General features: G+C 41.0%; 3 protein-coding genes across 10 annotated transcripts; 1 reads left to right on the top strand and 2 right to left on the bottom strand.

The window, feature by feature from the left end:
- Positions 1-38,815: 38,815 nt before the first annotated feature.
- Positions 38,816-52,930, bottom strand: CYB5A (cytochrome b5 type A). Of its 5 annotated transcripts, none has more exons than XM_054646942.2 (5): positions 52,706-52,930; positions 43,465-43,593; positions 41,770-41,799; positions 40,692-40,778; positions 38,816-39,883 (listed from the first exon to the last, which is right to left on the bottom strand). In XM_054646942.2, exons 1-5 carry the CDS (start codon positions 52,847-52,849, stop codon positions 39,749-39,751), a joined length of 525 nt encoding a protein of 174 aa, XP_054502917.2. In that variant the 5' UTR covers positions 52,850-52,930; the 3' UTR covers positions 38,816-39,748. The 5 variants fall into 5 exon arrangements, with proteins under 5 accessions (XP_054502917.2, XP_054502942.2, XP_054502950.1 ...); XM_054646967.2 differs by having other exon boundaries at positions 40,744-40,778; positions 52,706-52,923; XM_054646975.2 differs by lacking the exon at positions 52,706-52,930 and adding an exon at positions 45,733-45,904.
- A 270-nt stretch (positions 52,931-53,200) lies between these two features.
- C1H18orf63 (chromosome 1 C18orf63 homolog) lies at positions 53,201-73,906 on the top strand. The gene is made up of 15 exons (XM_054646858.2): positions 53,201-55,516; positions 56,522-56,691; positions 57,342-57,420; positions 58,839-58,895; positions 60,216-60,327; positions 60,885-60,926; positions 61,884-61,960; positions 63,324-63,433; positions 64,061-64,157; positions 64,255-64,340; positions 64,901-65,084; positions 66,497-67,573; positions 68,568-68,684; positions 70,238-70,325; positions 73,165-73,906. Exons 1-14 carry the CDS (start codon positions 55,499-55,501, stop codon positions 70,292-70,294), a joined length of 2,283 nt encoding a protein of 760 aa, XP_054502833.2. The 5' UTR covers positions 53,201-55,498; the 3' UTR covers positions 70,295-70,325; positions 73,165-73,906.
- A 19,784-nt stretch (positions 73,907-93,690) lies between these two features.
- DIPK1C (divergent protein kinase domain 1C) lies at positions 93,691-112,678 on the bottom strand. Of its 4 annotated transcripts, XR_013183589.1 has the most exons (6): positions 112,438-112,678; positions 111,936-111,993; positions 106,194-106,912; positions 102,602-102,766; positions 100,052-100,577; positions 93,691-93,888 (listed from the first exon to the last, which is right to left on the bottom strand). XR_013183589.1 is itself a non-coding variant. In XM_077183648.1 (5 exons), exons 1-5 carry the CDS (start codon positions 112,576-112,578, stop codon positions 100,359-100,361), a joined length of 1,302 nt encoding a protein of 433 aa, XP_077039763.1. In that variant the 5' UTR covers positions 112,579-112,678; the 3' UTR covers positions 93,691-100,358. The 4 variants fall into 4 exon arrangements, 3 of the variants coding, with proteins under 3 accessions (XP_077039763.1, XP_077039769.1, XP_054490910.2); XM_077183648.1 differs by having other exon boundaries at positions 93,691-100,577; XM_077183654.1 differs by having other exon boundaries at positions 93,691-100,577; positions 106,194-106,871; positions 112,438-112,677.
- Positions 112,679-123,582: the final 10,904 nt, after the last annotated feature.

Raw genomic sequence — 123,582 nt, 5'->3', positions numbered from 1 at the left:
CTTCCCACCTTGTCTGCATCTACAGGTGATAAACACACATGTGGTGGTTATCAGGGCATGTCTTTCGTCCATGAAGTGTTCCACATTATTTTCTTTTACTGCCTGCATCACCTTTCTAGCTAAGATTTACCAGGATGCTTCTGTATATTTCATGAAAGGGGGACACAGCTGCTAAGGACATCACTTCTCCTGTGTTGTGAAAAAGCTGACAATATGTTTGATAAAATGAAGACAAAAAGTAGCAGAAGAAATCCACCTTTATCTGACCTTAGGTGTACTAGTGTTCTTAATTTGAACAAATGGTAAATACAAGCCTCAAATGCTTTCCAATCTCAGTGGAGGAAAGCTTTTTGGAATTCTTTTTCTAGAACATCTCATCAGTAAAGAAAAAGAAAAGAACTTCATAGCTTGATTTTTCAGCTTTGTACTAGCTAGATACCTATCACCAGCAAGATTATTTAAGCCCCTCAAAACTTCAGGAGTAGTAAAGCTTTGGGAACTGATAACTTCTTTCTATATTCCTCCTGAGGCTGAAGTGGTCTTTATGGACTGGACGGGCACCCATGCTTACAAAATTTTCTTGAATTCTGTTTTATGCAAACACATATGGAGGTACCTTAATCAAAATTAGGTGAAGATTAGTTAAACAAGACATCTGGAATAGAAAACATTGATTTCTTGTGTAGTATTACCTTTCCTGGTGGTAGTTTGCACTGGAGGGGAACAGCTGCAATCACTGAGTTTAAGCATTAGGGTTTTAGATGTTTTAGAACACCCTTTAGATGTTTTAGAATACCCTTTTTGTAATTCTTTTTGTAATTCTGACGTGTGTTAGCCTCAATTTTCCTTATGAATCTGCCCCTGTTTCATTCAATCATTGCACTACCAGTAAGTCATGCAGAGATCCTTCTCCATGGCAGGGAGCTCAGTGTTCCATCCTCTCACTGGAGGATGTTAGGCAGCAAAATAACTGAAAGGTTCACCTTCAGTTGTTGGTAAACACAAGCAGTAACCATTTCACTGTTTCCTTTTTAAAGCTCTTGCTTCATTTTCTCCTGGGAGAACACAAAATTTACAGCACGTGCCAGCTACTTTCTCAAGTAAAAGTGTCATGTTAATAAAATGTTGGGAAAAAAATCACTCTGGCAAGTCAGAGCCAGAGGAATGACATTTTCATAGAAATTAAACACATTTTCCAGAGTTCAGTTTTGATTGTTGCAGAATTAATAAAAATATATGTTCTCAAAACCCCTCTCTCCTTTAGGAAATTAAAATATGTCACTCACCAGTGAAAGGTTGTTTTTCCAGAAACACTGTGTGGCAGACTATTCAAAAGAGGTTTTGGGTAGGTGTACAATTTGGTCTTACCTTTCCCATCTCTACATTAATTTTTGTGGATGCCAAAACAGCCGATATCCTTAGAGGTGGTTTGTGGGAATAATGTTACTGTGTCATGTTCTGTGTTTGATTCTAGGTCCTGTGTACACTTGCTGTACAGTGACAAAAAGAAATATCCCTCCAGGAAATGAACTCAGTGGAAAAAATTTATATTTTAAAATAAAATATAAATAAATAAAAAATTTATATTTTAAAAATATTAAGAAAAAAGAAATCATTAATCTTTCAATAAGCTTCAATAAACAGAAGCTCTTGCAAAGAAAAAGTAGACAAGGAAGCAAAGGTTTAGTGCATGACTGAGTTTAAAAATAACCTTGATACCTAAATATTTTCTGCACAGAATTCAAGTTTAAACAACTGATTTAGGCAATAGAGTCACAATCTTAGAAATAGTTGCAAACAAATGCATGTCTGGTACAAGAAACTTCAACAAACTCACTTAACAAGCAGAGAAGACAGGAATGTGAGTAAGACAATTACTGTATCACATGCCAGCTGCAGAGATAAAAAGCCAAAGAAACCGTGCTGGGAGTTTCCACAAGTAATTTCAATTCACTTTGTTCTCAGTCTCATTCACACAGCAGACGCTATCCACCCTAATACTTGTGGGATTATTCCAATATGTATATTGTCAGCAACCTAAAGTGTTGCAGATTATGCCCAAAAAACACTGAGGACACATTTTGAGTCCAAGCCTACTTTTAGGGTTCACTGCAGCTTCTAAACTGACAGAAGTACATAAGGTAAGCACAGAGACTGGTGAGAAAATTAAAGGTGAAAACACTTTGAAGGAGCAAGCTTAAAGGTGACAGTAAAGGCTGATGACTGCTCTCTGTATATGGGGTTGTGATGTCTACTTGAAGATCTGGAAGTTGGCACTGGAAAAACAAAAATTTGAAAGCAAAAAGATCTTTCCCCCCTTTTTTTGAGAGGGGGAATTTGCTTAGTCCCTAGAGAGATGTTTACTTGCTCTGAATAGGGAATAATAGAAATCTGGTAGAAATTTTCCTTGGGCATCTGGGAATGTATATCATTATGATATACAGTGATTCCAAACAGTGCTATAAATAATTGAACAGCAGGAGTATTTGATAGTTTTTCTTAGTAAATTCTCAGGGTTTTTTATTCTGTATGTGTTATGTAAAATCTATAGGAATTACAGAAAAATGTAAATTGATACCATCCTGATTCCAATTTAGCATATTTATATTTTTAATGATATATAGTTAAAAGTTGAAAATATAGCAAAAATGTTTCACAATTTAAAGGAAACATAAACAAAATAGCTTTTTAGACTTCTTCTGGTTGTCCTGGGAGAAATATGCTGTATTTGATTCCCTTCATCTCATATAGGTTATTGTGGAACATTGGTAACTCAATGAATAAAAATATTAAGCACAGATACCCATTTCAGTAAAACAGATCAGTGTGGAAAGCCTCTGTTTGTCTCTCAGGATTCAGTATCAAAATACTGCACTTCATTTTATTATCTATGTAAACAAGTTCTATCAGTTCTGGAAAAAGCATTGTATGGGAGGGATGCCCTCACCTGCTCCAGCCCACAGCCATCCTGCGGCAGATCAGCCTTGCCCAGCACCCAGAGCTGCTCCCCCCACAGCAGGACAGGGGTGGAAATGGGCACCAGCAGAAATGAGAAGAGCAAGATAGGAAGATCACTTGCCAGTTAGTGTTGCAGGTGAACTAAACTTCAAAATGAGCTCAATTTATTGCCTTTGGCTGGCCCGAGCATCAGCGTGGGCAGTGTGCCACAGTGGTGAGCACCCAGCAAGGCTGGCAGCAGTGGTGCCTCTACTTCCAGATCACGTACAGGCGTCTGCCTCCACATCTTAAAACCTCCTGCTACTGTGCTGGGAAACCTTTTCAGGATAATCGTGTTTATCCAGCCTCTATTTAATTACAATTCCCCTTTATCAGAATCACAATTATCTCCTCTAGCATGAGTTGCTGTCTTGTATTACTCCCCACAATTAACTCTATTAACCTTTTATCCAAGCACATTTTTACTTTTTATGGGAACTGGGTTGTTTTTCAATTTCAATCCTAATTCTTCTTTTTTCCATTAAAAATGTAACAATCTCTGCCATAAAAACATTTTATTACAGTTATACATGTATTAAATCATGGCTATATTCCCTGAGATGTGATTTGCTTCATTAGTGCTACAACCTCCATAGAGGAGCTGGAAGTGAATTGCTACTTTGTGCGCTGTCTGGGGCCATGCGTTATCCCGTGTTTTATTAGAATGGAGACAAATTCCACTGTTGGAGTGCAGATTTGCAAAATGCCACCAGTTGCTTTTTGGTGTCATAGCTGGTGAGGTACAGATGCCCTCCCCTCCTCTGTGTGGCTGCAAAACCACCACATTAAGGGGTCTGGCACTGGTGTAAATATAATAGTGGTGGAAAGAAATAACTGACACATATCAAGATTTAAAACAGCAGCTTTCTATCAACTGCCTTGAGCATAAAAGCCTCCTAAAAAGCCACAACTCTTTTTACCTGAAAACGCCTTTTTTTTTTTTTGTATTTTTCACCTTATTTTCCTTGGATTTCTCTTTTAACACCTTTTTTTGTGGGGAGTCCTGCCAGCTTCTGCATATATTTCTCTTTTCCTTCAAAATACTGTGCTTAACTTCTGTGTCTGCATGTCTTTTCTTTACCTATACTTAATTTAGCAGAATAAAAGCTAATCTCCCTCAACTTCTCATCATAAGACCTCTTCTAGACCCTTCATCAGCTTCATTGCCCTTATACATATATAGCCCTAAAAACCACTATAAATATATAATGTGGAGCATATATGTTATAGCATATATATTATGTAGACAAAATAATGCCTATCTACATATATTTATATATTTGTTTTCTTGACTTCATCTTGAAAGCTTTTCAGGTAACATCAAAATAAACCAACTTCTAGGGCTATTCCAGAGCAGACACCTCCTATTACTGTCCAAGTCATGCTGCAGAGCTGGTCTCCAGGGATGTTCCTGAGAGCACTGTGGTCCTCCTAAGCCACATGGAACAAACAAGTCTTGAATTCTGGGTGGTGGATCTGATTGACACCTTCATTTTTAACTGATACCCACCACCCCATCCAAACCTTCGATGACTGACAGGTACAAAAGCTCCAGACATCTCTCAGTGGCAAATACTTCAAGGTGAATTATGAAGAAATCAGATAAGCAAAAGGATGTGACTTGTGCCAAGATTAGAGCCAGTCAATTCTAATCTCTTCTGTACTGAGTGAATCATGATGGCAGTTCCTTCTTGATAAGCCATCCTGCATTACAATGTAAAATAGTAAAATAGTCCTGCTTTGCTAGTGGTTGTCAGCAAAGTTGTGGGATAGAATTAGAAGTGGAAGTATGTGAACATGGTTTTTGTGCTTTTGTAAAAACATGCATTTTTCACGTGGGAAGTATTAATCCTAAAGCAACCATCAATGTCACAGCCAGCCCCATCTCCCCACTAGGCCATCATGCTGTACTACTCACGCAAGGGATGTGACATAGGGACTTCCTTTTCACAGGGGACAAGCTCCATGCTTCCTAAACAAAATGTTCCTGCATAATATCTCCAAAATAACTATCCACCACAGCATAAATATCAATGCATACACAAAATCAAGGGAAAAATAATACCCTAAAAATGAAACATCAATAAAACAATATGTATTCCACAGACTGAAATCAATGTTTTTAGATTTAGCACACTATGAACATTGCCAGGTACAGCTGTAAACAGTGACCAGTCTTGCTGTGGGAGAGCATTAAATACACTGCTGTGTGTCCATTTGGATGCAGTCACATTGCTGTCCCTTGCCACAGAGTTCAGGAGCAGCCAGCACATACATATCCCTGTTGAGGTCATTGTGATGACTTTTATAAAGGGTTCTGCTGCTGTGCCAGCTGGCGTCCTGCTCGTGGGAGTCTCCAGCTTTCAGATGGCAGACACCTGATGGCTTTCTAAAAATACATTCTTCTCAGCCTTGGAGCCCCAGGGAGGGTTCTTGTCTCTAATTCATCTCTTCTCAGAGAATAGGAGGCCGTTTGCTGGGGGCCAACTAACTGCAGGCTGGTCTTTTAGACCTCTGCATTCCACACATGTCCCTCAGGCCATAATTTCTGCAGCAACTCCGTGCAGATCTCACTAGGATTTTAAAGATGAGAATTTATTTTGGAACCGCCTATAGATTACATTACCACTGCTTCATACAGGGTTATGTGCAAATCACACTTTGACACTGAAATAATTTACTTAGTGGAAAGGAGGACATGTTAGTAATGATATAGATATTTTTTTCATCACAAAAATAGGTATGATCACAGAGCTGGCACTCAGAAAATACTGATTCTATGATAGATTCTATCACCCTCCTCTCCTGTGGACCAGGAGTGAGTATTTTTGTATTTCTCTCTGCTATAATAATCACCTATTACAAATGTTGTGAGAATCAGGTAAGGAACTGAAACTGCAGACAGCCTGGGCAGGTGAGTAGGAGCCCTCAGAACAAAACAATGAGTTTGAGGAAACCAGAGGAATCTATTTTCACAAATCCTTGATTTTTAAACACATTTCAAGTCAGTACTTGAAGCCATTTTTCCAGGAAGATGATCTCATCACTTCTGTCTATTAAAGTGATAAGTAAAGAAACTGTTTGATAATATGCCACAATATTAAGGAAACAAACACTATAACCTTTCTCTCAGGCCATTCCTCAAAAAATTACATTATTTTATAGAAAGTTTCATAGGAAACTGATAATTAGTAGCACTGATAATAAAAAGTCGAAGTGTCCAGTAGCCCAAGCCTGGTATTCCTGGACATGCCTGCACTGCAATTAATCTCTGGTTTTAGTGAAAAAGTCTTCAGACTTGAAAAAGAATGTGATCAGAAGCAGAAGCTCACTTTCAAACTCAGGTTAAAAAACAGCAAACCAAAGAATTTTATGCACAGCAGAACAAAGCCGATCACTTGAGGACAGTATAAAATTTTTTATGCATATGAAGAATAAAATATATTTCTCTGAGCTGGATGCAGCTTTCTTATGAGGCAAACTCTGTTGTGGGTGAGAGCACATATATCACTCCACAATATTAATGGCCTAAAAGCCACAAAGCTGAGAGCAGATCTTGATTCTCGCATGACAAAATTAAGAAATGCTGCAGAAAGGATTGAGCTTTCCTAACACTGAACTGGGAACGCCATCAGGAGATGATAAATAATAGTATCCTAAGCCTATGCACTTTTTTTTCCCTTCCTATAGCATTCCTTTTACAGTCTTTCTGGATTTTAAAAAACGGCAACCACCATCAGTAAATCCTTTCGCTGCAGGGCGTGCAGCTCCCGCAGCTTTTTCCATAATTTGTAGTTTAGCACCACCTTCCTAGACACCAGAGAATGGCAGCTTTGCACTGCTAGAACATTAGGCTTGAAAGCCTTAGAACAAAAAGGAAAGTGTGAAGAAAGGTGGTAATTTCCCTATCTGTTTTAATTACTAGACCTTTTTTAACAAGATAGCATTCTCTGTCCTCAGCAATTTTTGCAGCTCATCAGTTTTCAGAAACCATCCCACAGAATAATGCCCCCGTAGCAGTTCATTTATGGCCCTTTAGCTGTGGCTCTGTGCTGTCACAATTTCAGGGCCCATGGCTTTTGTTTCCAAGTAATGATAACTGAAGTTTCTAACGTTAACTGTATTTTATGCTGAATATAGTGTATTTTAACATTTAAAAATGAGCTTGTGAATGCTTGATATGAACATGGTACTTTCACTCAGCATACATAGGCAACAAATTTCAACCTCTTTTCTGCACTTCATGATAAATAGTTGTTAAGGAGAAGGTTTTGATGTCTCATTGAAAAAAAAACAGAATTGACAACAGTAGTCTGTAGCCTCATAGTCCAAAATATAAATATTTTCTTCCATAATCCAAGGAGTTGGTAAGAAAAATGGTCAAGGTGACAGACACATGGGTAACTGAAACCTACACTGGTGTCAAAGACAAACCCATACCTCAAATAAAATTCATGCGAAACATGTAGATTTTTTTTTTTAATTCATTCTTCAATTTTTCCTTTTTGTGTCTTCCCCAGCATGCCCTCACTTGCATGGGATATGTCCAGGATCAGCGACCCAAGAATAAGCTTAATCACAAAATTACCTTACGGTAACCCCCTGCAAAACCCCCTTCTAGGCTGATCTCCTTATCTTGTGACCCAGAAGCTGCAAATACCCACCATGACATGACCTGTTTTGGAAAATTCTCATAGATGATCCCTGAAAACAGTCTGGAGGTCTGCACTTGGTGCTTGGCTTGGTGCTTCCCATCAGCACCGTGTGAGGAAGTCCCAGGAGGTGCTCCCTAAGATGTGGTCACAAAATTCTGGGTGACACATCACCATCCTCCCCATGTTTCTCAGGGCAGTCTGGTGGCTGAGCTGCTCACTGCCATGTTGGATGCTGAAGCTCCATCCCCTCTTAAGCCTTTGCTTCCCTCTCTACTTTGTTTACCAACTAGAAAACACTTTTATTGCTGGGGACACCTCTTTGGCATTTTGTTCCTTCATTTCCTTGCCTATGCAATCACTCAAGTGCAATTTGTCTGTGCATATAAAACAACCCCTCATTTTTGTGTCTTTGAGGGAAGAAAAACCCCACAATATTGCATATTAAGCAACATTTTCCCTGCTAGGTATCCACCCTTCTATCATACCCTTACTTTCCCAAAATCAGTACCTCAGTGGCAAATGATGGCAGTTTTAATTAAGGCAGTGCATTGAGAAATGGACAATCATTTAATATCTGCTGACTGTGGGCAACAACACAGAAAAGTAAATGTTAAGAAAGGACCTGCAGGTGTCAGCCTTTAAAAATCTTCCCTGAATTCCACATGTGAATCAGGTAAGATTTCTGGAGGCTAACTCAAGAAAATGCATGTGAATGAGTCTTTTAAGGTGTATTAGTTTATACTTTTATCTGGATATTCTCATTCAGAATTTTAAAGAAATCCTAAAGTGGCCTTAATTTAATTTATTTAATTTCCAAGGAGAACTAAAGAAGATTGAATTAAGGAAACTAAAATCCTGGCTAGGATTGTCCATGTAATACTTTTTAATGCAGTTTAATTCTTCACTTTTCAAATTTACATCTTTATTTGTTGGGGGTGCTTTTCCAGTGCAACCCTCAGAAGCCAAACGCATTACTGAGAAGAATGTCATGGTAGTCTGCAATGCTAAACAAATATATATTAGTTTTTGTCCCAGTTAATGGAGTCCACAAATATTTCCACAGACATTGCTACTCAGTAGAAGCAACTGCATCAACACATGCAACTGTGTGCTCATATAGCCCATATTTTTGATGCTTCTGTTAAAATTTGAATTTTAATTGCACCTGGAGTTTGCATAGAAAATGCGTTATATAAGAGTATTCTTTCAACTGTATATGATATTTACCTTTTCAGGAATTACTCATTTCTATGCAAACTTGCCTCATATAAATAGATTAGGTCCTATTCAGGAGAGAAATTGGTTTTAGTTGTAATTTAGTTGCAATTCCCTGGCTGTCCAGACCTTCTCAGACAGCAGTCATTATCTCTAAAACCCCTCTGAGATTCTCCAGCATCAGATGCAGACCAGCCACAGTGTAGGACAGGTAACTTAGTCAAAAAAAGCCATGGGGAGGACTCGAGCATCATGGTATTTTCCAGTCATAATATTTATATCCCCAGTTCCTGAAGCTGATTTTGGTACACTCTGACTTCTCTTTGTAAAACATTAGCTCTGTAAGTGAGCCAGCAAGTATCTCAGAGGTATTGGCACTGGATGAAAAAGCCCTTTACAGCTGTGGTCCATCAAAAGTCACAGTCACTGGCAAGCCCAGCCAGTGCAGTAGGCAGCCACCCCAGGCTGGTAGTAAGTACTTCTTCCTCCTCCCCATCTTCCTTCACAGATAGCATTGCTGGCGGTGCCAGAGGCCACACAACAGCAGCACCTGGGGACTCTGGGGTATTGCGAAAGAGGAACCTGGAGTAGGATCTGTGGGCTGCCCATGAGCAGGAGTTATGGACTTGAGTCACTTTGATTTAATGCTTTTCTTCAGTGTAGTCCATCTCTTCTCACAAATGACAGATGAGGAAGTCAAACTATTGTGAGCAGTGAGATATGTCTGCCTCAAATATACCGGCCTGGTGAAGACATTTGTTTGCCAACCAGTTTTCCATCTTTCAGGTAAATGAACTTCCCAATTAGCTCCTGAGCATAGTATTTGCATGAAAATCATTCCATTAACAATGTTCTCTTTGTCTCCAGCTGCTGCACTTCAAATTTGATGGCATTGTGTGTTGTTAGAAATTTGAACAGAACAAAAAGCATACAGAGAGAACAGAAGGCACACAGAATTAGCAATTATTGTTTGATGAATACAAAGTGATAGCACCAGCTATAAAAGCTGAAAAAGTTGTGCTTACAGTTCTTTAACAACTTGGAATTAAATTTTACACAACGAGCATCTGTTATCAGTTCATTTTCCCCCACACTGCAAAAGCTTCAATCAAGATAGTTTGCCCATTTCTGGGGCCAAGGCTGAAGAAAAAATATGTCACTTTCTTCTGCCTGATGCAAAGTACCAAGACCTTCTACCAGCTCCAGTAACCTCAGATTTGAAGTAGGGATTTGGACTTTCCTGCATACAGTTTGTGTTATCATTATATTGCAAGGTTCTGTATTGCTAGAGTTTCATACCTCCTTGATGTTTCTTGCAGGCATCTCCTCTAGGCACTGATTCTTCCTTATCCTCACAGCAGCCAACTGACCACAGTTCTCCTCAACCAACCAATCCACTCTTTTATAACACTCTTCTTATTGGCTACAGGTGTGGCCTGTTAAAATCAGGCCTGCTCCTAATCCTTAATAATTGGCTCAGCTGCAACTCTTTAGGGGGTAAGGTTATAGTCTATACCACCTTCATTTACCCATACTGTATCCCCCTCCAAGTTTGTGTAGCAGAAATCTCCACTTTTATTCCCATGAAAATCCAGGCAAAGGTTTCCAATAAATAAAAAAGTGATGATTGTACTTGTCTGCTTTGCACAGACCGAGGCTAAAGTCTCCTGCCTGTGGTTATTCCCCTGCACCTGGGACAGGGCAGCTACCAAATGCCTTGGGGCACTCAAGCCCAAGCATCTCAGGGTGACCATTCCCCATGCTGCTGAGTCATATCCGTGTGGATGTTCTGCTGGGCAGCAGGAGATCCCCTGGAACCTTCTAAATGGCCTTTCTCCAGCATCTCACCCTTTCCTGCAGCATTTATAGCCAGCAGCAGGGAATAACTTTTCTGTGAATTGGAGGGCAATAAAAGTGCTGAACAGCTATAAAACAAGTGTCAGAAAATGACATCAGAGAATAGCCAGTTACAATAAGATGCTGGAGACATGCTCTTTGTCTCTCCTGGTCTGTCACAACAAAATTTAAATGTGGCTTTGGGTCATTCCTTCAAGCTGTAAAAAGCATCATAGTCATCTTCTGACTTATGGTGAGTGGTGGGAGAAAGATTTGATTGCTTTGGACTACACATTCATTTCAGAGTGGTTCTAGGGATAGAATTAAAATGACATAGTGTTTCTAGGATATCTGAGTAAACCTGATTCTTGTCTTAGTGTCTGTTTTAGCTCCGTGGCATTCTGTGTCCACAGCTATTAGACACAACATAAAAATACTGCAAGATACAAAATAGTCCATTCCCCAAAGTGGAGCACAGCAAAGAAATGAAGAGCCCAATGGAATGCTTTATCTTTTTGGATGCAGAGGGCCCCAAAGCACCCACAGTTATGGGAATAACACCTTTAAAGAATTCAAGGAGCCAGAAAAGTTCAGTCAGAGCTATGCACTGTGACATGCACTGTGTGCTCTCCCCCAGTATGTGTCTACTGGTGGTGGACAGAGGAGCAACCTCCCTGCTCCTAATGCTCATTCTCAGTTTGAAAAATACCCAGCTTGGGGCAGCTCACTGCCACACAGTGTTGGAAAACATTGCCTAGAGTGGTGGGTATCTGGTGTTGAAAATAATAGAAAAACAACCCTTGGAAAGCATTTGAATATTTATTGAGGGCAAGAGCCAGCAAAGCACCAAGCTGGCCAATGTGCTCTGCCAGTGCAGCTTCCAGCTGGGCCTGGTGCCTCCCCTCTGGGCCTGGTGCTGTGGCAGTGGCGCTGTGATGGTGACAGCTTTATGGTGGCTGTCTGCTGGCACCGAGCACAGGAGCAGCTGGAATGGCTGCCTGCAGAGCGGGCACACGGCACTCTGCCTGGCCCAGTGCTGGGTGCAGGCAGAGCAGAACCCATCGAGGCAGAAGGGCAGGCTGTCCTCAACATCTTCCAGGGAGAGGGGGCATTAATGGCTCCTCCAGGCCTGCCTGTGGCTCATGCTGCTGCTCCTTGCTCCTGCAGGTCTGGCTCAATGGTGCCCAATGCTGTGTCCTGCCAAGAGAGCCATGCAGAGTGCTGGAGCTCTTCTGGTGCTGAGAAAAGAGGAGGAGAGAAAAGCCCAGAGAGCTGTGGGGGAAGCCCACGTGGATCTCCTCAGCAACTCCCCAGCTTTCAAGCCACCTGGGGTGAGATGCTAGGGGAAAACTGTGGTGAGCTGTCTAGGGGGCACCTGAGAGGAGAGATGGAGCCTCCAAGCCCCCAAAGCACCGTGCTCTTCACCAGACACTGGCTGGATTAGCACAGGGCACATGCCTTCAGGAGGTGTCAGAAAATCTGGGCAATGTTCAGTGCTACTGAAATCCCTGGCACTCTTCCTGGTATGTTTGGTCCCAGGGTAGGCACCAAGGATTCTAAACAGCCCTGCACAGCTGAGTAGAGGAGCTGGAAGTGCTGGAAGTGGGTTTGAACCTCAGGGTCAATGTGTGATATGGGACCAGTGGACTAAAGATGGACACCTGGAAAACAGGCAGCCCCACTCTACAGTGGGAGAGCCCTGGTGAGCTCCTGAGTGCCAATGGAGGAAGCACCCCAATGATGCTGTTGAGTCAGGGACAGAAAGACTTCAGTCTTCAGGTTGATCAGAAGGCTCAAGAAGAATCTTTATTAGCAAGAAGCAGAGAGCTTTATAGTCTCTTGCTATAAAAGTCTGGATTAGTCTCAAAGTAGAATACATCTCACATTATTGGTGGCTATGAATAGCACACTGTAAAGAACGATAACTATTAACAATGGTTACAGAAAGAGAGATCATAATTGTTTGAATTCTTTTGTCTAAGATTCCCAGGCTCAGCCCAGGGGAAATTGTCTCTGTTCTTTTTTCAACTGAACAGAGAATATCCACACCCCAACTCAGCTTTTCCAAGGGCTTCATTGGGGTAGAAGTTGCTGACCCTTGTCACTGAAGGGAAAGGCTCTGAGATGACAGTTAAGGTTGGAAGGGACCTCTGGAGGTCACCATGCCCAAGATCCCCACTCAAGCTAGGTCAAGATGAACAAATACAGGTATTAGACAGAATTTACTTGAGAGTAAAGAATAAGAGATTTTATCTCGTAAAATTTTTATCATATTCTGCCATGTTACTTTTTGGTCCTCCTGGTGCCAGTCTGCAATTGAGTGATCAACAGAAGTACAATTAATTTCTTTACTGGAAACAGCTCCTGCCATATTCAGCATTTATCCTTCATGAGCAGCAGCAGTTGTATGCTGTATGTGTTAATGAATTCTTCATCCACCAATGCTGAAGGCTGTGAACATTCTCAGTCTAAATTTGAAACAGACTAACACATACCCTGATCAACTGGTTTTCCCATTTTTCTCTGTCTTCTGCTCTGTTACTACATGCCCTGTTACTACTTCCATGCAGAACTGGTAAGAGCCAGCCTTCCCTGCCTAGGTAACCAATGGCAATACTCAGTGCCTGATGTGCTCACTCATATATAAAAATATATGTTCATTCAATTGTTTCAGTGATACAACTATTTGTCTTTCTGCTACTACCTGAACTTCCATAACCTGTGAAACTTATTTTCAGGCTTCTGTAAATAACATTCTTAGTAGCTATTAAAATTATTAATATCTACATTATTATTTTTAAAGTTATTACCTCTGATTGCACTTCAGAACTTAGTAAAGAACTGAAATACGAAACTTCTAAAAGTTTCTATTTTCTATCTACTCTAGAAGACCAGTAATTCAGTAATCTTTTTAATAAATATAAATGGATCTCTCATTATCTGCTCTCCTGAGACTTTGAAAGTGTTAGTAGAATTCTTAGGTCCAACCTTACCTATTCCAAAAATCCTTGTGTCCCTATGTCTTTCTGTCTTCCCTGGGTCCCTGATGACTCTTCTAGACATGATGCATATAAGAACTCTTTTTGTCTTCAGTGTTTTCAATGAAAACTCCAACAAGGAAGATTCTTCGTAAGGAATAAATGTTACATTTCAAAGGACATTTCTAGATTTTAGAACCCCAGAATTTAAGACTTTGAAAAAGCATTATACTTTTAGGAAAATGGGGCTTTATCAGCCACATCTTTTGTGAAGTGGTTGTTCGTTGTATCGCAACCAAACATTGCCTATTCACTAATCATGGCTTAAGGCTCTTGAAAAACATTTCTAATCCTTTTCCTTATTGATCTGTTTAGGCTTTGAATTACGTGCCAATATGCTCTGATTTTCAACACAGTCACAAAGCCTACAAACTCATAAACTGAGAATCTTGGATAAATCACTTGACTAGAAATTGAAGATTTATATGCATCTGTTTAAAAAAAAAGTAGCAGTGCAAGTAAAAGCCTATAAACTAAAGGGAAAGAAAATTTTATTACCTGTTCCTAATCAAATTCGAGTAGACAAGAAAATAAAGGAGGAAAACTAGATTAGATACTTTAAGTCTTTTTTCTGTCAGAACTCTTGGTAGATAAGATGAGGGTTATTGACATCTGAAAGTATTATTTAATTGTTTAATCTTCACTGTTGTGGTTCCACTAAGAGTTTGTAGTCACATGTGTTGGCCATGAAACATGCATGTCTTGGAGGACACTGGAAAATTGTATGGCAATTCCTAAAAAAAGTATAACAAGGCTTTTTACTTCAGATAGAAGTACAGAAAACCTAAGCTCACTTCACTGAAAATGGAAAAGTCTCTTCCCTTTGGTTGTTTCTTTAGAATTTATAACATTCAGAAGAGGGCTTGAGTTTAATGACAGCAGAAGGGATCATAACAACCCTACACAGTGATGTCTGCTGCCTCAGATCTGCTGATGCTCCATTTTGAGAGGGATTGATCACCACATAAAAATCAGTCCTGTGAATTATGACTTTGCTTCAAAACTGTTTTGTGGTTATCTAATGCTTCCCACTACATTGTTGCAGTGTTGCAATGACAGATATTTTACCCTGAATGAAAAATAGATGAAAAGTAGCTGGAAATGCAGTTTCTTTGGTTTTTTTTCCTGAACAATATCATTTTTTCCTATATTCATAACCTGAGTTGTTCAGCTGATCTTTACAAAGAGCAAGTATAAGTTTTCATAGTGCTCTTGTGTACATCATGCATCACTTTTTACATAGCTTCAGTGACATAATATAAAATGGGAAGAATAACTTCCAAACAATGCTTACAAGTTTACCAACTTTCCCTGATAACCAGCAAATTTGGCTAGATGTCTAGTGATATTTTTTCCAGTGCCATATATCAACCAACGATGACTCATACCAAATCCACATAGCCCCTAAGAGGATAATATTAACTCTGGCTGAAGCCAAATAACTCAAAGTCTTTGTGTGTGAGCAGGACACAGATTCAACACAAATTTTTGTTAGATTAACATAGCAATGAAGTGGCTGCAGCAGGCAGAGGAACGAGCTGTTGGGTTGGATATGCCTTGTGGTTTCTGAGAACTGAAAAAAATGTCCTTCAGAGCCTATGGGTAATACCACAGAATCAGTAGGTCATGGCAAAAATCCTACTGAATCAACTGAGCTATTGCTGATTGGATGGATGTTCCCAGATATTTAATTGCTGACTTGCCTGGAATTCATCCTGACAGGTCAGCCTGCAGGCACTGATCCTGAATAACACTGAAGAATTTGTGATAGCTACATTGGCGGTGCAGTACGTGGTTGGGTACTGGAAGCATAATAATAAAATTGTGTTACATTGCACAATAACCCTAAAGAACATACACATGAAACCATAGTAACTATTGAGAGTTAACAACTTTTAATCCTTCTCTGTTGTGCCAGTAAAGCAGAAGTAGCCTATTAGCTCAAGACACTCACTTTTTTTCTAGTGTAGCTGCAAAATATTTTAGTGTATCATCACAAAATTCAAATGAAAGTGTATACTAGTTTAAATGACCATATACTGAATATACAAGCTATGCAATAGTTCTTAATGCAATTCTTAACCAGTAAGGAGAAAATGTTAAGACTGTTAAAGGAAATCACAGTAGATTTTAGCTCTTGTACAGTCCCCTGCTAACTGCCTGAAATACAGTCATCCATCTTTTCAATTAGTAAATAATTTACTAAAGCTGGAGTATTTTCACCAACACAATTCTTTTCTTCACCCACAACTTTTACTGCTATTGGTTTCCACAATGAAGCCACAGAGCCAGCAGTCGCTTGCCCTTATCTGTGATGCTGTGTGCCTCTGCAAGGCAGAGGGAAAGGGGAGTGTGCAGGTAAGTGAAGTGTTTGGTTTCCTGCTGCTGTTCTTACTGTCCCTGGGTCCAGGATCCTTGCAGGCCACCAGAAGAAGATTAAATTCAATCTCCTCTCACCCTCTAAGTATCTCAATAGGCATTGTATAACTACACAGAGATTGAAGCTTACTAGGTGACAGCATTAAAAAAAAAATATTGTAATGGGGTTCATTACTAAGGGGCTCACTCAGATTAACTTTTTTACTTCATCTTCCACCTGGCAGTAATAATAAATGAAAACTCTACACTACCAATTACTGAACAGACATCTAAGTAGTTTTATACCATACATTTCAATATTTTATTTACAATTATGGCTGATGTGTAATGTCTATTTTCAAAAGTAGTATCTGGGAATATCCTACTCCTCTATGATTAAACACTTGTAAGAATTGCTTAGCTTTGCTACTAGAGCACAGGAGCAGAGTGTTCAGCAAATGTAAAGTGGTGTTTCACTGAAACATGTTCATGCAGAAAGTTGCAGCAAACAGGTACTGAAACTAGTCAGCCCCACTTCTGTACACTTAAATGGGGGTTAGAAAGAACACAAGACTGAAGGCATGTGCTGAAGGCATACCCTTCCAGGATTATTGTGGCAGCATGAAAAACTAAGGATATATCTTTACAGCATGGCACTGGGGACGAATCTGCAATAGCTAAGACTTTGGTAGCAGCATGTTCCAGCTCAGGCCAAATATCATGCTCCCTCAGCCCACAAATTCTTCTTCTACAAATACTGCATAGAAAAAAGCTTTCTTTAAAAAAAATAACTTCAGTTTAAGAAGACCAACACCCACAGAAACTGTGTTTAACAGCTTTGTTTCATCTTTGCCCAAAAGCCCATGCTGACCCTGTGTGGGACCTGTCACTTTTGTGCAGTGCAGGGAGGACAGCCTACAGTTTCCTAAATTCATAGGCCCGACTACCTGAATGTCTGTGATTCAAATTGCCTGCTGCAACCTGTCATGGTTTCATTGCTGACTTTGGCTCTCTTGTTCATACTGCCTTTGACCTCAGTGCCAAACCTCCATTTGCTAAACTCATATTTATGGGTAAAGCACCCACAGGACAGCACAAGGTCAGTACCACAGAACTGTGTCAGAGAAACAAATGCAAAGCTCCCCAACACATCTGTGCACTCACCAGGATACGTAGCCAAAACAAAAACTGGAAATGTGTGAACTTGCCCACACCACACATCAGGTTATCATACTCATCTCCATACCCTACTTCTCCTCTGCTTTGCAGGCAACAGCCTCAGCAATTACTCAGTCTCTCCTGAACATCCTTTTTCAGTGTTTATTCAGGTTGCTAAGAATTTTAAACCCAGAGACCTTTTGCTGTGTTTGCACGACAGAAGGTTTGTTATGGAAAGCCAGTGCATGCACACCCACCCTTTCAGCTTCCCCTGTATCCTTATATTGCAAACTGCTTCTGGACCTGAGAAGTCATGGGAGAGACAGACTACTCTTATGAAAGTAATCTGAAACTAACACATCCCACACCCACAGTCACCACTACCAATACCAAACAAATGGTAAATGAAAATAAATGAAAGGGAAGTGTGTTGTAAGTGAAATATTTGCAGATTGTTTATAAACAACAGTTAGGGAATTTCCAGAGATGTAAAACAGGATCATCTTTTTCCTGGAGAAACTAATAAACAAGGGCAGAGAAACACACTTGATACATATTTTATATATCAATATAAATATTTTTTATCATCAGAGGGAAAGCTGTTAAACAGCTTTCACCTCTGAATGCAGGCGAATTATCTTTCACCCAAAATTACCCTTACAAAATTTATCATCACGTACCATATTATTAACTACCATGTTTAATAGGGAAAGAATGTCTTGCTTTTAAATTCTACTAATTTAAAATTAATCAGTAGATCATCAGCTGCAATAGCAAAGGCCACAGCAATATTGTAAAATAAGTATTTTCCAAGGCTGCAAGAGAGATATCCTGCAGAAACCTGAAGGGAACTGCACAACAACAGTGCTGTTCTGTACCTTCTCTGGGACATGCACAGTGTGGAACAGACATCAGAATCTGTCTTCTGCAAATGTCAGCAGCCTTGCTGCTTGCCTTGGTTTCATCTAGGATATCAACTTCTGATATGGTAAAAAATGTTTACAAAAATGCTTTATGTGTATGAAAATGAGGTAAAAGTATTAAGGGCAACTCATTCTTGCTACAAAACCCTACATGTATTTTTACTGCTGTTACTTTAAACATTTTTCATTCGCAGATACAGACTGTTTTCCCCCTGGGTTTTAGAGAAAACACTCTCCCAAAATTGCCATTAGCTCACATTGATCAGCAGCTTATTAACAGGCCATTTGTGTGACTGACCTGCTGCAGTATCTGCTGACATACTGCAAAGAAAGTTTGATGCTATTTTTCTCATCCATGTCCCTTGTCCTAGTTCACTCTGAGCTCCTGCCAAGGCCTGGGATGACAGTTTCAGAAGAGAATAAATCCCAAAGAAGAAGAATTGCTGGCCTCTTTTTGTACATGATTGATTTGATAGTTTGGAGCATGGAAACATATTCCTTTGTGTATTACTAGCAGAAAATTAATAGCCCCTTTCTTTTGCCATAAGAGCATTATGTGCTTGCCTCATGGATTCTGCTCACTTTCTCAGCTTAATTAGCAGGAATGAGTTTAGATGAGAATCACTTTGGATCCTAAACCTTAGCTGATGATTACTGCTTTGGGGAAATTTCAGCATGGTAGTGTTTTAGACTCTCCTCCTAGACACACGTGATGTGTTCACCGTCTCCAAAACATCTCTGATTCCTGAGTAGCATGATATGCAGTGACATGCAGTGACATGTTTCTCATCTATTGGAGCTACTGGTTTTTACAGTTGTGTATGCCTTGCCTTGTAGTGCTCTGACATGGGTAAATAAACATCCACTGAACACATTTAACAGCTTTCTTCTTGTATTTATCTAAAGCCTTTGTGGTCTGTTCTTGTTCCCTGACATGGGAGTTAATCAATGTGCCAAGCAAAGCTGCTTTGACACCTTGCTGCTGAAATGTAAAGCTGTAAAATACTTAGGAGTTGATCCAACTTTCCTGGTTTAAGGAGCCTAAGTCAAACTGTCTATAGGAGAACAATTCTTGCCTTAAAGAGACTGAAATAATGCAGCATTGCATAGATGTAGTTACAGAAAGGTAACTACAAAATACCAAAATAGGTACTTTGGGTACCATTCAGTAAAAAAAGTTAATTTGGCCAAAATCCACTTCAATTCTTTTTTATTTTTTTAATGAGGGTTTATATGTACTTGAAGATGTAAGTTTGAACAGATAGGTTTTAAGCAAGTGTGAGAATGATGCTTGGTACCTACTCTGTCTCTCAGATGCATTTTGGATCTGCTGAGTTTACAGCAGGTCAAACAGTTCTTACATAGCCAGTCCTACAAAGCCTGCCAGAGAGCTGTCAAATTAGGGGGGTTTTGTTGGTTTTTTTTTAAGTTTTTTTTTAATCTTCATTAATTAAGTTCCCACAGTGAGAAAAGGTTTCCATTTTTCAGCACCAGCAATAGTATCCTACTTTTTATTAAGCCATTTAAACTATACTGAAAACTGTGAAGTGGCTTGAGGGTTTTTGACTGGCTTCCTGATTACAAATAACATTGATTCTTATCCCAAGTGCACTTGCAGCAGAAAAAGAATTTGTTGTGAGCACCTTAGTTTATGAGTCTTGCCTACAGCAGGGATTTTTTAAGACAAAAATCCCCAGTCACTTCAAGTAAAACTGAGAAGATACATAGTTAATGTGCTGTTGAAAAAAAGTGAGGTGCACTTAAGTTTTGGATTGGCAATATATCCAAAATTAACATTTAGAGATGTGATCTCATTGGAGGGAAGGTAAAAGATCTAATTATAGGTGGGTTATTTTACATCAGTATTGTGATGCTAACAACTCTAAAACAAAGAAATAATTTATTTTAATTTCTAAAATATGCATAATTGATTTCAAATATAGCCTAGATGCAAATTTACTGGCACAGAAGACACCATTCTTGTTGTCATGTGCAAAAGAAGAATTGCTCTTTAAATATAATTAAAATCCTCAGAGAAACTTGTTCAAATATTTAGTGACTTGCAGGTCTTGCTAAAATGATGCTGATTATTTTTCAGATTCTGCAGCCTTCCAGCTTTGGGAGACATTTTTGCTGTGAGTGTTACATGTTCACATAGATATTGCATGACCACTGAGACTGAAATTTAAAATTAACAGGATGGTGGGGGTTTCTTCCAATTGTGATGACCACAGTGCACAGGATATGAAGAGTTATCTGGCAACTATAATGTCCTTCCTTCCTCCACCTCTTTAAATATTTGTTAACACTGTCTTTCTGCACATGTTGAATATTCTATGAAGAAAACCACATTAAGTAATAAGAGTAAAATGTGTGGGGAGAAAGACAGGGGCAGAGGGAGAGGCATATGACTTAGGGAGCAAGCTGGAGGGAAGAAATTAGATTATTTCTAATGGCTGCAGGTAGACAGCTGGTTCCTGGCCTGAGCTGGTGCCATCTCTCTCAGCAGGATATGGAGAAATTGCTGGTGGTGACAGATGACAGTGGAGAAACTGGGTTTCACAAGGGGACTGGGGGGAAGGTGTGTGAGCAAGGGGAAGGCATGACAGCTGAAGGTTGTGCTGGGACTTTGTACCTCCCAGGCACTCTGTACCTCCCAGGACCTGGGGATCCACTTTGGTAATGCCCTCCAAGGCTGAGGACGTCGCCAATAGCAAAGTTGAGGTGGGATGCAGAAAACTGGGAGCAGTGAGGAAAAAGTGATTCGGGGCAGGCTGTTTATCTGAGTGGAGATGGGGGGAGGTAGGGAAAGGGACAAAAGAGGGAAGTTAAAAAGGTGATCAGCAAAACAAAAACGAAAGGATAATAAGGTAAGGTATAGAAACTATATTACCTGAAACTATATTACCATAGAAACTCTGTTACCTGAAGGCAGTTGCAGAGCAGCCTGCGCTTGGCCACAAGCTCACAGCACCATTCAGGAGATCTCAGCCCAACCTCCTGCCCACAGCCCTGAGGTCAGACTTAGCTGCTGCTGGCTTTGTCCAGTTGAATCTTGAAAAGCTGGGGATCATCAATACCAGGATGCCTAAACTATTATTGGTCATCTCACACACACCAAATTTCATCCGTGCATCCACAGCTCGGATGGCCGGAGGCAGTGGGGTGCTTCCCTCCTCCAAGAAGCTGGACACAAGGGCATGAACCTCCCTTCCCAAAACTGCAGATTATGGTAGTGCAACCTTCCAAAACTGTGTCCCCAATGACTATTTGAAAGCATCTTATCCTTTCTGCCCCTCCTTGTCCCCATATCTTAGGTCATCTGATGTCTCAGGATCTGTAGCTGGTCAGAGCGACCCTGAGATATGTTAGAGAGTCTCTTTTCCCAGCCTGGTGGTCGAAGCAGGAGTCAGAGCTCTTCATTTCTCGGTCTCAAGGTTGTTTTTTTGTATCTTATCTAAAAAATTCTTTCTCCTGACCTGCCAAGCTACCAAACCAAATTAATTCAATTTTGGTTTGAATTCACAGTCAGAGGCACTCTGCCTCCCCCGGTGGGTGTTATCTTTTTATACTAAAAACTACGTGTACATTATTTACAATTACTTTCCAATACCTATCACCCATGTTAGTGAGCTTCTACTCTAAACCAATCTAAAAGTGCCAACATCCCAGCAGAAGATGGAGACCAAGAAGAAGAAGGAGAAAAGCTGGACACACCCAGATTCCTCCATCTTGTCCCCTGAACCCCCATTCTAAAAACCCCAAAAAATCTATTTTTCTACCCCATGACAAACTAATTATTATTCTACTTAGACTTTCTTGGCTTGCAGATCTTCATATAAGGTTGGTAATTGTTTTTTCCAAGGGCTAAATCAAAGGCACAGGGGTCTTGGGCTCTGTGCCAAGGTCTCTGAGCCCCTTGGAAGGGTCTCAAGTCCTCCAGGGCATCCAGAGGAATTTCCTGGGTTCCAACACTGATGGACACAGACACAGGGCAGGGGAGTTGTCAGAGATAAGTGACCATACAAGTCAGGATCAACCAAAAATTTGCCACAGTTCACCTCACTTTAACACTTTGAATGAAGCCTTTCCTGCAAAACTAAGGATAACATATAAGAAAGTGGTTTTAACCAGGATATGAGTCCTTTATGCAAACCAGGCTGTCTATCCAGTGTTTCAACTTTAATAAATTGTGACCAATTCAGAACTTAACTCATTAAAAATTTTATTACCAAATTAATTACCAAATCATGTAATCACTCAGTTCTCTGCATTTGTCGGATTAACCAGGACTAGGGAGGCCCCATTTCCTTACATTTTGGTTTTGATTGACTGTTTACATGAAAAACTCTGTGATCCCAATGGCATAACCTCATCCTCAGGCAGCAAACTTTGTGATTTAACCCCAGGAAATATAATTTGTGCAGCCATAAGGCAGTAAAAGAACTAAAGAAGTCAGAGAGTCTAGGTCCTGCTTCAAGGCCAGGGAAAATTACATGTAAAAATAAATTGCCTAACCCGAAGACCTTTGGCTGTTTTAGCTCCACAACCACCCATGCAGGCTCTCCCACCACTTCATATCCTTGGGATGTCACTGCAGCACAGTTGGACCTGCAGTCTCCAAATGTCCTCTCATCTTGTGTACTTGTGGCAGTACACAGTGACTCCTGCCCAACTGTACCACTTCTCTTTTATCACTGTGATAAAAGTCATCCCTATCTCAAATTTCTCAACATTTTTTAATTCTAACCTTGTTCCCCTCTGCTCACATCTTTTTGTGGCCAAGAAAATCACCTTGAGCTGGGTGTAAATTAGCTGCTCTCTAATCTGGTGTGAGACACCAGTGAAAGTGTGGCTGGGTTCTCTCCATGTCAGCCTCACACAGGCATTCTGTGTCCACTGTGACTCTACTAGTGCTCTGATTCCCTTCAGGGCATTCTTTAATGAATTTTCCTTTGTAGCTATCTAGTTGTTTTTACAGATAGTGTCAAACTTAGTATTTCCAAAACCTTTTTTCCCACTGCCAAATTAATTTTACAATAGCCAATATTTTCATAATTATTCAGGGGGAATAATACAGAATTCTGATGCCAAAAGTGGCAGTTCTTTAGAAAATAATAAAAGGTTGGTTAGGGCATTTTGTGCCTAGGTATGACACTCAATTTAAGAGGTAGTCATTTTCTGTCCAGAATACCAAACTAAATGTAGAGATGTATTTAGTGCAAAGCTTTGTTTCTGATGTTAAAGAGTTACTTTGAGGGTAGATTTTTTGATGGTTGATGTGTAGGTTTGTTTTGTTTGGGGGTTGGGTTTTCTTCTGTTTTTCTTTTTGGCTGGTTTTGTTTTGTTTGGATGGTTTTGGGGTTTTTTTGCTTGATTGGTTGGTTTGGTTTGTTTGATTGCTGGGATTTTTTTTATGGTAGAGAGTGCTGTTATTTTCACTTTGCCTTCATAGAGTTCCAGACAACAATAAGCTTCTGATTCTCTTTTCTTTCCATCCCAAAGTGTCTGTTCCAAAGAATGAAGAAACAACCACTTGTACTGTGCCAGCACTTTAGATATGTAGAATAATCTGTAGCTGACATATTTCATCACTAGAGGGAAATCATTGCAGTGCTCTTCTCAGCAATGCTGGTAGGCACACTGTTCTCTAGGGTTGCAAAATGTGCAACAGGTTTCAGCTGGGATGCAAAAGTCAGCACCTGCCCCAGGCCCTGTTCCAGCCTCACATCCCTGAGGGTGATCTACATTCCTATGACAAGGACAGAAACAAAAGAGAAATGTTAACAAGGGAGCAAACCTGATTTTCAGTGCTGTCTCTTTGGGATTTATTGTGCATTTTACCTTTGACCTAATTTGGTAGAAGTCAAAATGAGCCAATGAGAGAATTTCTAGTGTAAATGTTTAATTTCAAGATAATTTTGAATTCTGCCTCCAGAAACACCACATACACTGTTTTTACAGTGACTTTCTGAGGTGAAGCACTACAGAAATAAGTATTGCATATGTATCTGGCATTAATTAACTATTCAGTCAAATATTCATTTTTAATGGGAGGGTTGCCACAAATCAACTCTTACTTTTTTTTTCCTTTTTAAATAGTTCTGTGTTCCTTAACCTTCAAATATTTAATCAAATTATCAAGATATTTCAAATTCTGATCTTGATGCTATGAGTGAAGGAAATAATAAAGAGATTTCTGAGTGATTTCTTGAATCCTTACTTTTCCATCCATGCTTTCAGGGTTTTTGATTTGCTTTGCTTTCCTCTCTGTTGCAGTACTACACACCAGTAACTACTTTGCTACTCTGGCAGCCTACTCACAGATGCTGAAAGATGGAATAAATATTTGGATTGACACAGGGTTACATTGACTTATACTGGGATCACCCTATGTTCTGATCAGGCTTCTATATAATTTCCCAATTATATTGTTCCTTTAACCCACTGCAAAGTCATTTTCATCTCCTTACACAACTTTCTTTGAATGCAGTTAAGGATTAGATTGCAAAATTTTCAGGCTTCACAGATGACTGCCTGAACCTAAGCCTCATTAAACCCTCAGAGATCAGACTGTAGAAACACTTGCTGTAATTCTAGTTTCAAACAGCTGTCAAAATCCATCCAACTTCCAAAGTTTCTTATTCTGTTCCAAAGAACTGGAGTTTTGGAACAGAAAAAAAGCTGGAGCTCTGTGTTTGTGTGTTGAAAAACCAACATGCAGTAATACATCATGTGTCCTAGGGGGCTTTGTCTCCTAGTGGTGTTTCATCTCCTGTGAAGAAATACTTCAGCACACATATTATGGCCATTTAAAAATGGCTTAGATGAGTTTTAGGTTGTATTCCTAGATAACAGTAACTAGCAGAGAGAAGAACAAGATGAAGGAGAACTGGAATAGAGGGAGGAAAATAAAAAATGAGTGAGATTGTAATCAGGTAACCAGTTGATCAAGTCACTCTGGTGGAGACACCCACAACCTGCCTCCACACTGTCTGAGGCCACCATCTCTGTCTTGTTGCTGCAGGTCACTTTTTGCTGTGCAGGCCGGCAGGACTTCTAAATTTACCTGTTTTGGAGTGAGAAATACCAAAAAAAAAAACCAAAAAAAAGAATTCATGACTGTTTCCAGATTTTTTCCTCCAAAAAATAAATATCTTGGGAAAAAAGGAATTTAACTAGCAGAAATCTTAGAATAGTGGCCCTTTATTCACATGGGTTGGCTGCTCTGTATCTGATTTAATTGCTTTCAATGCTTTGGAGTTGAATTCCGAATTTAAAATTTAAATACTTTGGAATAGCAAGATAAATAATTTTCTCTTGATTTAGCTAAAGTGCCCTCTGACAAATTTCATAGTGATGCTCTAGGTATGAAACTTCCATCCTTAGCCTGGAGCCAAGGAGTAAGCTCTTCCAGTATTTTTTGCATACACATGTATACATGTACACAAACTCATAGAGAAACCTCAGTCAGAAGGATCCTCCTGATCTCATCTGGTCTGATCCCTGCTCAAAGCAGGGCCAGCCTTGAAGTTAGAGTCAATGTTAAAATTAGATCGGATCGCTCAGGGTCACGTCTAGTCAAGTTCTGATCATCCCCAAGGATGCAGATATATGCTCTTTCCATAACAAACAAGTGGCTTACATCTAGAGCAAAAACAGCTCAAGGACTTAACCTTTTTGGGTTTATCTGCAAAATAAATTAAGGACACTAGTGGAAGGGATCATGTAAAAGCATAAACACTTCATTCCATTCACTAGACCCAGACCTGGACTTCAATTATGACCTACTGCTCTGATGATTAAGTTTGCTTTTTCAATTCCAGTGTTTTATTCTCCACCTAATATCACAAAAATCATAGATATCTTTCCCCTTAGGAGAAAAAATGAATTACATTGTAGGCAATTTAAGGGTTAAATTTAAAATTGTATCAAGACATTTCCTTTTAGGTTCTCTCTCACCCACAGACGCTAAAACACTTCTTTTACTGATTAATAGGTCCTGGCAATCAAACAGTCCAAAGTTTTATTGGCAGGACTGAACTCTTTTGCACTTTTTCCATGATGAACCTTTTCAGAGAGCAATAAAAATAATTAGTTAGGCTTTTTAATAAATGACCTGGGGAAAAAAGTCTTTTTCACCACCTCAGAGTTATCAGTAAGCAAAATAATAAAATCAGTCGGTGAAAATATATGTTTGTTTCAAGGTAAGTTTCAAAATGTGGCATTTGATCAGTTCCACATTTATTTTGGAAAGCTATGCAAAATGTTGATCCTTTACATTAAAAAATATAATTACTTAAAAATATAATTGTTTTGAGAAAAAACTAGCACAGACAATGTTTTAAAAGCACAAAATGTTGAATAGCTATGTTAATTTTTTCAGATAGGTAGGATCCAAGTAAAATATAGGATGAGACTGGAAAACAAAGGCTGCTGTAACTTATGTCAAAGTAATTTCAGATGTTCTTTATCCTGCTAAAGGTCTTTCTGTTCACCAGTGAAAATTGCTGAGCACATGGAGACATTTTCCTGTCTTCATTCTTCATCCATCATAGTCATGGCCACTGCAAAATTCTCACCTCTGAAGATGGGCTTGTACTAATGTGCTGATTAGTAAACTGGGTTATATACCAACCTGGCACAAAGCTGACACCTCCAGCAGAATGGGCCTAAATCCACCAGTCCCTGTCTTTCAGAACTATTAGGATCAGCAGTATGCTTTAGAGCATTTTTTCCCCAAATGAGGGATTTCCTCAGATTTCTCCTCCCTTTACCTGCCTCTCATCTCTTAGAAGAAAAGTTCAGCCAAGTTTGTACCAAGTCAAGCCAAGTTTATACCAAGGCCATTCCAGATCATGCCCTCAGGGACTTTATGCAGAAGAACATCTATTTTATGGTTCCTATAACCAAGGTGTCAATCTGCTCAGCCTGGTGAATTCCTGGGAATTCTCTGGAAACACATATAGATGCTACTGCAGCCATTCAGAAAACTGAAGTCAGATGGGAAAGGTTTTTTGTGGATACTTAGAGGCAGCACTTGGGCATGTGTTTTAGGACCTTTAGTTTTGGGCATTGGGCAATACTTTTGTCTGGCTTCTGACACCCTCAGCAACAGCACATCAGCAGCAGGAAATAAAACAGGATCAAGGCCCAGGCCCCCACTGCACAGGCCTAGTCCAGGCAGCTCTGTTCATCTCAGGGGTTGTGGGTGGCACTACACCCACAGCAGCAGCCACACCACCTGCAGAGAAGCAGCATATCCAAGGAGGCCACTGCCCACTGCCACAGCACTCCATGGAGTGCTCACTCCATGCTCACTCCATGGAGCAGTGGTCAAGTGAGAGCTTCATGATGAGATAACCACAAACAGGGAAGTCACTTCTGTGACCCCAGCTGGCTTCTCTCTGCTAGCCTGGGCCTCTTGTGGACTGGAATTGCAATCAGCTCCTCCTGTCCTGCCTTCCAGACAGAATATCAGCACATCAACACATCACTACACTGAGAAGCCTGATCCTAAATCCATCCTTTAGCAAGGCCTCATTTCTTATTTACCTGAGTAGAGGCAGCCCTTCATCTGAACCTTACCCTAGCCTTAGCTCAGTCTGTGCCATACTGTCCTCAAGCTGTTTGCATTCCGTTTTCCTCCTGGGACATCAGAAGGCAGCTATGACCCACCAAAGCATTTGTCCTGTGCTCAGTCTCTAGCCTTCCTAAAGCTAAAACCACAAAATCCAGCATCAGTCATAACATTACCAAAATATCCCCCACTTAGAAATTGGGTTGATCAAGAAATGAAATGGGATAAAGTTAAGAATACAAATTACTGAAACAATAGCTAAGATTGTTATGAAATTAATGAATTTTTTCCCTCTTGCCCAACCATATTAAAATTTTCTGTCTGCAAAACTTGGTCATCCAACCCAGAAAGGATCCCATGCTTCTTTACAAAGTTGACATGGCAAGGGGATGCCAGCACATGACCTATGCTGAATTTAGGCCAAAACAGAGAGAAAATAGCATTATCTGGTATTGCCAGAGCAAAATTCATCTTGCTACCTCTGAGAGAGGCCAGCGTTTTCCAAAGCAGCTCCAGCCCTCTCTGCCTCTCTTTGAGGACACCATGATTTGGCGGCTCCTGACACAGGAGAGCCAAAAGGGTTGGGGCTTTAAGCATGGACCTGAGGCTACAGTGAGGGTCTGGCTTCAGGCAGGGCTTCCACCACGGTGGGAGAGCACTGCCCCTGTGCCAAGGACAGGACAAGGAATGAGCTTACAGAGCCAGAACTCGAGGATGTTGAGAAGGCACCAGGGGCTGCCCAGCAGGCTGGCACCTACTGGGGTCTCTGGACAAGCCTGGACTCGCTCTCTTGTGGGGGCTCCCACACCAACCACCCCATGGGGAATGGTTTGCTGGGTCAGAGGCTCATCCCAAGAGTATGGGGGAGCTCCAGGAAGAACTTGAGAACACGTGCATGTGGAGCCATGGGCTTAAGCTGGGTATCCGACCCTGCAAAGCCCAGTGCAGGAAGTGACTGAGCTGGCCAGGGTTTGCTGGGCTGAGCTGTGGGCTACTCTCTGCAATTAGTATCAAAATATTTCAGCACTTCAGGCTACTCAGGATGCCTAGACCAGGATTAGGTTTGGGATATTTTTTCAGAACAGCATGAATACTCAGGTTTAAAAAATAGGTTGTCCAACACACCCTGCAGGCTCCAGTCCCTTAAAGCCAGAATAGCTCCTGCAGGTAACAGGACACAAGGCTTTGCTTTGGCTCTGTAGAGCTTCGGGATGGAAGTTTTGCTTTGCCTGAATTTGCCTAGACCTGCACAAGGCTTTCCTTTTACTTGGTTTGATTTGTTTCTTTTACAGCCATTTTTATAATGACCAAGTAGCTACAGTGAACTTGCATTGATTGCCTTCCAAGGATATAACCATGGCTTTTATACAGAGAGTAGCAACATGCAGCTCTTGTGTGGAGAGTGAAACTTTTACAATCTTTGCAGAATGATGCAGTGCAGGCCTGGTATGAGAGAAGAGGCTGCAAAGGTGGGATCCTAAGAGGTGGTGTAGAGGAGCCCAGGCACAGGATGTTGGAGACAGGACATGGGCTGATGCTGAGCACTGCAGAGCTATAACCAGTACACCAGTGGTGAGCAACAGAAGCTTCTGACCTGGAAGCTGAACAACAACCATCCTAAGAGTAATGAAAATTAAAAAAAAAAAAAAAAAGGGGGGGGGGGGAAGAAAAGAACAAGAAAAACAAGTCTCTAACATAGGTAAAATGTACCATATATAGTAAATTCGGATGTAACATTGAACTGCAGACCAATGAAGGAAGAAAAAAAGCACAAAAGGTGCTGGGAAATATATGAGTACAACCTTAAGTGGATCCTAGAGGAGGAAGAGGAGGAAGAAACCAGCACCACCCTCACGATATTTATCCCATTGAAGAATTCTGAATGCTGTTGCCTGACCATACCCACTCCCCCCCAGGCCGAAGCCATTGGCCCAGAGGAACAGTGGAAGAGTGAGAGGGACACCAAGGGAAAGGGGGAGAGTCTACACCATGTGTACATAATAGTTTTGACTGTACTATTATTACTGAGGCTTTCCATAGATAATTTTGAAAAACAAACAAACCTGCAGAATAACAACTTTTCTATTATTCTGATAAGATTTCAGTTACATGAATGCTAAATTATTTTCTTGGTTAAAGCTGGAGTCAGAGTTTGGTTTAAGGTTGGATTCATAGCTCAGGTTTGGAGAGTTTTTCCAGAAGAGCTTGGGTTGCAAAAGGACTGTCAGGTGTGGCTGAGCTAAACCCATGTCATTCACTGTAATCCCTCCACATCTGTGTAATCCCTCCACATTTGGTACACATCTTTGCATGTATCCCCAACTCCAACAAAAACACTGATCCCTGTTCAGTGATCCTGTGCAGAGGCAAAGCTCAGCAACCATTGCAGGCACCAGCTGACTACTTAACCTACCACCACCTTTTTTAACTTATCAGTTGCCTTGTTATGTCCCAAATTCCAGCTGTGGCCAGGTTGTGGGTAAGGATGATGGCTCAGGCTTGCAGACACCTGTGAGTAGCAGTAGGCTGGATCTGAATCCAACTAGTACCACCAGCACTGCACAGCTTCCCAGCTGCTCTGCTGCTTCTGCCTAAATCTGGAGGCTTGGAAGCTTAGTAAAGGCTGATGCTGGGCCAACAGGCAGGGAAATGGAGAGAGGCTTCCTATGGAGACCCCAAAACAGCTCACTGTCCCCAAAGCAGTCTCAGTTTTCCCTTGGACTTCCTGATCTCTGGTGGCTCTGAACTTGGCTTTGGTCTGAAGGAATACATAACTCTGAACATTTTTCCTTCCAATTTGAAAACTGGAGCTTGGCAATGGCTCTTAGGCAACAGAAATAGTTAATTAAGCTGTGAACTTCTGAATGAGGTTGTCATGTAACAGGGTCAATTTAACTCTTTTGCCTTGGACTCTGTCCCGAGGCTGTTGCCTTCACATAGTCCAGAAGGACACAAAGTTCAAGTAAACAAAAGATTATTGGTCTGCTTTGGCAACTGGGAAGGACAGGAGAGATAAATTAAACTGCCTGGATAACCATAAAAAGATTGATTGTTGCTACTAGTGCGGGGATAGAGAAAGGATAAGAGGTTTACCCAAATTTTGTGGTGACAGAAGATAGAAAAGACAACAAGAACAAAGCCTTTTCCACTTGTATTTATATGAAAATTATTCAGCACATAGACACTGAGTTAAAAAATTTATTGAACATGTTAGAGGAAAAAGTTTCTTATAATTTCTTCTCTTTTATAAAAAGAAATTAAAACCAAATGTGAAGACCATGCTTACTAAAAAAAAGATGAATCACTTTATATTTTTTCTGTTTATACTCTCCAGGTTTAAAAATAATTTTCTAAGATTAAAACTTTTTTTGACCCATCATTACCCTGAAAAAAAACAGATCTTAAGGAGGCTTTCCAGTTTTTTTAATCATTAAATGCTTTAGTAAATAGTAATTTTTTTACAGAACAAAAGACAACTCTACTGTGATTCAAAATGTTAGTTTCATTATGTCACTGCAGTTAAGCCCACAGCCTGACATAACTATATTCCTCATCCCCACAGAAAACCTTTCTGACTGTTAATCAGCTTAACAAGACTCCTGCAAGGATCCCAGCATATGGTCCCTTAGCACAACTTGGTGATGCCCTGCTTCTGAGGTCACTGAATTTCTCCTCATTAACATCTACTTGCGTGACACAGCTGATCCTGGCTCATCTTCAAAAGAACCCCTCAAAGCCCTCAGGGAACTGTTTGCTCTGAGAGCTTAGCAGCCTTCAGAGGTGCCTGTGGAAGGAGTGTTGCAAATAAAGTCACACTAGCAGGAAAGGAAGGGTTACGCTGTCACACAAGAGGCAGCCTGGGCCATCACCCTTGTGACCCAACCTGCTACAGCCAGGTGTGTTTAAAAACCTTCAGCTGTAGCTTTGAAACCCTTGGCTACAGAGGAGTCAGTGAATGCCCTCAGCCAACACACCAGGCTGGCAAGGAAAACACACAATACATGATATGAATTTTCTGTGGTGGGTGTGCAGCGCTTTTTCCTCCTCTGAACCGCGACTTCTTAAAAACAACAAAATCCACTAGGAATGTAAGCATCTTCCAAATCCTCCCCTGGACACAGACCAAGGCCCTCCATGGCTCAGAGCCCTGTTACTTCAGCATGGTCAGAGGGAGTTAGCCTGAACTTATGGTCAAGAAGCATTTCGACCAACATTTATTAATAGCAGTTGCCTTCTGCCTCTGCCTAATTTAACATTAAAGGCACAGCAAAACTGGGGAAGTGGGACTGAGCGGGATGTTTATATAGATCCCCCAGCTGCCCCTGCCCATGGCATGCTCTGCATCACCCTGCAGGGGACAGAAAGGCTTTGAAAGAAGAAAACACTGCAGCAGAACTCACAAAAGCCATGTAATCCCATATGGTATAGATGTGCAGGAAAAAAACTAATGAATCAGCTCAACCTCTTAGAAAACCTTTTGTTCCTTACTGCTCACATTGTCTGGCAACAAACCAGCTCTATGTTTGGGCTGAGTTCTTTGTCTTGACTGTATTTTGGCACAGCTACAAAACCCAGGCACAGGTTTTTCTCCACAGGAGAAGGCATTAAGGACTCAAAAGAATGTGAGAGAGACCTAATCATTCTCAAGTAAAAGTGTGACCAGAAGTTTTCAAAAAGAACTGTTCAGTTCTCAGTACCCAGAGATGAGCAGCTAAGTCTGAGAATTTGATTTCTAGTGAGAGCCTTTTTCAGTTGTTTACATATATTTCCATACAGGCAACTAGATAAACAATTATCCAGATTTCAGCAGCACAGAACAATAATCCAGCTAGGCTTTGGCATTAACCTTAGGACTGACTTTAGCTCAGTGAATCTGTTTACTTTGCTCAAGTGTTTCTAATAAATACTGCCTCTCTTTCATCTCTGTGCCTCTAAGAAGTGCAGCTACTTTGGCACTAGGTTTCAAGAAGGTTGGAGTATTAATGGAAGAAGGGGGTGAAGGTGATCTTGTTTTACCAGCACAAGGCATCTTGTGAATGCAGTTTCACTGGTACAAAATATCTTCAAACTGAGCCAATGGTGCCCATTTCAGAGGGACCAGCCTGGTCAATGCAACAAAGCACTGCCAAAATGCTCAGCATGAGGATGTGCTCTGGTGTCTGAGGAGGCTGCAGCAGCCCCAGCATGGCAGCTTAGCTCAGTACAGGAGCAACACGGGAGGGAGCAGTCAGACAGGAGGACTATCACTGCCCAAAGGTAACTTCAGAGTTCTTCTGCAGCTGAAAATCAGCACCAGTGAAATGTTGCAGGACACTCAGAAAGTGACATAAGAAAAGCAACTCCTATTTATTGAGAAGAGTTTCTAGGAGTTTTCAAATCCATGATCATTGTCTTTGACGTCCATTGCCTGGAGCAAAACTTACTTTCATTTTACCAATTAAAAACTGTTAAAAGTTCACTTACCTTCCTTATTTTTTTTCTATTGCCAGCAATTTAAAGAGCCCTGGTGAGTCCCATGCACTTTTCTATTTTTCTATCATAATTCTAATTGCTGAACTGCCTTGTGACATGTTAACTCATAATATAATTAACAACTAGAGGACCTTTTGGATGCAAACCTCAGTATCTGAAGTGTTGGCAAACCTTCTTTTAGTCTTTAGAGTGGAAATCAAATCAAGTTCTCACCTTGCAAAGCCACAGAATGTACCCCATGAAATTTTTATTATTAGGGCAGAGAAATAAAATGCATATACTCTGACTTGGGCACATTAAATTGTAATAAGAAGGCTCACACTATTTCATTAAATGGAGGAGCTGGGAGGTGGATGATAACCAGGGTACATGGTGTATATATATATATATATATATATATATATATATATATATATATATATATATATATATCCAATCAGGTCTGAGCCACCTAAACAAAACTTGGTTTGATACTGTTTTCTGTTTATGCTGCTTATAGTGTAACACATTGACAAAGGCTAATTTTGTTGTACACATATGAGACAAAATTTGTCATATCCTGAGCAGCTGCTTGTGGCCTACACATGACTGATTTATGCCACAAGATGCTAAAAGTACATATACCTAAGCAAATGTGTTTCTGGAAGAAGACTGTTCTTTTTCAGGGCATTTTGATGGCACTTTGTTGCATGGATGAGGTAGATCTCTCTAAGATGAACACTTGCCTGATTTTAAAGTGTCTTTGAAGTTTTTAAATTAAAAATAGAGAAAGTATATTTATTATATACTTTGGATATATTTTTGTGAAAATCCTGTTTCCTTCATGATATTCCTAGTCACTGATCTCCAGAGTTAATATCTAAGCCAGGATACAACCAATGAATAATAGAAATCATGATATTTGTATGACATTTTCAAAATCTGTAAGTCCTTTTTCATTGTGTTAATAAAACAAGTATTAAAGTAAATTTAGCTTTTGTGTTCTAATAGCATTGTACTAGTGGATTCAAAATGAGAGTATTAAGGGAAGTTTTCCCAGAAGACATTTCCCAGAATTACCAGAGTGTTGTGTGCCAGAAGAAATAGGATGCTGACACACAGTCCCTTGGCTTGCTTTCCAATAGCACTGCACAGCTCACAGCTGCAGTGCCTCACAGCGCTCACACGCCGGGGCTCAGCCCCTGCTTAGCTCCAAGACAAAGCTTCTTGTCTTAATTCATTCCATACTTCCGATTTTTAATTGTGCTGCTAGTTTACTTAGTAAACAAAAGACAATCTAACAGATGTACAAATTTGTATTTATGAGGGAATTTACACTCCTCTGTTTGCTTGCAAGCTGCATTGCTGCATTGCTTTTCAACAGCATTACTGGAACTCCTGAGCATTCCAAACAAAATCAGAATCTGTTTGCCCAGGGTTTTCTTTCACACACGAAAGTGAAGTCCCTGAAACAATGGATTTAAAATATGTGGATTTTTAAAGTATAAAAGGAATGTAGTTTGGTGATTTTTTTTTTTAACTCTATGCTGCTTTGGTATTCTTTTTTAATTTCATAACCGCAATTGGAAGTAGGAAGGCCATCTATTTTTAAGGGATTCATAATGAGCTTGTGATGACTTCAAGAACAAACTGAAAGGTTCCCACATGAAAGTGTGTGACAAGTCTGGAGCTGCATTCTCATGCTTCATGCAAGCCAGAAGCGAGGCCCAGCAGAAACCAGTGAGGTTACGCCTACAGGAATGATGCAGACTTATCCAAACTCACTCTAAACTAGGCCAGAGTCTGCCCAGGCCGTAAAACTTTGTCCAAGAAGCAGGATAAATATGCAATCAGTCCATCCGTCCCAGTAGAAACAACAATGCTGGATTCATAGCAGAGAGGAGAGAGTAAAAATCTCTGCACTTAGCAGTTAGGGCACAGAGCTCAGAAAGCAGATTGTAGACAACAGTCCTTGTTTCACAGGCTGTTTTCCTTTTCTTCAGCCACCCTTCCTGCTCTTCCTCACCTGCAGACACTTATTTGAAGACACCAATTTACTAAATGAAAAAGTATAATTTTTTTTGAAGAGTCTGATCATGTAGATGTGTGCTATATGTGATCTGAGACACAATCCCAGATCAAGACTCTCGTGGGACCTTAGGGCAGGATAATCTTGTCTACCCAGGCTGGAATATCCAATAGATCCTGAGCTTCTCCAGCCTGTGATTGTCTTGCCTCCAGCTAAGGTGCAATAAATTATCTTGCAAGCAACCAAGACTAAGAGCAGCCCACCACCAGGAGCTGCCTGAGAGCAGCTAGTTAGCTCCAAGTCTGCACACCCCAGCTTGTACTCTAGTAACTTGTTCATCCATATCCTCATGCCTAAAGGTCTCACCATGACAAATAAATATATAAAAAACAGCATTCTCAAATGTCTTTGTGACTTCCACAGGATCAAAAAGTAATTCTACAGAATCACCTAAAATTAAAACAAGGTTTTCTCATTCTGACCCTGGAAGCCATGACTGCTCAAATATGAATTTCCCCTGAGTGTTTTTGAATTGCTTGTCCTCCTCAGACTGATACAGAGAATGTTATCAACTGCAGCACTACTCTGAAAATGGATCCAAATAAATACAAGCTGTGAATCCACTCAGTTTACAAGTGAAAGGACATATTATTTTTGTTTCCAGGGACCAGCCCACCACCCTGCTTCTAAGGCTTCTAAAGCAGCAGGTTAAACTCTTCTTTCATGTCTACCCTCAAGCACCTACCACCTTTTATGGATATCTCTGCGAGCCACGTTAAGATGAGTGATACTAAAAGCATCAACTGCCTTCAGAAATCTGTGACAGGAGAATGATGTTTCCTTTTTGAAAAAAAGTCACTTAGGAAAGCACACCCCCTGCTTGGCTTACCTTTTTCTCTCTATTCATGCCCTCCTAAACCTTGAAGCAATTTCCAGAACATATTTCCCACTGCTGAGAGGTAAAACACCTATTAATTTCAAAAAATACATGGCTGTTTTTATCCAAGACCTAAATAGGTAGGACTACAGAGACACAGTAGTGCTCTCACCCTGCAACAGGATCAATCAGGTTTATCCACAACAGGGTCTGTGGAAAAAGTGAAAATTTCTGTGGTAGTTGTGCCACTGGGCACAGTTCCTGGACTCTGGAGGTTTGCAGGAGTTCTCTGGTGTTCTGCTCAGAAACACCAAAAAACCTTCCCTGAGGCTTTCCTGTGCATGACTCTTCTGGCCTGACAGTGCTACTTTGTGTGAGCACAACTGACAGCCACGGGCAGTACTTAGGCCATGTCTGCCTAAGTGCAGCAAACTGTTCAGGTATAGGCATAGGAATTATACTACACAGGATAAAAGTAAAAATCTACTCCTTTACACCTGAGACTGCAGTGCAATTGTGTTTATTCTGAGCTTTGTTTTAGCAGAATCAATATGTACCATTGCATGTTCCCACTTTTAGAAAATCACATTTTATATCCCCACTTTTAAAAAATTTCCAAAGAAAATGTCAAGGATTGCTTTATGCACACTCCTACATGTAAGAAGATTAAGAACAAGTCTAACTAGTTTTTAGAAAGAATAGAAAACCCAGCATTAATCATCTACCAAGATCCAATGTTCCAACATTTTCTCATTAATTCATGTGCTTGTCTGCCCACCTACTTAAAACCTCAAAATATTTCAACACATAATGAATAAATCACAGGGAGGAATGTAATAAAGTATGAAAGTAAAATAGAATTCAAATATGTCATCCATCAGTTACTAGCTTCACCATAGATGTGGACAGGCATTTGAGCAAACCATAGAGGAGCATGATTTTCCTCCTGCTCCTTGTTCCTTCTATGCCAATCCTGAAATACTTTTCTATATTAAAAAAAATGCTGTAATACTGTTAATAATATTCTGTATGTTTTGTGCACACTGATACAGCTCATTCATTCCCAGTGAGTTTCAGTTAAGTCATTGCCAGCCTTGCAGAAAATACAGGAACAGTTTTGCTTCAAATGCCCATGAATTTATTAACAGTTTTACCCTCAGTAGTCAAACATACAGAAAATAAAAAATAGCATTTTTTTAAAGAAAATTTATCATCAGCTTCCATTTGCCTATCTTTCACCCCCTTGCCAACTTCCCTCTAGCATCCTATAAAATCCTGACAGCAGCACGATGGCCAGGGAAAGGCACTGGACCAGCGAGATGGAGCAAGGAAGCCAGAGAAAGGAACAGCACACTGTTTTTTCCTTGTCATCTCAGAGGAGCAAGTGAACAAGCTGTGCTGGCTTTACTCCACAGACACCAAGAAGCAGCCAAGGCCATCTCCATTTAAGGGGGACCTCCCCACCACTGTGCATTCTTGTGAACAACAGAGGATAGGAAAATAAAGGCCAAAAATCCAATGTCCCAATAATTTAAGGCAGTGTAAACATTACAAGGTTGTACAAGTAGACAATAAGACAACTGATTTAAAGCATCAATCACTAAAAGCCAGCCTCTTAAAAAAGAAATAGTATTTATTGTCAGATAATTAGAGCAAATACTTTCAGATTGGATCTGTGGACAAAGGATTTTCTTCTGAGAAGAAAGCAGACTGTCAATTATTTTCTTTTTGCTGTCAGACTGTAAAAACATTGACTACCCTTAATTCACTTGCTTTTACAATAGCCCAGTCATTAATTCCTCACCACACCTATATGTATTTTCTCTTCTATTCATACTCAAAAGCTATAGTCATCTATATGACACCTCTATGGAAAGCAGCTCTAACCTGAAGAGTATTAAAAAGGAAGATAAGCCTGATAATTTTTCTAGTTTAGATCTATCTCCATTTACATTTTAAAACCCAAAAGGAAAGTGTATCTCTGAGGAACAACTTGTATCCACACCGTTGGAGGGGAGTGCACATCTACATTAGCATTTTTACTTGTATCAGTTATTGAAGCCTGCCTACTTATCTGTACTCACCATGCTTCTGGTTCACATTGTGGAAATTCCCTGCACATGCCAGCTTGAATACTTTTAGATGGGACTGAGCTTCCACAGCTACTCCAGGGAATTGCATAAATATCCAGTATACAGGGCTGAAATAGAGCTACATCATATTAAAACTCCAAAATACACAGCATGGGAAAAAAAGCATTTCACAGCAAGTGTTTCACATTACAGATCCATTTTAATTGCACTGCTCTGTCTGCTGATGTGGATGTACTTATCTGTCTGAAATTCTTGGAGGGGGAAAGCTAAGCTTTCTAAAGTTGCCCTTTTTTTTTTTTTGCCTTGCCTACATCTATGGGCTCAAGTGTTGTTTTAAAAATTCAACTCGATTTGTGATTCTAAATACTCACTCCAAGTTCTATCCTTTTTAAAGGTTATCTAGAAAACTACCAATAAAGCTTGAAATTTTGAACTCTGTTTCATCACATTCAGAGGGAAAGCCATGGACAAACATGGACAAAAGTTAGTGCCTGATATGAAGCTGATGGGAGCTATTTTAAGTGCACTTCTGAGAAGTGCCCCAGTAGGACATCCCTTTCAAGGCCTTCAAAGAATTTGGAAATGAAGGTGTTTGAGACAGCAGGTGTAACCAATTAAACTTTTATTCATGATCATTTACATATGACTAAAAATGTTCACTACAAAATGCAAACTTATAGTTATCATGTATTCAGCAGTAAAAACAGTTGCCTCTTCATAGTAAAGCACCAAAGCACATAACAGAAGAGTCAGAAATGGATTTAATTTATCAGTTTTTCCCCTCACAATGTACTTGACAAAGCTGAAGATTTTATCGAAGGCTAAAGTTCCAGAACGAATTCTACAGTCACCTGAGTGTTTGGCAGGAACAGTACTATTTAGTAGCAGTTACTTTTTTCTGCCTTTTTTCACAAAAATGAGACAGAGATAATTAGGCCAAACATTGAGTTTCATTTCACCTGAATTTTTCAACAGGAGACAAAGAATAGTTTGCTAGTAGGAGTACCTACAAAAACTATAAGAGCAGTTGTCAAAAAAAATGGAAAAAAAACCAGCTCATTATAGCTGATTGGTAGGGCCCAATCCACTTCCAGGCACCTATAACTCCACTCAGTTTTACTCATTACATTTAACTTGCATTTCATTCATACTACATTTAAAAAGACAACATGATTTTTTTTTTAAGTTAAGTTGTGTACATGTACACAGTTTTGGTAGTTTCTTAAAGCTGTAAAATCTCTAAGTAAAGAGAGTCCTAATAACCCTATTACAGATTAAAGAGAAATAACCAGAATCAGTGTTACATACAAAATAATATTCTACCACAGAAACCAATACAGTTATCAAGTAACTCATTAGAGAATAAAAGTGTTATACAAAAAGAGAAATGGTGCCTTTTTATCACTTCACAGCAGCATATAAGAAGGCAACATTAAGAAAAGTGCACAGCAGAAAAAGAATTGTTTCATTTTCTGAAAAACTTGAATTTTTCTTCAGACATCAGGCTTTTCTCCAGGAACATATTGGGTTAGGATTGCTTATATTTTCTTCCAGAGAAGGTATTCTCTTCTTGCATCACTTCTCAGTAAGGCGCTTACTCCGACATGTAGGAACGATACATCAGGGCCACGATAATCGCTGCTATTGCTGGGATCACCCAGTTGGACCACGAACTAAAGGGAAGTTTTTGAAAAAGCAGTTTAGGAAGTGACAAATAGCAAGTCAGGGGAAAAAAAAAAAAAAAGTCATTGCTTAAAGAAGTCCTTTCTAGCCACTCCAACAAATACTTCAAATTCAGGGCAACGTAACACCTGGATTGGCCAGTAATTCTCCAGACAAGGGAAGAAGCTTGTACAGTAAGGCTTTGTACTAAAGCTTACAAAGAAGTTTGCTTACTAGAGAAGAGTAAAACCCTAGGCGCATTTAAAGTCATGGTGTGCTGCCCAGAATGTCATTCATTCAAAAGCTATTTAAGAAGCAGCATCACATGACTCTTCTAAGCACCCAAACCCCCCACCCAGAGGGTCATAAAAGAGTCCTCCAAAGTTTCCACAATAGGCAATTGTGAGCAGGATAGAAGTCCACAAAGTTTTTGATTCAGTGGTATTCCAAAGTGTTTTGCAACCCCCTCCCAATTCTGACATATCTTCCTTCTTACACACAGAATCCTCTTATTTCCCTTAGATGCAACAGCAGAAGCAAATTTTAAAAGCAAGGCATCCATGTCCATAAAATAGTTGGCAATGGCACTAAGAGTCTTCCCTTCATGTGGCAGACTCCAGAAATAAAGGCCTGTGCCAAACAAACCATTTGGTAGATACTGACACCTGCCAATATGAGAGAAGTATCTACCTAGCAAGCTGCCACACTTGTAAAGTGGCACATAGATGCCAACTTGGACTTTACAAAGAACAGAAATTTTCATGCACCACCCCCTGATATCTCAGCTTCCAGCAGATAAAAGCTATTCAGCTTTTTAACCTTCAGAAAATTATGAGGAACTTCAAGTTTGACATCAGATGTCATACTGTACCTGGAAGTAGACTGAACAGTGGTAATAAGAGTTTCCTGGAAAGCAAAGCATAAGAAGATATTTACTTCAGGAAGACAAACCTCTCCACCTTAACTAGCCCCATAGTTTCTCAAAACTCATCAAATGAGACTAATCCAGAAACAACTCAGTGCATGCATTTGGGAAGCATTTTCTCCTAATTCCTACAGCAGCTCTAAACCTTGTTGTATTACAAGCTAGCTGGTAGCAGTTCCTGTAGCTAACATTGCATCAAGTTCCTAAAACATTATCAAATATTTTGCTGCAAGTTTTCTATGAAGCTGACTCCAACCTTGGGTTACATTTGAAAAGTTTCAGTCATCTTCAAGACAAAAATCCTTTCCTTGACTAAAATCAAATTGAACAAACTTGGAATTAATTCACAAATATGTTTTATATCAAAACTACATAAAGAAATATACTAATTTACATCTACAAGGCTTATTAAACTCAGGGGTTTTAGTGTGGTATTTCAGATTGTGTAAGAATCAGTCAAATTTTTATAGCTGTTCCTGATGCTAATTTGGACTTGTTCTGTTTCCACAGAAAAAGCAGCACTACAAGGCCAAATACCAGCTGGGTACATGTGCACAATTTATATGAATACTTATTAATTTGAGTAACACTACTTATGTATGACCCTAAGTTTATTTTAAAAATCCAAGCATTAAAACCCTACCTAAATTTAGTGGTGCACAATCCATCACTGCAAAATTACTTGCTTTGGTACCAGAACATTTGCAATAAATTTAAAGAAAGAAAGATTTTGCTATAGTATAATGCCATTACACTTAGTAACCCCCAGGTATGAAGCCACACAAAGAAAATAATGGTTAAGGGAAAGAACAATTTGAAGCAGTATCAACAGGTCTAAGATTTAGAACCTGAAACATCACACTTAAACTGAATTATTTCTTTTTCTGGGGGTGTACCATTCAAACACGGACAGTATGTCACTGTTTGTAATGCCCAAAAGACACAATGTGGCATTTCAAGAAACACACTTACTGCTGGTTTCTGAAGCTTGGATCTATCATCCTGCAAGAGAAAAGAGCAAGGAACATTTAGACAAAATCTGAAGCACTGAAAACCAAACCAAATTCACACAATTTATCACTAAATTCAGTTTGCAATTCATTCTGTTAATGGGTAAATATTTTTCCCTAGGTAAAAACAGACTTGCAAGAGAGCAGATGTCAGTGATTGATTTTGAGCTAACATAAACAAGATCACTTCCTTAAATAATACTTCCCAGTATGCAAGGAAGAAGTGAAACCTGAGCCTCCAACAAATTTCATTATTCTTTGTGCTCATGTTTTCACCTCTCCTGTGTCTCTGGAGAGTACATAACCTTAGCTTATACATTGACTGCAATCATATTGATTCTGCTTACTGTACTTTTACTATCAGATAAAGTCAACTAACTGGTTGTGCCAATGTCCACTGGACCAAAGGTCCCAAAATCTAGGGATCTTTCATAAACTCTTAAGTTCTGCTTGGCACAGTCACATCCATTACAAAAAAGGCCCAACAGTATATAAGCCTGTCAGTGCTGTGTCTGTACATAACACTACCACACTGTTTGTTTCACATCAAGTGAAAACAGGCACTTGCCAAACAAGGAACAACTGGACTGATACACATGTTAAGAACAACATTAGTGGCATCACAAATAGATGGCAAGCCTGCAAAGCCACAAAGGCACAAATGTGCATCAGAGCCAAATCACTTCTCATTAGGACAAGCTACACCAGTAATATTTATCAAGAGATGACCTGAGACAAACAAGAGCAGGAATCTTACTGTGAAATAGGCTACTCAATATAGTGATTTTTACTCCAAAACATACATGAAACAAGAGGAAAAGAGAAGAGGCAGGAGTGGGCAGTAAAGTAGAGCAGATGGGCACTCTAGCAGCCTAAACCTCCAAACAGTGATTTTCAACTATTAAGATGCAGGAGAGTTTAATTGTGGCCTAGCTGAAGGAAGCCAAGGCAGCAGCTCTGTAGCTAGAAAGAAATACTTCAAAACTTGAGACAGCAGGAAGGTGCTCATTAAAAGTACAGGAAATGGGATGAACAGTATAGAAGAGAGGATGTGACAGATGATCCAGTGGGAACTGATCATAAAAAACCCTGACAACAGCAATTGGGAACCATGATACAGCTAAAAGTGGTAGGAGACAGAGAGGGGAAGACAGAGCAAGAAACTAGAAGTTCAATGATTTTAATAACCCTTTTCTAGACATACATATAGAGCCAGGATTGCACCTTTTGATGCAGGTGGGAGCCTGAAAGATAGGTATTTACAATGGTGAAGGGATGAAAGTGGTTGTTCAATAGTCACTCTGCATAGTGGCATAGGAAAAGGTCTAGACATTCTGACAATCCAACCTTCAGCGTTACAGAGTTTCATTATAAAGCTGACAGTGTATACCAGAAATGACACAATTCCATGTTCTGTTTATTCAAGAACTAAGCTGTAAGGCAATTTAAATCACCAAAAGATGTGACTATCCTTATGCTACACTAATCAAATCCCTTCACATTGGGGGAACTATCTCCAACCTCCATCCACAAATAGCTGCAGGACTGACATCCAACCAAACTAGTAGTTCTTGATTTTGAAGTAATTACCAGACAAGTAACTAGATGCAAAGGCAGTATTGCAAACAGAAAAGTAAGGATACACTCATATACTCACAGGATGAAGTTCCCCAATAATAAAGGATTCTGACAGTGTCCTTGCATCTGTGGAATGGCCAACATCTTCGAAGTTCTCAGTAGCATCTCCCCCAGCTTGCTCCCTAAGGACCTCTTCACCTCCTGGGTGCTGCAAATTTTAATGAGTTTGAATTTGTTACTGAAATACATATCAAATTCTAGAAATGGAAATTTTGCATTTTTACATTTCTAAAATGAAAAAAAAAAAGCAAAATCACCTGCTGGACTTTCTAAAGCAAACATAAGCCTTTCTAAACATCTAGAGAGCTTTATGTACTTTCTGAAGCCAAAACCAAGGAAGCTAAGTCTCTATGTCATTGGCAAAGAAGCAGTAAGAGGCATTATCCCTTGCAACTAAAGCACTTAGAAAGTTGTGTAGGAATCAGTCTTTATTTTAACAGCACAACTATCATCTGAAGTTACATTCTGTGTTTTCACTTCTTTGGGAAATGAAGCAATATATACTTTATACAGCAGAAGGATAAAAGCCAAAAGGATATTAGCTGCAGCAAGAACATTCCAGGAAGATAAAAAAAATCTGTTCACAAGATGTGAATCAAGCATTGGCAAAACGAGCTGGCAAGGTGCTAAGGAATCTGACCTTCTAATTAATCCTGGTTTGAGCAGGGAGGTGGGCCAGATAAGTTTAAGGGTCCTTTCCAAAACAAATTATGGTACAAATATCAGGAGAGCTCCTTTGGAAGTGATTAAGCACAACTGAAAGCTCACTCAAGACCCTAGAATAGCAATTTGGTTTTCATAGACTATGGAATCCCAAAACCACATTGTTGATAAAACCCCTGAGATACAGAGAAGTCATGTCTCCCAGGATCTTCTAATACCTCAATCCATCACCATTCCCTTAACATAAGCCCCTGCTCTCCATTAACTTTTATTCTTCCCCAGGATGCACTTTGGGGGTTTTATGAAGTACATTTTTATCTATCAAATAACTCTGCTTGAATATACTGCAAGATCTATCACATCTTCTAGTTCAGTGCATTTCCTCAGCTGCCAGTTACTTGTTATGTAACAGGTAACACACCACAAAAATTTGCCACTCAACTTTCAAGCAGGAAAGTGTTACATAAACATTGGGAATGATTAGGTAAACAAGTTAAAAGCACTTATTACTACTGCCTTGGATTAAGGCAACCATGGAATAGATATTAGCACTTTACCAGTAGCAGAGAAGATACAAGGCTTTTGAAGCTCAGTTCAGTTTTTAATGCTTCTGAGTACAAGATATAACATTATGGAATATAGGCAAAATTTCCACAATTTAGGGTTAATCTTGTGGGGAGCACAGCTCACCAAAAAGCCCACAGGTTAAAGAAATGGCATTTCTACTAGTCTAGGCAATACAGGTTAGCACTTACTTCAAATCCTCCTATTAATCTGATATCAAAATTTCTCTTCAGACAAAACCAGTATTTTTTCATGCAGTTGAACTAAACTACTACTATGAATTTCCAGCAGTACCAGAACTCCATAACTTGATCTTCACATTAAAGGCAGACATTTATTTTAACAGATCAAGGAAGTTGAGGAGAAAAGAAAAAAACTCATCACAACACTTTTTAAAGAGCCAAGATACCACAGTTATTAGGGTAAAGGATCCCTACCATGACTAAGCAAAAGCAAGATTAAGCAACTGATAGAGAGATTAGACACAACAGCTGAGCCAAAAAAAAAGTCAGAAGGGTACAGATTATGCAAGCAACCTGCAAATATGTCATGCTCACCAAAATCCTGTCCTTGGATCCATTCTGGTAAGTATTCAGGGAAAGGACTGGACAAAAGTTGAGGGAGCACTCAAGTTCAATGCCTTGAAATAGCACTGAAGAAGCTGAACTTGGGTCTAACCAGCACTCCAAGACATTACCTCAACTAAATCTTCACAGAATTTCTTCAGCAATGTGGGTTTGGGCTTTTATACCATGCTAAAGAATTGTGCCCTGCCACGTAGAAAAACATATGTACCAACTTCAGCAGAAAAGGTGGCACAACTCCTTGGAAAACATGCTTGACAAACAAGATATCAACAAAAGGCCCCAAAGTTAAACCACCCATAAAGCACCAGCAGCATAAGCAGTATGCAAACTCCTACTCATGCACTGCAATGAACCCAAACCCCACTCATACAAGCACATAAAATACCAGTTACTCCAGCAAGTCATGAAGGTCACATGGTTTACACTACCTCACCAAAAACATTTGCCATCCAGCCAAACAAGTGGATACCTACCAACATAATTGTATCTGCATTAAAATTACTTCATGGACTACTTTAACAAACTACTTGCATGTTGCCAGCTACAGAATGATCATGTACTAACTTGTGCTCCCAAATCCCTCCCTGGTGCACTACAAAGCAATCACGTAGCAGTATGGGCAGCACCACAGAGGCACTCCAGCTTCTCTGTAGAACTAGTTTTTTGTCTAATTAGCAACTGATCCTTCTGTCTACAATACCACAATACTAGTATCAAGACAGTAACTGCAACCAATCTCTCTACCAACCCTCTGACTGCCTATCACAGATAAGCTGAAGAGGACAAATTCACCCTGACCTCTGCCACTACAGCTGGAAAACTGATATTTTTTTTTTTATGAAATGAGCAAGGCTAAGTATGGAGAATCACACACAGAATTCCAAACTGAAGCCATCAACCAGGTAATGTTAATTATAACCTACTAGACATTGATGGAAGTACTGTGAAACTAAACACTGCTTTTAGATGCCTCCTCTGCTTAATGATATGAACTTACAAACCCTCTGTAAATAACTAGTACATAATACACGCAATTAATTAAAAGATTTCGCCTCCCCTAATGAAAGGGAGCAACTGTAATGTCTCACACAAAGGGCAAGAACTGACTCTTCTATCAAAAAATGAGCATCTTTCACGGTTGGATGAGTTTCCCAAAGCTTGTTTATACAAGGCTTTTGTTCATGATTCTGCCTGGTAAAGAAAGCCTGCTACCAGAACTGCTACTTTAATGAAGATCCTCTGGACAGACCCTGGAACTGGAAAGCCCACAAGGCTATACAGATAGTGACTCCTAAACTAAAATCTTGTTGATAAAATCTTGTAGGTAAAACTGTAGTTCAGGTGAAACAAAAAAGCTTCTGATGATAAATTAAGACAGCCTAGCTCATGCCTAGGACATGGCCCATATGATAAACAGTCTAAGCTATATGCATAGCAAATACCCATACAGAGCCAGCACTAGTACAGAGCACAGATGAATTCCTAACAGCAGCACATTAGAAAGTTTTAGATAAGGCAAATATGCAGTTAATCTTGTTGCTCTCATCTGGGTCAAAAGTCCAACTCACCTCATCTGAATACCACCTTTTCTCCCCTTGCTACGGTCATGCAGATTTCTCAGTGTCATAGTTCAAGACTCTATTAAACCGTAACTACCTTAATTTGCAACTCATGTGCCCTCTCCCTTCCTATACTGAGGGAATGAAATCTAGGGTCTAATTTCACTTTCAGGAAGATCAGCAAAGGTCTCCATTAGTGACAGTCTCAAACTCAGATTTCTCTTTCTGCACTACAGGAATGAAAAGCAGAAAGGGGCCAGTGACAGAGCCAGGAACACCCAGAGAAACTCAGCTTTATTATGCAGGACAAACAGACAAATGCTTGCTTATTTCACGGGCATTTTCATGTAGCCTGAAAAGAGTCCTCCAAATTATTTCCATCATCTCTTTAAGTTTGAGGACAGAAACAGACAGCTAATGTAAAATGTCAGGAGCCTAGGAAAGAAGATCTCTCTCTGAAAGTGTGTTTTTGAAAACTATCATTAGGCTTTTAGATGAAGTGCAAATGCAATACCCAGAAGCTTGGTGCCTGCCCTGATTTCAGCTGGGATAGAGTTGCATTTTCTTCTTGGAGGCTGGTACAGTGCTGTGCTTTGGATTCAGTGATATACGAGAACAATCAGTGATAACACACTGACACTGCAGTTGTTGCTAAGTAGCCCTCACCCTAATTCAAGGGCTTCTCAATGTCCCATGCTCTGCCAGCACAAAGGTGCACAGGAAGCCAGGAAGGAGCACAGCCAGGACAGCTGATCCAAACTGGCCAAAGGGGTATTCCATACCACAGAATGTCATGCCCAGTATACCAGCTGCAAGGAGTTGGCTGAGGGCTGCAGCTTGCTGCTTGGCAATGGGCTGGGCATTGGTTAGCATCTCTTTTTGGCTCCCTTTTTATTGCAATTATTATATTTTATTTTATCTCTGTTATTAAACTGTTCTTATCTCAACCCACACATTTTATCTTTTTTCCTTAATTCCCTTCCCCATCCCACCAAGAGGCTGTGGGGAGCAGTGAGCAAGGGGCTGCACTGAGGTTAAACCCCAACAGTGCTCATTTCCTGACTTACAAAACAATTATATGCGAAAATCTGCAAGCTGTAAGTGCTAAGATGTGCTATTTCTTAAAACATTTTCAAATTCTCCTGCAAGCTTTATCAGAGCTTGAGGAAGCATTAACACTGGATTTAATCCTCAGACTGCAAGGTTCTGCAGGAACAGTTCCCATGGTTCACTGGCAGACTCCAAACGTGCCAATAAAGGCATCTTTCAATGCAAGCTGATCATGACTATAAACATGCAAGGCATTATGCTACTCATCACAACATCATCACACTGCATGAATGCAACTTATTGCCACAGAGGGGAGAGAACATTTTTCATCCTGACACAATAGAACAATATTTGCTTTTTGCGCTTTATTTGACCTGCATTACAAAACACATTTGGTGGCAGCTGTCCATTCTAGGAGAAGTTTAGGAAAACTACTATGGATGCACAAGTTCATACCGTATGAAAAAAAAAATTACCAATAATGTTTTTGCTGAATTCTTAGACCACCAGCAATTGAATGAACCTAAATAAATCTGTATTAGATCAATATTAAATGAATGCTATAGTTGGCTTCCAGAACAATAAACTCCTCATATATGTAATTATCTACAATACAGATACAGCCATGATACCCTGCTGTGAGTACACATGCCCCAAAATGGGCAAAGGGATATTCCTTACCACAGAATGTCACACTCCATCCATAGACTGGGAGGAGCTGCCTGTGAGCCACCAATCACTGCTCAGGAGCAGGCTGGGCATCAGTCAGTGAGTGGAGAACCCATACATGCTGCACCATTTGCTTCTGTTGGGTTTTATACTTCTCTCTCTCTCTCCTTATCATTACCATCATTGTTACATTTACTTTATTTCAATTATTAAACTGTTCTTATATTGACCCACAAAACTGACCTTTTTCTGATTCTCCTCCCCATGCACTGGGCAGGAGGGTGAGTGAGCCACTACATGGTACATGGGTACTCCATAGGGGTAAACCACAAGACCTGAAGCTAAGGAAAACGTTTCCCAAATCTTCTACAACACAAGTCTGACAGCCTTTAATGACAAACACCAAAGCTTCTGGTTTCAAGAATACTATTTCTTTCCAAGATCTTTTAAATAATGCTTTCCAAAAGCTGAGGTCCCTTGATTTCTTCTCCCAAACTTGGAAAATCAAAGAACATTCAGAGATGAATATTCAAGCTATGAATTTTCCCCAACATCTGCCACTTAAAAACAAAACCAAAAAAAAACAAAAAAACCCCTAAAACAAAACAAACAAAAAACCCAACCACAAAAAAAAAAAAAAAAAAAAAAAAACAAAAAAAAAAAAAAAACCAAAGAAAGAAAAATCAAACTGACTAAAAAAAAGCAGCTGCTGGAATCTTCATAAACCCCATAGATAATATATCAAAGCACACAATTGTTTCCTTATTCAGCACTTTTTCTGTATTTCATATGATCTTTTTTAACCTTGTCCTTTAGGAAGCCAAGCCACTATGGGTCACACCATGCAATGACTCCACTCCCAACACACACATCACCATCCCCAGGCCACTTCCTATCTAACTTCAATCAAGTGTTCACAGAGGCTGACTGCTCCCCAAAGCCACACAAGTGCCACTAAACATCTACAAGCACCATGAAGACACAACTGCTGGACAGAGGGAGTACACCCTTTAACTACTGCAATGGAGTGAAAAACAGCACCACACTTTCACTTATTAAGCACAAGAGCATCCAAAGTGACTTCAATATTGAAGCACAGTAAAGTTTTCAACTTCATCATTAATAAGAAAATATTTCCATAGGTTAATGCAGTAGCTGAAAAGATGGCTTATTGTTTTAAGACACAGGACAGGTGAGCTTAGCTGCTGCTCCTAGCTCTTCACTCCCCAGTAAACTGACACTTATGTACTACTTGGGAAGAGCATGAGTGAGGTGACACTTTAGCAATCCACCCTTTTTGATACTAGTGGACTTAAATTTCAGTGGCCCACAATAAAGTCTAAAAATATGTTAAGCTTTTCTACTTGGAAAGGAACTGCAAGAAATACACCTGACAATAATAATGCCAATAATGCTATTGAAACAGCTAGCATAATCTTCAGTTGGAGTAGGGTTTACTGGATTCTGGAATGAACCAGCAAGAGGCTAGCTTCCATTTCTCCTCAGCTGTCACATGCCTCAGGGTGTCTGACAGTATCAAAAGAATTAGCATAACACTTGATAAGTTAACTAAGTACCAAAAGCATTAAAAAAAAAGGTTAAAAAGTGCCCTATGAAGTATCTTAATCAAAGAGTTCCATAACAAAAATCACCAGCACAATGAATAGTAAAATGTCAAAGAACTTTCCCCTAGGACTGTAGCTTCACCTAAAATATTTCAGGTACCTATTTCCAACAATTTCATTGATTATCTCAGAAAGTGTTGGAAATTACAGCTCAAAACCAGCCATGTTCTATTGAAAGTTGTTTAATGTGAGGTTGAAGTCTGACTTGTGCTTACCAGAGCATCCCAAGACATCCTCCACGTTGCCCAAAACCCAACTATTTCAATATTTACAAACTGAATTCTTTTTATATGCTACCAAATTATCAATGTTGGCCTAAAGGATGAAAATGAGGTTTTCTTGGAGTAATTTACACAAGGTGACGCCTCTTAATATGTACCAATTTAACCATATGTACTGAAGGAGGAGGCTGTGCAACTACTTAAACTCAAAAGCTCATTAGATCCTGGATTTTTTTTGTTCAATGTTTTTTTTCTCGGGCAGGGTTAGGTTTAGGGTTTTTCTGTGGTGTGGGTCTTTTTGTTTCTGCCTCCTCAATCTGGACAATATGTACAAACAATACAATTACGTATCAATCAAAACCACTCAAGTTCCCAAAAGCTAATTCAGTTTTGCAGAGTGCACAAAAAGCTGCATTCTCCTCCAGAGCTTCTATAATTAAATTGGCCCTGACTGCATAACTGTACAGTGGTGTCCATCACTAATGGATGAAGATGAGCAGGGGCAGAGCAAGATGAGAAATAATGAAGGAAGAGTCAGTAGATCAGTTCCATAACCTGCCTTGCTGAAAAGCCAAACAATTTGCATTGACACACAGCTTAAGAATGAAATACTACCTGTGTCAACACTGCCTTTGAAAAATCGCTTGTCAACCCTCCTTTGCAAAATGCTCAGTTTGTCCTTTGAATTGGAAGCGTCTGCAAGCACAATAATCAAGATGGGGCTACAGAACTACTGATGCTTAAAATCTGTCATCTCTCTACCCATCTAAACTGCATTCTTTAAGAAATTCATGTGAGTCTACCATACACTTATTAATTGGTTGTTTTTAGGAAGAATTTCTTCACAGAAAGGGTTACTAGACATTAAAATGGGATACCAAAAGAGGTGGCGTGGCAGTCATTATCCCTGACAGTTTTAAGGAAAGACTGGATGTGGAATTTACCACCATGGTCTAATTGACACAGTGGTATTTGGTCAAAGACTGGACGAGATCTCAGAGGTCTTTTACAACTAAATTGATCCTGTGATTCTACCTTTGCTAACTGGCAATACAGAGCAAGGGAGAAAACTCAAAATATCTAAAACCCAGCGCCATTCAATTACTGAAAAAGAAGTGGTAGTTTTATTTCTGCATTTCCACTGAGTAATGCTTTAGTCCAATAACTAAAATGCTTCGTTATTAACCATGACCATCAATGATTACACCAACTGCTGTCTGCCAGAGATCAAAAACATCAACCACTAACTGGGAGGGAAGAAATCCAACAAAACACAGTCAAAGGAACTGAACTTGCCTCTAGTGCTCTATGCTAGAGCTGGAACTGGTGCAGCTTTGTAGTACCACACTGTCTCCCCACACTGAGTGGATTAGGGCAGCTGTGAGAGCCACCCTAATTTTCTGAACCTGCCTGCCTGATGTAAAGCCACGCCTGCCATGTCCTGCAAAAAAAGACCACCCAGGGCTTAAGGCTACTCAGAATGCACTTATGCACTTATTTGGCAGACAGGAGCACAAGCCACTGTGACCAAGAGGCTTTACCAAGGACTGGATATAAGGAAGAACTTTTTTACAGTGACAGGAGGGAGGCATTGGCACAGGTTGCACAGGGAAGTGGGGAATGCCCCATCACTGGACCTGTTCAAGGACCAGGGCTGGGAGTAACCTGGTCTAGTGGAAGGTGTCACTGCCCTTGGCAGGGAGCTGGAATGAGATGAGCTCTAACGCCTCTTTCCAACCCAAACTACTTTGTGATTCTGTGACTATTAGAGTAACCCCAAGATCTGTGATATTCTGCATGTAGTGGTACTTTCCTTCCACTTTGTTCAGTTTCTTTCCTGTTCCATAATACAACACACACTACACTAGTGTGAAGAAAGGAATTGCTGACTTTTAGTTCACACGATAATATGGCTCTGGGTCCCAGCTGCGTCTTCACCTTTAATTCTGTTTTCAGCTAGCACACCAAAGCAAGAACCAGGATTCAGCCCCCCTCTTGGTACCCAAGATTCACACAGCCAGCCTGCCTACCTCAGCCCTCAATACTGACTCCAGTTTTTTCTCCTTGCCCTTATTTACTAGAAATTCAAATCCGAGAGTTTCCGGCGGGCGCGCAGTGGATGGCACCGCACTCGCGGTTTCCTCCGGCCCGAGAGGCGCCCGGAGCCCGGGCCCGCCCCGCGGCTCCTCCTCCAGGGCGCTATCGCGGCCCCGACGGCGGCTCCCGCGGGCCCGGACGGGCGGACGGGAGCCGAGGGGCCGCCAGCGATCCGGCCCCGTGGGGCTCCGGTGCCCCCAGCGTCCCGGCAACGCGGGCACCCACCTCGTCCAGGAACTTGGTAACATCGTAGATGCGGTTGTGGATGATGATCCAGGTGCTCTGGCTATTGTTGTGTTTCTGCACCTCCTCCAGCCGGTAGTAGCGGCCCCGCCACGACTCTTTCCCAGTCTCGCTGGAGCCCACCATCTCCGGTTCCGTCCCGCACCGCACGCACCACAGGCCGGTACCGCGCACAGCGCCAGGGCCCCGCCGCAGGCCCTATCACCACCCGCCACCGCCCCGCCCCTCCCGCCCTGCCGGCCTCTCATTGGCCGAGGGCAATGCCACTCAAAGCAGACGGGCAGTCTGGAGGCTGCCGTGACGCCCAGGGGCGGGACTTTGCCGTGGTGCCCCGCCTTCTCCCGCCTCCCCGCCGTCCCACGTGACCGGCCGGTGGCGGGCGGGGCGGGGCGGGGCGGGGGCGGTGCCGGGTCAGCCCCGCTGGCCGCCGTCGGGGCTCCCCCGGTGCCGGGCGCTGCAGTCGCAGCTTCTCTACTCTCCACTTCCTGGGGTGCTCACCCCAGCGTTCGCCGCCTTTTGCAGCGGCGAGCTGCGGGGCTGCCAGTGTGCGCTGCGACGAGCTAATCGCCGACTTGCAATGTAGAACCGCATTGAAATAGTTTAGGTTGGAAGGGACCTTCTCGGTCATCTAGTTCCTATTCCCTGATATGGGCACCACTCGACGAGATTGTTCAGAGTCCGATCCAGCCTGGCCTTGAACACTTCCAGTACAAGAAAGATAAGGAACTGCTGGAGAGTGTACTCCTAAAGATGTTTAGGAGTCTACAGCACTTCTTATGGGAAGAGACACAGGGAGCTATCAGACTCTTTTCAGTGAGACAGGACGAGGAGCAATGGCCGTAAACTAAAAAACAAGAAGTTTCACCTTAACGTCAAGACGTTTACATTGAGAGTGGCAGAAATGGGCCGGTCGGGGCTGCCCGGGGAGGTCGTGGAGTCCCTCTCTTTGGAGACATTCAAAACAGACCTGGACGTGTTCCTGTGAAGCCTGCTCCAGGTGACCCTGCCTTGCAGGGGAGTTGGACTAGATGATCTCCAGAGGTGCCTTCCAACCATAAGAATCTGTGATTCAGGCTCCCCGGGCAGCCTGTTCCAGTGCCTCAGCACCCTCTCAGTAAAGATTTTTTTCCCTAACATCTAAGCTGAATTATCCTGGTTCCGCTGTGGTAAAGCCGGCTGGCGCCCCGGCTCGGCCAAGAGCTGCCTGTGCCCGGCTAAAGCGCCTTTGCCATGGGCACACGTAGCGCCGGGCGCGGGCTGAGTTACACCGGGACACACCGGGGCTCTGCCGGGGCTCTGGCCGGCAGTCACAGCACCCGCCCGATCACCCTGCCCTCTCCTGCCGGTGTCCCAGCAGGCAGGGGCTGCCCGGGACGTCACACACCCTCGCTGATCCCGGCAGGCAGTAGTGCCCGAAGGCGGGAAGCGCCGCTTTTCCCGCGCAGCCCGTGAGGCGATCCCGGCGGGAGCGCCCCTGCCACAGGCGCTTCCTCACAGCTCCTCGAAACCTCCCGGCCGCCGCGCGAGTCCCTCGCCCCGCCTTGGGAGAGTTCGCTCCGCGGGGTTTGGAGCGAGGCTTCCCCGTGGCACTGCCCTGCTTCGCTGCCAGGTGGGCTGAGGGCACAGGGTGCAGTGCCTTCCCCTTCTCTCGGGGAGGCTCTGTCACCAATCCAGCATCCTGTTTCCTGCAGTTTCGGCCGAGGTAAAATATGTTTCCTTTACTCTGGTCTCAGATGTGTCCGATGGCTTTGTCTGTATTTCAGGCTCCACATCCCCATGTCACATCCATGCACAATTTGGGTGCCTCAGCAGCAATAGCCCCATGGACACACTCAGGCGTGATTATAGGCTGGATTTGTGGGGGGATTTTTTTTTTTTTTTGTAGCATAAGACTTCCCCAGTGTGACCTGTCACCCTTCCTGAGAGCTGGTGCTTAACTTCTGCACCCTGAGCCTGAGTGCAGGACAGCTTTGTATTTCATGGATTGTCACCACCATCTTCAGATCCTGCCTCAACTTTCAGTCAGCCTGACAGTAAGAGTAGCTACTCTCCCTCAGATTGGTGTTCTTCCCAGCTTTGATAAGGAGGTTCTTCATTCCGACTCCAGGTTGTTACTGAAAATTGCAAACAGCGCTGCCGAGCTCTGGGATTTCGTTGCCTGTTCAGACAGAAGAGACAGGGATAGCCGCTCCCTGACTGATGCTCCCTTCAGCTTAGCAGGAGCTCAGGTTTCAAGTTCACGTGCTGTGATTATTGGCACGTAAAGGTCCCATTTCTCCCACACACGTAAAGTCCCCTCGAACCGAGGGCGGTTGTGCTCATTTCCCATGATTTATGTAGCTCTTTCTTAACTGGCAGCTCTGTGTTAACTGCTGCTTTTCTCTTTATCCTCTCCCCTGAAGGGAGAAGTCTTTTGCAAGCACTCTGTCCCATTAGCTTTTAAGATGTCTGAGAAGATTTAACTTAGGCTTAATACAGCAAATTGTTCCCACGGGGGAGTTATCCTCAAGCAGCAAGCAGGGCACTGGAACATTGCAGCATGTGTTTTACAACATCTCTGCCACAAAAATCCCCAATAAACATTATGAAAGCCTCGGACTCAGACTTTCCTTTCCATGGTTGCAAAAAGACAAGATTTTTTTCTCTCTCTTTTTTTTTTTTTTTTAAATTGAACTTTCCCTTGAGGTGTACCTTTTGGAATTCTCTGATGAAGTGATAGTCTTGGCTGGCATTTTAAAAAAACCCTGCTTTTCGTGACTGCTGAAAAACATTGAAATGTGTTTTCCTTTAAGGGTAAGAAATAAGAAAGCATTATTTTCTTTTAAATGACAGTTATAAAACACTCACCTTGTGATTTTTCTTGGATATGACGGAGGTTAATCTGTTTGAAGTGTTACGCTGTAAAGAAAGCAAAGGAAAATCAGAACAGCAAAGTTATTTTTGACATTGTTCCTCAAAATATGATTCCAGTTCATAATTGTTTTATCAGAATTTACAAAATTGCTTTTCAGTTGAATACCTGGTGAGTTCACAAAATTTAGGATCAAAATATTTATTCCTGTCCTCACTGTGCCAGTGAGACCATTTCCTAAAATTGTTTTAGGGTTTGGAGAAGGGGGAAATATAAATATACTATAAAAACCAGCTTTTAATATAAAAACCAGCTTTTTCTGGTGTGCAGTGTTTGTTCCTGGCTTTCTAACTACCTGTCTTTCTTTGAAAGACTTTGATTGAAAAAGGTGATACAGTTAAAGGGTGTATTTTTCTTCAAGTAATGAAATGTTAGATTTTTTTTTTGTCATGAATGTTCTACCTCATTACACTGAGCCCGGCCTGTGCTGCAGGGCAAAGGAGCACACCACAGGCACTCAACAAGATGGGTAATATGAATTAATGTTATTCCTATTCACATGTAATTTGTTAGTACTGCATCAAATAATCATAGTCTTAGTCTGAAATTCTGATTCTTTGGGTTCTTTTTGGTGGTTTTTAGGAAGTTCCAAAAATGATAGAGTTCCATTGCATGTCCTCAGCTAGTATGGAAAGGATCATACATGTACTCTGCATTCTTTTGTCCTTTTATTACTTTGAATATTTTGGCTCTTGCAAATAATTATTTTTTCAAGTATAATGCCTTACATATACAAAAAGGATATTCAGCTGTTTTAGTTGACCAATTTATATTTTCTCTATATTCTTAATCAAAAGAGAATTGATTACTCATTTACCTAATAACATATAAAGTTCTGTAAACAAACACCTGCCTTACAAAATTTTTTTTTTTTTTTTTATTTTAAGACCCAAGTGCTGCTTGGGGGCAATCAGCAACATACCATGAATAGCACCAGACACCAGCCTCTGTTCTTTGTCAGTCTGCCTGAGCTGCAAAAACTCTGTGCTGCTACAGTAACACTGAGTTCTCAGATACCAGAAACTGAGACAAGGAGTACACAGATAAAGACTTGCAGGTAAAGAGTTTTGAGGGCTATTTTTTCCAGAAGCTGCTAGTGGTTATTATTCAAATATTTTATTAGCCGTACTAGAATTTACTGTAATAAAATCAGCAAAATTCTTATCACTGGCAAACAGTACCATTTTGTACTGGAAAAAAAATAGCTTTTTTTTTTTTCCTTGGGCAGGGGACTTGCTTTATGTTGGGGAACAAAACCAAAATTTCTATTATGTTTTAAATTTCACAGGCTAAAACTAAAGAATATGCATACTTCAAATTAATAAACGGTTAAAATGAATCTGTGTTTACCTGCAAAGCTGGGATGCTTCATGTAGTTGTGACTAAGTGAAAAGACTATTTGGAAAGCTGATGTAAGGCTCCTTAGCATTCACCAAGCATTATGTTATTCCCTTTAAAAGAAAAGGGGAGAAATGAGAAATTCTGCCAAAAGGAACACTTTTGGAGAGCTCCATTTGTGTGCCAAAGCCCTTTAATCTTTGTGTTAGACCATTGTGGGTCATCCAGAGCAAGTAACTTGGACTAATCCAATTTATTGTACTGAACCAATGGAAACTGATTAAAAGTGGAACGTATTCTGTTTACAAGAGAAAATAAATTTAAGCAGAGAAAATAATATTTTTAATTTCTTTCTCACCTCTTTCGTAGACAATTATTATTCCTGTACCAAGAGATCCTTTCTGCACCTGTTATGGGGACACTGAATCAAATTTCAGTTGTGATGGCGGTCAGTATCACTGTGTAAATAAGTATCTGTAGTTACAGACTGCTCTGCAGGTGAGCAGAGTGCACATCACTCAAAAGAGAGAAGCAGCACTATGTTTTATTGAGGTAAAATAATAATTTGACAGAGTTTGATGGGTGTGGTGGAATTTACCAAAGTTTTAACAGTGTTCTGACAAGGTTCAGGAAGTTTGATGCCAAGGTTTACCTTAATAATGACACATGGAGGAGCCATGAAAAGGAAAACTGAGTTAGAATGACTCATAGAGAGACCGGAGGTGCAAAGGGTAAAGAGGGCCCTCGTGTGGAGACATGAGGTTCAGAGTGGATCCCTTTTTGGAATTCCTTTTTGGAGCCTATGTGTGGCTGTACCCAATCTTTGTCTCAGAGTTGGTCAGCAGTTCATGCCTAATGGGATTATCCCTACAATGTTTATAGTATCTGAGTATCTGCATGGATTAGTAATTCTTCATAGCATGAATTCAGCATGCTTTCAGTCACTTACTGCAGGTCGCAGGTAAGGGGTCTCTTGACGTTTTGTAAGGAAGGTTCTCTTAATTTCCAGTATGGAATCTCTAAACTTGAGAGGAGTCCCTGCTCAAACCTGCCATGCAGGCCAGCTGTCGTACAGTCTGGCATTCAGGAAGTGCTCAGATTGAGCCTATCCTGATTTTAATATTTAAAGAGTGAAGTAATTGGATCCTAATCAATAGTATAGGTGAGACAGGTGTCTCTGATTTAGTGCTGACAGCTCTCTCTGTACTTTGGTTATCTTGTACTTTCGGGTTTCAAAAACACATTTTGAGATATTTTTCAAGACACCTTCACTCCCCTGTAGATGAGCCAGGGACTTTCCAGCTTGCAAGTTCGTCCCAAGGACGTGATCTTGTTGCTTCTTGGTCAGTCAGCACCAAAGTATGGCTAGGGGTCGATTGTATTTGTCACACATGCATGTTATGTTTCTCTAAGAAGTGTTTTGTTTGAGGATCAAGGATAAGGAAAAATATTTCATTTAAAACAGACTTCTTTCTTTGTTCATTAATGGTGTAGGACAGCTTAAGTCCTTTCTTTTTTTGATGAAATGGCCTTTTCAGATGGCAAACCAGTCTGTGGGATGCAATGGACTCAATTGGTAAGGTACTACCCAGTTCACACGGAGAGAAGCAGGTGCAGAGTTCTGCAGCTTTGTTTTGGGCAGTCTTTGGCTCACCTGTCTTGCTTATGACTGTATCTTTAGCTAGAAATGATATGACATTATGACAAATGCCTGAGCTTATTTTAGTTTTCTCCTTTAAAACACAGGATAAAGTGTTTGCTAACTATTCCCTTGCATGATTTTCAAAGGCAAAGTCACTGTTGTACCAGAATTTAAATTATGCTTAATGCCAAACCCTTGATTTATTTTTTTATTGTTACTTCTAGCTACCATTTTATGAATCAGGAATATGTCAAGCCTATGCAGAGAGACACGGAGCTACTGTAAGTGCTGAAATATGACACAGTTCTCTAGGCTGTTACACTTGTCTGCAATTGCTGTTGCCAGAGATGAGTATTTTTCATAGGCCCTGCAGTTTGCACTACAGAGGCCCAGTTTCAGGGTTACTAAGACAAAATGTGTCCTATGAATGGTGGCATGGTGAATATACTTCATCAGACTGAATGGCTTTTAGAAGTTTGTGAGCAATACCTCTAGATTTCTCTGCTGCAGTGGCATCCTGCTCCTGCTCAGAGGCACTGGGGACTGACCTCGAGACAATCTTTGGGCCACAGACCTGCATCTCTCCTGCTGGTGTCATGCCCTTCATCCAGTGGGAATGTTCAGGCAGCTGAACTGTCTCCCCACTCACCTTTGGGTTTACCCAGCCTGCACAGGACAGTCTCAGAGAAACAAAACAAAAGCATAGAGAAGAAATGGAACCCCTGAGTTTAACAGCTGATATATTTTTAGACCATTATGCTTATGATTTGCAATCTTTTAGTATGCAACATCTATGGGGTTTATGAATGTTCGTGTGGATGCACTAAAATTGGTGAGTCAGAAGACTGATTGTAATCAAAGCCAGTAGCTCTCATAATTCATTTGTACAATCAGCTGGGTGTATCTTCATTTGTTCCAAGAAGTGCAAATGCATATGCAGATTAGTAAGATATACACTGTTCAAATATGCTTACCTTACAGAACTGCTTTATGTTGATATGTGCAGGTGATCTGTCATTGTTAGGTTTCTCAACACCAAACAGTTCCTTGCAAGATTCTTTAGAAACATCCCTCTGGAGGTGTATTACTTAACTCTTTTTAGCCTGCTGTAGTTAGTTTCTTGCCTAATGCTGATGGTCAAGAGAAAGCTCTTCAGCACAGGCAGGGAAGTAGAGCTGTTGGGTGAGCAAAGCTGCATTTATCTACTGTGATTGCCAGAAAATGTCCTGGTCTTGACTCTGACAGCAGAGGTAATGTCAGCTTTGGATGTTGTGCCTATTGCCTGGAGGGAGTTGCATATCTAGTAAAGTACTCCAGAGGGTTCAATTAATCTTTTCCCCAGGTCTATTATCAGCCCTGTGAAAGCATTCTAGGAACTGTTGTGCACCTCACGTTAATGGCGCATGAAATCCAATACATCAAATACTGTGCTACCTTCCTCTTGAAGCAAAGCAGATGAAAGCTAAGTATGTGTGGCACTTACTAGGATTTGGCTCCAAGATGAAGTAGGAGTATATTTGCTTAAATTTTGACTGAGGCCTTTAAAAATATTTGTTAAATTATTAAAAATGTTTGTTTCTTTTTGTCCCTGTTGTTATTAGCTGGAAGCGCCACAAACAGTTACTCCAGCCCTTCTCCAAACCTGTCTCTCCTACACACTTACAGCCAGGCTTGCACCCAGATGGAACAAGGCTGGTCATCTCTTGGTGCAAGGTATTTGACTCACTTGGGTCAGGGATTGAGCATTTAGTTTTTGGTTCTTTATTGTAGCATTTATTTTCCATCATTTAAATTCCATAATTATTTCATTCATTATAATAAATTGTTCCATTCCTTTATCCTATTACCTTTTTTCTTTATTTGCACTTTTATTGTTTTTTATCCAAGTTGAATGACACAAGTTAATGTTCTGAATGGACATTCCATTCACCTTTTCATTTCCTTCCTTATCTTTGTAATAGATCAAATAATTATGTCAACTGAATGCAGTGTACCAGATGAAACCAAATATTGTTGGAAGCAGAGGGTTAAGAGGAAAAAGTGATGTATAGATTGCTGCCCACTAATATACCTTTACATATCTCTTTTTCTTATAGATGTTAATGAATCAGTGAAAAGTTAATTGATATAGGGGATTTTATCTCCTTAAAAGGAACACACTTTCAGCATTTGTGATAGACACAAATAAAACTGTGTGATTTCTCCTTTTTTTCCCAGTAAAAAAAGACATATGGTTTAGAAAATAATGTCTGTCTATTCTATTTATTAAGGGAAAGACTTTTTGTCTCATTCAGGAAGGCAAAATGCTGTTGGTAAGTACAATATTCTGTTAATGGTAAAGTTGAGAGAGCAAGGTAAAGTTAAGCACTTTCCTACTGCCACAATCTTGGTATTACCAGCACAGGGTCTTTGGTTTTCATTCTGAAATAACTTCTGTCAAAACACTCTTGGTGGCAGGTAATGTTCTGTCTGTAATAGTTGTCAGCTCAACTGAACCTTTGAAAAATTACTCACAAAGATAATTTTCATAGTATTAATCTACAGCCATAGACTGACATTTGTCATTTCAAAGTTATAATTATTGCAGTTAAATATTGCACTTGCCTTAAATTATGAGTCTTGCAAGTGGTATGAAAGTTCCATAATAATAGATAGGAAAATGGGGTATGGTGACTGTCCAGTATGTACTGTTTGCTGCTCACAAAAATGAAATCACAAAGCATGCTGGTTAGCTATTGCAAAAATTAAAAAGTAGTACTTTTATTCCAGTATAAAAGTTAAAGATTACATTTGGTGATATTGGAGCCTAAGTTAGTAGCAGAGATATGTGTTGAAAAACTTGTAGCTGAGTGAAAGTTCTAGAGGTGTGTCTGTAAATGCTTGCCTTGCTCATTTAATCTTTGCTATTGACAGCTCCTGGATGGAAAATACTGTGCTGAATGACTCAGTGCAGCAAATGGTTATATGAACTACATTTGCTTTGTAAATGGGTGTTTGTTTGTCAAGGTTATGAGGATCAAGCACACAGTTGCACAGCCAGACTTGAGTTTCTGAGTTACTGTATGACACTAATTCATTATTATTTTTATTTTTCACACTTAAAATGCACCTAATTCAATTTCTGTGCTGAGAAAGTCTAGCCTTTTGATTTTCAAACACAGCATTTTGACTAACAATTATCTTAAATAAATATTTGGGTTAGCTTTCTGCCTAAGAGATGAGCTGTAATTCAAAACAGGGTATTGTGCTTTTTTTTTTTTTTAATTTAGTTATAGACCTCAATGTGTCAGAAAGACAGCTTTGCATCAGTGTGGAGCCTTGCTCAATTCGGCTGCCACCCCCCGAGGTATAAGCCAGTTACAGTTTCTATGACTGTGTTTGTTTTATTAATCTTAATCTTCTTTTCTGTTAGGTGTCTTCCAGTTAGCATGATGGGGATAGAAGTGCTTATTTCTGATTGCATTGAGACATTAACCATATTCATTGACTATCTACACAGTATAGCAGTCAATATAACATCCATATTGTATCTGTATTGATGCATTCTAGCAAGCATTGTAAAACAGATTCAAGGCTAGGAGAGCTTTCCAAAAAACTAACAGAATGTAGCAGTGAAGTGTCTTTGTGACTCTAGATTTCCTTCTAGCAGTGTTTTCTAGAAAGCTTTCAGTCACACTGTTGTACACAGACACTTTTGAGTAACAGCAGAGCAACTGCAGGTGAGTTGTCAGCACCATGTTCAAGGTCCCTTTATATGGTTATTATGGAATCTGCTTAATTTCTATGCAGCTTCCAGAATTTTGGAGCAGCCAGGACTATGCTGCTTGTAAGTTTAATTTATACATTGTTCAAGAAATCATGGTTGAGGTTGAAAACTTGTTATCCTTTTTGACAGCCATGCCACCTGTGGTGAGTATATCCATATGTGCATGGTGTATTTGTCAGGCTTGCTGTTTTTTTCTAAAATAAATATTTCTGATCCAAGCTCTTTTTTTGTTGAAATAGAAGAATATAGTTTCTTCTGTGACTGGCTTGAGACATCATAAATATTAAAGCTATCTCTAAGAAGCCAGTTCCCAAATTATATAGACCAGTGATGGAAAAGCTCATGATATGTCTTTATTACCAGTTTGATCCTTTCAATACTTTTGTAAAACAGAAATGGCCAGATTCTCTTCTCAGTGAATAAATGCAAACCCTCATAGATAATAGAAAGATAAAATGTTTCTGAAATTTCTGTCTTTGATTGTTCCATGACAGTCAAATTCTGACATTGTGAAAAAGTGTGGTGTTTTTTGACTTCTCAGAGGATGAAACTGCATGTCCCATTAATTCTGTTCCTTGGACACTTGCACATGTTTAGGCAAAGTGACACACACAGTTACTAGAATGTCAAGCATAAGTATCTGATTTGAACTTTTTAAAAACATGCATTGAAGCTTGAAATAAACATACAATAAAGTTTAAATCTCTTTGATTTCAATAAACTTTAAACCTTTTACTTGCATGGTTTGTAGTAGTGTAGGCTCTAACATAAGATAGCATGCAATTTGATGATGGGAATGCCTTCTGAAATAATCAACCTGTGAGAGCTGATGAATAATAATATATCAAGTTTCAGTCTATCATGATACACAACTATTTTTGAAAATTTTAAATTTGTACTGCTGTAGAATTATTTGCAAATAAACTCTCTTTTCTGTTTTAAGCTGGAAGATTTTGATATTTCAGCAAACATCATAAAGCTGTTTGACAGCAATGAAAACACAGTTATTCAGCAACATTCCATATTAAGTAACTGGTGCTATGTTTTGCCAAGGTAGGAATCTGTTGACATTTCAGCAGAAATAAACATTTCTCAGAATGTTTGCCCTACAAATTGTGAATTTGATGCTAGTGATAAGAACACTTCTGTTTACAGTCTGTTTTAAAGTCAGGAATTTGTTGCTTTTATTATCTCATTCTTATGGAAAATAAGAAAAATTAATCAACAAATCATAAATTACACAGTTAAATACTATTTTAATTTTACTAGTCTTTGGCTGCTTTTATGGTAAGCAAGAGCATCGTTTTTTCTGAAATACAATTTTAGCAGAAAGTCAATTTAAAGAAAAAATGTTTCCATCTTTGCAATGAACTACCTCTATTTTTACCTAAGATTTTTCATCATTAAATAAAAGAGAAGTATTTGCTTTTGTTCTGCATTCACTGCTAGCGAGTGTTGAAGAGAAATGTCACTTGTAATTGTCACTTTATTCTTTACCATACTTCAGGAAATATTGCTTTTGTTATGTCATAAACTTATGAGCTAAAGGTATTAGTCCTCAAAACATAATCTCTAAGTACTTTGCCAAAAATAAGATTTTTTTCTCCCCAAAAGGCCAGTATATTTTAAACTGGATTTTATGACACCCTTTCTAAGCATCCCTTCTTTACCTGTGCACAGCATGAAAATGGGTCAGATCATAAACATCAGCCACATAATTCCTCCAGAATCTCCTTTCCGTTCGTATAAGGATTTTCAGATGCACTGGAAGAGTCTGGTAAGAAACACACACACTGCTTTCATTTTTCCCTCCCTTTTTTGTTTGCCTATTGAGTTTGTCCTTGTAATACCTGTTTTTATTTGGTTTATCTAAGTATGGATATATTCTTCCTGAGGATCTTGAAGAGACAAAAACATACTTGAGTGTTTACTTCAAACCAATAGGGGAAAGGTTCTTCACGTATCCTTTCATAATATATTTGTCACATTTCCTCTCCTACACTTCTAGCAAAGCTCTGCTTTTCATTTTTGAGTGTGCCACATTTCCTTCTTTCATAATTTCACAGTAGTCAGTAGAGAAGTGTTTTAATAGGCAAATTGAAACAAAATATCTCTGTCCCAGTATTGAATAATAGGAAGTCAAACAGAACAATTTGCTTCATGGCTTCCATAAATGTGATAATGCCACTTTAAATGTGATGTAAAAGGGCGTGGTGTAAAAGAAAGTCAAATTGTGTAAAAATGTGACCAACAAAAATTGCTTTTAAAGATATTTTTCCTCCCAGGAAACACTAGACTAAGGGTTAGTTATATTGAGTAATCTTTGCTGTTATAGGTTAGTGTGGTATAATTGTGCTGGAGTCCTGTAACTTTATAAACGTCAGGCCCATAAGAAATTAAGTGCTTTTCTCGCCATTTTAAAAAACATTTAGGCAAACTCATGTTTTCTTCTCAACAAAGATGATTAATAATTATAGAAATGTAAAGAAACTTGTTATGTATTCCTGAACACTTACTCAGGTACCCTTTAAGTTGCATCCGAAGTCAGCCAGTGCAGTACTTCCCCAGAACAGATGCAGAAGGTGTAGTGAACTCTTTTCTTTGTGACATGAAGAGCAATTTTTCACAGCTGTGTGGATTTCCAGTAAAGATGACAAGTAAAGCACTTTATGCTAAAAAGGAACTCTCCAGGGCTTCAGTGCATGTAAGGCTTTCTTTCTAAACATACTAATGGCACATACTTTTTCATTGTGTGAAGTGGTCTTTATCATATTCAGAGCACAGTAAGAGCACATAACTATGCTTTTCACAACAAACTATCAATCCTGTAACTTTTAATTATCATGTAAGTAAAAGCTACAGTATTTGCCATTGTAAAGTTGTTACTAACATAAATACATTTTAAAAATGGACTTGGTGTTAATTAGTTGCTATCAGTGTTTGCAATTCTGTAGATTTTTTTTTTTACATTTCGGTATCCAGACCTTTCTCAAATCTCTTCCATAATAATAAAAACAAGAGTAATGACAACAATAGTAACAGTAACATTATTACAATTCTTACTGTTACAAGAGCATGTAATGATAGGACAAGGAGAGATGGCTTTAAACTCACAGAGGGTAGATTTAGATTAGATATAGGAAGAAATTTTTGCAGTGAGGAGGGTGAGGCACTGGAACAGGTTGCCCAAAGATGTGGATTCTCCACCTCTGGAAATGTTCGAGGCCATGCTGGATGGGGCTTTGAGCAACCTGGTCTGGTCAAAGTTATCTATGCCCATGGCAGTGGGGCTGGAACTGGATGATCTGTTAGGTCCCTTCCAACCCAAACTATTCATGATTCTATTATTATTATCACTAGCAGTAGTAGTAATATTAAAATTTATTTAAAAATAAAAAGAGGACTGTGGACATAAGCATTTTAAAACACTCAAGCTGTAAAGTTTACTCCATGTCTGGTGATGGAAAGGAGGCAAGTAATCAAAACTCCTATATAATTTGAGGTTGTGATGAGGCTAAGGCTCAAATTTCTTTGGTAGTAGTGTGTTAAAGAAGAAATGAAGTAATTAATTCTGAACAAATAATAGTGACAGAAGTTGCAGAGGTTCCAAAATACTATAATCCTCTTTCAGAAAGCAGTTTCTGTTTACGTCTCTCCAGTGATCAAAGATAGAATGGGTCCTCTGTGTCATCTGCAGTTTTTATAGACATCCAAACTGTCTTTTGCTCAGAATACAGGTGCTCTTAGAAGTCTTAAGAGATGAGGAGCCCTGTCAGTCAAACCCTCTGCAGAACCCCTCAAAAGGGGTAGACATTATCCAGCTGGAAAGCACTAAACCAAGATAATTACTGTAATTTAAGTCTTTCCTTCTGAGGAATATGATATTCTAGCATGGTTTGTAAACAAAGAATTCGGGGAGGATAAAAACAAAACCCTTAATTTATAGTGACAGCTAAATATTGTTTTAAAAGATAGTAATTCTGATCCAAACCACAAAATTGTATTCTTATATATTGTGATGTGTATTAGGTTGATGCCATATAACAATGCATTAGGTGGCACTATCAGACCGTTAAACCCAGTTTATTCAATTTAGCAGCTCTTGATGTGTTGCAGGAAATAAAACCTAAGCATACGAAATTGGACGGTGAGATGGTTTGTGTAGTATCTCTAACGCAGGCTCCTCCAAGAAAACCCACTTTGCCTGGAATTCCTTCATCGTGCAGTACGGAAAACAGCCACTGGATGGAGCGTTTGATCAAAGAGCCAGGAGCACAGAGTTTTTCGAGTAGCAGTGAGAGTCCAGGAGGGGTTAGCATTGAAGCAACAGAGAAATCAATGAGCAATAAGCAAATACCAGGCGTACCAGAGTTACCTTCTGCAAAATCTTTAGGAACACCTGTAAACTCAGCCTTTGAATCCACACTCCCAAAAGTCAGCAAAATTATACCAATTTTCAAAGGAAAGTTGATGCAAATGAATGGAAAGATCACAAATCAAACAGATAGGAAGAAAAAGGAAAGTGCTGAAAGGCATTCACCAATGAAAAGTGTGGGTGTTTCGTGTTCTATGCTGTCTGTGCACAAATCCAGCATAACTCAGGTTTTCAAACACATTCAAAATATACCAGTCAAAACTCCTACTGACAGCAGCATGCTTCAGGTAAAGAACATGAAGACACACACAAAACATGGTGCACCCATATTCCAATGGAAAACCCAGTCTAGTGGACAAATGGCTAATTCTGATTTTTCTGAAAACTCAGCTTCAGGTGGGAGTCCAAGTGAAGTCAATCACAAAAAGACAAATTCTCCATTCTTTCTTAAGAATGTTGGGCCAGTGCTTCAGAAATCAAACTCCAGTCCATGTCTGAATACACATGAATCTTCTATTTCAAATACAAGAAAGGGGAAAAAGTTTACAAGTCAAAATACTGCTCAATTTCTTGAGAAACAACACCAGTCAACAGAAATGCGTTTGCAGATTTGTAAATTAGACAGTGAAATGACAAATTCCAGTTTGTCACTGCAACAAACAAAGAGATCAAATAAAGGAGCTGGGTTAAATATTCATGAATCTGTCTTCAAAGATACAGTGTGCATGGCCAAAAGTGAAGAAAACAAAGCAGCGTGCCACTCTAAGGACTGCACTGCTGAGACAACCAGTCACCATTCCAAACCTAACTTTGAACAGGTAGAGTAAAGAGCAGGGCTCATTCTCACTGCTTCTCACAAATTCAAAAACAATGTTAAGCAATAAAGAGCATGACTTTCATCATGTTCTACCATCATTCTCAATATAGTTTTCTAAAATTCTACCATATAACTTAATGTTTTCAGCCACTGCTGCATTTGTTTTTTCTGAAAGGGAAGATGATTTACCGTGTATTGTGAAAGAAACACTTCTTTAATTTGAGACTTTTATGATGGGGTAATTAGTTTTCCTTTGTTTTAGACAGTTTATCCAGGTCTGTGTGAGGTTAACATGGTGACCTTTTTTTTGATATTCAGTCTCTCTCCACATAAAAGCATGTTAATGGAATAATTCCTTTCTCATGGATGGAATCTCAAACCTCATCAATTGTCTAGTGCTGACAGCAGTTGTGTGTAAGGCATTGTGCTACTAGACAGACATGGAAGTTTTGTAAATACAAGTTTAATTACAGTTTCACAAAAAGCACAAGTTGCAACAGGAAAAAAATCCCACTGGACATGAGGAAAATATCGTCAGTGTGAGAGCAACTAGTCAGCTACTAGAACAAGTTACAGAGGGAGGTTTTTGGGTTTGTTAGCCTTCCATATTCTCAGAACTTGACTGGATGGGACCCAAAACAAGGTGATCTATCTTGGAAGTTAGCTCTATTTTGGGTAAAAGTTATGATTAGGTGACAGCTAGAAGTACTTTACCACCTTATTTTTCTGTGCTTCTCCCTGCATTTCAATTAAATAAATAGTTTAGCTGATTTTAGTGCAATTTTTATGAGGGTGATATTCCATATATTGGGTACATGGATGAAATATCTTGGGCTTATCATGTTTTTCATCTATACAATGTAATTTGGTGGGTTATCTCAGCTTTGTGTGATGAGGGCACCTTTTGAAAAAGCAGGTAATTTCAGAAGTTAGAGATCTTGTTCAAAATGTTGTGGGGTGTTTTTCTAATGAAGGTATAAACTTTGTACTTTTAGATGTTTACAGGGAACAAGTATCTGACATGTGAAACACTGACCTCAAAACCAACTTTGCCAGTCAAGGAGAGCAACATGGAAGCATCTGTAAAGAAAAGTTGTGCCAGAAGAAGACAGGTAACCCCCCCTACACACACACAGACTCCTTAATCCTGTCCAGAAGGACGTGAATTAAGGGACAGAAAAGATATTTAAACATTTTTAGTATGTTCCAATTAAAATGGGCAGGCTAAGAAATCTTACTGACCTCTCTGGATGAAATTAACCTTAACCAGGATAAAAGTAACAGTAACCATCAGGTATGATACTGTCACTTGAAGAGTTCCTTTTAAATGTTTGTCTCCAGCAAAAGATGCTACTGAAATGTTTAATCATGTTACTGTTTCTGAAGTAGATTTTCTCAAAGTCCTATACTGCCTAATATAACTCTGGGCATTCTCAGTGGCTCTGTGAGATTTTCATCTCAAGGGCCTGAATTTAGCAACATTCTGTAGAAATGACTTTTTGTTTTGTTATGCTTTTAAAGCCAAGTACAAGGCAATTCTGGACATTTTAGCTGTAATTAAAGGAACACAGCCTGTGCTATCCGTGCAGATCAGAAAAGGCCAGTGCAGCAACCCCAGGGGCCTGCTGCAGGAACACACACCCCAGAGCTGGAGCTGCTGCAGGGAAAAGAGGAGTCTGTGTGGGAAGAACCAGCCCAGCTGCTCTGAGCTGGCCCCACACAACTGCAGCTGGGAAAGGCCCTTCCACAGGGCCACAACTGAGTCAGTGCTTACAGGCCCAGCACTGCAGTGCTACAGCAGTAGAGTCACTCTCACAAAGAGAAGAAAACCAGCAACTAAAGATAGCTGTTTATAGGAATAACAACCCCAGGGGTCTGGGTATTGAGGGGAGACTTTCACCACAATACAAAATGGAGTCCTTTGCCTGCTGCTGGGAACGACTCAGACACACCAGGGCTTGTGAGCATGGAAAGCTTGTAACTGCTCTGGCAGCACTGTTGGAATGGGGAAGGGGCACTGCCCTGTCCTAGGCAGGAGTCACAAGTGCCCTGTGCATTCCTCACTCTCCAGGCAGGCTCTGAGTAGCACAGGTACCTGCCTGAGCCCTGCAAGATACTTCTGGGAAGTGTCAGGACACAGCAAGTTCTCACTGCCATGCTGCCACTGCAGTGCTGCCACTGCTGGATTCAAGAGAGGTGGATGCACAGTTCTCAGGAAATTTCATTGGTGTGTCAGGAATAGGAAAGAGACTTATCTGTTAATTGGCATTGGGATGGACTCTCTGGTGCTCATTAGGCTGATTCTTCCTGTCCCCAGATTAAAATATGATGGTGCTAACTGGGGACAATGGTAAACACATCTCTGAAGAATAAGCCTTTGTCATTACTGATCATCAGAAATGATAGCTGGTTTTGATAGTCATGGTTACCAGCATGTAAAGGGTATTTTCAAAGTAGCTGTGGTCCTAATTATTTAGCCATTGTACTTATAAACATACTTCAAATTATTTATATTGGAAAACAGAAACTTTTATTAATTGCTTCTTACTCAACTAAGCATTTCACTCAGAAACAAATTTTTTAGTTGAACTTTTAGCTTAGTATTGCTGCTTCATTTGCTTTATTGGCTTTTGCCCTTTTCTGTTTGTCTTGGTTTTGTAAGCAGAAAGAAGAAGGTTATTCAAAGTTAAAGAGAGCCAAAAGAAGTAAAACTTCTACTTAAGGTGTTCTGGAGCATTGAAAGAAAACTCTGGGTATGTTTATTAGACATTTAAAATATTTTCCTTTATTAAAATAATATCACTATGTCTGTAATAGTCCCTGTGCTTTTGGCTCATGATGATATCAGCTGTCTACAAAAGAATCACTTTACTATAGAAATGGCTTCTAGAGCAAACTGATGAGATAACTGAGGTAACTAAATTGCAAAGAATGCTAGCAAATTGTGCTTTTTTTTGTGAAACAAACAATGCTTAAAAAAGGCATTTTGTATTTACTAAAACTTAGAATTTGACATAAATTTGTGCCTTCAGTGGCTCATTTTTCTCTCAGACTAAAATAAGCCTGGTTTTTGGGCTTCAAAGTTTCCCTTGAATCTGAGTCGAAGTTAAAACCAAAAACTATTAAAGTGGAGCTGTGTATATTATTTGATATCATTACAAGAAATGTGGCTAAATGTTCTCGTGTTGCCAAGATCTAATCACAGGACAAAATTGTCTGTCATAAAAAGGGAATAAATTTAGTTCTGTGACAAGATATTTCAACCCACATTGTGGGTGGTTGTCAGTAATAGTCTTGCAGGATAAAACAAGTTTGTCCTTTGAGCATTCCTTTGAATATCAAGAATACTGCATTAAGACATAGTAAAAGAAGCTCACCAGGTTTAAGGACCGAATGCCTATCACAAGTTATCAGTAGTAAAAGGTACAGGAAAGAACAGCCAATACAGTTAACTGTTTCAGAGATAAATGGAAGTATATTTATTCAGATTAAAATATTGATGGAAGCAAGATGGTCACACAGACAGAACAGCACAAAAAATGTATATTATACAAAGCAAATAGAAAGACAGAGCAATAAAGCTGCAAAATATAAACTGTGCATCTTTTAACCTGGCTTTAGCTTCAATGGAAGTGATAACAGGTAGACAAATGTGCATTTTGTCTCAGAGATGCACTTCATGTCCTTCATTTCCTTATTGAGATATATTTCCTCCAGTGAACAAATATATCAGTTGTCTGCTTTTCCTAAAGAAAGTCTCTGGTATGGATGGAAGCTTTTCATCTCTGACCTTCACACTTTGGTATTCAGCATATTCCATCCCTGGGTTTAGCATTTAATCTCTCCTGCTTCAAGCCAGGCAGTTCAGGCATGGTCCTTCTTCAGAGGTGATCTGTTCTAGTGATCAGCACAGATATCCACAGCTCCAAAGTCTGTGGCTTTCACTGAGGACTGATGAGCAGAAGTGGTGTATCTGTGAATGGTCAGAACTTTTTTTTACTCTGATACTCTGATTTATTTTTGTTTATGAGTTAAGTGCCACAGCATCAAGTTGATCATGGTAGATAATGCTTAAACCCCTGAGAGAAAACAGTGTTTTCCATACAGTGTTTAAAATATGATTTCCAAGAATCCCACTGGTAAGGGGTCTTCATTGGTGTTGATGATTTAAAAAGAAAACTAGAGCTAAAACAACTTCTGCTGTTGGACTCTTGCCTACAGTTTTGATTCTGAAAAGCTGTGCTCTAAATTCCTACATTATGTATTACTACACATGCATTCAGAGTGCATGTTTTCATTTGAACACTTGGGAATTACTTGGAGTTTTCCAATTTACTGTGGAGCAAGATTTATGTGTGAGAAGTCCTTACACTGGAATTCAGTGATGTAGTCAGCAGGAAGGACTTTGTTCTATAATTCATGAAAAAATCCCCCATTTTTTACAATTATCTTGCAAAAAGGGTTAGTTTTTATGACTCATGTGCCAAGTTGCACAGCCTCTTGACTTGTCCAGGAAATCACAGCATAATCCTAATTTTTTTCTTTGTTTTGTTAGAGTGTGTTAGTAAAGCAATGTGAGAGAAGTATTTAACATTTTAAGAAGCTGAACATTTGATTCTTATACTAACAGTCTCCATGCTTAGCTCTTTATTAATAAAAGTCACCCCATCATTTTCAAGGCCATAAACTACTGTGAAAGGGAAATTTGTTTTCAAAGACTAATCAGAAGAGCAGAGCTTCCAAAGCACAGCACATACTACTACAGAAAGATGTTTTTAAAGAAGCATTTGCAGCATTACAATTGTTGGTGGAAAAACAGACATATTAAAAATGTCAGCTCTGAAGCTTCCAAGCTTTTTCCACAGATCTGCAAAACTCTCCCTCTTGTTCTGCTCTTGTATTGCAGTGAGATACTACTGACCTTTGGTTTCAGTTGCCAAATTTCATTTAGCAAATGAGAAGATACAAATTCATCACAGACAATTACAATAACAGGATTTCACCTGAAAGTATTGGCTGCTATTATTGTTAGGATGTTGTGTGCATATAATAGTAAGGTAGGAGGTCCACACCATTGGAATTATATAAAAAGTTTTCAACAGCTTTGGGCTGAGAGCTATTGGACTGTTTCTTCTAAAAAGTGCATCCCTCAAATCAACATTTAGGAATTTATCTTGTAATTTGAAGGCTATTCTACAGAAATTTCCACAAAGCTATCTTTCAAATGTTTTCTTCATGTGAAATTGTAGCTAAAATAATATCTTTCCTATGTAGTGAAAATACTTGTTTTCATTAAAAAAAGATTGTGAAAATGTTCAATCTTTCAATGAGAAAGCAATTTCTTTTATGATGGGGGAAAATATCCTAATCAAATCTAGTAGCAGAAATGACCTTTAGACTGTGTACATCAGTAGGTTGTTGGTACCTAAGTACCCAAAAAAGAATTGCTATTGTAATATTTTTTCTGTTATCCTCTCCATTTTCCATTTCTATGGGATTGATTCAGGTTAGTACTTAATTTATTGCATGGTTGACCATTTATAAATGCTAAGGAATGGTATCTTAAAGATTCCATCTCTTACTTCCTTGTAGAGCTAAGAATGTGGTTTAGCTGCCTGACCTCAGCCAAAGGTTAAGAAGGTGTGAATAGACTTCTGCAACAGAAGTTGCTTCTTCCAACACTGCAACTGACTGATATTTTGAGGGCTTTAAATTTAAAAAGCCAAGATCTAAGAGAAAGGATAAATATCCTTTGTACATATATGTGCATAATACCACATATTTATGATGGAGAGAATTCTTTCTTGTTCTGTGTAGAAATGCAGACATTTAATTTGAATGCCCTGAACCCAAACTTTGTAAACAGAATGCAAATATAGATGTGGGAATGCAGCAATATTTTTTCCTTCATATTAGCCATAGAGTTCTTAGTTGTCTTGTGTTTTCTTCTATGATGTAGACTTTTTCTATGTTTTCCTCCATTCAGTTTCCCAAGATGTCAGTAACATACTTGAGAATCTCTGAATTTTGTGTATTTTGCTGTTTGTCATTGGTAGCTGGAAGAAAATTTGAGGGTTAAATACAGTCAAGTGAATCCATGTGTCATCAACTTCTTCAGACAGTTCAGGTTAATAAGCCTCTAATGCATTTGAAAATTTGACTAAATTGTTTAGTTTTTTAATCCCTTTTTGTATGTCCTGCTACTTGCTTACACAGTTAATCATTCTTCCAAATTATATTGTTGTTTCTAGTTGGGTTTTTAAAGATAAAATATTTAATTCTTTGTTACAGTGTCTGGGACAGTTTGACTCATCAATAAAACATTCCCAAATAAGTTTTCCTTGTCAAGTCAAATGATTGAAAAATAAACAATTTTATTCCTACAGAAGTCATTTAAAGGCTGAATTTGGCTCAAGCTTCATTATTTTTTGTTGTATTTCGTGATGACTTGTATTTGAAACTGCTCTGTAAGAGATTTTTTTTAAGTTTAATTGACAACCCCATTCTTCAGAAGTCCATAGAGATCCTGTAGTTGCTCTTTGAGTAACTTTATTGCTGTAAGTGTGACTTCAGTGACCTACTGAACTTGCAGACACCAATATATACACATATATAAGATTGTTGCCTCATAATCACTGCTGTGAAATGAATATTATTATGTTACCTGGAAAATAAGAATCAAATGCCACACTAGCTCCTAAACTCAAATCTTACAGAACTGTAGTTTAACACTTGTTTTTGACATACATTTGCAAATCCTTTTTTCTAAAGGGCTTGATACAATGGGACTTTATGCCCTTCATGCCCTTCATGAAACTTTTTTTTTTAAGTTTATTTTGCAATAGTTGTATTTCTCTTCACTTCATTTTTCCAAGCTGGATTTTGTCCTAGTACTGTGACAATATTTGTTTTGTTTTGTTTTGCTTTTTTTCTTGAATGGTGACTGTCAACATAGCTCTAATTTCATGGTGCCAGTGTTTAAAAGGAAGTGAGCTCTTCAGCAACATGTCATTTTGTCATACATAATACAAAAAAAAACCCCAAAAAGAAAGCCAAACCAAGTCGAGACAAATAATAAAAGAAGTTAGTGCAATATGCTCAGCAAGAAATCAAAGTATATTTACCTTTTGTCTGGAAGCTGGTATACAAGGCTACTTTACAAATGCTATGGTTTAGTTACCTTTCATAGGTTTGACTATATGTAACTGATCTTTCTCCTGTCTTACAGAGAAAAGCCTGTAGATTAGTTGCATTTCTGCCATGCTATATAAACTAGGGCCTTGCCTGATCTGTTTCCTATTGTTGCTTTTAAAATGCTGCTGGTTGCCAACATTTGTCTTGTATTATCAGAGAAGTAATTTTGCACTATTGTTGCCATTTTAAATGTTGATGTCATTTTGTGTTATCTGTAATAAAACTGAAGATACAGAAAAATTTATTTACCTCAGCTCCAATGTGTTCCATTTAAATAAACTGTTGAGTTACTCATCTGTGCTAAATTGCCAGCTACTTCTGGGTTTAAACTGTGGGGAAGAGCCCTGTTACTACACTCACCCACTCCTTGTAAATGCATGGGAAGGTGTTGATAGCAGGTGGAACCACACAGGGTGCAGGAGTGGTGGTGATGGAAATGCCACTTGTGGGAAGGAGGGATTAGTGCTGTGAGTGCCTTGGGAGGATTTGGTGGTGCTGAAGGGACCTTGCTGCTGCCTTACTCTTCCCTGTTGGTGTAAGAGCCCACTTCAGTTTCTGTGTTTAATCAGCTCTCGCTAACTGGGCAGAACACCCTCACTTCGGGCAGGTGCCAGAACCTGTCAAAGCACAGGAATCCTCAACATCCTGGAGCTTCCACGTGTGATATCTGCAGGGTTGGTTTTTTAAGATTAAAGAAACAGACTATTCCACAGGTCCCAAAATATATAAATGTACATGGGAACAAATGAAAATGTAAAAGGTTAAAACAATTCCCAGGTGTGAGAAGCTGGTGAAGAGGCCTACTGGCAAAAATCATCACTTGCCCACTGGCATCTGATGGGTTTTATTATGTTCTATAGCTTTGCCATCAGTTCTCAAATCACCTGATTCTATATCTAAGTCGATTCAGATTTACTTTTGCCAAAGGTTTCTTTGGCCTCTGAATTAGAAGATTCAGCAAATATTTTGTTGAGCTGAAATATTAATGATGAGTTCACAATATTTAGTAAATATGCATTTCCAGAGAGTGATCTTTCCTCCTGTGTGCTCCTAAGCTGACACTGTTCTTATCCTCCCTTGTCTTCACAGATGTAAGCCAGAGGGAATTTTTATGTACTTTAAATTGGCATACACTCAAGCCCTCTGTCAAATCTCAATTTAAAAGTTTACAGATTATCTTATAGGTACTTATAACTGCAGGGAAACTTGCTGTTTAGTTCCTTGGGTGCCAGCTACATGCCAGCTTCATACCAGCTTGTGGTTCAAACCAGAAGGTTTAAAAATAGTCAGATCAAGATCTCTTGAAGTATTATGCCACTGTTTCACAAAGTTTCTTAGCAAACAGCACTTTAAGAACTTTGGGCTGCGTGTTTTGTTGCACCAACATGCTCATCCTACCTTCATGGAGAACCAGGTACTGAAGAATAGTGGCATCTCCTGAACTAGTTCAGGAAAACATCTTATCCCAGCCCTGAAAACCATACAGTATTCTGTCTCTTGGCAAATCTGTGTGATTCTGTTGACCCATGCACAACACAGAGCAGCAGCTCAACCTCTCACTTTAAATTTGCAGCCAGGATGAGCAAGTCTGTTTTCCCTCGGATCTGTGCAGAACTCGATGCAAGTGCTGTACATCTTATCCCCCCAGGGTAGTGCTAGAATCTGAAACAAGGCAGTCCAACTTTGCTGGAAAACATGTGAGAACTGTTTTCAAAGAGCTTACAGATCCACCAGGAACACACATGAACTTCTTGCAACCATTTTTTATTGTTCAAAAGAGTGACAACAAATTTCTTATTTAACCCAATACGTAAAAGGGATTTAGGCTTGTTCCAGTGGGAGAAGTTCAAAAGTATTGAAGGCTAATATGTCTGATCTTCTTGGAGGAAGCTCTTTGTCTGGGATTAAATAATCACTTTCAGAGAGACACTTCTGTTCCATGGTGTTAACAGCTAAATATGTGTGTATATTTATATATAAACACGCACACACATATCTGTATGTATTAGAGCACGTGTGTGAACATGCACACACATACATGTGGCTGTGCTTCATTAGAGATGTTTAAAAAATATGCTGAGTGTGTGTCATGTGAAAAATGTTATTCTATACAGACAGTTCAGGTTGGGCAGCAGCACTGGGAAGTTCCCTGTTGCCCAGTACCAGGGAGTGGTGCAAGAGGGACAATTTTCATCTTGTTTCCCTGATTCCCTTGTCCACAATACAAAATTCGATTTGCAATGACAGGAGTGGCTGCCAAAGCTTAGCTGGTTTTAACCCTACTGGGCTTAATTAAATACTATTAAACCATCAGCTGCTATCTAAATAAATCAACAGTAAGAGAATGTGCTGGTAGCTGCAGATTGCAGAATGGTTATGGCATGAAATCTTGGATGATGCCAACTCAGTAGTGAAGGCAAAACTTTGACTCTCCTCTATGTGCCAGCACCTACCTGTTCCATCACTGTGGCCTGCAGGTGCCTGCGAGTTGAAAGTGGTCACCTGGCTGGGTGACCCAAAGCTGAACTTGAACATAAATAAACACAGAGCATGTTGTTACGTGCTTCTCAGCTTCCACGGTCCAATGAAATGCATTTCTCCTAATTATGCGTAGTATCACAGCACAGATTTTGGCAAGAAGGAACATTTGTCTTGCAAAGCAGTTGGCCACCTGTCTCAGTGCAGCCAGTGAGTACCAGGGGATGGTGACCAGCAGGTTGAGGGAGGGGATTTCCCCCCTCTACTCTGCTCTCATGGGACCCCACCTGGAGTGCTGCATCCAGCTCTGGGCCTACCAATACAAGAAGCAAGTGGATCTTTTGAAGCAGGTCCAGAGTAGGGCCCTGAGGGTAATCAGAGCACTGGAGCATCGCTGCTATGGGGACAGGCTGAGAGAGCTGTGGTTGGTCAGGCTGGAGGAGAGAAGGCTCTGGGGCTTCCTCACAGCAGCCTTCCAGCCAAAGGTGCAAGAGAGAGGGAGAGGGGCTGTTTACAAGGGCACAGAGTGATAGGACTCAGAGTAATGGCATTAAACTGAAAGAGGCAGGTTTAGATCAGAGTTCGGAGGAAATTCTTCACCGTGAGTGTGGTGAGGCACTGGAGTGGGCTGCCCAGGGAAGCTGTGAATGCTCCATCCCTGGAAGTGTTCAAGGCCAGGCTGGATGGGGCTCTGAGCAGCCTGGTCTAATGGAAGGTGTCCCTGATGATCTTTATCCTTCCAAAACCTTCTATGATTCTACGAAATCAGCTAAAACTGCTCAGTGCCAAAGCGTTTTCTAGAATAAAAATAAGGGTTATTCTTCTGGGAGGTGCAAGCAAGAAACCCCTATATCCACACATCCAAAAAAGAAAGGTACCCATTTAATTTTTTTGTCGCCTTTTTTATTACATTATGCAGCAGAAATATTTTTATTGCAGCTGAAGCTTCATGTCTCTGGGATATTTCAAAGCACATGAGGTAAATGAAACTAAATTAAACCTCTGCTGAAGAGGGAAAAAAGGAGTGGTAAATCATAATTCAAGATCATAACATGTAGTTCTTAGTCTTCAAAGTAAAAAAAAAAAATCAGAATATTAACTTCATTTATTTTCCATTTATACAATGGAAAATGATATGTGAAGAATTAAAATGGAACCCTGGTAAAGCAGATAACCCTGTTCTGCAGCTTACTGTGCAGCTTTTAGTGTGTGTGGCCAGCACGGTAAAGTACTGAAGTATGTGTAAATTCAAACATTTGTTAACCAAGAAAGTTCTGTAGCTCTCCTTGTATTGCAAGAGAGACTTAAGTAAGGCTCAGTTCCATAAGTTTGTGTTTTCTGGGAGTTTGGGTGCTTTGAAGACTGACAAAAGCTTTTCATTGTGTATCAGATTTTGCAGCTCCTGTAAGAATGCCCAAAGTAAAATGCCACTCAAAGTGATCACATTGTCAGTTATTACTTTTCAGTCTCATACTACTGGTTGAATACTCTGCCACTGCATTTTTTTTTTTAATTTAGAAAGAATAACAATAAAATCTAAAATCTGCCCATCCAGTGAAAGTAAATGCATTCCAGTAATGGAAAACACAAAGCTCCCAATACCTGGGCACCCAGCCAGCCCAGCTTGGCATTAATCATACATATTCATTAATTCCCATTTAGAGATGAGTCCATTGATGGTAGCAGTATAAGTGCACACAGTATGAGCCACCATTCAGCTGTGGAGGGAAAAACAACACCAGTTTGGGGACTTCATGTGCACTGAAAATACTGGATAAGCACACATCCCTTGGCCACTGGCATGCCTGCATCTGCTGAAGTCTGAGGGTGCAGCTGGGTGAGGGGTGCTGAACCACACTCTCTCGTGCCCTGCACTGACAGACAGCAAATCTGGTACAAATTTGTACCAGAATCACAATTTCACCTATATTTTCCCTATTTTCCCTATTTTCCCAGGCCTTTTATGGGCTGGAAGGAGCCAGCTGGGTGGGAGTGGGCAAGAAGGTGAGTTAAATCACAGAGACGCTGCTTTAGAATGCTGATTTACATGTTTGATAAATGACTGCAGAGATCAATTTATTTTAAATGACTTTAATTAAAAGGCTAAAAGCTACTTATTTGCTGCAATTTTAGTTAGTGATAATAAGCCTGAGGGAATTTGTTGTAACAATTATGCTGGGAGTTTCAATACTCTGAATGCCTTAACTTTTGCAGCTTTATGGAGAAAAGTTCTCATCTACTGGATCTTTTTAAATGTTAATGGAAATTTTACCATGTGCTATAGAAAAAGATTTCTTTTAAAATATTTAGGTTTTTTCCAAACTTCAGTTTGCTATTATATGGAATTTTAAACCCAAGATGCAGATCTAATGCAGTCATATTGACAACTGGAAAGGAGAAAAGATATCTCACAGAAAGTCTCTGTAGATTACATAGAAAAAGGTAAAGAGAAGGAAAGTTTTTTGGTGAACTAAGCCCACTCCCTGCCAAGGGGGAATACGCCCCCCTGACTGAGTGCCTGCCTAACTGGAATCTCATCTGAACCTACTGAGTCGTGCATTGGCAATGAGAGAGCATGGAGAGCATGCATCATTAATTTTTAAGAGAGCTACTGTTAGAAGAAAACGATCAGACTTTGTGAAGAGTGTAATAGACCTGTCAGGGCCACGTTTTAACGCCAGAACATTTTTATTTTCATGTCTCTGAAGAGTCAGTATCTGTTTAAGTTACAGCAACACTCATTTATTGTGCAGTTTCACACAGTGCCCAGGGGAAATTTGATGCAAAGTTTAGCTCCTTTGGATCAACTGCACATGCCTGCTACTGCATAATCAGGGCAAGTATTTTAGAATAATTTTTGGTTTTAGATGTAACAGTCACATAAGCTCAGAAAGTCTGTAACAATTTGAGACTCATTGACTCATAAATGGATGTGGTACTTGCAGTCCTGATGAGCTTATACTCAAGCAGGACAGACACATTTTTGGAGGCACAAACTATGGACAGGAACAGAGAGCTGGTGAGTATCAAAATTTACAGCTGGTTCTATGTCACAGTTCCCATCCAGCTCTTTGCACATTTAATCAAGTCTCCCTTTATGATTATGGTGGTGCTTGCATTAAAGGCAATTAATCAGTCATACTGAGTTCTGTGTAATTTTTGTCACTCCTCTCTCCCACCAGTTTATGCTTGCTCAGTCCAAAGGTGCAGTTCTCTGTCTCCATCCAAATGAGGGTCTTCCCACCTCTGCCTCATGAGCTACAACGTGCTTAGAACTACAGTGTGAATAATGCACATTTGGGATTGCTCTACAGAACATAATTAATGGAATTGACTGTCATTCCTAGTGAGTCCTGTTTGGGCCAGTAACAATTTTCATATGGTTTAGGTTGCTCAGTCTTGCTTAATAAGACAGTTGTGATTAAATGCATTCAGAGCATCCGAGCCAGGTGTCTTTTGAAAAGGAAATCTAACAAGAATTGAAATAAGCTTTATTTTTCCTATTTTGGTCTTTTGAGATTGAGGTTGTTTGTTCATCACCACACACATTAGATTTCTTTTATCTTTTCCTTCTAACATTTCTTGGAGGAAAAAAAAATATTTTTACTTAAAACTGGGAGCATAGGTATTCAGCTCATGTATTTGTTCATGTCTTTGTTCATGTCTTTTATATCCTTGGTCTTTTTGCACCAAGGATTCTATTGCTTCTTGCTTGTGCTTACAGTGTGTTGTCTCACAAAGCTGCCAGCTCCCATTTCTGATGACGCTTTGCTGCTCGCTGCTTTTCCTCCCGCTCTATTCCCAAGCGGGTCACCAACAGCTGCAGCTCCTTGGGGTGTCCCTGCCCAAGGTGTCCCTGTCCCTGCCCCAGGGTGTCCCTGAGCCTGCCAGCACCTCTCTGGCCAGGAGTGTCAGCCCAGCTATGCAGTTCCAACACCCCCATCACCCATGGGCAGACATCCCTGGGATGGCAGGGCACCCAGTCAGTGTGACACGGCTGCAGCCCTGGCCAGACAGCAGGACTCTGCCTGCTGTGCCTCAGACTCCCCTTGTATACGGTATGAGAAAAGATCTTAACACAAATTGTCTTTGTTTGAATGCAAACTCTATGCTTTAAAGTGCTGATCCCACGTGGTACTCAGGCTCTGGCCAGCTGGATGCCTCCCATAATGTCCTGATGCCCATCCCTCCATTTCCCTATCACAGGCTTGAAGTGATTATGCAGTTTGGTTGATGGTGTTACATGAGTTGCATGGAGATGATTCCCTCCTAGGCCAGGGAGAGCCCAGGACCAGCTAATTCTATCTGTGAGTACATGCCAGAAATCTATTTATGAGCAGCCCAGTGCATCCCAGAAAACCAGACAGCGCCAGCTTCTCCCACAAGGCTTGGTCTCTCCCACAGTCTTACTCCAGCCTGATGTTTTCTTAGTTTCCCAGACAGAAATCTCTGTCACTAATCAGTGTTTTCTTACCCTTGTCTTGGCTTCCACAATCGTATCTGTCCAAACAAAGATCCAGGGAGGACCAAGAAATTTTCCAGATTTTTACTCTTTCAGTATTTACTTTGAAAGAGGGAGTTTGAGACATGTCTTTTAGAGCAGTGGTTTTTTCCAGCATGCAAGATTAAGGGAATGTGCTGCTGATTTCAGGCAGATGATCTTCTTCTCCTGGCTGCACCACTACCTTTCCTCCAGCTCCTACAGCCCTTCATGCCCAATGATCTGTGATCACTGCCAAAAAGTATCTTCCTCCAGCTGTTTATCTGGATATCTGGAAGCTGATCCTCTTGCATCCCAAGACGAGGTAACATGCCAGCACAACCTCTCCATCCCTGCCAGAGCCAGAGCTGGCAGAGAACCCATCTAACAGGAAGGTTTTTGGTGGCTGTGCTGCCTGCATGGCTTCAGGCACTACCAGACCTGCCCTGTGAGCAGGTGCACAGAGGGCATCAAAGGCTTAGAAATCCCAGAGGAGCTGGATCCATGACTGGCACTCATCAGTGCCCCTGCAAGCAGCTAGTTTTCCATACATAAGATTTGGACCCAAACTATTCTTAGTACTTGGGGAGTGCATTTTATTGCCTATAGTTTGTGATTAAATGAGCAAGTAAGTTCTCATGCCCCTTTGTCTCCCATTCATCAGCATGGCTGCATCAAAACTAAAATAAATGACCTTAGAAAGGAGAACTTTATGTTATAAAAATACCCTTAAAGAATGTATGGAAAGCATGTGAATATTTCTGAAATATGATGAAAACAAAACCCAGCTGACTGTAAGAGGTTGAAGTAACATTATCTGTTCTTTATTCAACCCAACCAGAGTTTCAATCTGCTGCAGGCGGTCTTTAGAAATAGCACTTAATGCAATGCCAGAGCATCCTGCAGAAAAGGTACAGCACATTAATGTCCATGGATCGTCTTTTATTTTCTTTAGCTCTGTGAAAAGGCCTAATTAGACAACTGCACTAATGGTAATTATGTAATTGATCCATTCACAGCAATTACTTCAGTGCAGTGTTGTTCTTCCATGGTGGAGAACAAAAACAAGAAGTTAGGCCATTGAATCAATTATTAAAATAAATCTTGGCCAGTTTGATTTGTAGGGGTCTTTGAAACTTCAGTTAGAAAGATGACAGTAACTTTCAAGAGTAGTTCTTGGGAAGCTCTTTGGAGGGTGTTTTAATATTTCTACTTTTTCTGTCCTTGGCCCTGGGCTCTGCCTGATTTAACATCTCTGTGGGCTCTGAGGTTGGTGGATTGTCCTAAATTGTTGGCATGGCCTTATCCTGCCATCCTTCCCATCCCAGCCTTCAAACACAGAGCCAATGGATCCACCTCCCAACAGTGGTGCTGACAGGGCATGATATTGACAGTCCTTGAATCTCAGAGGACCATGAAACAGAAATATTTCAATCAAAGTAGTAAAGCATGTCTTAGCACTGAGAGCAAAACTTACATCAGTTCCAGCTGATGCAGACACAGATTTTTTAATTCTTCTGTCCACTGTATGCTTAGTATTTTTGAGTAATTCCTATTTTTTTCTGGGTATCTGAGGACTAAGTTTCTCTGTCCATCCTGATTTCAGAGTAGATTTTGCAGAGAAGAAACAGTTTCCTAATGAAAATATAGTCATTGAATGCTATGGCTAGGTCTTCAAGGGTATTTTTGGCATGAGTTTTGTTGCAGATAGGTGTTGGAGATAGGTTTGAGTTTTATTTCATTCTCTTTAGTCAGACTGTCATCTGGAGTTTCTTTTGAGTTTTCAGTACTGTTCTGGCCTACTCCTTATGTAGAGGATTTCTCTAACTTCATAAGCAGACACTTGAGGCAGAAGAGAATGCAGATGTTTATTATACAAAGCAGAAGAACAAATACATAGGTTTGGTCTTTTTTTTTGTCAGTTCTCAGTAATATCTGCCTAGAGAAACATTAAAATAAAACCACATGTTTATAAAGCACAATCCCTTTTAAAATTCTGTATAAAACACTAATCTGCTGTGGTTTGTTTTTCTGGGTTTTTTATTTCCATTCATTTAAATAAATATGCAAAGAGTTTTTCAATTAAAAATGCCAACAAGCATTCTTGCAGAGCATTTTGCTTGGGTGGACATAGCGTGCCAGGGTCTGCCTTACCCAAAGCTGCCTTACTCCATGAGAAAGGCACTGGAAGAATAGGTGGCTGGGAGCCAGCATCAGGCAGACTTAATTGAGAAACAAGTAAGGCTGATTAGCCACTGGAACAAACTGGGAAGAGAAGTGAAGGGCTTTCCACGTCTGGATGTCTTCAAATCAACAATCAAATCTCACATGGAAGAAATGTCTAATCAAACAGACAATTTGAGGCTCAGTAAAGGGTGACTGTATGAAAGCCTGTGACCTACAGAAGATTACAATATTTAACAATCCCTTCTGGATTTAAGCCTGAGTTTGGGGCAAAATAAAGTACTGATAACATGTGTGGCTTTCTGAACCCCAAATTCCCTTTCACAGATCTTTTTTCTTCAAGTCTGCCCAACTCCAAACATCCAACTATTCAGTGAGTATGGAAACAATTTTCCAAAAGGGCAGTTTTGAAAAGTTGCCAAGAAAATCATGGGCCCACATGTTTTAATAGACATCTGTAGGTGAAAGCTCCTCTCAGCAGAAAGAAGCTGTTTTTATCCTGGTGGGCCATCAAGGAGCCCTGACTGAGGTGTTTTATGGTGGCGTCTTTGGCTCAGAGACCCTTTTGGTGACCTCAAATGTCAGACCAAGATAATTCTATTACTCAGTAAGTTGGTCTGGATGGACATCAAATGCAAATGCTGCCAGGATTTGATTGTTTTCATGCTTGACAAGTCTAAGGACAGAAAAATGGATTGAGCAAACTGACTGGTAAGCAATTACCAGTTCTCCCAATCACATTTTCCATCTAAGCATTGACTCGTGTGATAAAAGCCTTTTATCATTTGATAAAACTGAGCTGTCAGGGTTTAAAGTGCAAGAACAGGTTACCACATGGCAAAGAATTAATTCCATGCGCTTATTTCATCAGATGTTTGTGGTGGTGGAGTCTGTGCTCTGAGCCCAGTGGCAGACACCCCTCAGAACTGCCCTGGGAGTGCTGCAGCAAGGGTGGGGAGCACAAGCAATCCAATCACCCCTCTGTGGGAACAGCTTGGACAGTAAGCAAAATGTCAGTATTGCAAACATCCATATGAACAGTGGCACATCTTCTGTCCATACCTCACAAATTTATAGTAATTAGAGGAGGAAGAATTCAGCGCCTCTTGCCTTAGCAATAAATTATAATCTGCAAGATATGAAAAGAGCTTCATCTCTTTCAATCCATTTTTTTACTATTTCTCTTGCAAAATAAGCAGATATATGCTTTAATTTCAGGCAAGCACTCTATCCAGTGGGGTTTTGTTGTTTTTCAAAATTGGAAAAATTGGTTCCTTTGCTGAGTGGATTCCTGTGATCTAAAGCTGCAGTGCCTGTTATCAGTATGCAGCTGCTTGCTTTCAATCACTAACTTCTGAAACACTTTCTCAAGCATTCCTGAAATAGAATATTTCATGTGGAAATAAATGAGTTTGTGAAACCCTTTTAATTATTTTACATCAGTAAAAAGATTAAAATCTAAATCTCTCTCGCTCCACATCCATGTTGTAACTTAGAGAATATAAAAGAGATTTATCACTTTCAAATGCTAAATACAGAACAAAGTCTATTTTTTTTCCTTTCCTCCACACAATTTGAAAGCCCTCAAACTCCCCCACCCACCTACTGTACGTATGAGTTGAACATTGTCAAGTACAAATTAACAATTTCTTCCATGCGTAGATCCCAGGCTCAATCCAAAGCCTGCAGGGCACTTCCCAACACAAGGGATCAGGCATCTCAGGGGAATAAAAAGGCTCTGAATCTGTAATTATGAACCATATCTAATGGTGAACCTAAACAATAAATAAATAAATAAATACACACACACATATATATACACATATATATTTTCCTCTCTCAGCTGTAGAAAAATTTAGTATCATTTAGCAACAGGACGGCCTGATGTATTTTTGGAGGGGAAGGTGTGCTTGTCTTCAGGGGTTGTTTAAGGTGCAGGTTGGTGAGAAAGTAGACATCAAGATTTGAGTTCATAGGGTCTTGCAGTGCCATTTATTCCCAGGGAACATAGTAAGCTTCCTACCCTGCTCCTAAAGAAGCTGTTCCCTGGGAATACATCAGCGAACAAGGGCTTGAATGTAGCCTAGGCTACAGCTGGTGAATGCCACGCCACTCGCTGCAGAGCCATGAAAACCTTGATTGCAGTTTGGATCGCTGTAATTAGCACTTTGTATTTGCACTATGCATTTTAAATCAGGTGCACATTAATGCATCAGTTATCAAGAATGAGCAGCACAGAGCATCAAAATTTTTATAAAGACTTATTCAAAGCTAGATGATTTTTAATGTGTGTGATTAGCTGCAACCAAAATTACAGTAATAAATAAAATTATATACAAAACAGAATAGGAGGGTTCTACATAAGAATGAGGCAAATGGTACAACAAATGCCAAATTGATTTCTAAAGCTGGTTCAAATAAAATGTTTAGAGGAATTGCTTATGCTTTGATCTCAGTACTGAAAAATGTGAAGATTCTGTTTATTAAAAATATTTTAAAGCTATTAAACTCTGTTAATGTAAACCATGCAAGTATTTGTAAATGCCTTAAAGAGTGACACTAAAATTAGGAGTTTGTTTAATGCAGTGTGGTGATGTAATTCACAGCAACAGAGGAATCCCAAATGTTATGGAGAGTTTGTCTTAAAGTCCCCCTTTGCTCAAAATTTTCAGCTCCCAAATGGTGGGTCTGTTCTCTGAAAATCATTATTTGAGTTGGGACTTCTACAGTGCCAGTTTTGCAAAAGGATTTTCGAAACTGTGGGGAAATATGCTTTGAGGCAGCTCAAAAACTGGGGCTATTCTTATGTATCAAAATTTAGGTATTTGCAGGACTGCTCCTTTTGCTGAGAAGCCACAGATCAGCAGATTCTAGACATTAAGCACAAGACGTAACTTGGACAAAAAAAAATGCCCTAGTTCCATGCTATTTTTGTATTCTTGTGGATATTTTTCAAAGCAGACACCTTTTTTTTTTCAAAATATTTTCTTTTATTATTTTGTATTTCTCATTCTTTAAAAAGCTGCTAAAACATTCCCAAGCAACTGGCTGAGGAGGTTTTACACTAGAAAAGATACTGAAGCACTCTTGAATCCAATCCTCATGAGCACTGCACTTTTCTAGAGCAATTTATCCCCAAAGTCTTCTGTAGGCTCTGATCAACTGTATTCTGTTTTCCCTGTCTATGCTCCACACCTTGGAGTAATTTCTGTCACCAGCTCTCTCAGTGGCTTCACCCTGAATAGATTTTCTGCTCAGTTTCAAATTTTTCCCATGTCTCTCAGGCATTCTGAGTTTCTTAATGGCACTAGTCTGTGCCCCCCAGCTGATAGGAAAAAGGGTTTCTGTTCTCTGTAGTTTGTATTTGATGGTTATTCACCTGTTTCTCTGTTTGTTGCATATATGGTTCAACACATTTCATCACCTGCTTCCCTCTGGAGCACTGCCAGATGCCACCTCCCCTTTCCAGCCTGCAAAGGGAAGGGAAGAGCTGGCAGTGCCCCAGGGAGGCTGTCCTGGGTGCCTGAGCCACCCACCCTCTGTCACCTCCAGTCCCTGCAGCTCCAGTGGAGCCTTTGCTGTGACTCCTCTTCCCCCTTCCAAAAAGAGGGAAGGAGAGAGGTGCAGGCATCTCCACGGAGATCCCCACCACCCCATTTCTTCCCAGTGCTGCAGACCATGGAGATGGCTGGGGCTTTAGAGCTGCCAGCACTACCTTGGGTTTCTGTGTGCTTTGCTGGGCAGGCAGGTTGCCAGCCCAGGGTGGCAAAGCAAGGCAGGGTAATGCTGGCAGTTTTGGGGTGAAGGTGCTGTCCCAAAGGTCAGGGATGCTTTTCTTCCTGTATTTTTTCTAGGCTGCTTTTGTTTTTATTTTTAGGGAAGGCCAAACCCTTGAGGAGTTTACTCTCAGATGTCACCTGCACTTTTCTCATTAATAAAAATGAATTTATTCCTTTGCCCTGAGGTAAGCAGTAACAAATATGAGGTAGTTCATAACAAATGCGTGTCTCAGAGCACAACTTGACTGTGTAATTTCACTTGCAGCACTAGACGGGATGTTAGTCTGTCACTAGAACCCTGCCAGATTGCAACAGTGAGGATCTGACTGCTAATTTTTCTCTCCCAATGGTATGTACTATTTTACAAAGAAGTTTTCTTTAATGAAAATTCCATTAACATTAGTCTCTTTCACTCCCATTATCAAAGAAGGCTTCATTTACTTTATTAAAAAATGGTTTTTGAAATGCACTTATTCTGACACTTTCTTGTTCTGGTGATGAGAAAATCTCTGAATAACGTGAGAAGAATAAAAATGCACTGCCCTTTTTTTATTCCATAAGTAACATATTGTAAAAGATACTTCTGGTTTCACCAGAACTGTTTTTGTGACAGCATTTGTGGCTTTCCTGGTAGCAGGGCTGTTAGACAACTATTTTGTCTGACTCAAGAGTTGCTGACATATCTTATTTGATAACTGATGCAGCTGCACAGCCAGTTTAAAATGCTCAGCACCAGGTCCTTAGACCATGTGAAAAGCCCCAGCTCCATTAACTTCACTGGAGAAGTTCACTTCACTCTATTTATATCAGCTGGCACAGTGGGAGATGCAGCTATTGTCCAAGGAGGGAAGGGGATAGGAAATGCTGGATGGGCAGCCACTGACAGATTATTTCTGACAACAGAAGAGGAGCAGAATGAATGAAATTCCCATCCCTTTTTTCCAATACTGCTGTTAGTTGCTGATTCACTAACACAATGCCACAAATCTTTTTCCTCCTACAAGCAGCAGGCTTGCATCACAATTTATAATGTGCTAACAAGTTCTGAGGGGCCTTCCAAGGAAGGTCCTAGAGTACCTCTCAGATATTTGCAACAAAATTACACCAAAGATCCTCAGGTATTCATCCTGGAGGTAAAAAAGTCAAAATGCTGTTGTCAATGGTTACAAAACAGCTTGTATCAGAATTCCTGGGAAGCCTGTGCACCTGCTGGAGAGGGTTTGATAGGCTTCTGTGCTGTGGCCACTTTGAGCTCTGGTTCAAGACAATAAAACCCCAGGGTGCCCCAGAGATTCAGCAATTCCTGCCAGCAATTTCCAGCTGCTGACTTGGTGGACGACAACATCCCTAATTCTCAGCAACAAGCCTTTGCTCTCTGTCTGAGCCCACTGCTTCAGAGGAGTCAGATTTGGTTTTGCTTTTAGCAGACACCATTCTCTGTTTCCTCCCCCAAGCAGCAAAGACACATGCTGCTGGTTAGAAAACAAGGGGTTTATTTCCCCCTCCCAACAGATCTGATCGGTTCTGACAAGGTACACTTACCCTTTATCCTTCCTGGCATTCTGATCAACTGCCTCCATGGTTTTTTAGCAATCCCAGCTGCCCTTTCACTACAATGGAAGGATGGAGGCAAGGCTGGAGCATCTGTGCCTACACCTGAATGCCCTTGCAGCTTCAAGCAGAGGGGGAATCCCAGGCTGCCTGAGCTTGTTCCTACTTAAGAGACCCATGGGATACATTCAGTCTTCTCCCTCATCTCATATGGGTCAGATTTATGAAGAATTAGTGGTTTTGCAGCCTTGCAAGTAGTCAATTTCAAGGTCTCCAGCACTGTTTTATTAATGAATATCTAAATGGTAGAAAACTGCTAATTAGGAGATCTTAACACCCTTCAACCTAATCTTCAGATCTGTTGTAGGTTATGTATGAGGGACTATTGTTTCATGCCATTATAAATGAATGAGGAGTATGTTATTAGTGACAATGAACTCTTTGTGGTTTATGGTTTACTGAAGAATATTTTTTAAAAGAAGACTTTGTGCTCTCAGGGCAATTTATGTTGGAACAAGAGTGTCTATAAACTGCAGGTGTCTCATTAAATTCTGCTGGTGATTAGAAGAAGCAGCCATGTGCACAGATCTTCATCAGGGGCTCTGTGATTTGTGTTGTCATGCTCAGTTTTCCCCTAATAGCTGCACATTACTTAGCATTGATGCTCAGCTGCTGTGAGCAGAGCTCTGCAAAAATAGTTGATTTCCATTCAGAAGCAAATGGCACCAAGCCAGCTATTGATTTATAGACTGACACATTCCCCTTTAAAATGGCTATAAGAACATTGGCTACTTACCTGTTACCTTTCTCTGTGTTAAAATTGGGTTAAAAATAATTTTCCACTCGATAAACAGAAACACAGTGTGTGATATTTATACTGGTCATTTTCATAGAGAGCTCTGAAAAGGGCTGCTTTATACAATTGCACTGGAGAGGGAGGGAAGGGTTGAGAAAGTTTGTCAGTATTCCCAGTTCTGGTTAAATGGTTTGGCCTGGAGGCAAGATGGATACATGCCCATTTCTTCCCAGCATGGACATGTGTTTGAAAACAGAAACTTGGCATAATGTTTTTAAAAAAACCAACACTAAACACAAAACAACAACCCTTTTGTATCTGCAACATATCCTGCTTCTTTGAGGGAAAAAGGCAATACTATTCAAACTCATAACTGCAGGGATACATTATTTAGAATTGTGCTGTCTTATTCATCTGAACAGCTAAAGAAAATTTACTACAGAACTGATTTTATAATCCTCTGGTAGTAATATGACAGCTACCTCTAAAATTTTTTGTACCTCCAGTGCTTGGCTGGTCTTTTTTTTTTCGTTCATAATCTTGCAATTGTGCTTGGGATAAAGGAGGAGTACTGGCTTTTTCTCAGGACTGAGGGTCTGTTTGGGAGAGAGAATCTAAGCCATATAAAAGAATACACCAAACTATTTGGCATGATTCTGATTTTTCCTCATGTTCAGGTCTTGCAGTGGGCATAGATTATGATGATATCAATTTGCAGCTCTGAAGGGCCAGAGAAGCCCAAACATGAATGCCAACTCAGGCATTGTTTATTACCCTGGTCCTGTCCAGCCCCTGGCACAGTGAGTCCCTTATCCACTTGGCCTGGGACAGATACCAAAATATTTAAACCATGATCGCATTTTCTTCGAAGTTCAGATGGAGATTGTTTTGGGATCCAAGAATTTTGCAGAGGATTCATCCTATTAGCAATGCAACTCTGCTGTTCCTTGGCATTCACAAAGCCCTTGTTCTTCCCATTCCTCAGCTTCCTCAGCTAGCTTGTGTTGGCTTTGGCTAGGCCAGGGTGTGAAATCTGTTCTTCAGCTGAGAGCAGAAGATGCCTGCAAACTGGATGGGCCACCTGTTAGATGGAGACCAAATACATGCTTTTGGCTGCTTCACATGAATAAGAGCCACAGTCAAAAGAAACATTTAGGTATTTTGAGTAACAATAGTTTGCAAAGGCCTGATTTGTTTCTCCGATTTTCAAACTGCAGTTAACCTTTTTGAAAGGCTCCATGCTGGCACTGAGGCATAAAAGCTTCCCAGTCCAAGTGCTTGCTCAAAGGTGGACCAGTTAGACTGGATTTCTTAGGTTTTTGTCCTGTCAAGCTCGGATATCTCCAAGGACATGGATTCTACAACCTCTTTGGAATGCTGTTCCAGTTCTTGACACTTTTCAGTGTATAAAACCTTTTCTTAATACCAAGCTGGAATTTCCTGTGTTCCTGCTTGTGCCTGTTGTCTCTTGCCCTGCCATTGTGCACTTCCAAGGAGAGTTTGGCTCCATCTCCTGTACAGGCCTCCATGAGCTGGACACAGGAGTCACTGCTTAAGGCCAAACAAGCCCAGTCCTCTCAGCCCTCCCATAACAATCTTCCCTGTTCCTGTGCAAGAGAGAGGATGTGAGGTTTTTTGTAGGGCTTGCTTCTTCTAATGAAAAGCCACTGTTATCTTCTGCTTTTAACAGCAAGCACGTCACAGTACCAGAAGTGTCTACAGAGATCCACACAAGCATCCTTTAAAAGCCCATACCTATTGATTTGGCATTGCTCCAGCTGTGCTCTACTTTCCAGCATCTTTGCAGCTTGAGAGCATGCACTCAGAGCAGCCAGTTTAAATATTTATAGCTGTGTAGTTGCACACTCCAGCTACAAGATTTTTATCCAAATGCCCAGGCAGGTGTGTATGCCTGCATTCAAATCCCTGTTGCTTACAGAGATGGCATCTGAGCTGGCTGAGAGCTTTGTGAACTCCTGGAATAAAAACTAGAAACACCCTTGCTGTGCTTTGTCGTCTGTTATATAAAAGGATGGAGCACAACAAATTCTTTTTCTTTCTTTACACTTAGAAAAAGACTGTTGTATATTGTACTGATTGTTCAGACAATCCTTCTCAGTTTCCCACGTGGAAAAGCAGATAGTATTAAATACACCCCCACAGGTTTTTTTTTGCAGCAGTCTACACTGATAGTAGGTCTTTCTCAGCAAAGTTTGTGTAAAGGCTATGGGATGGGGTAATAGCAACAGATGAGGAACCTCCATGGTGCCACATTTGTTTTGTGTTCCTTCACTGCCATTCTTGACATGAATGTGGTGTTCCTCTGAAGTGCCACTCTCCTCATAGAAGAGGTTTTTTCCTTCTCTTTTTCAGTCAGAAGAGCAGGATGGCATGGGTGATCTCCCCACCATTGTGCTGTGGCTGGGAAGGGTCCCAGCTATGGAAAGAGACTTTTCTGGGTGGGACTCTTCAGTACTGGGAATGGTGCTAGAGGTTCACCCTCCAGCACTCAATGGAGATCCATTAGAGAAGTAGTTTTATTTCCCAGTGAGCTTTCCCTCAAGGACTGGGAGAGTGAACACTTGTAACTCATTGCCTAATGGTCAGTGCTGCCAGAGAGGGTCTGAGATTCTGCCTTCAGCCAGCGGGGCAGTCTGATCTACCTGCTCATTTTCCAGGTGCAGGAGAGAAGAACTCTCCTGAGCTGCATCCCCACGTTCTTTGCCCTGCCCGAGCGCCCAGAGGAGGTGCCAGTGGTGAGAGCAGAGCCCAGGCTCAGGGCCAGGCATCATGGGTGAGCCAGTGTGCATGGAGGGATAGCAGTGGGCTGTGACACAGTTCTTGAAGAAGATCCCTGGATTGTGTCCGAGTGGGTGCAGCCATGTGTCGGTGTTTCCACAGAGATTCCCGCTATGGAAAGGAAAAAGTGCTGGGCTCTGGTTAAACATCTGCATTCTCACTTTCATTAAATGAGTTTATTGCTCATTTACTCCTGCCTCTGCCCATTTAAAAGTGCAAGGAGCCCCCATTCTCCTGCTGACATGATTCAGGAGCACACACTTAAATGCCATGGAATTATGCTGGTGTAAATCCAGCCTGAGCCCCCGAACATGCCAGTATCACACGTGACTTCATATTCCTGGGAAAATGGATGCAAAATGAATGAGGTGGAACTGAGAACTGTGCCTGCATAGTCCATTTCCAGGCTTTTCAGTGGAGCTTATCACTGTCCTGTCCAGCTCTTGGCTTCATTTCTTCTCTTGTGAAAGATATCTGTTGAAATGGCAATGGAAATTCAGGCAGTATACTTGCATTATCTAATGCCTCTTCAGTGATATTGCTTTGGTTAATGTAACACTGTTTATCCAATATTTTCTAAGAGTTGGAAACTAGAATCCGATCCAAAAAATGTAACTCTTTAATTACTTAAGAAAGCTCAGCGAAATCAATGGGTAAAACCACAGAATTTGATTAAGCATTCTGTTAATTTTTCATCATTTCTGTGCACTGTGTGATGCTCATTCATGTTGCTAATTACTCTTGCATTTCCTCAATTTATATAGAATATAGTATGAAAAATAAAACCCCAGGCATTTGGGTCTGCCCACTGAGCATTTGTGACATGAAATTACAGCTCAACAAAGGAATGCCTGAGGATCTGTGCACACACTGCCTTTATTCCATGAAAAATAGAATACAAAGACTAAAAGAAAAACCATGGCTAAAACATTCCAAGGAATGGTTTGTTACTCCATGCTCTGGTCACACTTTTACCAAGTCAGATGCAGGCTGAATCCATGTATATGCACATCTGGACATATGTTTGGCAAAGCACTTACATGAGCATATATAATCTAGAATCAGATAGACAAATACTGGTATCATTACATTAAAAAGAAATTCTGAACACAGGAGTAATTACTTGGATATTTATTTAGCTATTGTTAGACATTTCATTCCATTAAATAGGCCCTGGTTCATATAATAAATATTTAGCCACTGATTAACTCCCTTCAAGATTAGATTAGTATTTAATAATCCTTGTACAAGAGAAAAAAAAAAAAAACCAAAAAAAAAAAGAAAAAGAAAAAACCAAATAAAACCCCACCCCCCTGCCTTTTCCCTTTCCCCCTTTCCTGGGATAGGGGAAAAAAAATCAATTTCCTAAGGACAAAGATACAACTTGAAATCTCTGACATAGAAATGAGAAAGAAGTAATTACCATATCTGTGAAATTTGGAGTAGTAAACACATTGTGCTTTTTTAAATTTTCTTTTGAATAGGAAAGAAGCAGAGGGTTTTGAATTATGCAAATGGAGAGGAATGTTAGCTCATTAATGTACATGGGATATTGGTTGAAAGATCTATTGTTTTCAGCTACTCTTATTTAACTTCCTCTTAGAAATAAGAACTGACCTCTGTTCTTTCCTGCAGCTTTGCATGTCGTACCTTTAAGAGAATGAACCCATCCTGAACTCAAGGCAGTTTGTTCTTTTCCTGCTGCAGCATGAATCTTGGAGAGATTATAACCAATTTAAGCAGGATGGGGGACTCTGTTTCTAACTAGCTAGAAGCAAACTGCTAAGGAACCAGCAAGGGAAAATGAGAGGTATTCACAATAGTCTCCAGCTTGGGTTACATGTATCTTGAAAGCACTAGCAGCAGATGCTTGTGGAAGTGATTATGCACTGGATCATAGGCACATCCTTCTGGCTGCCAACATCACTTAGGCACATTTTGTAGCGTAGGAAAAATCCCCTCCGGTTTACAGGGGAAGGAGCTCAGAGTACACTGCAGAAGGCACCAAGAATTGTGGTGTTTAAAGGAGCTCAGCAGTCACTCTGCTGCTCTGGAGCCCAAGCCTGCAGGATCAAAACTTTACCCAAAGGATTATGGATTGCAGCCTTTCAGGGATTTCAGCATTTTGCAATATTTTAATCTATAGATATAATAACATTTCTAGTGAGAAAAAGACTCCTTTCCCTCTTTTTGGCTGACATTGTTTGTTGCTAATTAGGGCAGTTTTATGCATTTATGTAAGCAGTAGTTCAAAAAGCTTTTTCCAAGTGATTTTTATTCTATTTAGTCTTTAGGCTGCAGATGTCATTACACAGTTCCACCGTCTATTTGACAGATCCTTAGACACATACAACAAATGGCTTTGGTCATGGCCGCACTATATCCCCTGTGCTACTGCACTTTCTTATTTTAAAGTAATGGAAAGTAACAATGGAAATGTTGGGATTTTTTTTTCTCTCAATCAATTCATTGACATTCTCTGATTTTTCAGTATGGAGTCTCTTATCTCTTTGGTTCTGAGTTCAATTGTCCTGGATTTTCATTCTTCCAAGCATCTCATTCTTTCCTTGCTCTGCATTGCTGTCTTTTTTTGCTGCTGAAAGCCCAGTAGCCTTTCTCCTGATTTCACTGAGGATCCAGGAAAGTGGCAGCGACTGAGGCTCCTGCAGAGTGACTCTGCTTATTGTGTGGACTCACTACAGGTGGCCTAGACAGAGGGATTTCATTTTTCATTTGTACTAGGCTTCACAGGGCATCTGCAAAACAGCCAATCTGGTTGTTCACATCTGCTGATACAGAGGATTCTTGGCTGTTTTGTAGTTGGCTGTCCAGATGTGTAGACTGCCATCACAACTACAAGGCTCCCATATTACAGCCAGAAGCTCATTAAAAGCTGTAATTTATCACCCTCCTGGCTGTTACACATGACAATATGATTTGCTGTAAGACAGGCAACCTGGTACATGGCTTCTTTAATTTTTTTTGTTTGGTTTGGGTTTTTTGTTTTGTTTTTTTGGGGGGAGAGGGTGTTTTTTTTTTGTTTGTTTGTTTTATTTTTTTTTTTATCTACACCAAAATAAATAGGCCAACTTGTATTTACATTTTATAACAAAGGAAAAAAATTATCAGTGAGGAGTTCCTAACCTCTTCAAGTACATGATCCCATTTTTCACCTTTAGGAAATATGCTGTTCAGCCAATGTTTCTAATTAAAAAAAAAAAAAATCAAACCCTTCTCTCTCTTCTCTCCCAGTCCCAAATATCTGTTGTTATCTCTAGTGGTGAGCAATGCATCTGAATGCTCTCAGATTGGGAGATGCTGTCAGGGGAGTCTGGGCAGTCACATTAGGGAGCAGTAGTATCTGTAAGAACAACTCTGGCTACAGCAATGACCTGCTTTTCAGGGCTAGTCACCATTGAGCCAACCTAGAAACACAAGGGGGACCACATAAACCCTTTAGAGCAAGGAGTTCTGCTCTGTTTTGTACCATCCTAGTGCAGGACTATTGCTTGCAGATGTCTTTTGCAGAGCATAAAATGCCAGCTGGAGAAAATCAGAAGTAGTGCTGTGAAAATCCTGAGCATCAGGTTGAATTTATCTTTTTTAAAGATTTCCTAGAGATGAAGTAGACCTCCAAGTGGACTCACCTCTTGTAAAATGTGGGAACAGACTGTGTATTTGGATTATTGCAGAGTTGAAGCACATGCTGCTAACTGAGATGCAAAGAATGAATAAACAATGACTTAATGCCATTCCTGTTTCACAGGGAGCCATAAATATGGGGTAGAAGTTGCTGACTAAGGCACTAATGGAGCAAGTGGTAGAAATTAATCAGGAGGTAATGCCACTTTTATAGGGCAAAAAGGATATGGGAAGAGACTAACAGAGCAAAGGGATGGGGCTGAGATCAATTGAATGGGAACAGACATCTTGGACTGGAGTGGCTGTTGCCAGCACAACCAAATGCTTTTAGTGAACCTGAGACTCGGGGAAAACCAGCAATGGAATATTTTGTCACAAATGACCTGGGGAAAGGGAAAAGAGCAGTGCCACGGACATATTTTATGAAAAATTCCTCTTTTATATGGAAGGGATGAGCAGTGGGAAGAATCTTACACAGTCTTTGTAAAGCTGTGGTGCACTAACTACCAAAGAGGGGTGGGCAGTGCTGCCAGGGCAGCATGAAAAGGGCTTTGTCAGAAAGGAGCACCAGTCCTGGGTCTTCCTATCAAACACATTCCTGTATAGATTTTTCCACCCAAAAAAAAAAGATATTTTCACCAAAAATGTGGTTGTAAAATCACACAGGCTCAAATTACAGCAGTTTGTACTTGTCTCCTTAAAGTAAATGGGAACTAAACCAGTGCCTTAACTTTCTTTCTGTCCCAGGGTCATAAAGGCACAGGTACTGTTTTATTCCTGTTTTGGTCATTGCTACCTGTGCTAGTTAAATTACAATATTTTATTTGCTTCACTGGTACTGCTTTCTCTCCTGTTTCCCAGGATTTAGTGACTTTACAAAGCACATAGGGGGCTATGAAGAATCAAGTCCTGTGTTTACAGAGCCTGTCAGATTCTCCTTGAAGGTGTGCACCAAAACCTGCCTGGAGCTGGCTGCATCACTGATATGTAATCTCACAGCCCAGCCAAGGACAAATAACCCAATTGTGTTGATCTTGAGAGGTTTCTGAGGTTTCTCTGTATCCTGAAAAGAAGTGAAACCTAATGTCCTGGGAAAGTGTGGTGTGGGGGAAGGAGGTCCCTGCCAGGTGGAGGTGGCTGCAGCCAGGCCCTGAAGGGTTTGGAGAAATCTGTCAAAGGCAGCTTCCCTTCCTACATCCTGCCAAGGAAAAAGGATCTTCTGAGCAGAGTCACATTCCACCAGCATTTGGCTGCCACCAGTTTTCATTTCACTGTGGTTTTTTCCCGCCTGTTTTTAAAGTGGAATATCCCACCCAACAGAAATTTATCCTCTCTGAAATGCAAATCTGGAAATGGGAAGGGGATCCCTGCCATGGGGGGAGCCTGACTCTGCTGAAAAGCACCAAGGGTCTGTGTGATGCCTGCTTTTCCCTGAAGGCACTCTCTGAGCTTGGGAAGGAGGGAAGAATGGGACCAGGGAAACAGGAACACAATGATATATAGTAGCTTCAGGTCCCCCAGCAGCATTTGGGATTTATATTGAGTCCCTCTTGACCTAGCAAGGATCAAGAAGGAGGGATTTGTTGTGAGGGAGCACAAAAAATTATTTGTGTCATGAAAGCACAAATGCTAACTGGTGGTAACATAATCACACGACTTGGAGGTAAAAGGTTACCTCAAGGCAACATCACCAACTTAACTTCATGTTCATTATTCCTGACAGGCACTCACTCTTGCCTGTAGTTAAAAACCACAATTTGTGAAGTCTGATGATTTCCCAGATGATTTGTGTCATATCTTCACTGTTTCTTTCTATCAGAAAGCCTGCAGCAAATGTCTTACCTGTTTTCTTCCTTGCTACAGTTTAAGCTCATTGCTGGTCATATCCACCAAGGAAATCTGGATAGCAAAGTTCTCTCCTATTCTCTTTTTATTAACCTTTCAGTTTTTGAAGAAAGTAATCATGTTTATCTTCAGCCTCTTCTTCCCCAGACTAAATGTCACTTTATTGAATCTTGCATCATAAATCATGTTTCTACAAAGGCTGACATATTTTTTACTTCTTTTTTTTCTATTTTCCCTTCATCTATCTTTTCTTGTCTTCTCTCTAACTGATACTTTACCTATCTTCACTCCCTTGCCACAATCTGATTCTGTCCTTAATTATTTTCTCCATCTATTTCATGGCTTTGTAACAGGGCTAGTTCTGGAGTTTGTGTTTCTTCTTATTCTGCTTTGCCTTCCTGCTTTTGCAAAGAATGATCTTAAAGTATTGAAGCATTCTTTGCCTGCCTGGTTAAAGGAGAAGCGTGGTCTGAGAGCAACTTTATAATTCAGGATCTGCTAAGCTGGAGCTCCACCTTAGCAGCAGCTTGTCCAGCCCCAGGCAAAGCATCTGACCTTGTTCTTGCTATGAGTTTCTTGAGGCCTTGCATGATTTTTAAAAATATGATAGCTTATTGCAAGAAATATATATAAAAACACACTAGTACAGTCTGAAAATGTGAGATAGGTTTTAAGGGGTCAAAGCTGTCTCCTCAACAGCTCCCATTTTTCTGGTCACAGGCAGTCTTTAGCTTTACTTTAAAGAACCACACCAGAAATGGAAAGTTTATGTCTAATTAGCGCTCAGGCTTCACAGCTGTCATAAGGCTGAGGGACATAAAGATGGAGCAGATTAAGTGTTGGTACATGTCTCACATCCACAAACCAGTATTGTGGATCTCAAAATTGATTCCTCAAACTGAGGGCTGCCATAGGCTGCTGGGATTCCTGTTTGTGGGGTTTGTAATGTCCTCATGCCAAAACCAGTTCATGGGGACATTGCCTGGTACTGGGCCTACACATTTATAATGTCTTCTGAACCCATTTTAGTTTCTCTATCCACAGCTCTGCACGTTTGAAAGGCAAAGTTAATGTTTTTAAGTTAATCTGGAGATCTTTATTTACGTAACTGATTGCAAGATAATGAATTTGTACAAAACATTTTCCTTTTGTTCATTAAAAAAATACGATGGAAGAAAACTCTGCATCTGGATATTGTTCTGTGCAAAGCACAGATTGTTGACATTCCTGGGCAATTCTGCTCTCTGGCAAAGGAGTGCTTCTTATCAAGTGCTCTGATGTACAAGTGCCTGAGGGCTTGTTCACATGGGAAAATCCAGTAGCATTATTCATACCTCTTCACTGCAGAATATGAGTACCCACATGGGAGCTCAGCAGGGGTATAATTATTTTGCCCTAGAAAAGTCCAAAGTACCTTTATATAATTTTTCCCCAAAAGAGTTTTAGCAATGGCACAGGTAATGCAATGGCCCAGAGGAAATGCATTTGGGGACGTCAGGAAGGACTGCTTTGTACAAACGCAACTCTTTCCTTGTGTGACAGCACATTTCCCTGTTTGCGATCCCCTCCTTTGTTGTTTTTTTTTCCCATACAAAAAATACTCTGTATCTACTGTAAAAACTCACCTCATTTGACAGAGAAACTGAAACAAACACCATGCATGTACTTATTCACACCCACCCACCCACCCACCCATTCTTTTAATTATTGATCGAGTTTTGCTGCACTTACACTTTTCTTCTGTCAGTGCATCCTCTGAGCACCACACTCAGACAGATGCTATCTGAGCAGTGACTGCAGCCCAGAAGGATGTGCTGTATGCTGATGGAGAGGGGCAGTGCTTCCTCAGGAGAATAAGCAAGAACAGAATCCATGTAAAGCAATTTAACATTTTAGAGGGTATCATCAGGACGTGCTGCACCTGCAGCTATGAACTTCATTTGCATAGCAGAAAAGCAATCTCTGTGCTGTAAAACCCAGGGTTAGGAGGGGTGACAGAGAGACTGGGGTGTGGCCTTTACAGTCCTGCCCTTTGTGCCTACTCTGGCCCTTGCAGCTCTCGCTGGGTGACCCTCAGCAGGTGGTAGAGCTCCGAGAGGGATTTCAGAGCCCTCTGGTGCCCCGTGGCACCCGTGGTGTGCCCCGGCTGAGCACACTCCTGCACAGCTTTCTGCAGCTGCAGCTGCAGGGGCAGGGAGACCAGCGCTCCTCTGAGGCTTGGGGAAAACCAGCGACGGAATATTTTGTCACAAATGACCTGGGGAAAGGAAAAAGAGCAGTGTCACAGACATATTTTGTGAAAAATCCTTTCACTAGGATCTTTTCTTCTGAGAAGCTGAGAAGCTTCAGCTTCTCCATGTTTTGCTGCTTTGGAATGTGATTTGGAGAATTGTTTACCCAGCATGTGAAATTGTTTTTACTTGATAACCAATGACAGCCACCTGTGTCGAGGCTGTGAGCAGTCACAAGATTTTATTATCATTCCTTTCTATTCCTTGCCAGCCTTCTGATGAAATCCTTTCTTCTATTCTTTTAGTATAGTTTTAATATAATATATATCATAAAATAATAAATCAGCCTTCTGAAACATGGAGTCAAGATTCTCATCTCTTCCCATGTCAGGATTGCCTGCAAATTCAACAGAGCAGATCATTGTGTTTCAGGAGCTACCACTAATGTCCTGCTGCTTCCCTGGGACTGTAGCAAAATGTCATCTGAATCCAAAGTGCCTCTAGCCATTCACAGAGGGAGGTATAGGAAAGGAGCATCCATAAAGGTGATGCTCTAGCTAAGGGATGGCCCTTCTCAAGCTGCTCCTGCACTTCACACATCTTAGGAGTGGCTGGGGGAGCTGGGGTTGTTCAGTCTAGGAAAAAGGATGCTGAGGGAGGACCTTATAGCCCTCTCTAATTACCTGAAAGGAGGTTGTAGCCAGGTGAGGATCAGCCTCTGCCCCCAAGTGACAAGCAATACAAGGGGAAATGACCTCAAGTTGTGCCAGGGGAGGTTTAGATTGGATGTTAGGAAAAATTTCTTTAACAAAATGGTTGTTAAGTGCTGGAACAAGCTGCCCAGGGAATTAGATGAGTCGCTGTCCCTGGAATATTTAAAAGATGTGTAGATGTGACGCTAGAGGTGTCATCTGTTGGTGGACATGGCAGTGTTGGGTTAACAGTTGGACTTGATGATCTTAAAGGTGCTTTCCAACCTAAATAATCCTATGATTCTGAATTATGAGTGGTGAGGGTGAGGGGGTGGGAGAAGCAGGCAAAAGGCCAACAAGCTACACCCCCCCAGCCTTTCTGTTTTGCCAGTGCCTCCCACCAACACAAACTGGGTGAGCTGTAAGACACCTCATCCCAAAGCCAAGAACCCCATGGACACCCCTTCCCAGTACACCCACATACTGCATCCGTAGAGTGGAGAATCACAACCACTGCTTACACTTGGACAGCCTCAACTTTCACAGAATCATAGAATCACTAAGGTTGGAAAAGACTTTTAAGATCACTGAGTCCAAGTGTCAATGCAGCACTGCCAAGTCTATCACTAAATCATGTTCCAAGTGCCACATCTACAAGTTTTTTGAACGCTTACAGGGACAGTGATTCCACCATTTCCCTGGGCAGCCTCTTCCAGTGCTTGACCACTCTTTCAGGAATTTTTCCTCATATTCAACCTAAACCCTCCCTGGTGCAACTTGGTGTCATTTTGTCTTTCCTACCACTTGTTACTTGGGAGAAGAGGCCAACACTTCACTGCATCCTCCTTTCAGGTAGTTACCAAGAGCGATAAGATGTCCCTGATCCTCCTTTTATTCCAGCCTAAAAATCTCCAGCTCCCTCAGCCACTCCTTGCAAGACTTGTGCTCCAGACCCTTCATCACTCCATTGCCCTTCTCTGGATATTCTTCAGCACCTCAATGTCTTTGTTGAAGTGAGGGGCCCAAAAATGAACACAGGATTTGAAGTGCAACTCAAAAATGTGAGTTTACCGTCAGTGGAGACAGGGAGTGCTAATCCCCTGCCCCTGTTTACTCTGCTCTCCTGTCTATGCCACTGGGCTAACACCTACAGAAAATCATGGCAAATAAACACTATATAGAGAGAAAATTAAGATCTGTTTATGTGTCCCAAGATGAGATTTCTGAACAGGACATTTACATGGACACGTTTAAAACCTGACTGTCTTCATCTCATAGTCTCCTTGTACATACCGTGCATTTTATAGTCAGTGTGATTTTAAAAGGAATGGATGCATAAAACAGCTGTGTCTACTCACTTGCAAGTTGTTATTGGCTCTCTGTGCTCCACATTTTCTGATTTTCAGATTGCATTTTGAAAAGCAATCAAAGAAATTACAATCTTCATCTCCTGTGCACTTCTGTTCCAGGATGTCCCTCATTTTGGGTTCAAAAAAGGCCATATCCACATCAATGGCCACCACCTGTGAATCAAAACATTCCATCAGATCTGGCACAGCACAGCCTCTGGAACAGGGCTGAGCAAGCATTCTTTGCTGCTGGCTTTGGGAAATGCTGTGCTGAGAGCATCTGCTGGTGGGGAACTGGGATCACAGGGGCTTCATTTCACTTAACTGAGCCACACTAACCTTATAAACAACACTTTTTAAACAAAAACAGCCAATGTTTATGACACCAGGAATGGAAAAAATATTTGTGAACAATATGCACCCCTGGGGTCAATTGGATTGATTCACCTTAAAGTGGACCTATCCAATCTGAAGATGGATTTACTTGCTGGTGCCGCAGATGCAGATGGCACCTCAGCCTCTCAATTACATGATGGTGCACAATTACCCATGGACCAGACAGTTTCATTTAGAACTCAGCATTCAGACTAAACCCCTGACTTTGCCACTGTGGAGAGGAACAGTGGGATGTGCAAGGATAGCTGCACCTGGTACAGCTCCTGCAAACCTGTCCTTGCATTCTGTGGGTTTGAGTCTGTTCAGCTGTAGGAGGAGATCCCTGACTTTGCTGAAAGCTGAGTCTGGCTTTGTGCAGTCTTCTTTGCTGTGGTTTGACACATTTATTGTGCACAGTTCTTGTTCTTACAGTCCAGAAATACGTCCTGTAGCAGAGTCCAGCCAGAAGCTGGTCACAGCAGAAAAACCCTGAGTGAAAGGGGTCAGTCCCTTTCCTACCCCTGGCAGGAGGCTCCCAGATGCAGCACAAAGTGTTGGCAGAACTGCTGCCCGTGCTGGGGGTGAGACCTCTCTGGAAGCCAAGGGCTGTGGGCTCAGTTTCTGCCAGTGCCACTCCACTCCTGAATGCTTCACTTAAAGAAATCACAGTAATAAAGAGGGAAAGAAAGACAGAAAGCCAATACAGGGATGGCAGCTGCCTGATGGGTAACCACAGGGAAGGAAGCCTGTATCCAACATCAGGGATGTGCAGCCAACAAATGTTCACAGCTGCATTTCACACTTGACAGTCAGGATCAGGGATGTTCTCTCTCAGCATCTGACACACATTTTTTGTGGAGGAAAAGGTCTGGGACCTGGGCAAAGCAGAGTTACTTGGGCTCAAATTATAGTTTTGTTTTTCAGATTCGACCTCCCAAGTAACAGGAGAAGATGAACAGTGTGACTGGAACAGCAACTGGATCAACCCCAGGAACTAAAGATGTCTGGTTTGGTAGAAGGCCAAATAAACCTTCCACAGGCAAAATAAAGAATACACTCTAATCTTCATTTTGTTCTACTCCTTTTTCCATAGGGAAAAATCTTACAGAGATGAGGCATATCTTAAAAACATAAGTATTTTTAAGCATTTTGGAGAGTTCTATGATGATGTAGCCTAAGGAATTTTACATGTTTGGACACGCTTTCTTTTTTTTTTTTGGATTCTTTACTTCCTAAAGCTTTCTGTGGTTTTGTTGTTCAGTTCCTTGGAGAAGAGACAGTGAGAGAAGTGCAGGGTTTCCCCAGTCCCAGCATCACTGTTCCACCTCCCGGGTGGGGTCTTTGCCAGCACATTTGACAATCTTATCCATTGCTTCACTAGAAAAAGCAGCCCCAGTTCCCAAAAACGTGGCTGCCAAAAGGGTTCAGTGGCTTCACTGAAATTCTTTTACAAAAATGTGTGGGCATCCAGCTAGACCCTGTGAAGACACATGTGGCTGATGCTCTGCCTATAAACAGCTATGTTTTGGTGGGCTTTGCTACGATCATAGCTGATGAAAAAAGTACCTAAGGAAATACAGGAAGGACCCAACTTGGCTCATGATCTGATTTAAAGTCATGCTTCATGTGCTGTAATCTTTCCAGTTTTCTCTGAAGTATTGGTAAAAGAGGAAGCTCTCCCAGAGCACTGTACATTCACCCAAACCTCCTTCTAACTCTGTACCTTATGTGGCTCCATGGCAGCTTAAATTTCTCTGGATGATCTACCAGACAGCTCCTCTCTGTACTGCAGGAGAGCACGTGAAGCCTGGAGGCTTATCCCTACCACATGAAAATAAGCCTCAATGTAAAACTATTGCATTCCAAGTACATTTCTTTGGGCATTAGAAGTCTCATTACTCAAATGAGGAATAGTGGTACAATTGTGAGGTTTTTTATTATCCTAGACAAGAAACCAGCAAGTGAAAAAGTTGCTTAAAACAAACAGAAGAGACAAAAAAGGCTGCATTGCTGTGTTCCCATTCTGGAACTGGTTGGTCACTGGAAGATCCTGGCAAAGCAAGCCTCACCAACAGGATTCATAAGACAAAACACATCCGGTATTCATCTCCTTTCCCTAAATGGAATCTATGTTCCTGTAAGTAGGTTGTGAAACAGATGCTCTGGCCTGTGCTCAGCCACAGGCAGCCACAGCCCTGAGTAACTGAGGAAGATGGGCAAAGCCTGCCTTTAGGAATTCCTGCTTTGCCTAAATAGTGGTACAGCTCGCTTCAGTTTCTTGCTGCAGCTCCTCACCCGTTCCCTGCTCAGCTGCTGTATTGCACCTGAATAAACAATGGGAGGGGAGGGAAGGGTGAAGGGGAAACACTCTAATTGCTCTTAATGGCTGTGTGTTTAGGTAGTGTTTGTCTAGTACTCTGAAGATACAAGTGTTACATTAACACTCAGTGAGTACTAAAGTCCCTGAAAATGCTTTATATTCACTCAGAGTGGAGAAACTCCACTGATGACACTGCAAATTGGGGGCCTAAATTCAAACACTCACTGCACGGTACCTCCAATCTGTAGACAAAATTCCAACATAAACCAGAGGAATTTCTGTCCACAGAACGAATGTGAGCTGCACTACTACTTAGAAAATATACACAGCTATCAGGTCAGAGTTACAGCTGCACCATGAGAAGTCAAAAAGTGACAGTACTAGGGAGTTTCATGTTGCTGTCCTTGCACAGTTTCCAGACCAGGTAAGCTGACCACCAAAGCACAAATATGTGTGTTGGGATGTGGGGAGTTCCCCTTGTGTCAGACCATGAATTCAGACTTAGCTTTCAAATTCATACAGTTTTTTCATTTCAGCATCACTACCAGAAATATGACTCAAATTACAGCTTCATTTAGAGCTTTTGAAATCCCCATGTCTCCAGGAGGCATTCCTCACCACATCCAAGGGACCTTGCACCGGTGCCTTTGAAGAAGTGAAACAAAACAGAAGCAAGCAAGAAGTTTTCAAAATAAGCAGCAGGATTTAGCGCTCCAAAAACGTGGCTGTACACATTACAAAGAGAAAAAGCAGCAGAGAATCTCCCTTGATGCTTGTAAATTCATTGGCTTTGCAAAAACTTAGCCAAAAGCTATATGAGGAGGGAAGTGTCATTTTTACACAGTCACCTTCAGACTAAAATTTGACCTCAAGTTCCTGGAACACCACCCCAAAGGCCCAGCTTACCGTGAGATCGTGCCTGATAGCGAAGTTTTCTGGTTTGATGTCGCACAGGTGAAGGCGGTGAGAGAAATCATTATCAAAGTGCTGCACCATGTCCAGAAAGCTGAGTGCAATGTCAATGATGGCTCTCACCCTGCTTCTGTGGCCAGTAAGGGAGGAGCCCATCACATTTTCCAAGGGAAAAAGAGTTTTGTGCCAGGCATGTCCAGCTGTGAGATACTCCACAGCATAAAAGTGTCCACAAGAGCCAATAATTCGTAGCACATGTTTGCTGAAGTCCTGCAGCAAACTGAAGTAGATATATTCTTCCTGCTGGAGCAAGGACCACATGCTGGCCACCTGTGCTTTCCAACGTGGTCCCTTCTTCCTTGTCCACAGGGGCCCCATGGTATTGTTAGACAGTTCTAGCCCCAGGGCATTTTTGACCTCCAAAGCTACCATAAGCAGAAGCTCTGTTTCAGGGATATCCTGTGTTTCCACCTCCTCTAGCATACTGAGGTGCTGGTAGCTTGAAAAGCTTTCTTTTTTGGATTTCAGTATGATGGGCTGGCCTCTCCACTCAGCCTGAATGACCTTCTTACCTCTGTCATAGTAAAGGCAGTGTTTGTACACCAGCTTCTGTGCCACACACAGGTCTTCACAGAGGTCTCCAGTCAGGGCTCCGCTGCTGTAGTCGAGGCACTGGAGTGAAAGAGCAGAATATTCATAGCAGAACCATACCCCTACAGACCATGCAGAAGAAAGACAAATAATGAGCAACAGTCCTAAGCTTGAGAGGATTGCAGCAGTCATGGAACTGCAAACACACACCTACAACCATTGGGTTGTTCAATGGTTTTTCAGAAGTCTCTAGAGATCTATTACCAGGGGAGTTTTGCTTCAAAACAGGGATTATGGGGATGGTAAAGGGCAAGCTTTTCAGGGGCAAGGAAAGGGACTGGATGACTTGTTAATCTGAAATATTTTACACATATGAGTTCAGTGGGACAAACTCTAAACACTTGGGCTGTGCTGTGTATGATTATGGGTTGTAACGCTTTAAGGCACAGAGTAATGCAGCACTTCTCTGGAAGGTTCAGGGCAGCATAACTTAGACATTGCCACTAAAACTAAAGGAAAACCCATGTGTAGCTGGATTTCTGGGACATTCCACAGCTCTGCATGTTTCAGCCTTGCACTCAACATGCTCTGAAGGAAACTGTGATAACGTCCTCCTGTATCAACAGGAAACACAAGTTTCATTCAATGAGCTTTGGACAAAGAACTTTCAGAATTTTTGAGTATGTAAATGCTGCAGAACACAATGACTCTCCAGGGTTTATATGTAGTTATCAGAAGTGACATTTTAATATTAATTGCTTCAATATTTAATCTTTTATTAACTGGAAAGAAATCAGTCTTTGGAAACAAGGGAACTGCTGCTTGATGGTTAAATGGTCAATGGAAATTAGTGCAAGAACTGCAAGGATTCCCTCACCAGTTCTTCTCAAGCCAGAATAATTTCTATAATATCAGTTCCAAAAGTGGAGGCAGTTGATGTATTCCTATGGTCATTCAGAAGTGCAGCTGTAGGGACTGCTTTGGGTCCCTCAGTAGAGGGGATGATCAGAGGTCTATGGTGAAAGGGGAATAGAGGGGATGGTGTAGAAAGCCAAACATCTGTGAGGCAGCTTGACAGTGTCATCCACCTCCATTGCTTTCTGACATTTGAACCTTCACTTAAACAAACTGGCAGGTCCCCCCTGCACGTGCAGAACTTGCAGTGGCTGCCTGAGCCCCGCCTCAGTTGTGACCGCCTGTTACAGGAGGAACGTGATCAGAGCATTCAAGCAATGTATTTTCTTGGGACAGTCCCTGAGGTGTGCACATCAGAGGAATATGTTCTGATGCCAAGCAACATTTAGAGTCCAGCCTTAAACAACACACCTGGGAATGGGTGGAGGATTAAGTCCAAAATCCAAGAATGGTGATCAGTTGACAGAAACAGCTCACTGAGGGCAGTTCAGAGAGACATAAAATTTATTTATATTCTGATGTTCTCACAGCCAGAGTGGGAAAATTCAGTGCCAGCAAGGAGAGTCAGGTAGGCAAATTCTTGCATGAGTGTCTGGACACTGAGTCCATGCATGGACACACGCATCTGCATTCTCATCCACACCAGGATGACCAAAGAGATTCACTCAGGCTTCTGAGACTCACTCAGACTCAGATCTGCAGACTACAGAGCATGCAGATCAATGTTCTTGCTTTTGAAAATTTACTCCTACTAATGTAATACAATTTTACTCTACCTTTTTAAGTAGGAAATGTAGTTTTCTCGACAAAAGTAGGTTAGCAGTTCTCACCATCTGGAGCTCAAAGCAATTTTAGAAAGAAAATTACAAACAGAAGAAATTTTTCAGGGTTTCTGTGGATTGTAAGTATAAGCACATTTAAAACTCTATTGACAGACCACAATCTAATTCTCTTCTTGTACAGTAAGAGAAGATAGGACTTAGTCATGTAATTGGGTTCACATGGGTGGACACTTGCCCCTGTGGACAATTTTACTGTGGTTCACTCTTGGAGGGTTCACATGCACATGGACTTCTGGCATCTAAAAGAACACATGACCATGACCTGTAGCCAAACATGTCAAGGCACAGCTTATTTTCCTGTGTTGACATCACGTCATTCTTAATGGCATTAGTGAAAAAAAGTTGTTGTGGAAAAAGCAGAGTCAGATTTCACAGGCAGAGGAGAGAGGTCCTTTTTGAACCTGGTTGCTATTTAGGACTTTTCTGCTGTTTTTTCAGTTGACGCTATAAATATTTGATTATTAACCTAGTATCTGACAAACAGTGTTGGAATCATATTCTTCTTACAATGAATGTGTGCAGTGTTTTGCAAACTGGGATCTGTGAAAGAGGACTTGACCAAAGAGCCCATGGCCTCACAGTGATGAAACACAGATCAGCCTTCCAGAAGTGCATTCTCAGCTGGTCACAAAGGCAAGCAAGGCTTTCAAAAAGACTTCCTCAAGGAAGCAATCAAGAAGATTGAACCATTTCCTATCAGCCTTTTAGGCACAGTTTGCACTGGTAGTTCATCTTGTAGCAATTATTTGACCCTTACATCCATTCTAAACACACAGTTTACAGGACAGTGTTCCATCATACTGGCATAGCTTGTACTGTTGTGCTCCCTAGTGTACTAGCTTCCATTTTATAGCATTAAAACACAAATTTGGTGGACTGAAAGCATTTAACCAGGTAATACGGATTACCCTGCCATGACACAATGGACCATTTATTATTTACCAACACAGGAAGTTTACCACTAACTTCAGACTTCACTATACAAGATTGTCCATCATCCTGCTGATAAAAGGAAGAATCAATTCCCCAAAGAAATATTTCAAAAATGGTCCTCCAACCTAACTGGCATCCCTGTCTTAATGACTGAAGTTTGAGATTTGTTAATAAGACAGTTTTAAATTGACCTAGTGATCGACCTTTGAAAGCCACAGATTCTTCTTTCAGTGCCAGATACTTAAAACTAAAATATGAAAGTGCTACTAAGCCAAAAGCCTTATAAAGAAGCAGCTGTACTACACAAAAATGCACACACAAGCACAGCTTGGACTCATTCATATGTATCTTATTAAAATTGGCTGCATAATTTTTAATGTCTTCAGTGGACTTATCAAGATAAGTTTAAAAAGCTGGGTTTAAATGAATGTGAAAGCTTAAATTAATGTAAACCTTGCTAAGGATTTAAATAAATTTAAATAACTCACTCTACCACCATCAGTGCCCTGAAACTGATGTTTTGCCTAGTTAGCTACTACTTCTGTGTAAATGCAATACAGACCCAGGTTTGGAAGGCATCAAAATTAATTGATTTCTCCAGAGGGAACAGAATTGATTGCTATGGCTTAGTGTGTTCAGTGTGAATGAAGATGAGACTGGCATTAGGAAAGAGCAAGGGGAGTGCTTTTTCTGAGAGTTAAAGTTGGTCTCTGCAAATTGCCCAGTGCTATTTTAGCCTTCTCAGTGTAGTACACAGCTGCACAGATGTCTTTCTCAGAATAAGAAAATTAAACCTTCAAAAATGCCACTTGAAAGGGCTTTTGCACCCACTTCCTTAAAATATCTCATCTCCTACTGAGAGATGACTAGTAAAATAGTTTTTCTTAGAAGTTGATTTTTGCTTAATAGAAGGTGTGAGACTCAAGCTATCAGGTTATTTGTTTCACGGATCACTTGCACTTTCTGTAACTGTGAAACTCCTGCTAAGTTCAGAAGATGTAGAAAAACTTATTTTGGGGAGGATGAAGACGAGTTCATTTTCTAATTATTCCACTAGAAGGACAAGCCCTTTCTAACGTCAACTGGGAAAACTGTTGCTTACAAACCTTAGCGATACTACTGATGATTCACCTACTCACAGAGAAGCACAGCGATCTCAGCTACTCTTCCTCTGCAAGGAGGGTCTGAACCTGAGCTGTCTCAGTGATAGAGACAACTTTCCAAGCTTGCGACTGAAATCTGATCCCTGGGCTTTTGAAGCCTTGCCTGACGCTTTCCAAACTGAAGAACAGCAACAAGTCTCTGTCCATCTGTTTATTGGTGACTGCGATGGCAAGGACCTGGACCTCCCTGAGCCTGGCAGCTCCGTGCACCTCCATATCTCAGTGTTCTTCCCGAGCACGTAAGGGTGAGGCAGGAATCATTCCTTCAGCTGCAAACCTGAGCTCAGCCCTACTTCCATCTGGCACCTGAGGTACTGAAACTGGAACTCACTGCCATTAAACACATGCTGTCAGGACCGCTGCCTAGCCTTGCTTTTCCTTTATTATTCATAATTAAGGAAAATCTGTGATCAGTTTTTGCTTGCTTACAGTGGTAGATTATTCAATTCCCACTAGGATTCCTCCTTTCCCACCTAACCACTGGCACTACAGATACCCTGACTAAGAAACAAAATTGAACTAAAAGCATTAACCCACGCTGCTCCTCTTCTCAAAGTGTTTCCTACACAATCCTAAATCTGTTCATTATTATTTTTAAGGGAAACTTTAATGAATATTCGCAAATCCCTTCTTGAATTTTAACCACATCTTACACACCACCAGACCACACACCACCAGCCCCCACCAGACCATAAAGGAAGCGATACAAGCTGCCTGGCACTTCTGAAAGACGACTTTTGTACGAATAGCTTTTCGGCTAAAAAACAAAAACCCCCAAACACCCGGAGGAAGGTTTTCCTCCTCTTCGGAGCGTTCGGCTCAGGCAGCGCACCCGCATCCCACGCCCGGGAGACGGCCCGCCGCCTGCACCTGACCTCGCCCCGGGAAGGGAGGCAGGGAGAGGGAGGGAAGGTAGTAGCGAGTCAGGGAGGGAGAGAAAGGAGGTAGAGAGGGAGGGAAGGAGGTAGGGAGGCAGGGAGGGAGGGAAGGGAGGGAGGAAGGAAGGAAGGGAAGGAGGTAGGGAGGCAGGGAGGGACGGAAGGTGGTAGGGAGGCAGGGAGGGAGGCAGGGAGGGAGGCAGGGAAGGAGGTAGGGAGGCAGGGAGGGAAGGAGGGAAGAAGGTAGGGAGGCAGCCGCCCGTCCGTGCGCACCGGGGGCGCCGGCGATGCGGCACCTCCTGCGGCCGGAGCCGGGCAGGGCGCCCCGAGAGCAGCCCCGACGGACCGACCGTCCTCGCCTCGTCCGGCCGAGCAGCCCCCGGGAGATGTCCCGCGTCCCGCCGGGGCACGTACCAGCCTGGCCAGGATCCGGTGGCTTTTCTCGTCCGTGCAGCTCTCGGAGAAGACGCTCCTGTGGAGGAGGAACAGCGCAGCGCTCACCAGCACCCAGCAGGCAGCCCAGAGGAGGAGCAGCAGCAGGGCGCATCGCCGCCAGATTTTGAGCCGCAGCCGCTTGAAGCCCGGGATGCCCCTCATCGCCGGCGCTGGGCTGGGCTCGGGCGGCCGCTCCGGCCGCGGCGGCCCCGAGCGAGCGGCGGCGGGGCCGGGGGAGCCGCGCTGCGCCCCCCGCACGCCCGTCCCACTCCCGCCGCCCCCGCCGGGCTGCCCCGGCCCCGGCCCGCTCCCGCCCCCTGCCCGGGCCGGGGCTGCCCTGGCGGAGCCCGGAGCGCCCCTTTTGAATTTAAGCCACGTAGTTCCGCCGGCTTTTGTCTGCGCTCCCCTGTGCCAAGCGGCCCCTGCAGCCACTTGGCGGCTGCTGCCCGCGCCCCCCGCCTCTCCTCTGCGAGTTTCTCACCCGAGAATAAAAGGAGTTTGAAGGGTGATGAATGCTTCTCTGGGAACCCTTTGCAAGCGGCAGCCTGGAGACGGACAGGTCCCCCTGGTGAAAGCTTCGTGTCCCGACAAATGGGAAAAGGAATAAAAAGTTGTCATTCATTCTGGAGTAACTTCTCGGTTTTATCCTCCCGGAGCTAATGGAGGGAGAGAGAGAAGCGACTCAGACGCCCTTTGAGTAACGCAGCCCCCAGCGCCCCTAGAGCCCCTTGGCTCCCCTTGGCTCCCCCAGCCGCAGTGGCGGGGTGCAGGCTGGCCTCTGCCAGCACCCCCGGGTCCTGGGCACACGCTGCCAAAAGAGGCAGGGTGTACTGCGTCCCAGGATGCTGGGGTGGACAGATTGCCTCCCTGCCCTCTCGTTGTCTCCCTGTAGCTGTGTCCCTGTTATTGTGCGGTCAGCTCCACCAGACAGCCTCTATTTGACTTCGTTAACCTTTCTGAGAGGTCAAAGACTCAGTTGTTTGTTCCCGTGCAGCAAGGAAGATCCTGGCATCCTTTCCTCACTCCAGGTGCAGATGTTCACTGTCTCTGTTCACAGAACTCGGTTCTGAGCAACACATCATGTCTAACTTAACGAGAAATATTTCCTTGACAAGTCTTTAAAAAGAAAGATGTCTCTATTGATATGATCGAATTTTATCTCTCAGAACAGCAGAGGGAAGAACACATGTGCAGCCTGTGTTATCCACACCTTTTACATGATCAGTGCAGTTCTCCTCTACCTAGCAGAGCAGGGCTTGAAATGGAGCTTCTAAGTAGATAGCAGACTGTGGTAGAAAAGAAAAAGGAAGATAAAAATATTGCTGGACATATTCCAGCTTTCCTTCCTAGAGACTGTCAGTGGGGAGGGAGATGCAAGAAGAGCAAAATTACTTTCATCTCCAAAGTCTCAGAAGCAGAATCATTATCATTAGCCACATCCTCTGTCAGTGTATTTTGCTTGATTTCTCCACCATCTCATTTCTTCACCTGCTGAGGCTGCCTTTTCAAATTTCCTTTTTTCTTTCCCCTGATCCTTTTACTGAGAGGCTTACTTTTGAGGCACTGGTGATACAGTCTGTTTCTTGGGAATGTGGCAAGCAGCAAAGACCAAGGAGGCAGCTAGGAACTAAAATACTTTAATCCTGTTTCTCAGTCTGATAGGAAACGCTTTCAGAAGCTGTCTCTGACCAGCTTTGGGTGTTCTTCAGAAATTTCTAGGACAATGAGTGGACAAGGAGGAATTTTGCTCAGCCATTCCTCTGTAGGGATACCAGCTAGGCTTGAACACAGCCAACCTTCTTCAGCGACTGCTGCCACCTAGGAGATAAAATTGCAGATCTGCCATATTGATGTCTGGAACAGTCCCAAGATACATCCCACATGGAAGAGGGATGCAGGTGCTGGGGAAAGTCAAGCATACATCCCTACTGCTTGGTCCTAAGCTGTCTGGGTAATAGTTTAGACATCCCCAAACCCACATGTATTTTAAAGTGTGGATCTTGACTTCTCTGTGCGTCAGCAATCCCCAAAGGATATTATGCATTTTTATTAAATCTCTGTGAAATTCCGTATACGTGTCACTGGTGTTTCAACAACAGCTCTGAAAACAAATCTAATTACCCCTGACTTTAAGCCAGGAAGAAAATACAGAGATTTCAGACCAAGTTAGGTGTCACAGTTGACCTTCTCTAATTGCTGCTGAAAAATAAAGGATGTTCCTTCCTCCTTCCCCTCCTCCTCTGCCACCACCTCCCTGTCTTCCTCTTAGTCTTGCCTGCCTAGTCCAGCCCCTTTCCCCAGTGAAAAATACTCCTTGCTGCCCAGGGAGCTTTCTCAACTTGCTAACAGGGCAGAGAAGTGTAAAGCAGTTTCTTGCCGAGATTATGTTCAGAGAGGTCAGCAAGCCCTGAGGATGCCTCCAGGCTCCTGCAGGGATGCACACTGCAGGGCTGGGTGCTCTGGGACGCAGAGCTGCATGAAATATCTGCACCTTAAAGGTGCAATGAGGTGCTGCAGATAAGGTGATCTTAATGGAAATGGTTGCTGAAAGAAGCAGTCCTGTCCCTGTTTCTACCCCAGCCATATGCTGCCACTGCTCCCTCAGCAGCTGGACGGGGGTAGTTAGCCCAGCAGGCAGCATCAGGAGGGTGTCTGGCTGCACTTCTCATTTCATCCCAAGATACCAGCTAAAATTCACTGGATTTCAGGGTCTGTAACAAGCCCACATCCTCCTCTTTGGTTTGGAAACAGCTGCTACATGTAGTAAGAGCAATTGTAACTTTAACATGCAGGTATCTGATGCTTTGAAATGATGAAATATGAAGAAATAAACAAAGAAAATAATAATAGGTTTTAATGTAGTTTTAATATTGCTTTAATAGTTTTCATAAAAAATAAAAGTACAAGATGAATGGAGCTTAATGAAGCAAATGCAAGCTGTATGACACTTATACTGGGTAGTTTACCAGTTTCATTTTATGTTAAATCCCACAGGAAACATTTGCAGGGAATAAAGCCCTGTCTTCCCGAAAGATTTCAGTATAGCATTCAGGTGGGGGAAGGGGTTGTATCTAGTTCTCCAGACTCTGAATTTTTAAATATCTCACTGACTTTAGTGAGTGGGAAAAGCTGGACAAGCCTGGTAAATATGTATGTGTGTGTGTACACGTACCTTCTTGTACACATGAACATAGAGAGCTTCAGAACAGGTCAAGAATTGACCCAGAAAGCTTGGATTTAGTAAAACATAAAAGCCTAGGTGGCTTAGGATTAAGTGGTTTAGCGTTTAATAACAACATATTGCTAAATGTAAAATTCAAGTCTAATTTCAGATTTCCCTGAGCTTCAAGGTTGACTAGCAAAATTTTATATATATATATGTGTGTGTGTGTGTGTGTGTGTGTGTGTCCCTATGTGCTATAGCAAATTTTCTTTAAAAAAATCCTCTGCATCAGAGAACCCTTGCTTTCCATATATATTAAACTGTGTCTGCTTCACGTTGCATTCCTGTGTTCCCATAGGAAGCTATATTCCTATTCTCATTTTGACTGAGAATTAAACTTGATGGAAATTAATTAGTAGAAGTTGAATTAAGGCAAGCAACATCAGGGACAGTAAAAATAATCCAGGACTAACTAAATTAGTTCCTACCCAATTAATCTTTGAATTGGTGCTTAGAGCATGATGTCAGCATCAAGTTGGCCTCCTCCTTGTCGCTGTGTTGGGCACATCACAGAATTGCACATCACTGTGACAGTTCAGATGTGGAATAACCAGAGGCTTTAGTATCCAGGAGATGCCTTGGCACAGCCAAGTAGGAGCCTGGCATGGCATCCCCCCATGCTGTGTGCCTCTGCAGGGGCTCAGCAGCTCCTCAGACCAGGGCCATGAAGAGTGCTCATCCCAAGGAACTGCTGAGCCCTCACGTTTCTGACCTTCAGACACAGACTGCATTGCAGGCTCAAGTTGTATTATGCTGTTAGACCTTATTTTCCTAATTACTGAATTCTTCATGAAGAAAGAAACTGAATCAGTCTTTAAGAACTACCTTGGCACTCAAGTTAATGAAATGTAAAACTGGTTCATTAGGACTTATTGTTCTCTTTGATTGATTTTATCACCTTCTGTCATTGGTTGTGTATGGAATAGGGTAGATGTCTGCTAATCTTTCACAAGGCATGTAAATCTCCTATTTTCCTTCTGGGAGGTCAAGAAACTTTTCAGGGCTGTTCAAATCAACTTTGAAAACATATTTAACTTACAAATATTTCTTTCTGATTTCCTTTCACAGAATTGCTGCTGAGAAACCTTGCAAGGTTAGACATAGGTTTGAACATGCCCTTTAGGCAGTGAAATTCCCCTGCAGAGTACTGAGTCTACCAGAGGAATCCAAATGTATTTTATCATTTATATCATTAATCAAAAAGAGTATGTTGCAAACTACTCACAGAAGTTTTATGGCACCAGTGAGCAGTGAGTTTATTGGGTCACATTGTGAACCAGAGGCAGAAAAATGGCACAGTATAAAATACGGAGTACAGCTTTGTGGGCAAGGGGAAAGCCTGGTATAATTCACTGATTTAAACAAGGGCAAGTGTTTAGACAGAAAAAGCTTTCCCATGTATAAATAGAATAAAATAATATATTTTCTCTTGTTTGCTTTTTAATTTTTGAAGTATTTCTTAGGCACAGTTGCCCAAGAAAGCAACAAAGGTATTAGCTTTCTCTTTACATTTTACCACTATCTAGATTCTGCATAACAGACTTTAATTGTCCTGCTCTTCTCAAATATCCCCTTTTAATTAATCTCTTTATTAACCTCAAGCCAAATTTTCCCTCTCATTTGGAAACAATATCAGCTGAAGAAGCCAGTAAGATACCTTGGCAATCACTGTAGCAGATTGTGGTTTACTTGTAATTCTTCAAAAGAGATGGAAAAGTTAAGATGCAAAAACTATTCTGGAATTTTTGTTGTCATATCCCAAATAGTGCCTGATACAATATTGCCTATTGCTTCTCTGCTACATTCTTTGCCTCTTTATGTTACCAGTCACGAAAAGGAAAATAAGCTGTAAGATGAAGCTTAGTCAGTGTGCGAGGGCAATTATAAGTGGAATTTTCTTTGCTTGGGATTGGAGTCAGTGGCTTGAGAGCAATTTTCCAAGCCTAAGAGGATGCTCTCCAGTGGAATTTGCTGCTGTGTGGTATGTTGTGTGTCTGTCCAGTGTGTGAAAGGGTGAACAAAGAAGGGAAAATGCTGAGATTGTTTTCCAGCCTTTGCATCAAGTTCAGGCCAAGTGATCTCACTATGCCAGTAGTGAATCTGGCTCTTTGTAGCCTCTCTTTACGAGTGTCTGAAACAATTCCAGAAATACTTAGAAGTTGCACTAGGGTTGTGTAGAAAGAAACACCCCACCATCTAATAAGCTAATTCTGTCTGGCATTGGGCTGTTATTTACATGAATGGTTTAAAGTAATTTAAAGGGGCAGGATATTACACATAATAAACAGATGGCATTCATGGGGCTGTGATCATTTAGATATGTGGTAGCTCATAATAGAAAAATTTAAATGCCATCTTTTCTAGTCAAATGACCAGACTTATTATTTCAGTGCATTAAAAGGACATTTTGACAGCTGACGCTACCAGAAGGGATATCATGTTGTCATACAGATTAAATCAATCCAGTTCTATGGCTGCAGACTCTGAAATGAGTTTATATTAGGAATTTGCCCCAGACTGATTTTAAATTAGTTTCTACTGGCAAGGGTGACCTAGGGTACCCAAAGTCCACAAGTTCACGTCTTGTTATGCCATAAATTGTAAAATGCAGCCAGACGTCTGCATGCTGTCTGTTACTAGAAGAGAAATTGAAAGAAAACTGATTCTTGGAGATGGAAAAAAGCATCTCGTATGTTGGCACAAGTAACCACCAAGTGGATACTTATGATATTGCATGTGAAAGGTTTTGTAAACTGGAAAGAAACTTTCCAGGGAGAATCTGTGCTGCTTCTCTCCATTCACATAAGCAAATCTTAATTTATAGCATTTTTCTGATTCTTTGGCTTTGTTGGTTTGGCTTAAGGTCTGTGTACTGTAGTACTGCATGTTTAAAAATCAAATGAAATGGAGCCATCACATACAGTATTAGATTGTGATGCATTTACATGTGAGTATGTCCATTTTTTGACTTCTCTTCTAAAAATCCAAATCTGAAGTAGAAAAAAATGAGGGCTTAGGAAGTTCTTGGACAATTTTCAGTACCAGTTTTGTAAAACTTAATTACTTTCAGTTATTTCCTTGAAGCTGTTCACTGCAGTTTCTTTGCAAATGATGAATAGCTGGACACGGAGCAAACTGTAAAATGATCCATTAGCGAAATCCAATTTTCTATCAGACTTTCCAAGTAATTAGCTTTTCTTTGGGCTATATATCGTTAGTTTGCATGCATCCAATGTTGTATGACATTTGTTTAGGAAAGAGTAGACTATTCAATTTCTGTATTGCTTACAACAAACAAACAGCTCATAACTCTATCAAGATTAAACATCCCTTAGTGCAAGTGAATCCCCTGTGCTAGTCCCAAGCAAGAAATCTGAGTGTTGGATCCTGCCCAGCTGCCTGAGCAGCAGCAGCAGTGTCACTGCTGTACAATGTTCCTCTTGTTACATGCAAGCATCTTCCAAGAACCTGAGTGGTTCTGGTGGCCAGGCCTGTTTCTGGGGCCTCACTGCTACCCAGGCATCAAAGCCAATATAATAACCAGGGAGGGCCATGGTGCTGCCTCCTGCTTTGAGCAGAATAGTTGGTGACTGAGAAGCCTCAGAAGCAGATTTCTGTAGCTTCTTCCACACGCAGAATCTTCTGCTTTCTGTCACTTGTCTTCAGTACGATCCCATTTTCTTCCCTATTTACATTTTTCTCCTTATTTTTCAATGATTTACCTTCTCAGTTCTTCATAGCCCTTGTCTACCACCAACATCCTCTGTCAGTCACCTCTCTCCTCAGAAGATTTTGTGTGTTTTAGAAGGAGTCCCACTCTCCCACCTCTAGCAACAGCATTCTTCTTCTTGAAAAACAAACAAACAAACAAAAAGTCCTTAATTCTGGTCCAGAATCAGTGGCTTTGCTTTTGATTTATACAAAGGAACATAAAAGGAGGAATATGCAGAGATGCCATTATTGGACAACATTTCATATTATCTGGTTTTGCAACTCCCTGTTTCCTGCATAGAACAAAACTGTGCTTCCACTCCATGCTGTACAGATGCACACACACACACGCATGTTCTTAGCAAAAGAACTCATAGAAAGTTTCCCAAAATGAAAAACAGGGATTGCAATGTTCTGGATGTGATTCTCAGTCCTCGAAGAGAGGAGATCCACCAAAGGAGGGGGAATGGAACCACAGTAAAACCACAAGAGATACCAAAAGCAGCCCTGCAGAGCTGCATCTCTGGAGTAAATTCCAGCTGGGGAAGCACTTAGGCTCCATTTTATTGAGGAGAGTGTGCATTGCTGGCCAAACCTCTTTAATATTTCTCTTTGACACTGAAAAATCAACAACTTACAAAAGACTGAAATAAAGTCTCCCAACACTCCAAAATATATTCAAGGAGAAATTTGTGATGTAAGGGTCTGAAGCCATGTATCATGTTGCGAATTGTAGGATGGATCATGATACGAATAGTGCGATGGGGAAGAAGGTAAGTGTGTAGAAGTCTATTTTTAGGCTGACTGGGATTTTGAAGGTTATGTTGAATTTTCATTCTCAGAGGGAAGTGAGGTTTTCTGTTCCGGAGTAGATAAAAATTGTAATGGGGATCAGACTGATTAGGAATGAAGTTTTGACTGTGTTTGTGATTGTGTTGGGGGTGTTTTTGAGGTTGTGCTGCTTCTCTCCATTCACATAAGCAAATCTTAATTTATAGCATTTTTCTGATTCTTTGGCTTTGTTGGTTTGGCTTAAGGTCTGTGTGCTGTAGTACTGCATGTTTAAAAATCAAATGAAATGGAGCCATCACATACAGTATTAGATCGTGATGCATTTGGCACATATTTGGCACATTCCATGCACTTTCAGCATGGATAAACTAGGCATGGAGTTGGGATGAAACACTGAGATGAAATACAGGATAGTTGAAATTAAGCAGAAAAAGGGTGAATGTTTTTTCATTTGGGCTTTTTGGTCATTCCAAAGAAAAGTGCAGGACTGAAGCAGTGCCCAAGGGCTGTGGTTCTCATTTGCAGTCAGAGCACATCTAGCTGGTTATTGACTCCTTGCCTGCCTGTCCTTTACACGTGCCTGCTACATGACACACATCTCACCATTCCCATTTGAGCCATTGACTTGTTATATCAATGCAGAGTAGCAGGACAAGCAGGTAGAAGCACAGAGTGCTTTAGTCCCTCAGGCAGAGGAATAGATGATGAACAAAGGGATGTAGGTGTGGTTTTTGTTCTCTTTGGAGCACTGGCACTGCTGGACTAACACTTCAGCAAGCAAGAAATCTTTGGCATGCCCATTCAATAACTTTCTAAGATATGTTGGCTCTGCAGTTTGCAAGCCAGTCCTCTGAGGTGCTGGAAAAGAGCAATTTACTAACAGCCTCTCACATCATTCTTTAATCAGTGCCTCAAAATCAGAAGTGGGAACAGTACCTGCCCTCTCTGAGCACAAGATCCCTATAATAGACTGCCTGTTCCTGGACAATGTTAGGGGAGAATGCTGCCAAAAGCACATTGATATCTGAGCAATTTGCACATTGAATTTAAATGGGGGGAAGGCTGGAGTCTTTTTTCATTGGCTCTCTGCCACTCTCTCTAATTTTGAGGGAATCTCTCCAGCCCTCTAGACAGGTTAACTTTGATGTTTCTGATAGTGATATTGCCAACGTGTCACTGGGCCATGCTGAGAAAAGGATATGTCAAACACAGGTTGCAATATAGTGTACAGACTCAACAAAATGGCACTTCTGGGGAAGGGCAAAAACACCTTATATAAAGCCAGGAAAAAAGGAGCAAATCCAGCAGTGCACAGCAGGACCCTCGTATTCTACTTTATGCTGTCATGGTTTGCAGATAAATCTAGTGCCTAGGATGAAAGATTTCAAGATCTATGGTGTCCTGAACTGACTTAGTTAAGCAATTAGTGACTGCTGAAGGCTGAGTAATCCAAGATGTTTTGGTACTTTGTTAAGATACTGGAGGATCTATAGTTGCAGCAAGCTGATTTTTATGAGAAAAGTTACAACCTTATTGATACAGGGGCAACCAGAGATGCAGAAAAGTTTGCTATGTCAACCACTGAGCTGGGAGGCTGGGGACAGGAGGAGGTGTGTAGGGATTGGTGAGGAAGGAGAAGTTCAGTGAGTGTGCTGGGCCTCCTGAGTATCCAACCCACCACTGCAGGGCAAATTAGCTCCTCATGCTTGGGGCAACCGAGCCAGAGAGACAACCTAGCAGAGCAGAACACAGCCACCCTGTGTGTCTGTCTGCTCCACAGTGGCACAGCACTGTGGGGGCTCACGCAAGACAGCGCACATGTCTCTGTCCTGAGCTGGACTGGATGGAACCCCAGGGCATAGAAGTCCCTCACTTGTCAGGTTCAGCATAGTAAGGGGACACAAAAGGAGTAGTCACTGAATGGTTGAGGAAGGGAAGGAGCAGAGGGAGGGAGGGAGGGAGGGGGGTCCTTTAGCATGTATTATTACTTGGGCTACTCAGCCACACAGGTTTCATTTCACATTAGTGCTCCAATATGCAAGGATAGGAAGAAAGATCACAGGACCAGGATTCACGATTTTGATTCAGATCTTATCTCAGCTGCAGCATTCCTCTGTGTGCACCTTTCACAACAGCAAAAGCTGAGTGCAGAGTCCAGTGAAGTGCCATGGAGCATTCTAATTGGGTTCTGACCAGGGACTTGAGTACATAGACACCCCACACTGGGGTCTCCCATGTAAACATCAACATTTTCTACATGGTTTAGTCTAGGTTAAATGTAATCTGCCCTGTATTTTGATTAATCACCTATTAATAATTATTTGGTTGGAAGAAGCTCGTGAGGAGCAAGCTCATTAATTACTGCATGGCACACATGCATATGTAGATTAGGGAGGGCATGAACACGCCCAAGTGTTCAGCACTCTACAATTACAGCACCTCACATGAGCAGCCCTGCTTTTTTTGGAGGCCAGGGCAAGGTAACCTCTGAAGCCAAAGTACTGACTGGATAGTAAATGATACTTTGATTTGTTTTGGTTTAGTGATAATGCTCTAAATGAGTTTGGGCTTTGAGGCCACCTGGTTTTGAAAAGCCAGGGGTAATAGGTAAAGCTAATGTTGCTGGAATGCCAGTGGCAATGCAATTTCCAGGGATAAGCAGCTCTGTTCACCTTTAGCCAACAAAATCAAACCCAGCAGAAGTGGGTTTACTTAAGGTAAGCAATGTTAATGGAGTCAAAATGTCCACATAGGCACGTGCACATGGGTGTGATGTAAATAGGACACAGTTTAGAAGGGATTGAAGCAACCAGTGAGGACTTCCTTAAACATCCTTCTTTAAATTTGCTGTCACTAGCTCAAAAACTATTGTTTGCAGGAAAGCAAAGAAATCCAGCAAAGCTGCACTGTTCTGCACATCCATATTTACAATCTTTCCTTTCAGGATAGCAGTTTATGATTGTATGGTTGTATGGTTTATATAGCAACCAATGTTTAGAAAGTTTAGCTTGTGATTCACCTAAGCAGAAATGTAAAAAATAAAGGGGAAAGGGGAAGACAGAGCAGGAAATAGCAAGATACAATAAAGAGGCTGAAGACAACTAATTTCAGCTTTCAGTGATGCTCAGAAGTGCACTAAAGTAGATGTTGTGACTTTATCTCATGTAAAAGACAAAAAAATTGAGCAATGTGAAATGTTTAGATGGCAAACACCTGCAAACAGGGACATGACCACCACTTGAAATTAATTTCAAAAGAAGTGAGAGTGAGTTTTGCATGTGTACTGTAGTGTCCATAGAAACTTTTTGTTCCCTTTCATCATTTTGCATGGAATTTTTCAGAAAGGACAGCCACGCTAGTAATGGCATTTCTGATGGCCTCCCACAGCCCTGTGGCTCTCAGTCCAAGCCATCCAAAAAGCTGATTCACACAGTTGTCCTCTCCCAGACCAGTGCTTATGTTTCAGGCTCCTCACTTATTCTGCTGCTACTGCTTCAGCTGACGCATACATGCTACATCCCTGTGATTAAAAGCAATGACACAAGTACCTACAAATTATTTCTTTGGAACAAAACTATTTCAAGGACAACTTATTAAAAAAAAAAAATAGAGCAGCTTAGATGTTTAGATATCTCTGTCAGGACCAGAGAATGCTGAGCATCCTTATATTTTCTTTATGCTTTGCTTTGTCATCCCCTGTCCCTAAACCATTTCTGATAAATGTGTGTTTTCCCACCCCTCCTTTCTCCTCTGTTCCCAAAGGGTTTTTATGTATGCACACACTATTTTCACCTCCAAATTAACAGCCTTGTAAAACAAAACTGTGTTTCCATAAAGACAATTTACAAGGCTCTCAAAGCTGATAATTGGGCCTGTTATCTTTCAAAAAAAGTTGTAGTT

Source organism: Agelaius phoeniceus, chromosome 1 (genome assembly GCF_051311805.1).
Source record: "Agelaius phoeniceus isolate bAgePho1 chromosome 1, bAgePho1.hap1, whole genome shotgun sequence".
In the NCBI taxonomy this organism is placed as follows: Eukaryota; Metazoa; Chordata; class Aves; order Passeriformes; family Icteridae; genus Agelaius; species Agelaius phoeniceus.
The sequence above is the reverse complement of the archived record's forward strand: the minus strand, read 5'-3'. Positions and strand labels throughout refer to the sequence as shown.

Bases quoted from the DNA above. Each gene is read 5' to 3' on its own strand.
- CYB5A (XM_054646942.2), bottom strand. From the start codon at position 52,849: ATGGTGGGCTCCAGCGAGACTGGGAAAGAGTCGTGGCGGGGCCGCTAC. The intron at 41,800-43,464 runs GTGAGTATATGA...TTTCTCTTGCAG, and splicing joins TTATTGGGGAACTTCATCCT to GATGATAGATCCAAGCTTCA. The intron at 40,779-41,769 runs GTAAGTGTGTTT...TTTGCTTTCCAG, and splicing joins CCAAGCTTCAGAAACCAGCA to GAAACTCTTATTACCACTGT.
- C1H18orf63 (XM_054646858.2), top strand. The intron at 60,927-61,883 runs GTAAGTACAATA...TTTTTAATTTAG, and splicing joins AGGAAGGCAAAATGCTGTTG to TTATAGACCTCAATGTGTCA. The intron at 63,434-64,060 runs GTAGGAATCTGT...ACCTGTGCACAG, and splicing joins TGGTGCTATGTTTTGCCAAG to CATGAAAATGGGTCAGATCA.
- DIPK1C (XM_077183648.1), bottom strand. From the start codon at position 112,578: ATGAATGACAACTTTTTATTCCTTTTCCCATTTGTCGGGACACGAAGC. The intron at 111,994-112,437 runs GTGAGAAACTCG...CCTCCTCCACAG, and splicing joins CAAACTCCTTTTATTCTCGG to GAGCGTCTTCTCCGAGAGCT. The intron at 102,767-106,193 runs GTAAGCTGGGCC...TTTGATTCACAG, and splicing joins CTATCAGGCACGATCTCACG to GTGGTGGCCATTGATGTGGA.